A 141,992-nucleotide genomic window follows, 5' to 3' on the forward strand; every position below is an offset into this window, starting at 1 on the left:
GTAACAGCTGATGCTCATCTGTGGACCAGCCTTGGCTCAGGGGATGCTCAGCTGTGGACCAGTCTTGGCTCAGCTGATGCTCAGCTGTGGACCAGTATTGGCTCAGCTAATGCTCAGCTGTGGACCAGCCTTGGCTCAGCTGTGGACCAGCCTAGGCTCAGACAATGCTTGGCTGTGGACCAGCCTTGGCTTGGCTCAGCTGATGCTCAGCTGTGGAACAGCCTTGGCTCAGGTGATACTCATATTTTGAATAGTCTTCAAAAACCTGATTCCCAGCTTTGAAACAGCCTTGGCTCAGCCAATGCTCAGCTTTGGACTAGTATTGGCTCAGCTGATGCTCAGCTTTTGAAAATTCTTGACCCAGCTGGTGTTAATCTTTCAAACAGTATTGTCCCAGCTGATCCTTCTTCAAAAGCCTTTTCCAAGATGATGCTCAGCTTTGGACCATTGTAGGTTAAGCTGATGCTCAGATTTGGAATATTCTTGGTCCAACTGAAACTTGGATTTGTATCAGGCTTGGAATAGCCAATGCTCAGCTGTGGCCCAGGCTCACCCAATGCTAAGCTTTTGCCCAGGCTCATTCAATAGGGGGTTTCAAAGTAGACCTGCGCGTGCATGCAGGTCACTTTACATAACCCAGTTTTGCGGGGAGACTGCAAGTCAACGTTCAACATTTGAGTTGAACGCCGGCTTGCCTTGCCTTGCAAGTGGCATGCGCGGGTCTACTTTGAATCCTGCTAATGCATACTGCTCAGCTTTTGATGAGCATCAGCTGTTCCTGGGAAAAATTTAGGATCAGCTTGAGCTGACTGTGCCACATTGAGTGCTCTGGTGCAGTCCTGAAAGCTCTAAAAGTGTTGGGATTTTGACTCTTTGCCGGCGAGGAGAAAGAGATGAGCTCTTGAGGGTGCTTGAGAAAAGGGGTGGTGATGATGAATGGATCACTGGATGCGGATTAGATGCGGAGCGGAAAAAGAAGGAGAGAACCAATGAGTTGATCACTCTGGACTAGGCTATGTTTATATAGACTATGTACATGGCATCAACTTGTGGGTGAGAATAAAATGAATAAAAAATGATAATGAATAAGAAACTTCTTGACTCATTGTAACATTTCAAAAGGTACATCAATATCCCCAGCAGAGAGTGCGCACACAAGAGGATATGAAGGATTTGGGAAAGTTTGACAAACTAATCTAGGCAAAGAGCAAAGTCAACAAGGCTAGTACAGTGAGCAAACATGACCACTAAATACAAGCAGACCATAATATGTGGACTCATATGTGTAGAATATCTTTGATCTGGAAACTGTGAAGATACACGCCTAAGTGAACGACCTCAGTCTCATAAATTGAGAAAGATGTAGGGAGACCAATCAGCTGTGGAGATAGGTGAGCAAAGCAAATCCTGAACCGCAGTCCAAAACTGCCGCAGCGGGGCAGAAAAAACTGATCACATCTCTTGGATGGGAACAGGTGCCACGCACGCAAGCAGGAAGATTAAGGTTGCGGAAAAACTCGGCAACAAGTCTCTTGCAGATAGAATAACCACAGCAAGCCCCAAAGGTAAGCGGCTGGGTCTGAATCTGTCAAGCTGATCCAAATGAAAGCTAATGCCTCATTTAAATTCCACTAGACATTGTTAACCAAAAGGACAACAGGGACGTATCCAATTCCAAGCAAAGCACTGGTAACCAAATTGGTAAGCGCTTGTTGCAAGGCTAAAGGCTACAGCAGAAACAAAAGGCAAAATACTTATGAGTTGTTGGTTAAAGCAGACAATGTAGCCGTATTGTTGCGCCGTTTTGGAAAGTGAACAGGAGAAAAGAGCGCAAAGCTCTACCCAAGTAAGAAACTAAAAGGTTTCAAGAGGAAGGAAGGCAAGAGAACTAACAGCTATGAACTGTTGTTCTCAGATCTCCCGGATGACTCAATTTCTTTGTTGAGAACGCAAAATATTGCTCCGGTTCTTTACTTCCTCATTTCAACTTCTAACTTCAGTAGAAAGCGGCTTGTTGCTTGCTCTTAGGTAAAAATTCTTTCTTGTTTATTTCAGTTTAACAAAAGATTGTAATTAGATTAAAAAAGATATCTAACTACAATATAAATCTTAGTTTCCTGAATTCTTTCAAAAACAAGCCTGTAGAGGAGGATAAAGTGAGCGGAGATGGTGAAGAAGGGTTTTTAGGGATGAGTGGAGACAGAATTCCAACAAAAAGTGCTGGTGGAGCAGACTTGGAGCAGCTCTGGAGCAGAAACCAAAGCTGCATCATGTCAGTTGCCATCAAGTGACTATATTTTTTTCTGGTGCTTGCTTCTACTCCAATAAATGTTGGAGTGAGCAAAGTTTTACTCCAAAAGTGGGCTAAATTGGAGTGCTCAGAATTTCACTCCAATATATATTTGGAGTGAACCCTTTTTCACTCCGGAGTGAACCCTTGTTCACTCCAAAAGTGGGCTAAATTGGAGTTTTCAGAAGTTTACTCCAATACTAATTGGAGTGAAAACTCGTGCACTCCAAAAATGGAGTATAAAATTAGGCACTCAAACAGTGGTGTGGAGTTCAACCCACTCCATGTTTTCTTTTGGAGTGTGGACCACTGGGAACTCCAAAAAAGTTGGGGCCAGTGATTCACATTGAAAAAGAGCAGATAAATAGGCCCAGACTCACTGGAATCTTTGGGGCCTAGTCTGAAGGAGAGGAATGTGAGTGTGGTGGAAGTTTTTCTGTAGGGGGGAGGCAGGGTCTCCAAGGGTTAAAGCATGACTTTGTTGATCTGGAGGAGTTGCTTGGAGTGCATGCATGTATTTAAAATAGGTGCAAGCTCCAGTATTTATTGGAGTGTACAGTAGTACACTCCAGTATTTATTGGAGTGTACAGTAGTACACTCCAGTATTTATTGGAGTGTGAAGTAGTACACTCCAGTATTTATTGGAGTGTACAGTAGTACACTCCAATCTTGAAACATACCAAGTTTCAAGATTGGAGTTCACAGGTTTCCAATCCAATAAACATTGGAGTGAACTTCTGAAAAATCCAATTTAGCCCACTTTTGGAGTGAAAAAAGGTTCGCTCTAAATATATGTTGGAGTGAACTTCTGAACGCTCCAATTTAACCCACTTTTGGAGTGAACCTTTGTTCACTCCAACATTTATTGGAGTAGACACAAGTTCACTCCTTTTTTGGAGTGCAAGTGGTAAATATTTGGAGGGCATGAAGCCAGCCCCTACAGTACCATTATACCTAGCGTAACTACCCTCCATTGTTTGGGGGATGGCAAGTGTGCGCGTGTGAACGGAGTTGATAATGGTGTACGTGGGAGGCAGGCGGAGGATTATTATGTTCTCATTCTTTCTCTTCATATTTACGGTGGGGGAGGGAGGATTCTTTCTCATACTCCCCACTTCCCCTCTTTTTATTTTACTTTATGGATGTTTTGTGATTACTTTACCTTAATTGTGTTGCGTAGCAGTGCTATTTTATTGATTACTTTCTCTACGTTTACAAGTGTGCTTACAGAGGATTTCACTTGTTTTGCGGATGTATTTAATTATGGCTTCTACCACTGTTGTAACATCTGCACTGCGTTTAGCGCAGCAAAGCAGTTTTTTGTGCCACTGCGCTTATAACCACTTTTTGTTTTCCCTGAAAAAAAAAAAAAACAAGGATTTGTGGCGCGCTAAAAAAGCGCGCACGTAACACTGAACTGCTGCGTTTCAGCGGTAGCACAGCGGTTTGAAAAAAAAGAAAAAAAAGTGCTTTAAATCATGTTAAAAGAGGTTTAATGCATCCAAAACTTCTGCTATCCGCTAAATTAGTGGATAGTGTTGCAAATTTCTGCTTCCGCTGCACTATTGCTAATTGCCCTGGGTGGGTAGCGGTCAATTGCTGCGCGTAGCAATTAGCGCAGCAGGTTTTTCAACACCTTCTGCTACATGCCTCTGTGTGACTGCTGGTGTGACCGCTGCGCTGCGCTAAATGACTGCTTTTTTTAGTGCAGCGCAGTGGTCACAACTTTGTTTCTACGGTGTCTGCGGTGGAGTTACTATTTCATGTTGAAGATCTTTTACTTTATAGTTACTTGTTGTGGAGTTATTTTTTATTTTTACATGCTTTACTCTATTTACCCTGCTCTGAGCCCTACAGTACGGTGTTTGCGGAGCGGCGGAGCAGAGCTCTCCGGATCACCTGACTTTCTTGCTTGCTTACCAAGAGCGCAGTGGGAGGTGGGGCGAGTCCAGGGAGGACCCTGGAAGCCCCCTATAAATGTGGGTAATGTAAAATCCAGATCTTTGGCTCAATTCATACATTGGGGGGCACTGGGGAATGGCCTTTTTGGGGCAAATTCATACATTTTTATGCGTATGTTTGAAGCAAAATCCCCCCAGGGACCCCCAAAACCCCAATCAAAAGCCAGGTTCTGCGGGTAGTAGCAGATTTAACCAAGTTTTGGTGGAAATTTCATACATTTCTGGCATGTTTCATACCTACCCTCTTGGATTTCAAATCCCATTCATACAGCCTACCATTTTGCAAGAAAATGGAAAAATTCATACATTTACACCACAGGAGCAGCCCAACGTTAGGTCACCGGAGGACCTGGAGGTTACTCAAACTTTGCGCTCTTGCTTGCAGGACAAAGTTTTCACACGGTTGGCGCATTCTTAACCAACCATTTGTTTTGGTGGTTTTGGTGGGGGGGAGGTTTGTTTGACCCTACCACTCTGGCCAGGCAACATTGATTGAACGTTGTCCAGGAAGTCGGCCGAGTCAAAAGGATACTGCATGACTCGAGAGTCAAACCTGCCACCATAAGGGTATGGGCTAACCACTCATGATCAGTCCTTAACACTACGGGCAAATAGGTGTCGTTGCGGCCCGCAGTGTCACCTGACATTGCATTTGGGCTCGCGGCCGCAGTAGCTGCGCCTACTTGCGCAGTCACGCGCGCTTGCAACGACAGGCTGCATCCCGCAGCAACAGCTATGCCTGTAGTTGTAATTACCCGCTACGCAAACAAGCTTTAATCTTGGCGGATGATGTGGGTTTTCCAAGCTATGTAGCATCTCAGAGCATCTCCCTATGAGATTCTACTATGAACCTCACACTTATTGATGTGAGTTTTTGTTAAAATATTTTTCAAAAAAAAAAAATATTACAGACGTTGTGGGGCATCATGAAAAGCCCAAAAACAAACAGCAAAAGGTTCTTTCATGCCCTTAACCTAATTTTCTAGCATAACGTTGACTGGACGCAAGGGTCCCCTCAACGCTCTTCCAAAACGTTTGGAGAACAGTGGCCTGGAACCCGACTGTTCTTCCAATGCTCCGGTTCCCTTGACAGATTACCAGACGTTGAGGGAACTGGTGCGTTTAGATAACAGCCTGCTTCCGGGCCACTGTTCCCTCAACGCTTCGGCAGAGCGTTGAGAGAACTGGTACATCCAAAGAACAGGCAGTCCCAGAACTACCCAATGTTAAAACAAACTTCGCGTTGAGGGAGGGTTCTGACGACGTCACAAAACCCTCAATGCAAAGCCCACGTCTTGTGGGTTTAACAGACGTTTTGCTGCCTCAAGCGTCCAGCAGAGGTTCAATATTTCGTCGAGCGTCGTGGGAACGCTTGAGATTTCTTCAATCGCTCCTGTGGTGTCCATTGCCCACATACTTCGGGGGTTTCCAGGGTCCTGTCCAGGGCGTGCTATAAACGGCATTGGCAACGCCCGCGCAGGCGCGGCAAAGAGCACCAGCCAGGGGAGCAGGCTGCACCTTGCCAAGGAGGCCATCGCGCTCCACAGCCCATGCCACAGCAGGCAGTCCCGGAAACCTAGTCAATCAGCGGGCAACCGACCTGCTAGCAGCAACCAAACCGTAATCAGCAAATCACCCGATTCTGCCGATCACGACCCAGACTTCTGCAAAACGAATTGGTGAGAGTTGTGTGTTGGAGTCAGTTGGAGGATATTGGATGATCTTGTAGAGGATAGATGATCTGAGTAATCGACAGAATTATATTGGCTTCCAAGATGACGCACTCCTGTTTGGTCTGAGCCAGCAAAAACAATCCGGCGATTGCGCCTGCCATTTCGGCGGCCAAGTAGCTGGTGAACCGGGCGCGTTATTGATTGAGGGGACTCCTAACTTATCAAAGTCCCTCCCTATGCGGGAGGTTGGAGTTCAGAGTTCGGGTGGTGGTTTGGGTGGTAGCTCATTTGGGTGGAGCTTAAGTTTGGCTGGTGGCGAAGGGAGGGACTTAGAGCAACTCCACCGGGGGAGGTAAACCGGGGATGTAAACCAAGTTTACCTCCCCGCACCAAAAATCAGCACCCCATCCGGGGGGCTACATGAGGAGGCAAATTTAGCGCGGATGTAAAAATCCTCAATCGGGAGGCAGTTCTACATCCCCTCTAGCTTCTGCCTACCTCCGGTGAAAGTCCCAGTCTCTGTGAAATACACCACTCATCAAAAACCCTCCACCCCCGATACCATACTCCATCACCACCCATTTTCTCGCTATACACCAGGTCTACTTGCTCATCTTCAAATCTATCAACCAAAATGCCACCAAAAACCCTTGCCAATCAACCTGCTTTATTGCCACCCACTCCTCAAGCCAAAAAAACACAACCAGTTTGTTGCCTCATTCCTTTAAATTTTCCACTTGCCCATCATAGCTGATAATTATACAATCTTTTTGTTTCTTCAGGAGTGCAAGCACTTGAAATCAATGACATGGATGGTACACCTCAGCCAACCAAGAAAACCGCGCAGCCGGCAAAGAAAACCCCGAAGCCCAAGAAAGCTAAACGTGGTCCAGAAAGCGCCATGGAGATTCGGGCCAAGAAAGATGTTGGGACAGAGAAAGAGGTTGAGACGGAGAAAGAGGTCAGGACGGAGAAGGAGGTTGCGCCAAAGAAGGATGTCGTAAAGAAGAAGGGAGCGGCAACCAAGACTGTGAAGGAAGACAAAACTCCCAATTCCTCTCGTGCTGCAAACTATAAAGGGGAAGAAGATGCTCAAATATGTCGTTCTTGGCTTGAAATCACTGAGGATCCTCTCAACTCAACCAACCAGACTGCTAACACCTTCTGGCAACGTGTATCTTTACACTACAAGTCGATGATCACGGAACCGGTGTGGAACTACTCAAGGGGGAGAATAGAGCTTGGAAGGGAAATGGATAGCAACACTAGTAATAATGTAAGCTATGCAAGGGTGCTGATGAGGCTGCCTTCCTGACTAATGCTGAGGGGATGAGAGTAACACTAAGAAAAAGAAGAAAAGGTGTGGCTGATTTCTGCTTGATCTTAGGAGCTAGTACTATGAGCTTAACTACTGACTACTGAGGGTAAGAGAGTTGGAGCAATGGTTGAAAGGGGGGGAAAGCAATGGGCAATGGTTCAATGGCAATGGGTTGATGAGAATGGGCACTTATAATTTCTGTATCTAAAATTATCTATAAATTCTGCATGAGGTACAAGTGAGGGGGGAAAGACAGTTCTTATATGAAGGAAGGATGAGCACAGACAATGAGGAGTTCTGGCTATGAGAATGAAGGTTGTACAAATGAGGAAGAGTGATGTGAACATAGTAACAGTATGTAATGATGAGCAATGCTGAAAGGGGAATGCTGGTTATGGGAATAAAAGAATATACTAATGGGGAAGAGTGATGAGAACATAGTAACTACTTGTAATGATGAGCACTACTGAAAGAGTTAAGCACAGATCCAATGATGTAAGGTGTACAATAGGCATAGTACATAATAAGAAATGTATGTAAAGAGTTTAGTATGTGAGAATAAATATGTAAAAGGAATTTACTGTAATGATTCAAGTAGGTTACTAATGAAATGAGTATTGTAACTAATGAAGAATGTAGGTTGTCTGTAAGTCTTATATCCTTATATAACTACTGAACCATTGAAGATAAGGGGGTACTATGTATGAGTGACTATAGGTAAAATTTGGCGTAGAATCTGAATATGCAATAATAATGAAGTATTTGTGAAGGGTTATGGGGAAATGGGCAATGTAATGATGAATATATGTAAAGAAAAGGCAATAAAATACTACTTATGGTTTGGAATGGAGCACCACACCGGAGCAACCCATTAGTAGCTTGAAGACCTGTTGGCAATTGATTCAACAAAATGTCAACAAGTTCTATGGCTGCTTCCAGCAGGTCCAGCGAGCAAACCAAAGTGGAACCACCACCGAGGATCGATTGACTGGAGCTCTCAAATTGTATGCGGCCACCGAGAAAAGCAGCTTTACTCATCTACAGTGCTACCACATCCTTGTTACCTCGCCGAAGTGGAGAGCTTATTGCGAAGAATTGGAGCAAAAGAAGACCCAAAGTTCAAAGAAAAGTCTGAAAACTCCTACAGCGTTGTCGGCTTCTGCTCCAACTCCGGGCGAGCAATCCTCTGAAATTACTTCGTCCGATGCTATTGATGATAACGACACTGCTCCACCACCTTCAACCAAACCACAGCGTCCAATCGGAAATCGCAAAGCAAAAGATATCAAAAATGACGAGGAGAGAAAAATGAAGTTGAAAGAAGATATGCTCAAAGTCCAGCGTGAACTAGCGGCTCGAGCAATTGTTCAGAACAAGATCCTTTCTGCTCAAAGGGATGCGATGACCGATGCTGCCGACGAAAGCATAATGAAAGTCGATTTATCCACAATCAGTGAAGCACGCCGTCCATTTTACGAGTGGAAACAGAAAAAGATCCTTGAGAAAATTGCGAAAGAAAAGGAGCTCGAGGAAGAAAAAGAGAGGCAAAAGGAAATCAAGAAAGAAAAAGAGAAGGAGAAAGATGGCGATGTTGGGAAAGAACAACAAAAAGCAAACACAAGAGGAACTCAGAAATCTCAGTCTAAATCTAGGCAGATTATCGTCGATGTCGAAGAGGAACTTGTTGCGGAAGAAGAACTAGTTGTCAAAGATGAAAGTGGAGAAGAGGAGGATGAAAGCAAAGAGGAGGATGGATGCGGCGAACAGGATGGGAGCGATGACGATGATGCGTACGAGAATGAAGATGCTTGATTATCTATATATTCTCATTCTTTGTTGAGATCTCTTGCACAGTTTCTCTCTTCCTCTCACAACTTCTCTCTCCCAGTCACTCTTTTCTCTCATTTTTTCATTTGGAATTTCACATATATTTCAGATGAAAATAGAAACTACAAGTTAGAGTGATGTAAAAAAAGCTATCTTCCCGAACGACCTTTTCGGGCCCAAAGATGCTTGATAAGATCGTTCCTGAGTTGATGATGAGCTGTTTTGTCGCGAATGTGGCGGTAGTTTGCCACAAACTGAGTGAAATCTGCTGAGTTTGTTTGACTAGGAATGATTTTGGGGAGGGTTGAGGGATCGTACTCAAAATCATCCTCCAAACCACGTTCGTTCTCCACAATCATGTTGTGGAGGATAATGCAGGCTGTCATTATCCTGTGGATGGTATTCATGCTCCACGCTCTCGCAGGTTGGGCCACAATTGCAAACCGAGCTTGTAGGACACCAAATGCTCGTTCGACATCTTTTCGCATGGCCTCTTGCATCTTTGCAAAATGCTAGATTTGAGATAGAAAAAAATTTTAAGTAGATAGCCCAAAAAGAGTGAAGAGAGAACCAACTCGCCTTTCTCTCTAGCCCTTGCGGCTGAGAAATTGTCTTCACCAGACAGGAATAGTCAGGATAGATGCCGTCGGCTAGGTAGTATGCTTGGTCGTATTTATTCCCGTTTATGTTGAACTCGCATTTTGGAGAAATCCCGTTGAGAAGATTGGTGAAAAGAGGCGAAGCGTCAAGGACATTGATGTCGTTATGAGATCCAGGCATCCCAAAAAAGGCGTGCCAAAACCAAAGATCCTGTGAAACGACACCCTCAAGTACAATTGTTGCTTTCTGGATTAACTGCATGGTCAGATTCAACACTTACCCGGATGAAATGCAAGTTCTTGGGCTGACTCACCTTTTCCTTGCCTTGAAATTGACCCTTCCATCCCGCTGGACAATTTTTCCACACCCAGTGCATACAGTCCAATGATCCTAGCATACCGGGGAAACCTCTCTTCCCATTGATCGATAATATTTGCTTCGAGTCCTCTTCAGTTGGGTGTCTAAGATATTCGTCACCGTATATTTTGCGGATAGCCACACAGAATCGGTTGAGACTTTCAATCGAGGTACTTTCAGCAATGCAAAGATACTCGTCATTGGCATCGGCAGCGCGACCATAGGCAAGCATTCGAAGGGCAGAAGTGATTTTCTGTACTGGTCTCAATCCGGGTTGGCCAAGTGCATTTTTTTTTTTGAACAAAGTAATGGTCGTGGGCCTCAACGTCATCTACAATTTTCAGAAAAAGTGGTCTGTGCATTCGAAATCGCCGTCGAAATGAGACTTCACCGTACATAGGTGATTCCGCAAAGTAGTCACTAAAGAGCTGCTGATATCCTGCTTCAAAGTTGCGCGGTAGGTTGGCAGAGCGTCCTGGTCGTGATCCACCGTGCTTTGGAATCAGTTTATCTTCTTTGTCATCTTCATCAATTATCATTTGTGTGGTATTGATAATCACCCTTTCGATCGCTCTTGATGTTGATAGGACAGCAATTTGAGAACTGATGATGTTTTCCATCATGGATAGCACGTCCATGGTTGTGTTGAATAGCGGAAAGATTTCATGTATTCAATGAATGAAAAATAATTAAAGCGGTATACTATGACGGGGAAGAGGGATCGGGGATCGGGAATATCAGTTTCACAAGAATTTGCACCCCAACCTACCTCCTTGCGGTGGAGAGCGCGCGAGCTGCAACCTGAAAATCTCAAGTTGGGGAGGTACCCGCGCATGTAAACTGTCACAAATCTACCTCCCCCGGTGGAGTTGCTCTTAGAAGTTAGGCCTAATGTGGGGGTCGTGGCACGTAGGCCACCCACCAAAAAGTGGCAGAAATGCAGTCTTTGAGTTATGCAGCCTGTGGTTTCAACGCTGGCCATTCCAGCTGCCAGAACTTAGAAGCTCCTCCATGGCGCCGATTTTTAGAGCTCTCCCCCCATCAATCAACCCACCGGACTATTTTGGGTGGATTTTTGAACTGAGTCAAGGCAATCCAGAACGACCCTCATCTGGCGCGGTGCTTGAGTCCGGGGGTCCGAGCACATCCAGATTCTGTCTGGCTTCTGAAAAAATTGGAGCAACTGAAATAGATTGCTTTGTTAGATGCTGAGAGAAACTAACTAGATACAAGTAAAGAGATTAAAACTTGTAGGCTAAATTTACCTGAAAGCAGAACAAGATGTTCTAGCTTAAGTGATAGGACTGTGGAATCTTGTAGTATTGAGCAGTTGCCTATATGGCCAATGCTACTTCAGCTTGTTGTCTGTCAACTATTGTGGAGCTTGTTAGCTCCTTCAATCTTGTGTCTGTTCTTCCCTACTTATGTCTCTGTTCTGGGACTTACGAGTAATTAGCTTGATCAGCTTAATCTCCTCAATTTGTCCTGTGCGTACGATAACGTCGCTGCGTGATTGCTTGTTGAGCTGTCTTTGATTTCCTTTAGGAGGTTGTCTTGGTTCTGGTTCTAGTCTTCCTTCTTCCTTGGCATTGACTGTTTTAGTTCTCGCTTCTGCATACGTAGAAGCGATACTTTCTCAGCTATGCTCTGGGTTAGGTTTTGGTTCTGGGACCGCGGAAGGGCTTACCATTCAACATGGCTGGGTCTGGGTTCTGGGGACCGCGGAAGGGCTTACCATTCAACACGGCTGGGTCTGGGTTCTGGGGACCGCGGAAGGGCTTCGCCATTCAACGCGACTGGGTCTGGGTTCTGGGGACCGCGGAAGGGCTTGCCTTTCAACGCAGCTGAGTCTAACCAAGCAGTGTCCATAATGGTTCCTGCTGGTGTCATTGGTCTGTATTCCTACAGCTTCTTCATTGTTTCTTTTTTGTTTGACGAGATGTATCAGAATTCTGAGCAGACAGAACGATAGCCAAGATGCCAGGGTATCTATCGATTCCCGGGGCCTCATATGTAGCTCGCAAACCGAGTGAGCTACGGCCTGTGTAAGTTGAACCACCCATTCCTGCAATGGCCTACGCGCCACGACCCCCACTTTAGTCCTAAGTCCCTCCCTGCGGTCGGCGGCACTTCGTTCACCACTCAGCCCCGCATAGGGGGGACTTTGTTAAGTTAGAGGGGACTCACGTTATTGCTCGGGTGAGACGGAGGGATCGGGCTCGACCTGTTTCAATCGGATACATCTGGAAAGGCGAGCACCCGCAGTGCGGAATATGAGCCCAGGAAGGCTGCCAGCTCGTGATCCTCTTGTCCGAGCAGACCGTCGTCGAGCGCTTCTCACTGCATAGAGGGCTGAAAAATCGATTGCCTGACAAACTTTTTGGTTGCTCTTTTCCCCCTGATCAAGGATTGTAGTGCGAGGGATGCGGTAGTCCGGCAATGGTTTCTTTTGTTTTCAGCTTCCAGACTCTTCTAACTCATCGATCGGTACACGCTCACCAACTATCAAGACGACTTGAGTGCGACCAAGAGGCATGCCCCTCCTCCCCTCTATTCCAGGAAGTATCCAACACGTCATTCTCCCCCAGCTCTCGCCTGTCCTCGAAAACGGTTTATGAGCAACGATATTGCTGAGAACGTTTCAACGACTTGAGCAGGATAATCAGCTAAGTACGCATCGGTAAGACTGAATTCGATGAAAAGCATCTCTGAGTTGTTGTGCAGTGTAAAAGAAAATGGTCTGACACAGGGCCATTTGTATGCAGCAGTAAGTACCAACTCACTCAACCGACTCGCATCCCAGAGCCATCCCGCCCAGTCCCGATCCCTCCTCAGCCACATCTTCCTCCATGGCTCACGCCGCATCCGATGGCTCATCCTGTTCCTGCTCATCATGCTCCCGCTCTTCTACTGGCCCCAACTCACCCATCACCCAGACGGCTGGCAGGATCTCCTCTCGCGGAAGACCAGGTCGAAAGCTGCTGATTAGCCTGACTCGAAGACCCCCACCGTCTCGCGCGACGTAATGGACGTACTCGAAGAACTCGACCAGCCACAGCTGGGCGATGAACAGAAAGCGATCCAAGAGATGATGCTCGACAACTCTCACTTGGATAACAACCCTGACTCCGGTCTGCCCCGCTTCGGCGGCGGATAGGAGGATGATTTGGAATCTCCGTTCGTCAAGACGTCGTGTTTTCATGGTGCACTCGACTTGGATCTGGGCATACCCAATCAGCTGAATTGTCGAACGCGAAGCGAGAGATCAGGAAGAGACAGTTTTGAATCGATTTAATAAAGGGTTCACGGGAGAAGATTGTCTGTTGCAGACAAGTGAATCAGCAAGAGGGACCTAACTTAACAAAGTCCCTCTATTTGAGGGGGGACACTGTCCCGCCGGGACCCTCCGAAGGAGGGACTTACACCCAATGTCCAAGTTTGGGCTGACAGAATCAGAACTATGTCTTTTTTCAAACGTTTCTGGCTTCACCCTTTCCCATTGGGCAGCAAAGGTTTGGGTGAACAAAAGATTCCCAAGGTCAAGGAGAATCTCTCCAAATTTTTCTGAATTTTTTGAGGCCTTCAGAACCCCTCAGATCCATTTTTTGTGACTATCTGTGGTCCGCTTCATCCTATATTACAAAGTTCCCACTGTACAGAATCCAAAACTCATGATGTTACAAGGGACATTGCAGATCAAGAAGACAGGTTGGGGATAGGTGGGTATAGTACATGGATAAAGAAGACTTTGTTCATCATGGAAATCCAAACAATAATGAAATTGGACAGGAAATGGATGGGTGAGAGCAATTTTAAAAAAGTCCCCACCAAAAAACCAAATGCTGTCAGCCTGTAAGTCCATTTAGCGCGTAAGTCCCTCCCTCTGGTCGGCGCAATGCAACCACTGTTTTACCACTCCACCTGTAGGAGGGTGGGACTTAGTTAGAGGAGGGACGCAAGTTCAGCTCTCCTGACGCAGACGTGCCGTGCACCTGGCGCAATGCGCTCTCCAAGTAGAAGTATAATGTTTCACAGTTGGTGGAACAATCAAACAATTGTCTCAATCCCGTAGCTCGGCATGAACAAAATAGCTATGAAACACTTGAGGCATAACAAACTTGTGTTGATACATACTGGTGCATTTGTACATCTTTTTTGAGAAGAGCTTAAGAAGGGGCAAGTTGGATTACAAATAGCCCTCTGTTTCTTCCCTTTGTGTTGTCAGTCCCTTCATCGTACACAGCGGGTCGAACCCGACGCCCCGGGGGCGGCTTCCGGGGCGTCGCCGGGACCATGCAAGATCGGAACGCCCGGAGGGCGCTTGGTAACTTACCGCCCTAGTGACGCCCTGATGGGGCGCATTGGGGGCGAGTCTAATGGTCCCAGGAGCGCCCCGCCGGGTCGCCCATGATGCGTTTCTCAATTTGAGGGGCGCAACTGTGACGCCACCCAGAGCCAGCTCCGCTGGGCCGAGAGGGAGCCCCGAGGCCAGCGAAGCCAAAAATATGGCTACTGCGGGGCTCAAACCGCCTAGTCTGTGGTCCAAACTAATCAAGAGGCCGCTCCTGACAGCTGCACTACACAGCTGCTTTGATGGAGGTTGACAGTAATTTGAGGCTTCATAACGGACTTCCCTGTGTTTTGCAACACTTTTGGGAGAAAATCATGACAAGTCAAAAAAAAAGTCAAAAAAAAAAAGTTCAAAAAAAAATGTTTTCTCGGGCTCTCACATGGCAGAGCATCTATTGAGGTGGTTGTGAGAAGAAAAAAAAATGAAAAAATGATGTGAGAGGCCTCGGCGACCTGCATCGAGGCTGTGTTGTTGACTTGCAGTGGTCACAAGGTGATCGTTAGGCCGTACCTGAGGCTGTGGGGGGTGGAAATCCCTTGGGGGTCAGGAACGCCCTTGGGGCGCTTCGGCGGTTTGCAGGGCCCCAAGGGCGCAACAGCCCGACCGCCGCCGGGGCAGCGACCAGGTCGCCCCCAGGCCTGAACCGGTCTCCGAGGCGTACCAAGGGCACACCAGTGTCGCCACCGGTCCCGGGGGCGAGCCTGGGTAGCCCTGGGTGCGTTCAGGGAGCGCCTACTGTAGGGCCCCAAGGGCGCAACAGCCCAACCGTCGCCGGGGCAGCGACCAGGTCGCCCCCAGGCCGGCACCGGTCTCCGAGGCGTACCGAGGGCGTACTGGTGTCGTCACCGGCCCCAGGGGCGACCCTGGGTGCGTTCAGGGAGCGCTCACTGTTGGGACGCGAGTGTGGCGTTTTGGGGGCGCGCAAGTGGCGCTTTGAGGCTGTGACACCCGCGGGGCGCGCCACCAATTCTTGATTTGCCCCGCTGTGTAACCACCATCACCATCATCTTCCGGAATTCTGTTGGAATTCTGTCAGATTCCTTTTACTTTCAACTCTGAAACTTGTTTTATATCATTCTCAAAGCATTGTCAGAATCACTGTTGGTACAGAAGTTATCACACCATGTAGTCTAAGAACTATGAGTAGTAGATAACATTTTGTCATACGTGTATCAAACATAGTCTCTGAGATAGAATACTTGAAACTTGTCTCATAGTCACCTTCCTTTTATTTTTTCTTCCAACCACATGTTGGCTGCCTGTTGTTAGTCTACTTAAACCCAGCATACAAACAAGCAATTAACTCCATTGGTTCTCTCCTTCATTCTTGGCGCCCCAAACTGAGCCGCATCCGGTGAGATCATCATCCTCATTGCTCCCCTTTCTCAAGCCTTAGAGCTCATCTCCTATCCTCAATCTTCTCTGCGCGGCGGTAACCAGTCCTAAAATTTTAATTCTTGGTGGAAATTTTTGATTCCCACCACCTGAAACTGAAATCCAGCGGTCAAATATTGATTCCACTGCCAAACTGGCCAGATTTGACAGTCTGTAATGATTCCCCAGTCATACTGGCCTAATAATCTTCCTGGGTGCCAAAGAATATTCCATGATAATCACATGGCTCATGTACCTGCTGTAACGGAGGCATACCTTAACCAACCTTTTGATGACCAGAGCAGACCGGTCATTGAGAGAGTGCATAACCCTCTCACTGAGCAGCTTAAACTATGCCAATCAGAAAGGGGAGCTCTTGATGACCGGTATAAACTATGCCAGTAATCAAGGCGAGCTCTCAATGACCAGTTTATGCCGGGCATCAAGAGGTTTACAAGCAAAATTCTCTCCATGACTGGCGGCAATGACAGGTCTTCCATGGTCATTGAAGGAGTACATCATAAATACGTACCTCAATAGCAGAGCTTTTGATGACCAGACCACTCATCAAGAGCTCCCCGCAATGACCGGCATAACAGATCATGAGAGGGATATTTACATACTCCCTTGATGGAGGGCATGACCAGTAATTGAGGGGGTTATCTACTCATTTGATGACCGGTATACATGGACCGTTTGTCAAGAGGTTTATCTCCTTGCCAGTTGACCGGTATAGACCGGAAATCAAGGGGATTTTGTACTCCCTCCGGTCTTTGAGAGGAGTACTCTCCATGACCGGTACAATCAGTCTTTGAGAGGAGCACCTTTGATGACCAGCACAACACTTTAGAGCCCTTGATGACCAATCAGTGACACATTTTTGCTTCATATTAGTTCCTCCTTCTATGTTGGCTTATACAGACAATTCGTGATGGAAGGAGGAACAAAGCCTAGCTTAACTAAGCCTCTTGAACGGAGGGTCCGGGGGACCCCGCCCGGAGGGCTCTCCGTAGGAGAGGCTTATGAATAATGTCTGCAGGCTGGCAGACAAAGGAAGGAATTTCAATCCTAAAAACACAAAATCACATTTTAAAATTCAACAACATGTGTACAACAAAAACTGAATAGACAGTCTTTTTGGCAGTGCTGATGGGCACCCTCACCCAAGTTTTTGAGGCCAAATCTTCAAAACTGGTGGAAGGAATCCATTTTGAGCTCGAAGAATTCCTGGAAGATGTCCCATTGCTCTGACGATCCATCTTCCACTTTCCAGATGGATTTGCAGGTTTGAAAATCACCATCTTCAAGATGATTGTAATACTCATGATATACCAGAAAGTAAACAAATGTAAACATAAAAAACCGTACGCCTGCCCGTTGTGTGATAAGAAAAGAGGTCGAGGTGCTGTTCCAAACTCCGCCTGGCAATCCTTCAAAATGGTCCCGATCCCCCAGAAGATTACAAATTTCGACGACGAGCAGCTGAAGACTTACATCAGAGAAGGATCATTCAATAAGTACAACCAGGAAAGCAAACCCCTTCAGGTTGACACAGTTGCTAATCTGGTTCGCGGTCGAAACACCTTTCTCCTGGCGGCTACTGGGTTTGGAAAGTCGAGAATCCCAGAAATGTACCTCAACTTAACTGCGCGAGATCGTAACGGTGAATTTGTTGGTGTGGTTGTGGTACTGAACCCACTGGATGCGCTGGGCGACAACCAAGTCGAAGAGAAAATTGCTGCTGGCTATACAGCGATCAACCTACAAAAGCTCAACTTCAATGCAGAGACCGCCGATGAAGTGAAGAACGGGCTTTACAACTTTGTCTATCTTAGTCCTGAAATATTCCTCAACAACAAGTCCTTCGAGGAGCTATATCTATCGCCACAGTTCCAGAGCAAGCTTGTCTTAGTGGTGGTCGATGAAGCACACATGATCTATTCATGGGGCTTGGTTGAAAGCGGGAAACGCCATTTGAAAGCACTGGTAAAACACCAAGACAGGTGTCTTTTTCGTCCCTACTACGGTAACATCGGATCAGCCCTACTGAACTCGAACAAAGCCCCAATCCTCTTAATGTCAGCAACGTGTCGCCCGACGGCAATCGATGCTATCAAGAAAAATTTGAAATTAGTAGACACAGATCTTGATATCATTCGAGGGGAGCTGAGCCGCCCTGAAATCCGTATTATCCGAATTACAATGAATAACTCGCTGAATTCTTGCCAGGATTTGTTGCGCATGTACCCCTCGGAAAAACAAACACCTGACAGCCAGCTCGTGTCGACCCTAATCTACTCCGGGACTCGTCACGCGACTCTCAAGGTCTTAGAAGTGTTGGATGATGCCCGCGAAACACCCGGTCATCATTTGATAGCCGGGAGCAGTTTTGCCCGTCGATATCACGCCTGTACTGGCGATTTAGACAAACAGGACTGTATTTCTGACTTTTCGCAAGGCAAGGTCCCTTTGATTTCTTGCACCATGGCCCTTGGAATGGGCCAAAACTGGAGATCTGTCCGACAGGTAGTTCACATAGGACGAGGCGACCCTTCACTCATCTGCCAGATGATTGGTAGAGCTGGTCGGGACGGGAAGCCAGCTTTAGCCGTCCTTTTTGTGGAATCAAACCGAAAAAATGGAAAAAATTCTCTTGGCGAGTTTACCGGTCCGATTGACTCAGACGACGACCGAATGGACGCCCTAGCTCTGACACCGGTCTGCCTCCGGGTTGCATTTGCAGTTGACAATTTGTAAGTGGTCCAGTATTTTCGGAGATGAAAATATCTACGGTACGCTGATGGGGTGATTTTTTGACAGTATCGGTCACATTCTTCTCCGTTTTGATGATCGCTCATACATAGACGAGGTTGAACGTGAAATGCGAATGAACTTTCCTCGTTGCATGTGTTCCAACTGCATGAAACAAGCGGGAGAGCTTTTAGTGAACAACTTCAAAAGGCTCAATCAATCAAACTTCATGGATTACATCTTGAACTCGATTGCTACAACATCACAACCAGCTACATCAGTAACCAAAACATGCAACACCAAAGCTATTAAAACACGGGCAGTACCCGTCAAACTAACGAAGCCCGAGATGGTGGAACTGAAGGAAGTCCTCAAGAAAGACTGCTGCAATTTTATTGAGAAGGCGGTGGGCACGGGCGGAACTATTGTAGCCAGAAGATTCTTTGGCGAAAATGAAGCTGAAGCCATTGTGAAGAATATCAACAACATTTGCGACGCAGAACAGATGAGAGATGTGATCAGAGGAGAGGCCTTCGATGGACAGGTCGACGCGTTAATGCATTCAATCAATCACTTTTTAAATAATCGAGATAATCAAATTCAAACAGATGTCGCTCAAAGTAATCAAACCCTAGCCCCGAAAAATATTATTATCACTCAATCACCCATTGAGAAGCCAACCCAGATCAACAGACGAAAACGATGCACTCCCGAAGAGGCGGAGGCGAAGAGGTTGGAGAACGAAGCCAAGAAGCAAATGCGTCAGGCGCAGATCCTAGCCAGAAAATCCGCCGATGAAATTCGAAAAGCCAGTCAGCAACAGATCATGCAGGAAGTGAAAGCTCAGTACAACTTACCGATGGGCTCTTAAACCTCGTGAGTTTGTGGATTGGCTAGCTCGGCCGTCCCTTCCATATCTTGATTGATCTCAAGGTCTTCGGCTGATGGATCAAATGGCATGTGTAGTTTGAAGCGGGTCAGAAGCGGATCGGCCTTGTATTCTTTTTGGATCTTGATGAATCCTTCAACAAAAGAGTCCTCCACTTTGTCCTTTTTTTTCTTATTCGCACGAGCTGTTTGCTTAGTATTCGCTGGCTTGGATCTTTGGCTTGGATCTTTGTCGTTAGGCTGGCTTGGATCTTTGTCGTTAGTGGCTTCTTCATCTACCTGCATTTTGTCTGCTTGGTTTTGATTATCATCAGGAGTCGATCTTTTCGCTGTTTTGGTTGCATCGCCTCCTTGATCGAAAATGTCGTATTTTTGCGCCATTCGCATCACTACGTTTAAAGATTTCACATCAATAATGTTCTTGTGTGATTGTGTAAATACTGCTGCACCACAATCTTTTCGAATGGAATGCAACAATGCGCAAAGCTATCATTGAAAGGAGAGACAGCACAACATTAGTACCTGGCCTAATTTCTGCTTTGATTGCAGAGTGCAAAAAATGATGATTTTGCTTGCCAGTTGAATGTTTAAAGAGATGAGATCTTTGAGACGTTCAATTTGAGTCCCTTTGGTGGTGCGATTAAAGACAAACTTGAGCCAGTAATTTTGCAGCTCTAGGAAAAAATCCTTCGCAACAAAATGGTTGTCCCTACCCGATGGAGAGAAGAGAATCAAGTGCCGGAAAAGTTTGGCTAATGACTTTGGAAGCAGTACTGTGAGAAGTAAGATCATCCGAGGGAGATAAGCGGAGTACTTAGTGAGTCCTTTCAATCCTTGGCTCATCACGGCCCACATCTTACACACATTCATGAGGCGACCTATATCCCCCGCTTTCATTGCGCGGTTGGCCTCCACAACCGTTGAGAATTCATGCAGTCGGAGTAGGATGTTGTTTAGCTTTGGGGATGATTGAGCGGGCTTCTCGCCCTTCGGTGATGATTGATCGTGCGCATCCGCTCTCGCCTCAGCAGTACAGAATCGATCGTAGAACTGATCGATGATACGGTTCCACTTTTCAGTTTCCATCTTGGGCTTGGGGTTGGCCTCATCAAACTCTACAAGAGGCTCGGACTCGGTCTTCATGACAACTCTGCAATTTTACCAGTAAGATGAGTCACTAACGTGAGCATAAGGATAAAATTATGATTGATGACAATCCAATTGGCTTACTTGAGCCCATATAAAATGGTAGCCTCGTGAACTCGCTCAATATATTTGATCATCAATGAGAAGTCTTTTTTAGGCATTGCCTTTTCGTGAGGAACACCAAGCGCATGTAATACACGCCAGGCACCTGTATCCGATGAGTTTTGAGGATCACCAAAGTGAGTCTTGAAGATGCAATGGGCAATGTTCCAGAGCGTATGCGAAGCACCAAGCTGAAAGGAAATGTTATTCAAGCTATGTTGCGCATACCGGCTGGGCATGCGTAAAGACCGCAGGCTGTTGAAGTTTCGACACGTAGCCAAATCACCGTCCATAAGTAGAAGCTTCCCAAAAAACTTTTCAGGTGACAACCCCGCCTGCTTCGCCACCGAATCCAGTACCTGCCCAATGCCCTCGGCGCTGTTTTCAGAGGCGTCCATCAGTTTGAGCATCTGAATATTCGGGGGAGTCTTCGATATCTGCTCAACCACAGGCGGGTTTCGACGAATTGCCGTGGAAGGATCTTGAGGTGTCGCTATGTATTGGTTCATGACCCGTGCAATTTGACTCTTCCAGACTAATTTGTAACTGTCTTCTGAATCTCGTGTGGGCATGAACATGTGTGGCTGGATCGAGAAGTCCGGCACTTTTTGCATTGCTTCATTGAATTTTTCTAGACTGATTTCCGACATATCGAGGGTATCTAACAGATCTTGGGGTGGCAAGTGGAAATAACCCCAAGTTCCATGGAAAGTGCGGGTACGGTTTCCAACGGCGTAGGTATGAACATGTTCTTCAATATCTAGATTGTCAATACATATGATTGGAGCCATCGGGAAGTTCTTGTAGGTCTCAGCAAAAAAAATCTTCATGTTTTCTTCGGCCTTTGAGGAAAGGGTCTTGAGAGCTGCCATTGCAGTGCGTTGCCCACAAACTAATCCGTGATACATTAAGAAATGGTTGACCCGATCGGTGACGCCGCAGGAAACAAGCTGAAGGGCGGTCTTGAGTTGAATAGCGTTGTGTCGACGGTTTCTTGCAAAGGCAATCATGCCACATACGAGCGTTGAAATCTAAACAAAAAACACTAAATTTTTGCTGCAATATTTCAACTTAGTTTATTGGCTCACACTCTTTTTCCGATGAGTCAAAGAAGAGGGCAGGTGGCTGTAAGTAATTCCTTCCATTTCGAGACCTTCCTGATCTTCGTGATCAAAGTTGGCTGTAATCTGATCGTTGGAATTTACTGGAACATTTGCCTCGCTGGATTTTGATTTTGATAGCACCCTGTAGACAAGACCGTATATGAACGGCATCCCATCCTTGGTGAGCAAATTGACGAAATTTTCCTGAGTCTTTTCTTCGAAGAAGTCGGAGGTGATTGTTTGGCTACTCTGAAAGAGTCCGGTAGGATAATTTCCGCTGGATGGCTTCTGGCGCTCCGCAATATCAACGGCCTGGGATTGATGGAAGGGTATTCAGCTCTACTTGATTTGAATATATTGAATAATGAAATAAACATGAAATCTAGTCAGATAAAAATGTGTAACTTACTTCATCAAGTACAATATCTTCCCACAGTTTCTGGCCTTCTTTGTTTGTTTTCACTAGTGATATAAGCTCCATGAGAAGTTCCATTGTTGTTGGCAGTCCTTTCCCTGACCATTTCATTCGGCGTTTAACGACAGACTCGTGCGAGTTTGTAAGAAGTGCCAACACGAATTTCTTTGGAGTTAATTGGTGCAAATTTATTCTATCACAGATATCTATGATTCGGACATGAAGAGGGATTGATCGTAAGTTCTCTTGATCTTGATCTTGAATCGGTTGCATAGTGTAAAGATTTGTGGTTTCTGCTCAAGGGATCAAGGGTGAACTGAACAGGCGCGTAAGGAATTTGGAAAACTCCGGCGTACTTAGCAGGCCAACGGCTCTACATACCAGCAAAATAAATTCTGTCTGTTGTATCTGCAGAGATTTTCAGAGGTTGTGATCTTGCGGATCCAGGATGCACCAGGCATGATGGCTGTGGATCCTTACTTTACATTTCTTCGTGTTTTTTTATTTTTGAAATATTAGTACAGCAAAAATGGTAAGGAATGGGGAGATGAGACCAGCGCCATTTGAAAGCTGAGGTCGAGAAGTGTATTTTGACTCTGGGTCAGGTGCACAGGAGCTGAGGGGGAGGCTGGGTGATGCTAAGTATTTTTCCTCCAGCCATTCGTGATTTCTTTCTCAGCCAATTTTTTGACTTTGTGCACAAGTCCCTCCCTGCGGGAGGGGCCGCTTCGCGGCCAGCCACAGCGACTCCCACCAGGCGGGACTTGTGTCAAGTTAGGAACAAAGCAGAATATGGCTAAAATGGCATCTCCATGCCTGGTTTGTTGGTTTTGTCAAGGGTGGGCCGTTACGTTACCCGCAATTGGGAACGTAACTGTAACGTAACTTTTAAAGTTACGTTACCCAGTAGTTACAGATACCTTGATTTTAGTTACAATATCTGCCGCAGAAAAAGGGCTGTTCATTTTCTAATTACGTTACCCAGAAGCTTTCAACAAAATGGGTTACGTTACAGGTTTGCCCAAATTTGGGTAACTTTGCCGTAACTTTCCAAGAGAAATGACTATTTGTGGGTTTTTTTGTTCAATATGAGTACGTATTGGGCTCAAGTTGATGTAAAATAGCCGCTGATGCCAGTTTCTGCCCAGGGTGTCAGGTCAAAATAGGTGCACAGTGAGGATTGAACACACAACCTGCATGTTGCAAAACATACAAGAGGCAAGCACTAACCATTATCACCACCCGCAAATGGGTGTGGTTTCCTCCGCAGCCACACCCAGTGGTTTTCGCGCGGAACTCGCGCGGCCCCCGGACCCCCTAGCTGCATATCATTCGGGGTGCTTGTGGGGCCGACCGGTCATCAAGGCATACACCTCGATGACCGTCTCAATCGAACGGTCATCAAGGTGTATGCTTTGATGACCGGTCATCTGAATACCACACCTCGATGACCGTCTCAATTGAACGGTCATCGAGGTGTATGCCTTGATGACCGGTCGGCTCCGGTCATCAAGGACCTCAATGACCTCAATGACCGGAGCCGGCCGGTCATCTGGATACCACACCTCGATGACCGTCTCAATTGAACGGTCATCGAGGTGTATGCGTTGAAGACCGGTTGGCTCCAGTCATCAAGGTACCTAAATATGTACCTCAAGGGCCAGCCAGCTGGCCGGTCATCGTGGTGTATCAATGACCGGAGCTGACAGTTCATCAACGCATACACCTCGATGACCGGAGCTGACCGGTCATCGAGGTGTGGTATCCAGATGTCCAGCTGGCTCCGGTCATTGAGGTCCTTGATGACCGGAGCCGACCGGTCATCAAGGCATAAACCTCGATGACCGTCCCATTGAGACGGTCATCGAGGGGCTCCGGTCATTGAGGTCCTTAATGACCGGAGCCGACCGGCCATCAAGGCATACACCTCGATGACCGTTCAATTGAGACGGTCATCGAGGTGTGGTATCCAGATGACCGGCCGGCTCCGGTAATTGAGGTCATTGAGGTCCTTGATGACCGGAGCCGACCGGTCATCAAGGACCTCAATGACCGGAGCCGGCCAATCATCTGAATACCACACCTCAATGACCGTTCAATTGAGATGGTCATCGAAGTATACAGATGACCGGCCGGCTCCGGTCATTGAGGTTTATGCCTTGATGATCGGTCGGCTCCGGTCATCAAGGTACTATGTACCTCAATGACCAGCCAGCTGGCCGGTCATCAAGGTTTATGTATACCTCAATGACCGTTCAGATGGTCATTGAGGTACATTTATACAACCTCAATGACCAGCCAGCTCGCCGGTCATCGAGATTTATGCTGATGACCGGTTGGCCCCATAAGGACCCCGAATGATATGCAGCTAGGGGGTCCGGGGGCCGCACGAGTTTTCAGGGGGCCGCGCGAGTTCCGCAGGAAAACCACTGGGTGTGGCTGCGGAGAAAACCACACCCGTTTGCGGGTGGTGTATGCTAAATTCATTATTCAAATGAACCATTTTTTGGAAAATATTGAACAAAAAATGTCCACCCCAAAAAAGTTATGTTATCCAGAATCTCCAAAACTCAAAAATAAAAAAAGTTACTTTACGTTACTTTACTCAAAAAAAATGTTACGTTACCCAAATGGCTAATTTGGATAACTAAAAAAAAGTTACGGTATCCAATTAGCCCTCCGTAACGTACCGTAACGTAACTGCCCACCCTTGGTTTTGTTGTTCTGTCTATTTTGACAATGGGTTGCGATCATCATGAATGGCCAGATATGCCTGGCCAGCAGGTGCTGTCCTGGCTGCTTTGGCAGGTGAGTTGGCCATTTTGAGACGAATTCACCATAATTTCAGGAATTCTGTCCAGATTGTCGCTCCAGAGCCTCCATACATCCTACCCCGATCCCTGACTGCCCAATAGCAAGTTGTTATTTAGTGTATTTTGCTGTAACCGTTTCTGACCCCCAAAAAAATCATACTGCTCGGTCCGTCCATCCAAGTACCCCTGTCCCCAAAAAACATCTGGCAACTTGACCGCGAGTCAATGTCCGGACAGCTTTTAAAACCCTGCCACCAGATAACATGACATACGCGATCCAATCGGATAGTCTTCCAGCCACTAATCCGGTTGGATGAGCCCCAAATCATAAAATACGGACGCCTTTTGAGCTCTGTGACCCAGGTGATCCACCGGATCCAGTTGGTGAAAATCTCAGAAGTGCGTTCCGGGGACCTGCTTTCCCCGTCGTGCCACCCATCCAGGACCCTCACGGGTCGCGTCCCCCCTGCGTGGGACCTGACTACCTTGACCGCGACGCAGCCCGATGTCCCCTTGTTGCGGGGTCGCGGCGACCATCTGGGTGCGTCCCCGATTGGTCGCCGTGGGCCCGCTGTGTGGTCCCAAAGAGGACACCAGCCAGTTGCCGCGCCTACCAGTACCACAGGCGCGGCCGGAACGTGTTTCGGCGCTAGCGTCCATTTTCCAACTACACCACGTGCCGTGTCCGATAGTTACGTACATATCTTTATGTAAGCGTCGCACTAGAAAAAATGCCCCGGTTGGCGCAATCAGGCGCTATCCGACCCGTGTTTTGAGGGAGGGAGAGAATTTGCCAGTAGGTAAGACCTGGTCAAACAGTGAGTTTTTCGAGTGAATACAACACAATGGCTCAATCCCATTGCCTGGTTGATACGAGTCCTGTACACCTCTGAGGGAGAGCAACATTGAGAGACTAGAAGAAAGACCCCTAAAATCTTGAAAGTTCTCGTTGGGCCGGGTTGGCACAACCAGTCCTGTAGCAATCTACCAGATCAATATATTGGAGTACAGATGACACATACATTTATCAGAGCTCCAAATGTTGGTTCTATTTGCTACTTGTCTCAGTGAAAACGGGAGGCTTCCATTGCAATCCATACAATCCGTGGGGCATAAAGGACCAGGTTCAAAATGTTGATTGGTTATTGCGACGACTGGACGATTGTCCCAATCCGGTAATACTGAGTGTGGACAAAATTGCTATGAAGCACCAGGCATCAAAGATACTTGCGTCTCGCTACTTGTATGTCTTGTTCGAAAATAGTGGGAGTCAAGTTGTATTATAAATAGCCCTCTGTTGGCTCAGTTGTGAATCTCCTCGTCATCCCAGTTTCCTTCATTGTAATCGCTGTCGTCATCATCTTCCGGAATTCTGTCCTTCAATAATAACTGTTTTCCACGAAACCTGATTATCATTTTTGGCGATTCCCATCAAATGATAGCAAACGGAGCCATGCTATTAACCAAGATCTTAGTTTGCTTACAACCATTGAATTACTATAGTGTTTCGGCACACGCACTTTCGCATTCAAAACTTCTGGTTAAGAGATCAGAAAGATCAATTGTGGAAATAGCCCCCGGGACTCTTAATAATAACAAAGCGGGCGTGAACGCCTTGGTTTGTATGTGTATTTTTTTCTGTTTTCTTGTCTCCAATTGGAAGATCAGCAATTCAATTCTGAATTACGTCTAATTTTGACAAATCCTTCGCTTTTCTAATTGGTCTTGCTGCGAAAAGCCGTTCAACCCATGCCTATCGAATCAGTTGGAATCGGTGGATCAGATACTCATTATAGCTCAAGGGGTGAGTCGTGTTGGTTTTTGAACATCACTGGAATCCGGGACTACCAAAAAAATACAAATATACTGAGGATTGGATTCTCAATTTTATTGCACAATCAATTATCAGGGAATGGTTCGCCTGATGCTTACTGCTCAAGTTCAATCACCAATTCTTATGTTCAAAGATTGAACAGTGAAATTGACTTCATCGCGACGGCAAAAAACCAGGGCGCTATGAGCGGTACCGAATTACCTTGGATAAATTTGAAATCAATCAAAGAAGATAAATATACCCGAGAATTCGAAGAAATAGCTGAAAAGTTCAGAGATGAAGATCCTTCTTATTTATTAGAATCAGACCAACCAGAGAGTCTAAATCAACAACTCGAAAGATCACTTTCAAATTTGAACAAATTGGAAAAGAAAATGTTATCAGAAGTTGTCGAATGGACCAAGAAAACTGAAAATCACGCCAAGTCACCAAGAACGTATCCTGAAAAGTTTCACAATACACTTTTAGCTTTAGATAGCTCACAAAAGCGTTGTTTTTGGGAAATTATATATCTACTTGATAATCAGAGGCCTGAATTAGCTGGAAAAATCAAAAGTTTGATGCGGCAATTTTTTGCCAGTTTTGCAAAAGAAGACACTAAGAAAGCTGATATCTTGGAAGCTATGAAATACATTAAATTCATATACAAGACTGGATATCTCCAATTTTGTGCTAGGTCCGACTTGATTCCCGGAATTTTGACACCCAATCACTATAACTATCTTGAAGCTCTAAACAACAGAATTCATCATGATCTTACATTCATATCAAGATTCATCTCCAAAAGAAATGGAAAAGCCCAAATTTTCTCATTGAATGAATAATATTCCAAACTTGACTATTAGTTCAACTTTGTTTATTTCCTCATCTCTTTTTTTGAATTTATGTGACGTCTCTGTGGTACAAGCGCCTGTTTTTATCCTAGGCATTGGAGGACTTGCCGTCGAGATCTACAGACCCTGCAGAACCAGATCTGCAGCCCCTGGGACAGCATTTCCCCGCAAAAATTAAGGTTTTCTGGCTGCAGATCTGGTTCTGCAGGGGGCTGCAGATTGACGGGAAGTCCTACATTCCTCTTGTTGGGGTGGACCGGGGTTTAAGACAAGTCTTCCCTTGACCCTGTTATATCTGAGACTCTTGCAGTTGGGAAAAATTTCCTTCGGTTCTGGCGTTCCTAGGGAGAGTGAGATGCAATTTTGCTTGAACTCTAGCTCTGATTTACCGGGACTAAGATCTTGTGCAAGCATGAATTGTGGCATTTGCGGCCGCTGCTGGCCGAGTCTCATCTGGTCGAGGGCAGAGGATTTTTGTTGCAGCCTCCTGTGTCTACGTGGCTGACATGGCTGGCATCTTGGGTCTCCGCCCTGTGTGCCCAGGTCTGCTCCAGATCAGTTGGGGGGGAGAGGGACGTTGAACAAAGATCCATGGACCTCTCCCGCCTCTTGCTTTACTCCCGGCAGAGGGCCATAATATTAAGATCATTAGACATCTGATTCTGTTCTAGAAAAAGAGGCCTGTATTTTTTCCATGAGATGTTAATCCGCTGAGTGAACAGTGAAGCCTATGTTCCATGATCCCCGCATGTCGCAGCGGGGCGAAAATTGATCGGCGACTTTGCCAGCAAGGCTCATGTTGGCTGAGTTGGGTTGACCTTTAACTTTCAAGTCATTCAAAGTGAGCCGCCAGCAAATTTTGGCACAGATGGGCAGGCAGACAACGGAAACTGGTACACCATGGTTTGCTGTCAACATAGGGACGACATAAAGAATTGCGCCTCATCGAGGGGAGTAACCTCAATGAATCTTGATGACCAGTACAGACCAGTCATCAAGGTCAATAGCTCCTTTCAATGAACGGCCAGAGACCGTGGTGGTCACCAAGAGGGGCTCAACTTCTCTATAACGTGGTACAACACCCACCCATCTCATATTGCCAACTTGCTAATTTAGTTTGAGTCTTGCATGCTAGCTGTCTTTGTAACTGTTTGCATTTTTGCGCAAACTTCCCCAAACTTAACCCTCAGGATATTTCCAACATCTCAGACAACCAAAGTTGTTGGAAAATTACATTGAATTGCAAGGCTTGGTTTGCACATAGAAATGGAGGCAAAAGGGTTTCAAGAAAGGCCAGATGGATAAGCTCACTGATGAAGATAGGGAAAAGCCAAAAATGTGGACTGCACATATTGTCTTTACCAGAAAGCTTAGACCTCTGTCCTCTTTTTGTATGGATATATCACTAGTCCTCTAGCTATTTTAAATCAGTTTCTGCCTTGGATATCCCACAGCTGCCATGCTTCCCCTCAGGTTGGAAAGCAGTATGGCAATTGATATAGGCAACGGTGAAACAAATACAATACATGTATCTGTATCTGCCTGTATTTGTATCTGTTTTGCACCCAATACTATTTATTTGTATTGTATTCAAATACTAATACTATACAAATGTATTCAAACTTTGGTATCTTGTTGCAAATACAGCCCAATACAAGATACTTTATTTTTACGTTTTTTGATAGTTTTTCTGTATACAGTCCACAGTGGCCAAAAACAAGAAAATCAAGTTTTAATAATTTACTAGAGTACAAGGCGGCTTCGCCGCTGCACCCCCAGGGTACAGCCATCAACCCTCAGGAAAATGTTGAAACTCGCACTCCTTGCGCTCTTTCCGCGCTCTCCGCATGCTAGCAGCTGTCCTTGAATGCAAAGACGCAGCAGTCATTCGGCTGATGAGTATCATCATTCTTAACCTACATCCGCCGACTGACTACTGTGTCAACCGCTCTCCCTTCCTTTCTATCTCCATCATCAATCTCTCACTCTCGAACCTTATCTTAAAACTCTTTCCATCCGCTCCCAATCAATCATCACTTCAATCCTACTTGACCTCAAGACACTTCTGATTGACAATCATTCTGTCGATCGTCCTTACTCCCTCTCTCCGAACGAGTCCGGGAAGCCTTAACTTTGGACAGCCTTTCTGGCTTCCAACTTGGTGAGAAATGCCTCTCCGCATTTCTGGATCTCAATCTCGATTGGCCTTTGTCCTCTCAGCAACACTAACAACTCTTATCTTCTCTTTCTAGTTCCTTTTGTCTTAAGATCGTGTCTACTCCTTTTCTTCCACTTGTTGAAACTGTTTCCTATCTTTTTGGGGTTTGTTCATTTCCGTTTTCTGTCTCCTTCATTCCTTCCGTTGACTAACTCACAATCAACATCACAGATAACTCTCAACAACCTTATTACTCTCTATCTCCAGTTGTCCAATCTTCTCACATTCTTGTTCCATCAGGGTTGGTCTTATTTCTATCTCTTTTTGCTGTTTGTTTTTGTTCTTACTGTTTTTGTCTCCAGTTCTGGTTTTGGTTTCTTGAAATAAAGTCTTAGGTCCTTTACGATTAACAGTCAAAACCAAAGACGAGTCGTTTATGTCCTCCGAAGAAACCAAGGACTCTCCACCTCAACCAACCTTCAAACCAACCCTCATCAAACCAACAAACCAGACACCTGCTATGGCCACCATCAGTAATTGTATGGACAAGGTCCCTTCATCCATACTCAAAACTGTGATCGAAGGAATACCGCTCCTAACGATGGACAACTACACTCACTGGAGAATCAGAGTTATTAACTTTCTCAACATCGTCAAATTGAAAAAGGCGCTTACGACCGAAGAAGAGAAACTCACTGAAGAAGAAAACAACTCTCTCAAAGCCATTATTGTTGCTAAGCTCGAATCCAACGTTCAAGCTAATGTTGTCAATGCCGCTAATGAATCCGACGCTAAGAAGACATGGTCCTCAATTGTTCAGTTCTTCACATCAACTCAAACTTCAAACAAAGCTTGAGTTTTTCAGGCTTTTCTTTGCTCGCCTTACACTCCGGACAACATTCCCGGATTCATCACTACGATGAAAACATTTCAGTCCCAACTCATCGAAGTCGGCTGGAAATTTTCTGACGATGCAATTGGCCACATGGTCATTCATAATTTTCCTCTTGACATGTCAGATATTGTCAATCAGATTACTCACTCTGACAAAGAACCAACTCTTGATGTCGTGATCAATCATCTTCGAGTTCATGAAACAAACGTTGAAATTCGCGATGGGTCACCCGGAACCGGTCTTGTTAAGTTTGATAGAACTAAGATTTATATTTCTTTTGTTAGAGCTAATGCGGATCACATGACAAAGATAAAAGAAATAGAAAAACAAGATTAATCGATGTACCTAAGAGCGGATTCGCTCGGGTACTAATGCTAGAAGAAGCTGGCTGCTGTGCAGCTGTGAGATTGATAGATCTGCTGATGAGGACTGTAGTCATCATCAGTAAAAGCTCTCCCTTATAGCGGGGAGTAAGGTAAGATTTCTCTTACTTTAGCTCAATGAGCCTGGAGCGATATTATCACCGATACGTGCCGCGAGGGTACTGAGACTGCTAATGTCGAATGCTGGTAGCATGTTCAACTTATCAGTTTAGTACCTTTGCGGCTAGAGGCACAACAGTGATGGACTTACCTCCGTTTGCGGAGTTAGAGATCCTATCACAAAGGCTAGAACCTGATCGGTCTGGTTGGGCATCGGGTGGGAGTGTGCTGTAACTTTAGACAGAAAGTCTAGTCAGCTACACTCCTCCTAGCTATGGCTATCCCAATCAGCAAGCTTACCTTGAAGGTTGCTTGGCGTGTTTGGGTTGCTTGGGCTCTGCGTCGGTTGGTGACGTGGCTAAGAGAAAAGGGGCGGAGGAATTAGCTTTCGCTTGTTCCATCCACCTGGGAGCTGCATGCATATTGCATGCGCCTGGGAGTCGCGCCGGCTTACCTCGATCCCTGGTAGGGTTAGGTTTAATAGCCTTGCGCTTCCTTTGATTCGGGGTTAACCCTGAATCCTGACATCCCGCCATGCTTCGAGCCGGTAGGCTGGAAGCACACAAAATTAAAGGTTTGATGCCAATGAGTTCGAGGGCTCTGCGAATGATCACACGTCCTACTGGCTTTGTGAGGAAATCAGCCGCGTTGGCTTCGGATCGAATGTAGTTGAGCTGGATGAGTTTTCTGACCACCAGTTCTCGCACGAAGTGTAATCGAATTGACATGTGCTTGGTTCTGAAACTGTTCTGTGAAGTTTCGCTCTTAGCCAAGTCGATTGCTCCTTTATTATCGACCAGAACTTGAATTTTCTGGACTTCAGGACGAGTCTTCACCTCAGTTATCAAGTTTGTAAGCCATGCTAGCTCTCGTCCCAGGTCGGAAAGCGTTTTATACTCGGCCTCCGTCGTTGACAAGGAGACTGTTGCTTGCTTGGACGATTTCCATGCGAGTAGATGAGTACCTGACATTATGGCGAATCCTGTTGAGGAGCGGCGAGTGTTGGGACAATTCCCCCAGTCCGCGTCAACGTAAGCCTTCAGCGCGTTGTCGCTGTTCTTGACGTACGTGAGCCCCAGCTCCTTTGTGCCGGACAGGTATTGATAGACTTGAACTGCTGCGTGATAATGCAGCATGCCCGGAGATTCGAGGTATTGAGATAGCGAGCTTACAGCGTAAGATATATTGGGGCGTGTCAAGACGCTGAGGTAGTTTAGTGACCCGATAAGTGCTCGATAGTTTACACCAGTTTTGCGAAATTCTAGAATTTCTTGCTGAGTCGCCTTTCTGAGGTAGGCTTTTGGATTGAGAGGGCATGAGGCCGGATGAAGCTTATTGAAGCCAAATTCTTCCAGCTTGCGTTGAATGAACTGAGATTGATTGACCTGAATGGCATTGTCGATCCGCTTGATGTTCATTCCCAGCAAGAATTCCGCTTCCCCCAGGTACTTTATTTGAAATTCCGCCTCCATTTCCTCTTTGAATTTCAACGGGTTCTTGCTGACAAATACGAGATCATCAACATGCGCAAAGACGTAGGTGTCTTCGCGACCAGGTACACCACGTCGATAGAAGACGCAGGGGTCTGCCACTGAGATAGAGAAGCCGATTGTTTTCAGGTAAGTCGACAGTCGGTTGTACCACACCAAGGGGGCTTGACGCAATCTGTAGATTGCTTTCTTCAGCTCCAGAACCGTGTTCGGCGGAAAATCGAGACCCGGGGGCGGTAAAAGAGTCACTTTGTCCTCGAGGGGACACGTCAGGAAGGCACTGCGCACATCAAGTTGATGTATCGCCAGGTCATTATCTACTGCAAAGGAGATGAACAATCGCAATGCGCAAGGGCAGCCGGTCGGCGCAAAACGTGATTCAAAGTTTACGCCATGCGTTTGTCGAAAGCCTTGAGCGCAAATCCGTGCCTTGTACTCCGTAACCTTGTTGTCCGGGCCGAGCTTCTTTCTGAACGCCCACGTGGCCGGAATCGGCGCATCAGTTGGTTCTCTAGCTCGCTGAAGCCACACATCGTGCTGCTTCATGTTAGCAGCCTCTTTTAGCTCAGCCTCCTTCCAGTTCATTGACTCGTCGGAGCACATCGCTTGTTTGTGATTGGCCGGGTCTGCAGAGACCGTTGTATGGAAGAGTTGCCGACGACTGTAGTTCTGAATGTTGGCCGGATCAATTCTACTATTTATTTGCGTCGGATGCCTTGGGCCAATGACTTTGATGACTCTAGCCGGATTTGAGGATTCAATTATTGAGCCTTCTTGATCTGGGCTGCCATGCTCCTCGTCATCTTCTGGGTCGCCTTGCTCTTCCAAACGCGGGCCAGGAACGTCGTGCCCAAGGATTTGATTGATTTCTTCCTCTTCCTCTCGCTCCTCATCATCAGCTCGTTGATGTTCTGCAATTTGATCTTCCTCCGAGAAAGGTAACGGTTCCTCTGCAGTGAAGGACGGTAGTTTGTTGACACCGAAGGCGTTAAGACTTTTGTGCATTGCTGCACACTGCGGAAAGGTGTCTTCATCAAAGTGGACTTGCTTGGATGTCACTATTGATCTGTCCTCGGGTCGATAGATTCGATATGAGGAGAAATCATTGTCATAGCCCAGCATCACTCCATCCCAGGCTATGGCCCCAAATTTTTGTCCTCGATTTTGCTTCGGCTTGACGATCCACGCGCGGCATCCGAATGGCCTGAAGAACTTTTGATTTGGCTTCAGTTGAAACATAAGTTCAATAGGGGAGGCTCGACTTTTCGATAGCGACGGTAGGCTGTTCGTCGTTGCTGTAGCCGACTTAACCGCTTCCCCCCACCATTCCGGGGCCATGTTGGCCTGCATCATTTGGGTCCGAGTCATTTCAATGACAGTGCGATTAGCCCGTTCCGCGAAGCCGTTGTGCTGCGGGGTGTAAGGTGGCGACACGTGATGTTGAATACCGGCCTCCTTCAAGATTTCAGACAGGTTTTTGCTGACGAACTCGCCTCCGCCGTCCGTGATCAGTCTCTTGACGGATTTGCCGGTTTGGTTTTCGAAGAATTTCTTTTACTCCAGAATGGCTGCCATTGCTCCGCTCTTTTCCTTCAAGATTTCCGTGTGTATATAGCCGGAGTATTGATCAACAATGGTCAAAAAGTATCGGGCTCCGTTGTTGGTGGCTGGAGCTATTGGTCCGACTAAGTCTGCGTGCACGGTGTGCAGCGGCTCAGTTGCTGCCTTGAAGTTACTATTGAAAGGGAGACGAGTAATCTTTCCCTTCATGCAGGCGTCGCAGGCCTTCGTCGCTGTAGGAGGCAGAGTTCTGCCGAGCATTGTTTCGATACGCTTATTGCTCGCGTGTCCCATACGGCGGTGCCAAAGCTCAAACTCGCTTGTCTTTGACAAAGGTGCTGCCTCTGTAAGATTAGCCATTGGGCGGTCTTGAAGGTCCCGTAAGCCTACAATCTCGAAGATGTAATTTGATGTGTCAACCGTGAGAGCACTCAAATCGTCAATTTTCACTTCGAATCCGCTCGGCGATGGAGTGATAGCTGCTTGGTTCTCCATCAGTTGTGCGAATGAGATGAGGCTTCGAGTGAGGTTTGGGACATAGAGGGTGTCCTTAAGGAAAATGGTTGCCCCGTTTGAGAATCGAAGGGTAGCGTTACCCTTAGCAACAGCGAACAATTCTTTCTGGTCCCATTTGTTACCGGTAGCAATGCTTACTCGCACCGGCGTGGACGTGTCAAACAGGTCGAAAGAATTTAACATATGGTGACTTGCGCCTGAGTCAAGAACCATCCGCAGACGCTCACTATCCCCATCAGCACCTGTCAGGTAGCCAAAGGCTGGGCAAACAATGTTGGCCGAAGAGTTTCCATCGGGTGCCGCAGTTGTTACAAGGCCAGTTGGTGGATTTTGACGCGATTTCTTGTAGAGACCAGGGTGCAGTGTCCAGCACTCCTCCTCCCGGTGGCCAGACAGCGGATTGTGCTTGTGATCTCGGCAGGCATTTGGGTTCGGGCGGCGTTTTCTGGGATTATTGCCTCTGTTCGCAAACTGGGAGGCTTGCGTGGCAAGTGCCGTGGAGGAATTGGCGAAGGTAGCATCGCCACAATCCATAGTAGCGGTAACAGCATCATGATGCGCAATATCTCGTAGCTTTGCGATAATATGCTTGGGATTCGCTAAGAGCTTGGCGTTGCTGATGAGGGTCTCCATCAAAGACGGTCGTTTCTTTGAGATTCGAGCAATGATAGTACAGCTGAGGATGGTAGCTGGAACATCTAGGCCCATGGCAGCGAATTCCGCCAGCATAGCTTCAAGCTGAGTGATGTAGCAATTGATGTCGTTATCATACTGAATATCCTCCCATTTGCGCCACGCATGGTAGATGGCCAGCACAGTTGAAGAGGCGTACTTGTTCTTGAGCTCCTTCCAGATAGCAAAGGCATCGTGTATATTCGCGTCGGTGATGATGTGATTGTAAATATCATCCTCGACATGGCCACTGAGAATAGCCGCGGCTCAAATATATTCTTGCTTCAGTTCCTGAGATGCGTTCGCCGGAAGCGGCTGCTCTATGCATTTGAGCAGACTCTTCACTGCTAGGTACGTCTTCACTTTCCTTTGCCAGATAGGAAAGTTGTCGCCGTCGAAGGTAGGACATTGAAAAAGGTCCCGTTCTTCGCTTGCGGTGTTATTAGCGGCGGCTGAAGCGGAAGCAGAGGTGGAGGCTACTGGAGTTTGACGAGTACCGGCCATGGCGATCCGCTCTTAGTTGTGCTTGGAGTCGAAGGTTGAAGCAGTCGAGACTGTAAATCTGTTAAGTTTGATAGAACTAAGATTTATATTTCTTTTGTTAGAGCTAATGCGGATCACATGACAAAGATAAAAGAAATAGAAAAACAAGATTAATCGATGTACCTAAGAGCGGATTCGCTCGGGTACTAATGCTAGAAGAAGCTGGCTGCTGTGCAGCTGTGAGATCGATAGATCTGCTGATGAGGACTGTAGTCATCATCAGTAAAAGCTCTCCCTTATAGCGGGGAGTAAGGTAAGATTTCTCTTACTTTAGCTCGATGAGCCTGGAGCGATATTATCACCGATACGTGCCGCGAGGGTACTGAGACTGCTAATGTCGAATGCTGGTAGCATGTTCAACTTATCAGTTTAGTACCTTTGCGGCTAGAGGCACAACAGTGATGGACTTACCTCCGTTTGCGGAGTTAGAGATCCTATCACGAAGGCTAGAACCTGATCGGTCTGGTTGGGCATCGGGTGGGAGTGTGCTGTAACTTTAGACAGAAAGTCTAGTCAGCTACACTCCTCCTAGCTATGGCTATCCCAATCAGCAAGCTTACCTTGAAGGTTGCTTGGCGTGTTTGGGTTGCTTGGGCTCTGCGTCGGTTGGTGACGTGGCTAAGAGAAAAGGGGCGGAGGAATTAGCTTTCGCTTGTTCCATCCACCTGGGAGCTGCATGCATATTGCATGCGCCTGGGAGTCGCGCCGGCTTACCTCGATCCCTGGTAGGGTTAGGTTTAATAGCCTTGCGCTTCCTTTGATTCGGGGTTAACCCTGAATCCTGACAGGTTCAAAATCTAATCCTATTACTCTCTTAAGAGATGTCAAAAGAACGCCCACAATATGGCCTCTGATCATGCGAAAGAAAACTGTTGGATGCTCTATCCAAACAAGAGAACTGAATATCTACTCAAGAAGGAAAAAGAGAAGGCAGCTCAAAAGTTGGAATCCTCGGTCAGTAGCTTTCACTCATCTCTGTCGAATTTGCCACACTTGTTTATCTTGGATTCAGGATCATCCACTCACATGACTTCGAATGTTCATTTGTTTCACACTCTAGAACTCAAAGATCTAGGTTGTGTTCAAACTAGTTCCTCGCAAGATCAACTTAAAATCAAAGGAATCAGATCGATTTGACTAAAAAACAAGTACGGCGAAATCTTTCTCAAACAAGTTCTCTATATTCCCAATATTGTAGTAAATCTATTGTCAGCTCGCTGTTTGATTCTTGAAGACTATACTGTTCATATCAATAAAAATTCATTTCAAATCCTAAAAAACAATGAAATCAAAATGACCGGCAATTACGTCGGAAATCTTCCTAGTCTTCTTTTTGACAACATTGAGCTCTTGTGTCATCTATCCTCAGCTGAGTTTCTTCACAAATCACTCGGACACGTGAGCTATCATTGTCTAAGGAAGAAACTCGGTATTCCAATGAGGATTGAAAAAAGCTGTGAATCTTGTGCAGTCGCAAAAATCACCAAAGCTTCCTTTAAATCAGTTCACAAACCTGCAGCGGTGCCGTTTGAAGAGATTCATCTCGACCTCATTGGACCAATCTGGCCGCCGTCACATGAAGGACATAAGTACATCCTTACTCTGGTAGACAGTTGCACACGTTTCTGCGCTGCGATTGCTATGAAGCACAAAAGCAACACTCCTGAAACTCTGTCCTTCTTGTTGGATATAGAGGCTAAGCGATTTGGCTATCACCCTTCAATCATTCATTCTGATCGCGGATCTGAATTTCTGAACTCAAGCCTCGGCAAATATTGCAAAACTCATCTCATCAAGCAGCGGACATCCGACGCATACACGCCCCAACAAAATGGTCTAGCTGAGAGATTCAACAGGACAATCCTAGAGTCCATGCGGACAATCCTTGAAGACTCCTCACTTCCACAAAAATACTGGAATGAGATTGCTCGTGTCAGTGCTCTTACTCTCAATCAAATACCAGGTCATCGGTCGAAGAAATCTCCTTTTGAACTCTTCAAAAATTGCTCCCTTCCGATCAATTACTTCTATCCTCTTGGCAATAGAGTCTCTTATCTCATACTTCCGGAACAATCTCGTTCCAAGCTCAAGCCTAAAGGGAAACTTGGGAGACTCATTGGCTATGTGGATGAATTGAGGTCCTACAGAATTCTCTCAGACGAAGGAAAAATCATTGAAACGAAAAACATTCAATTTCTTGAATATCAAACTCTGACTTCCAAAGATTCAGATTGGGATCTCGACATCAATGAAAATTCTGAAGAAGAAGAAGTAATTAATCAAGAAGATTCCGAGGATTCGAGTGACAGTGACGACGAAGTGGCTGCTAGTCTAAATCCAATACCGTCTAGCAGGACTCTTCGAGACCGCACAAGTCGAGTGAAGCCTCTCAAATATTCTTATCTTTCCACCGATCCATCCTCTTTCAAGAATGCGATGAAATCTTCTGAGAAAGTTAAATGGAGCCAAGCCACCAAAGAAGAACTATCTAATATCGAATACCATGAAGTTTGGGAAGATATGTTCAATACTCCAGAGTCCTATCTGCGGACTCTGTGGATATTCAAAACTAAACCCGCAACTCTGTCTTCTGATGAGCGTAAGAAGGCCCGACTTTGTATCCAAGGGTCTCTTCAAAAGGAAGACGATCACGGCGATACTTTTGCTCCTACTGGAAAATTTACTTCACTTCTGATCATCCTTATGTTTGCCATCGATCAGAAGCTTCCGATACGTCAATTTGATGTTAAAAGTGCATTCTTATATGCACCGTTAAAGGAAGAATTATACATAAAAACTCCTGAAGGATCATCCAGGAAATCTCCATATCTTTGTCTCAAGAAATCACTGTACGGTCTCAAACAAGCGCCAGCCAATTGGTATGAAACTTTAACTAAGTGGTTCAACAAGATTAACTTTCATCAATCGGCTTCAGATCCTTGTGTCTTCATTCATCAAGACAAGTCATCCTTCATCTTCTTTCATGTCAACGACTTGATTGTAGTCGGTAACGTTGATGTCTTCGAAAACCTTTTCCTATTGCAATTCCCGAATTCCTCAGCACATGATCCCGACACCTTACTGGGAATGGACGTCGCTAAATCAGACGACTCAATCGCCTTGTCGCAGCTGAAATTGATAGACAAAGGACTCAATATGCTGGGTATCGCCGACTGTAAACCAGTCAATACTCCTCTCTCTGTAGCCGTACAACTAAAGCCAGCTACTCAAACTGAAAAAGAAGAATTCTCAAAACTTAACATCAACTATTGGACATTCACTGGCATTCTCAACTACCTGTCGTGTCGCACTCGACCCAATCTTGCACCTGCTGTATCAATTCTTTTGAGCTTCAACAATGAGCCTGGAATGACACACTGGAAGGAGGTTATACATTGTTGGAAATATGTCAAAGGCACCCAAGAACTACGACTGACTCTTCGTCCTGATCCAAGTAAATCACGCTCTCTACAACACTACACGGACGCCACTTGGGCAGATGATATTGAAACACGACTGTCAAGAAGTGGTTCAATTTGTTTCTGGAAAAATTGCCCCGTAGCGTGGAACTCCAAGAGACAACAAAATATCACCTTGTCCTCCACTGAAGCAGAACTCAACGCCCTCGCCGATGGAGTTCAAGAAAATCAATGGATCAAATACCTTGTGGAAGAACTTTGGAACAAAAACTTAGCACCTTCAACTTTTCACATTGACAATCAAGGCCTAGCGGAAAAGCTGAAGAATTTTGGTTCCAACTCGAAAACAAAACACCTCGACATTAAAATGAAATGGCTCAGGGATCTAAGAAACAAAAATGAAATTACGGTGACCCTAATTCCCTCAACCGACATGATAGCCAATACTTTGACAAAAGCAAGCAACGTCGATTCACTGGAAAGACTCCGAGAAAAATGCTTCCTAGTTCATTACTCACCAAGTTGAGGGGGGTGTTGAAACTCGCACTCCTCGCGCTCTTTCCGCGCTCTCCGCACGCTAGCAGCTGTCCTTGAATGCAAAGACGCAGCAGTCATTCGGCTGATGAGTATCATCATTCTTAACCTACATCCGCCGACTGACTACTGTGTCAACCGCTCTCCCTTCCTTTCTATCTCCATCATCAATCTCTCACTCTCGAACCTTATCTTAAAACTCTTTCCATCCGCTCCCAATCGATCATCACTTCAATCCTACTCGACCTCAAGACACTTCTGATTGACAATCATTCTGTCGATCGTCCTTACTCCCTCTCTCCGAACGAGTCCGGGAAGCCTTAACTTTGGACAGCCTTTCTGGCTTCCAACTTGGTGAGAAATGCCTCTCCGCATTTCTGGATCTCAATCTCGATTGGCCTTTGTCCTCTCAGCAACACTAACAACTCTTATCTTCTCTTTCTAGTTCCTTTTGTCTTAAGATCGTGTCTACTCCTTTTCTTCCACTTGTTGAAACTGTTTCCTATCTTTTTGGGGTTTGTTCATTTCCGTTTTCTGTCTCCTTCATTCCTTCCGTTGACTAACTCACAATCAACATCACAGATAACTCTCAACAACCTTATTACTCTCTATCTCCAGTTGTCCAATCTTCTCACATTCTTGTTCCATCAGGGTTGGTCTTATTTCTATCTCTTTTTGCTGTTTGTTTTTGTTCTTACTGTTTTTGTCTCCAGTTCTGGTTTTGGTTTCTTGAAATAAAGTCTTAGGTCCTTTAGAAAATGGTGGATCAGCCACGCTGACCGTGGCATTAGTGTGGTGTAGTGTAGTGGAATTCTACTCACTTTCAGTGTAGTCTTAGTGGAATTCTGCTGTCTCTGCGCTAACGCTATGACAAGTCACAGGCATCAATTTCACCCCCAGCAGCTTCTAGAAATTTTTTTATCCATTTGTGAGCAAGTTTAAACACAAAAATTACCTGCAAAAACTGACATTTCACAAGTAGACATAGCCTCATAAACATTTAGCATGTGAACTGTTTCAGGTTCAAGAAAAATATGTGGCTCAGATTGTAGAAGTTCTGGTTGGTTGCAAATGGGAAGAAGGAAGAGATCAGTCCACCTACCTATCTGTTGATTTGCAATGAAGCTAAAGTTACTCACAATGATCATGTGCCTGGTGATCAATAATCTATTGGTGCTGTGTTAATAATAATGTTGTGATTGATGTCATTTCCTGAAAGAACTGGCTCCAGCATCTTTGGCTTATTCTGGCTGAAATTGAGCAGAGAAACTGTCACAAAGTTTACATTAGATTAATCTTAGTTTATGTTTATTTACAGTAAGTTATGCAAATATAACTTACCCTGGGCACTCCTCTGTGGAGGGATATTCAAATTCCCGTCACTTCACAATTGCAATTGACCCAAGGCCATTTTTTACTCATTTGACGCTTTCTGCGTCTGCTTTTTGCCCCCCTCCTGCCCTTGCAATTGCGACAGGCACGAGGGGGTTGAACCCTGCCCCTTTTCATACCTGCTTCAGGGATTGGGGGGCAAGTCCATGGCATTTATGTTTGGGGACTTTAAATTAATTTTCTCACAGTATTAAGTGTAATATACTGATACCTGAGAAAATTGGAGGTTGGAACCAAGTGCCAATTATCCATTTGTGGGCAGGGGGCTAATTTTAAGCACCTTTTCAGAAAATTGCAGGGGAAACCCTTGATCCCAATTTCCACGAAACTGTGGATTTAATATACTTAGATTGATACAATACTATGGTATTGTATCTTCAGGCAGATACAATACATTTGTATTTACAATTTTGTATTTTTCAACAGATACAATACATAAGTATCTGAAGATACTGTATTGTATAGTATCTGTTTCACCGTTGATATAGGGCTAGTGTTGTAGAATGCCTGCTCAACGCAGCATGTGCAGGAATGCAGTGGGGCGGCTGAGAAAATCCTCAGTCTACATATCCAAACAATGGGGATAAGCATGCGTGCTTATTCCACTGATAGTAGACTGAGTGGAACCTGGAATGTACTGCTGAGAAAAGCACACGGAAAGTCGGCGGATGGGGAGCTGCGGGACCGGAGATGGGGGAACTGGGGTTCAAGCCACACTCTGGACAAGCGGACTTAGTGTATTGGTTGGCATAGGACTTTGGTGGGACTCGCGGAAAGACTGAATAGTGCAGACCGGCACCAGGTGAACCGGGGCAGCGGAAGCGGACGGCATCAAAACAGATGATGTTAGGGCGGACACGCCAGGTAGAGACTGGGGTCAGAGGCTAGTCAGAGGGTGCGGGAGAACAAGTGTTGGAGATTTACTAGGCTGGGAAGTGATGCATGCAGAGTTTGACAAGTGCGGCAGAGGAAGGATGCGGACAACATTGGCTGGGAGCGGAGTTATGCAAGTGGAGGGAGTGGAGGAATAGGAACCTTTTGGGGGCTTTTCTCTCTCTCCCAGAATCATCTATCTATCTTACTACTCATCTTACAGTATTATTGTAGTTGGAGGCTTACTTGCAGAGCTTTTGCTGACTGCTACAACAGTAACACGGAGAGTTTTTATCACCCAAAATCATTTCTTATTTTACTTTTGGAGTTTGCTACATGTGGACGGAAAGGCTGAAGCTTTGTTGACTAGGCATATCATATCAGGCTCATTGCGGAGTGCTGAAGAGGTCTTTATGCTGCGTAACCCAGTGCTGATAACCATTCAAACCCGGAGTTATCTTAGAAAGGAGGTGTAATGCCTATTCTTATCAGGTGTTACACTTTTATCTCAACAGCTGCCGGGTTGTTGGTTGGCGCTAAGGTTGCAACCCAGGCCTCTGGGTTTGGGTACAACTCTCCCAAGATCCGAACCCGGCATATCTGGCTCCAATGCTGGGTATCTGTCAGATCACCAGTGTTTTCTCAAATTTGCGACTACGCAAGAACTGTGAGCTTTTGAAGGGAGTGTAGGATCCCTCATCAGCTCAAATTCTCTTGGTCTGTACTAAAACACCCTGTTGAAGAAGTGTAATGCTGAGGAACTCATTCCAGCAGCATGCTCAATAAGCTGAGGGGTCATTTCAATGCTGCTATTGAAAACCCGGTCTATCTCTGCTTGATGCTGCTCAATCGACGTATTAAAACAAACACACACACTCCTGAAGCCATTGAGTTGATAAAGCTGAGCAAGCAATATATTTCTCTGGCAGTTCAATACCTGCTTTGAGCGCTCCGACCAAGCAAGCTTTCTCTTCAGGTCGCTATATAACATACAGAACCTTACGCTGTGAGAATAAAAGCTGGTTAGTTGGTGGAAATGTCTGCTGACCGCCTTCTTCAAGAATATTAGTTTCCAGGCTGTGTGATTGTTGGTGACTCAGCTCTGCACTGCTACTATCTGCTAGCCTTCAGCACTGAGCCTGATCTATAGTGTAATAATCCGCAAGTGAATAAAGCTCCGCACTCCGTAAGCACAGAATCCCCAAGTAACTCTGAAAGTAAATATAAGGTCACAAATATCTCTCCTAATACTCTAGTACGTCCGTAAGTTGTAAGTACAATAATGAGTAATCCGTAAGATGATAGGATAATAGGATAAGGAAAGAGAAGAGAAAATCCATCCGCCCCTTCCCCCGTCCTTCCCTCCATGCACATCGCCGTTCCCACCCGATCCCGCACGTCTGACACTTTCCCGCACTATTCCTCCAGCTCTGCCCACTCTTCCACACGTCACTCTCCCAGACTCCGCTCCTCTCCGACGCTTGACCTCCCACTGTCCTCTGTCTAGCCCCTGCCAGTCGGTCTCTTGTCACCGCCTCCACCCCGGTTCCACCCACTGTGTGGAGACTGTAAAATGAAGATGTGTCTGGTGAGAGTCGAGCTCACGACCTCAGCTATGCTGAGACACATACTAGAGTGCTGCCTTTACCAACTAGGCTACAGACGCTTGTGGCTGCCAGCTGGGTGGTTGGTTGGTAGTGCTCATGGGTCGATCCAACAGCCCTCTATACTGTGGTGATACATCATGGTAGCAGACTAACAGACAACTCAACACACTGGTGAAACCCGCTTTGGCTGTTGTGGCTCACCCGCTGACGCGCTGCTGCTACTAGTCCACGTGTGTAGTCCGCCGCAGTCCAGCTCTGTCTTTCCCGCTCCAATCCAAAATCCGCAATCTGTGCATTCCAGTCCGCGCGTGACTTTCCGTAAGCTTTTCTTGTGTGCTTTTCTGACATCATCCTCAGTGCTTATGTCACCGGAATGCACTCTGCCTGAGCCTCTCTGTGCATTCCCGCCCACGCTATCCCCAAGTGGACATTCTACCACGCTCCCCTATATAAATCACCACAACGTGCAATCAACTCAGCTAGCACTCTGGAGGCCGAGGCACTGATCTGATTAAAAAAATGTCTTGCTTGGGATATCATTGATTTTGATGACATCAAAATCGATTCTCTGTAATGTGTTTTTATCTTTACATGCACAAAACCCATTTATTTTGCCTTGAAATATGTATATACATTAAAATTTTAATCTGTTTTTTCTCTATCTTGTACCTCTGCCTGCATACCCAGGTATTTGATTGAATACAGGGTTTCTAAAAATGCATCCATGACCCGACTTGACTGGGTATCCGATTGGATACCACCGGATCATTGGGTTCCAGGTCACAACTTTAGTTGGCCCCTCCATTGGGGCAGAGGGAAGCGGGTGATAATCATTAGGAGTGGGCTCCAAGGTCGACAAGCTGTCCTGGTTCAAAATATGAACTCAGACTCTCACTAGCTGTACTCTGAGATCTTGTACTGGAGAATGGTGGCCTCAGGGGTGATTTTTGGCTTCGGCCTTGTCTGATAGATGCCAGGATAAAAACCAGCAAAAAAAGATGGTATGTCTTAAACAAATACCAAGTCAAGGCAGAAAAGGTCCAAGCTTTTCCAAAAAGACAGTAGCAAAATTTTGGAGTATATTAAGGTTGGAACTACTTTTAATTGAGGGAATATTTACTTGAAATCAATTAAAAGGTAAATCTGCAGCCTAAAGACCAAACTGAGACAAAATTAACAAAGTCCCTCAAGACTTTGGGGCTGAAATCGCAAAGCAAACCTCCGTCAGGAGGGACTTAGACCCTTGCGCCCCAAGCTTGCATAGCAAGAATGGAATTTTGGGGTACTTTCTTGATTTTTTCTATAGCTCACCCATCACACCCACTCCCATGTGATTAGCTCAAGGTCAGCAGAAGATGCTGGAGAAAAGAGTAGAAATTATTCTATCTCCATTGATCCCCTCTATGTTTTATTGTGGACAGAACGGTGGAACTGAGGTGCTGAGCACAGACCTTTTCCATGTAAAATCCACAGATTCAGTGTTTTTGATGGGTTTTTTTTTGGAGTGTGTAATTTTTGATAGAGTCTGAACAGGGATCTTAATGAGGGAGGACAAATGTGAGATGGACAATCTCAGATAGACAACAACAACAATAGCTCTTAGCAAACACACCTAGAAGAAAAGAAAACAGTATAGGAGAAACAAAAGAAACATATTGGAAATTAGACGATTGATTAGTTTTGAGTAAAGACAACAGTGATGGCATACCTGTGATGAACGCAGTTGAATTTGAATTTGGTTTTTGGTTGGTTCGGTTGACGGACGCGCACAAGAGAGAAATGATTCTATGTACATTTGGTAGAATGATAGAGTGAAAGAAAAAGGAAAAAGGTTGTTAGTTGTTGTCAAGTTTGTTGATGGATGATTTGAGTTGGTGAAGGTGAAAATTGCTTACTAGTCTCTTCCTCACAATTGAATAATGTAAGCGCGTGAGGGAAAGACTAGCAGGCTTTGGGCGGGAGTGAATCGGTTTTGTTGTCGGGGGAATTTCAATTAGGTTAGGTTAGGTTTCAAATGCAAGTGAGAATTGCGAGTTTTGCTGCGTATGCATAATTCAACAGAGTGGAGGGAACAGATTGAGATGCCTCAAATTCTCCAGGGTGGACAGGCACAAGCCAGTCTTCAACCTCAGAAGATTTAATCTCAAGAGGGTTTTGGAAGCAAGGAATTATACACCTTTGAAAATTCCTCCCACCAAAATCTAGAATCCTGCCCCCACAAAAAGGGGCAATAAGGCGCAAGTCCCTCCTGCCAAGGACTGTTGGAGGCTTGCTTCGCAAGACACACACCCACAGCAGCAAGGGACTTGGGTTAAGTTCAAAACTGAGAGAACTTTGGGATCTCAACCATAGAAATATATTCCACCCCCTTGGTGATTTGTTAAAAGTTTGAAAACAGCACTCTGGTCAGATCAATGTCAATGATTAATTAATCTTTTCCTGAATTATGTATGTATATCCTGAGGAAGAGGCTTTCCATCAGCAGACTTAGGCTAAAAGGATAATTGTAGCATCATAATAAGGGACAAGGGTGTTCAAAGTTGGCTTGCATAAATCATCAAGCCATAAAATCATATACCTTCAAGCCAAAAAAAATATGTATCACCCAAACACTCAAAGGAGAGTGATGATTCTCAAATGGTACATAAAAATCAGCACTCAAAAGCTTTGTGATTTTATGATTTTATGCTTCAAAAAAAATATAATTTCAACTTTGAACACCCTTAAGAAATGGTCAATGCAGAGAGTACTTCATGAGGACCACAATTATTCCATACAGCTTAGATGCTGACACTTGGCAGTACATCGGGGAAGCCACCTTGGCCTCTAGTTGTTTCAAAAAGGAAAAAAAAAAGAATTATCCCATCTAGTAGTTGATTAAATGAAGTAGACATGATTAAGGTTATGGGTGATCAGAAGTAAGAGAGCTCTAATCTATGGAATTGATTGACACACCCGCGCAAGAACAAAAAAGAAGAAAAACAAGAGTGTCTTTTTCTGGCTTACTCAAACTGCACAAGCGTAGAGAAAGATAAAATAACGAGGATTGAATTTTGGGAGGTGTAGGTACATGATCAGAAGAAGAATGAATTGATAGTCGGAGGGGGATCACGCGTTCTGGACCTCTTTATCAAGCACGCCAAAGTAACTAATCTTCTCGACATTACGGGTCTGCGAGAGGTTTCTGGGCAGGTTTCCAGGAGGAGCGTCACCTGGGGGGGACTCGGAGGAGGAAGGATGGAGAGGGATCTGCTTTGTCTTGGGATGGTTGAGGGCGGCGGATCTTCCCGGGAAATGGGGGTCGATGAGTTGGCCTAAGGTGCCTCTGATCAGGGCGGGCATGCTCTGGGGCGCATGGACAAAGCAGTGCATCAACATGCTCGTGCCCATGCTTGCCAGAATCATCTCGCCGTATGCCAGACTCTTGACGAGGCCTTTGATCTTCATCACTTGCCAGACCGAGGCTAACGCCTTCGGAGCACAGTATAAAGCTGTTTTTTTTTCGTCATAGTAATATTTTTGTCGGGCGTGGTTAATGTTCATCACCTCTTTCCTTTTGCGTGAGTAAAATGAGAAACTGACCTAGTTCGCCTCTTCGTCTAGGATCCTCCCATAGCAATGAGAACGCAGTTGCAAAGCCAACAACCCCGTTCCACGCCGAACCGCGTAACTTGATCGAGCCATGTGAAGCTTCGTAGAGACGGGAGGGGATACACACTGAGAAGAGGATGATCCAGACAAAGGTGGCTAGGAATAAGGCCGAGGAGGCCGTCTTTCTTGCGATCGAGACCAGGAATAAGAGCGGCCTTTTGACCAAAGAGCGAAAAAAAAAACCAAGCATGTCAGCGAGAAAGAGATCTCAGGATGTGGGTTGGGGGGCGAGGACGTACGATTTGATGAACATTTTGCTTCTGAACAAGAGGGCCGGGACGAGATGTAAGATGGTATAGGTGGGGACCATGGACTTGAAAGCGCCCCAAGTGCGCGAGCCGTTACCGAGGATACAGCTGTCGAAGGATGAGTGGTTGAAGTGGCAGGGGGCGGCAGGCGCGGCGAGCGGATCGGGATGGCTGAGCCAGTTCCTGAGCCGCAGATCGTTAGCGCGCGTCCGCGGCCGCGTGAGATCGATGACTTGCTTGGGGAGCGCCATGTCGCGTAGCTTGTGCGTGTTGAGGAGCCGGTGGAGCTCGAGGAACTTGAGGTCTAAGCTTCCCGAGCGCCGGATCCATTGCCAGTACCATGCTGGTAAGGTCTGTGGCCTGAGCACAAATGCCGACATGATCTGGGCATTCGAGAGCCCAAACAAGATTAGATCTCCATGGGGGAACTTGAATAATGGTCTGTACTTCAGTAAGGTATATAAACCTCTTCAAAAAAAAAAAAAAAAGATGGGTGGGTGTATGTGTTGAAGTCAGTTTGAAGATGTTGGATGATCTTGTAGAGGATAGATGATCGGACTGACCGACAGAATATATTGGGTGCCAAGTTGACGCGCTCCTGTTTGGCCTGGGCAAGCAAGGCCAGTCCGGCGATCGCGCCCGCCACTGCGGCGGCCCAGTCGGCGATGAACCTCGCGAGCTGGATGCGGTGCCGATCGAGGGGTGGCTGGAGTTTCTGATCGGGGGCGACGGAGGGATCGGGCTCGGCCTGGTTTCTGAGCTTGGATAGCGCCGGGAAGGCGAGCGTCCAGAGTGCGGAATATGAGCCCAGGAAGGCGGCCAGCCTGGCGATCTTCTCGTCCGACCACACCGTCTTGACCACATGCCATAAGGAGCGCTTCTCACTGCACAGTGGTCCACTTGAATCAGTTTGGGCTGGTAGCGGCTGGGAAAATTGGTTTGCTGACCCTCTTATGGTTGCTCTTCGTCTCCTGATCAATGCTAGCGCGAGGGATGCGGCACTGATGACTGAATGGACTGAAGCGAAGACAACTGCGGAGATAGAGGCAAGATTAGCAAGCCTGAAATGGGTTGGGGCTGGGGGCCAGCCATACCGATGAGTTTCTTGGCTGCGATGGCGATGATTTGGTGGTGGGAATGGGTTGAGGTGGCTTGGTCGACGATCGAGGTGCGATGGAGGGGCAGGCTGAGCTTGGGGGTCGAGGGCAGACTGTGGTAGAGATGGTAGTAGGCATTCTGGGAGAGGGAGGAGACCGAGAAGGAGCGCTGGTGGGGGTTGAGGGGGGTCGAGTCGGCCGGCGCAGGCGGAGTGGAGGGAGGAGATGCGGGGGGCGACATGGTGGGAGTGGCTGGCAGTCAACAGCCAAACTCAGCAACACAACATCAGCATCCTCAGCACCCTCACAAAGAATCACCAGCGGCTTAATGGTCTGGAGTTTTGGACATCGTGGGGGCAGGAGGATACTCCATTGTGCTTGAATATATCCAAGTATTTAGAGAAACAAGTCCAAACTGCACCAGCCTACGTTTAGGAGCTCATAACATTAATGTCGAGTTCAGCCAGAAAACAACATATACAGCCTTGCCCAGCGGAGATGGCCTGAGGTGGTGCCCACTGGCAATTTACTGCACGCGTCCGGGCAGCTGTCGGACATATTTTGTCCGACGGGTCCGGATTGCGGAACACATCAGACTCCGGCAACTGTTGCTCCTGGCCGTCCAGAAAGAAAATTCAGGCAATACATACTCACACACTGCCACCGCTGCTGATCACAAACAGCAACACAAACATGCCGTCAGTATTTTATTTCTTTGATTGTGTTCTGATGGACTGTCGACATGTCAAGCCTCTAACCATCGTCTATTTTTCAGATCTCGACCACCACTTCTCTCAGAACTCACCCCATCTACCTCGGGCATCGTACTGGATCCTAACACCGGTGATCGGAAAGTAGCTCCATCTAAACGGCCGGATGGGACGTGGGTGCTTTTGTTTATATCACACCCTGCTATTTTCTAGGTCTTACTGCGAACTGAATCTGGCTGATGGTTGCTCGTGCTTTTTTTTAAATAAAAAAAAATGTTCATGGGAAGACAGGATAAGGAAAGAGATCAAGATCCGGCCAGGCTTTACGCCCCAAGAGGATGTAAGCAAGTTCCGCTCGGCGCGGCAAGCCGAGTCGGAGTCGCGGAAGCTGCCGAAGGGGAGTGTCGTAGGGATGATCCGGCCGGAAGTAGCCGTTGCCCAATCGGCCCTCAAGGGGATGACCCAAGCCCAGAAGAAGAATGCGAAGCGCAAGGAGAAGCGCAAGACCGAGAACTCCTCCAAGCTTGATCAAGAGACCGAGGAGACCCCGGACCAATGGGATCGCTCGTCCACTGCCAGCAACCCAGCCCACGACCAGCCATCCACCTCCCCCCCTCCTGTCGCCGAGGGCCAACAGCAAGAGCCCCCTGCTCCAGCCAGCTCAGCCGCCAGCCGCCAATCGCAGCCAGCGAAAACGGCCAAGAACCCGGGCAAGGCGCTCTTCCAATCCGCACTCAAGTCGTCATCCTCAAACCCTCTCCCCCCGCCACTCCAGCATCTCGTCCCTCCCCAGTCATCCTCGGCAACTGCCACATCAACCACGACAGCCCCAGCCGGCCCCTCTCCTGCGTCCACAGCCAAGAAGGACCGCCAGGGCAATCAGGCATTCAAGTTGTTTACCAACGCCGTCCAAAGCCTCGAGATCGACGACAAACCTAAATCCAATAATAATCAATCCTAGCCTCCCCTCATTCGCAGCCCCCTCGGCTCTCAACCCATACCCGCTCACAGATACTGTAAAGCATCCAGTATCATGTTGTTCATTCCCCTCCATATCCCCCCCCCCCTGAAACCCTCACCCAGTCTTTCATCTACAATCGCCCTGTTGTCACCGGTACAAACGCTTTCATGTAGATACAGCACCTTTACTCTAGCCTCATCTTGCATCCCAGCTTTTGTTTTTTCCATATTTTTTGACAAAGAAAAAAACCAAAATCTCATCTCCTCGGACGCTTGCCTCGATCCTGAACCATGTATAACCAGGCAATGCGAAAAGACCATCCGGACCCCAATTTCCTTCAAAAACAACCGATTTATGGTTGTAAGGTTAGAGACCTCAGATGTGCATCGAGACAATCTGGCGCAGAACTCACATCAGGCAACTTGAAGAGATTGAACAAATATACACATGTATGTACATGTGTGCGCTCAAGTTTTTGGCATCACATTTTTCATTGCAGGAGCTTCAGGCCACAGCCCGGAAGTCATGGGATTGGCTACAGGGGTGGAAAAGGTCCCAAGAATGATTATGAAAGAAAAAAAATGAGAGTTGTGATTTTAATTATCCAATTAAATGCAGAGAATCTTTATTTGGATGTGCTTCATGCACTGCAAAAAATCTGTCACACACTGCAGGGGGCGTCCACTTGAGGTCCTGGCCACAGCGGGTGGTAGTGTACAGCACTTTGTGCACTGCAAATTGAAAAATATGAGTTTTCACTTATTTTTTTTGCTTTCAGCCAGCAGAGGTAATTTTTGACTCCCCTCCAACATTAATTTTTGAAAATTTTGAATCACCCACTTTGACACAAAACAAGGGTAAAAATAAAGGGCCTTACTAAAAAAACGCACCCCCAAATAAAACTTCTTGAATTGCTAAAAAAAGGGCCTGAGAACCCACACATGCTGATCTTGCAAAGATTGTCCCACCCAGCCCCTTCCAGGTGCAAGAATGCCTCCTTGGCCTTTGGTTACCCCTCCCGATGGCCACCGATGCAATAGGTCATCAAAGGGAGAAGACAGTGGCCATCGAGAGGACTCTCCTCCTCTAGACGTGCAGTCGGACCGGCCATTGAAGGGAGTGTTTACTCCATTCGATGGCCAGTCTCCTTGTCAAGCATGCCGGGGATTCAGCCCGGTGGGAATGAATCATTCTTGGCAAGCAATGTCCAGGTGATTGCCGGGGAGCAACCTCGGCAAGGATGTAGACTAGCTGGTGCATTGTAAGGAGCAATATTCCCCCCGGGCCCGGCAAGCCAAGTGAATTACAAGGAGCAATATTCTCTCCGGGCCCGGTGTAGCCGTGCTACAATTGGCTACGCGACAGGCGCCCATACTAGGGGCGCGCTGTACGCGTGTTAGGTTTTTCCGGCTCCGGCTCCGGCTCCGCACGAGCCAGGAGTTTAGAGGTGCCAAAGCCCCTGCGTACTGCACGCAAGGGGTTGTTGGGTTTCCGTTTCTTCCTTCCTTTCTCAGACCAGGCGTGACCTGTACACGCCCATATTGTCTGTACCATTGAATTACTATTCACCGGTTTCTTCTTGTTGTTTGGTTTTCTTTTCTATTGTCGGCCCTTATAAAAGGGCCTCTCTTGTATGTCTGTTTTATCTCCATCCATCCTTTGTTGTTGGAAATCCAGACGTCTTTTTTCCTCGTCATTTAGCCGCGTGTAGCTTTGCTCCGCCGCAGGCCCATTTCCATAGCCTTGTAGCCTGCCCGACTACACCGGCGAGCGAAGACACCTTCCGCCGTCCGGCCAGCCAATACACATAGCTGCTGTCCGCCTGGAGCAGCCTTCCTTGGCTAGCAGGTACGGACTGCTCCATGGTGGAATCCTTCCCAATGTGCAGGTGCTCACCAAAGAACACTCATCCCGGTGTAGATAAGGTGTACCCGCTGGCCGAGCCGCAGATTCCAGTTACCTTTTTTTACGCGGTTGTTGTCCTGGTGGAGACTGTTTCTGATTTGTCCTCGCAACTGGCTCTCTTTTCGGAAATAGAGAAGTTTTATTCAATTCCTCTAAAAAAACCCGAGTTTTCCGCGAAAAAAAGCGGTTTGATGACCTGGCGACGTCTAAACTGCTGCGGAATACACCCGGTTTCCCGCGTTTACACACAGCTGTTTATTTAATTTCTCACAGCTTAGTTTTAAACCTTTTCCAAGATTTCACATTCATTTCCTGCAGTTTGAAGGGTGTAGAATTCAATGGTGATAACCAATTTTACTATTGAAAAGTTGATTTTTGTGCCCACCTAGTTTCTTGATTAAATTAGTGTGGGCTGTTTCAGGTGTTTATTTGGACTTTTTATCATGGTTCCCTACATGAGAAAAGGCGCAGAATTTAATGGTAATATTCTTTTCCTCAAGCAATGCATCATTAATTTTTATATTTTGACACCCAGTGGTACAATTCAATAACTTTTTTGTTACATGTCCCATGAGCACAAAAGATTGAGGGCACGGAGAAATGGGTATATTCTTTTTGCCATGTAATACATAGCATAATGCGCGACAAAGGGGAGTGCAACTATAGCAGCAAGAAGCTGTGAGTGTGATGACACTGAGAGACGACACGGGCGAGGTGGAAGCACACCTATAGCAGCAAGAAGCTGTGAGTGTGATGACACTGAGAGACGACACGGGCGAGGTGGAAGCACACCTAGGACCGAGTGAGGATGAAGTTTGAGTGAGTTTGATGATGAAAACAATGAAGTGAAAATGAATGGAAAACTACGACGATATACTGACCTATAGCAGCAAGAAGCTGTGAGTGTGATGACACTGAGAGACGACACGGGCGAGGTGGAAGCACACCTGAGAGAGAAGAAAAACAAATGAGACAAGAACATAGGAACGAGATGAGTGATACGAGAGCATACCTAGGACCGAGTGAGGATGAAGTTTGAGTGAGTTTGATGATGAAAACAATGAAGTGAAAATGAATGAAAACTACTACAAGCTAGGTAGACATAAACACTACAAAGACACTTAGGGTTGCCGAGTATCATCATCTAATTCCAAACCTAAACGATCCAAGTCCGCAGCACGGCGCATGAGAGTCTGCCCGGCTCCATATGCCTCAATACCCCCCCTCTCTCATTGCCGCTGGATCTTGAGATCGGAAATGATATGTTGATGTTTTTGCCGTCCGAGTGCCTTGGTGCACACGTCCGCCTTTTGATGATTAGTTGGGATGTAATTGATGTGAATCAGTCCCGTGTCATGAACTTCGCGGAGCCAGTGATATATGATGTCGATGTGTTTGGACCGTTGTTGAAAAATTGGGTTAGTCGCGAGAGCAATGGCGCTCTGATTGTCGACAAAAACCTCAAATTTTGTGGTGAATCGGACCGATAGACTCTGGAACAAGTACTTGAGCCAAACGGATTCTTGAACGCCTTCAAACAGAGCGCGGTATTCTGCTTCCGTGGTTGATGTAGATACAGTTTGCTGCTTCTTCGATCGCCAAGAGAGAAGATTACCGGCAAAGAGTGTGACGTAGCCGGAGTACGACCTACGGTCGTCAGTGCAGTTGGCGAAGTCAGCATCCGTGTAGACTGAGATGTTGTCCAAGTTACTTGAGCCTTTCAGTTGGATTCCGTGTTTTTTGGTTCCCGCCAGATATCGGAGGAGATGCTGGACAGCTTTCCAGTGAGCCATTCCTGGCTTTTCGAGATGTTGTGATAATTGTGAGACTGTAAAGGAGATATCTGGACGAGTCGAGACGGAGAGATAGTTGAGGAGACCCAGTGCTTCACGATAGTTGACGTTGAGTTGACGAAAAGCGTTGTGGTCTTCGTCCGAGGATTTCACTAGCCGTGAGTTCGCGACCATCGGCGTTGAGGTAGTTCTACAATCCGACATCCTGTAGTTATCAAGGATGGATTGTGTATATGCTTCTTGACTTAAGAGAAGTGAAGTTGGTGAAGTCCGGGTCAGTTTGATACCGAGTATGTGCTTCGCTTCCCCGAGGTCTTCCATCTTAAACTTTTCAGAAATAAGAGTCTTGAAGCGATTGACGTCGTGGCTAATGATAATCATGTCATCGACATAAACGTGAACGAAGCATTCCCAATCCGGAACTTGAGAAGTGAACAGACAAGGATCTGCCGGAGATGGAGAGAAGTTGATAGAGCTGAAGAAGTCCCTGAGCTCGGCGTACCAAACCCGCGGAGCTTGCTTGAGGCCGTAGATGGCTTTATGAAGCTTCAAGCAATATCCTTTGGGTACGTCGAGTCCAGGTGGTGGCCGAAGATAAACCGACTCCTTGAGATTTCCGTTGAGGAAAGCGTTTTTGGCATCCATTTGATGGATGTGGTAGCCGCGTGACAAGCCGACAATCAGCGCAGCCCTCAGACTTGTTGACCGTCCGGTAGGTGCATAAGTGAAACCCACCCCGTCCTTCTGCTGAGAGCCCTGCGCGCACAGTCGAGCTTTGAACTTCACGACGATCCCCTCTGAGTTCTTCTTTTTGCGGAAGACCCAGACTGTACCCAGAAGCGACTCGTCGCCTGGAATGACTTCGATGCTCCACACCTTGAGGTCCTTCATGGCCGTTAGTTCGGAGTCTACCGCTTGAGTCCAGCACGAAGCTTCCGATGAAAGCATAGCCTCACGATAAGTGCGAGGAATTTCCGAGGCGGTTAATGCTCTGGCTAAATTAGCCCTCCTTTTGGTGTGTAGAATGTGGGAAGTGTCGATGTCGGAGCTGATGTTCTTCGGCGCGATGTTGGACGTAAGACGAATGTCATAGCCGGGTTTCGGCTGCTTGGAAGAGTCATTTTGGCGTGAAGATTCGGTGTTTGCTTCTTGAGTTTGAACCGGAGGATCAGCCGCAGCCAGCCGATCAGTTGGGTCCGAGTCCACAAAGAAGGATTCGACATCGATCAGCGGTGCATCCAAGTCAAGTTCATCTTCAGCAGATCGCCATTCGAGAACGTCGAGCAGAGAGTCAGGAGAGGGAGACGGAGGAGAAGGTGAAGATTCATCGAATTCGTCGAATTCGAAAGGAGTGAGTGGGTCGAAGTGGTAGGAGGGATCAGCTGGAGAGAAAATGGAGACTCCTGGGAATTCTGTCACGACAAATGTGACGTCGTGACAGCGCTCCACTTTTCCTCCTGGTAGGAGAACGCGCCAGTTATGCGTTCCCAGCTGGTACCCGACCAGAATGCCCTTCTTGGCAGTGTCGCCAAATTTTCCGTCACGAAGTTGTTTCGGAATGTTGACATACGCTAGACAGCCGAATGGTTTGAGACGTGAGGTGTTGAAAGATGAGCCAAACCATTTGTTATACGGAGTGTCCCACCGAAGTTTGCGCATTGGTGTGGTGTTTTCCAAGAAGACAGCCGTTGAAACTGCCTCGGCCCAGTACTCAGATGGGAGCTTGGCCTGTTTTAGAAGACATCTTGCTTTCTCTGATGTCGACCGGTTTCCTCTCTCAGCGACGGAGTTTTGCTGAGGAGTGTAAGGAGCCGTGACTTGAACGGTGATCCCTTTGCTTTTGAGGAAGTTGAGAAATTCAGTTGAATTGAACTCGCCTCCGCCATCAAAGATTACAGTTTTAATGTTTGATGAATGATGATTGGTGACTTCATGATAGTATTGCATGAAGAATGAAAAGGTTTCAGATTTTTTTGATAACAAGTAGACGTGGCGATAACGAGTAAAATAATCTGTGATTTTGAAGTAGTATTCTTTACCACCAAAGGATCTAGGATTGATTCTCCCGCTGAGGTCCATGTAGACGTACTCAAGCGGTCGAGTGGCTTCGGGGAGAGAACCAGGAAACGGAAGTCGATGAGATTTCGACAGTGAGCAAGCTTCACAGTCAATCTTTGAAGCCTTGATGCCCGGGAACATCTTCTTTAGAGCCTTGATGTGAGGGTGTCCTGCTGACCTGTGAATGGTGTTAATGTCAGTCGATGTTGCCGTTTTGGCGAGAGCAGAGGGTGACTGACCTTGACTTCCAGGAGCGAGCTTGATGTTGCAGACGCCACCAATTACTGCCGTTGAGAGAATGATTGAGTTGTTGCGGACCAAGTCAAACGTGCTAGCTCCAGTTCGAACAACGTTGCAGCCGCGTTCAAACAATCTTCCGAAGCTGATGAGAGTTCCAGATAAGCCAGGAACGTGGAGAGCTTTCAACTTGAGGTCGGTGCCGTCGTTCGCGAGTAATCGAACAAAACCTTCACCTACGGACTCAAGGTGATTTCCGTCGGCAAGTGCAATTTGGGTTGAACGTTCGCGGTAGTCGGTGAAACGTGACTTGTCGCTAAACATATGATGACTAGCTCCACTGTCGAGAAAACAGACGTCGTCAGTCTGAACTGCAGAGAGAGCCTTGCGAATGCAGAGAAGTCCACTGCTCGTGGTGCTGATTGAAGAGGTATCAGCTGCGTCGTCGTCGTCGCTGATTGGTTGTTTAGAGGTTGCCGCTTTGGCGGTCGGCTTCTTCTTCTTCTTGAGAGCCTTGCAATCAGCTGCCGAGTGCTTAGTCGCCGGGTTGTGAGTCCCAGGGGCACAGAATGGAGGTGTGGTGGTGGCCGACATTGCAGATTCTTGCTTGATGATTGGGGCGGCCGCAATCGGGGTAGTGTGATGAGAGACTGACAACGAACCAGTGCGTTCGTTTTCGAGAGCGGTCTTGATCATTTCAATGCTGATTGGTCGCTGGTTGAATAGACTCGCCTTGAGGTGTTTGTAGTCGTCCGCAGGGAGTTTGTTCAGAATAATTTCGCAGAGCAGAGACTCCTTGAGATCGGCTTTTTCTGGTTTGCCGATGATGAGACCGACTGAAGCCACTCGGCTCAGACCGGCGTTGAGATCGTCGATGAATGTGGTAACATTGCCCCTGTAAGGAAAGGTGCAGAAGTCGAGATAGACGACCGACTGGTTCTGGGCCGAATGAGACTCGTAGTAACCCACGAGAAGAGCCCAGATGAGATTTGGCTTCTTCCGATTTGACTCAGTGACAAATCGTTGGTGATTGACCTGTCCGATAGATTGATATAAGATACCGGCGACCTGTTCTTCTTTGTCGAGGTGATCAGCTCGAAGTGCCGCGTCCTCGGGAATAGCACAGCCATCGAGATATTTCGCCAACTTGTGCTGCATGCAGTAGCCGAGGATCTTGATCTTCCAGGCGTCCCAGTTGGTGTCGTTGAGGACCGGAAATGACTTGTTGTCAGACATATTGAGCGTGACAGTTTACGAGAGCTAAACGGAGCGCGGGCTCATAACCTAATGCGCGACAAAGGGGAGTGCAACTATAGCAGCAAGAAGCTGTGAGTGTGATGACACTGAGAGACGACACGGGCGAGGTGGAAGCACACCTATAGCAGCAAGAAGCTGTGAGTGTGATGACACTGAGAGACGACACGGGCGAGGTGGAAGCACACCTAGGACCGAGTGAGGATGAAGTTTGAGTGAGTTTGATGATGAAAACAATGAAGTGAAAATGAATGGAAAACTACGACGATATACTGACCTATAGCAGCAAGAAGCTGTGAGTGTGATGACACTGAGAGACGACACGGGCAAGGTGGAAGCACACCTGAGAGAGAAGAAAAACAAATGAGACAAGAACATAGGAACGAGATGAGTGATACGAGAGCATACCTAGGACCGAGTGAGGATGAAGTTTGAGTGAGTTTGATGATGAAAACAATGAAGTGAAAATGAATGAAAACTACTACAAGCTAGGTAGACATAAACACTACAAAGACACTTAGGGTTGCCGAGTATCATCATCTAATTCCAAACCTAAACGATCCAAGTCCGCAGCACGGCGCATGAGAGTCTGCCCGGCTCCATATGCCTCAATATAGCAGTGGAGTAGCTAAGGCTTGCCAAGTGAAACCGGGTACCGCCTGGCTTTTTTTCCCAAACCAGACACCCGCACCCGCACCTGGCACCCGTGGGCGGGTACTGCGGGTGCTGTTTGCGGGTACTGCGGGTGCTGTTTGCGGGTACTGCGGGTGTTTTTTGTGGGTACTGCAGGTACTTGTTTGGTTAGGGAAGAAAATATGTATAAATGTACATACACCTCTTGAGGGTTGTGTACCCTCTTGATGACCAGTGTGGGCCGGTCATCAAGAGGGCTGTGTGCCTGTCATTGAGAGGGCTGAGACCCTCTTGATGACTGGTCTCTGCCCGTCATCAAGAGGGTGGTGTGCCTTCTCAATGGCCAGTGTGTTCCAGTCATCAAGAGGGCCGTGTGCCTTCTGATTGACCGGTGTGTGCCGGTCATCAAGAGGGAGGTGTGCCATCTTGTTGGCTGGTTTTTTCCGTTCATTGAGAAGGCTGTGTGCCTTCTTGATGACCAGTGTGTTATGTACAGGTCATCAAGAGGGCTGAGACCCTCTCAATTACTGGTCTCTGCTGGTCATCAAGAGGGTACACAAGCACCAACTGGTCATTGAGAGGGGTGCTGCGGGGCGGGTTTTGACCATGTTTTTTTGCAAACTTCCAACACCCGCACCTGCGGGCGGGTACCCGCTGTACGGCCGCGAGTGCCGGGTAAGCTGCAGAAGATGAGATAAATGGAATGTGTGGTGGACTTAATAGGAAGGTATCTTCTAACTGTATAAATTTTTTGTTACACATCCCAGAAGTTTAACAATTTCAGGTAAATTCCAATTTTGTATATTCTCTATGCTCTAAATTCTACAGCAATGGGGTGGAATCATATATTGAGATATAAGGGATGTGAACTAGTAGATATTATGAATAACGCACATTGCTGATACCCCATTTTCTAAATCCAACCCATTGCTGTAAATTTCAGGGCACAGAAAATATACCAAATTGGGCATTAAGTGAAATTTTTAGACTTCTAGGATGTTTAACAAGAAAGTATGGTTAATAGGAATTATACTATTAACCCCACAACACATCCCATGTATCTCATATTCTGAAGCCACCCCACTTCTATGAATTACAGGCAAAGGTGGAAAAGGTGGGGCAGCTATGCTAACCATAGTGTTTGGGTGGTTTAGCGTAGCAGAATTCTGATAAATTGTGGCCTAGCGTTAGCAGAATTCCACCGTCTCTGCGCTAACGCTACGCGCGCAGGGCGCAATGAAGCGCTCGCTACGCTGCACTGAAGAGAGTTTTAGCGGGATTTTGGCCTGTTTGATTTGGGTGGAGTGAATTGATCAAGAAGAGTTTTGGTGTGTTTTTTTGGTTGGGTTTTCAGTAAGAAAAGTCAGGTTGATGAGAGCAAGAAGATTGCAGGAAAATATAAACAAATGGGGAAGTTTAACAAGTGTGGTCAAGTTTTTTTTTGATTGAGTGAGCAGATTTTGTTGTGGTTTAATTGGTGGTGGATGTTGATGAAACAGCCTTGGATGAGCCTTTTTTTTAAGTGTAGATTTGATTTAACATTGTGCACTATGGATATTCAAACGTATGACAAAATTTGCCATGGAATTACAACAATATTCTTGTGAATAGAGGGGAGACATGATAACTGATTTTCTGTAGCGGAGAAAGGATGAGACTTGCACATCATCTGGGGGCAAAACTATGCATATTGCATAATTGAACAATAACCGTGTGTAAACGTGTGAAACTGCTGTGGTGATTTATATGGGTGGGCATGGTAGAATTTCCACTCAGCAATAGCGCGGGCAGGAATGCACAGAGAGGCTGAGCGCAGAGTGCATACCGCTGACATAAGCACTGAGGATGATGTCAGAAAGCACGCTAAGAAAGTTTGCGGAAAGTTGCGCGCAGACGGAATGCACGGATCACAGATTGGATGTCTGGACCAGAGCGGATAGACAGGGCTGGACTGTGGTGGACTGAAGGGATTTCACGAGAAGACCGCAGCACGAATAGGGCACAGAGATGAGCCTTTAGGCTTGAGAGAGGACGGTGAGGGGGATAGTGCTCACCGGATTGGCTCGGATAGTGGGCGCGGAAAAAACAGAGGAAGAACCGATGAGAGTTGATTGCAGGTTGTAGGCTATGTATATATAGACTACATACAGGGAATCAACTTGTGGGCAACATGACAATGGATATGCAAAGAAGGTGATGGAATCAGATGGAACTCAAGGAGAGATTGGTGACAGTCAAGGGATCACAAGCAGAGCGAGTGCGCACAAGGAAACACAGTAGTTGGAAATCTAATCGGGCTAATCTAGACAGGGATCAAAGTCACATGGCTAGTGAGACAGGAAGCATGACCAATCTAAAAGGAAACATCAGGTGTGACAGGCATAAGGTGATATGAGAATGACAACCAAGAGCTCAGGGGAGACAATGAGGCAGAAGGAAGAGATAGAAATCCAACATGGACTAAACTCATGGACTGATAGCAGCGGCGCGTCAGCGGGTGAGCCAAGGCAGCCAAAGCTGGTGGAGGTGTTGGTGAGAGACTGACTTACGGGGGCTGGACAGAGGGCGTGGGAGGTCAAGTGTTGGAGTGGAGTGGAGTGTGAGACAATCATGTGCAGGAAATTGGGTGGAGATGGCGGACTAGTGCGGGAAAGGGTTGGATCTGCGGGATTGGGTTGAAATGGAGATGTGAGTGGAGGGAAGGAAGGGGGTGGAGGTTGACGTTTTCTCTTCTCTTTTTTGTTTTCCAGCATCCTACTTACTACTCATCATTGTACTTACAACTTATGGACGTACAAGAGTATTAGGAGAGTTTTATGTGACCTTTACTTTTTCTTACGAGATTACTATTGCAGACTTGTGCTTTCAAAGTGCGTAGCTTTTACCACTTGCTGATTATTACACTGTAGATCAGGCTCAACAAGGAGCACTGAAGGCTAGTGGAAAGTAGGAGTGCAGAGCTGAGACACCAATAATCACTCAGCCCGGACACATAAGAAGGCGTATAGTGTTTGTTTCTACCCACTAACCAACCTTTATTCTCACACTGCATGCGCTGCACAGTTGCGGGGCCCCGGCAAACTGTATCTAAATGTGGAAAAACTGGCTTTTTTTGATAAGGCCCAAAATATTGAAGAAGGCGGATAGTGTTTGTTTCTACCCACTAACCAACATTTATTCTCACACCGCATGCGCTGCACAGTTGTGGGGCCCCGGCAAACTGTATCTAAATTTGGAAAAACCGGGTTTTTTTAATAAGGCCCAAAATAAATACCCATTAACTGGAGGTTACCGACGCGCAGCAGAGGTGGCCAAGGTCCATGGACAGTGCCCGCTAGAACACCGGCAAATGGCTATGGCAAATCAGCATGGTTCACATAGACAGAGGCAAGCCCATGTCTCACCACAACCAGCCTGATCCTTGTTGTGCCCCAAAGGCAGTGTCCCCTGGAGTAGCCCATCGAGCACGCAACAGAAGGGCAACGGACCAGGTATTTAAACCAACCTCTCAAGAGGGATTGGTTTCTTGTCCGTCATTCAACCTCAGTCAACTGTTTGAAGTCTCTTCCATCTCCGGCCAATCTACTTTTCGCTACCTCCTGTCCTCCCTTTTTGTGGGGGCTGAAATTAGGTACTCCTAAGAAGCTCCCCACTGAAGGCGCTCAAAAAGCGGTCCCGCAGAGGAGACCCCCCCAGCCCCCACGGCGCTCAGAGCACGGGCATGCTGGTGGATGACACCACCCGGCGCAACCAAGAGGGTCTTCTCTAGCCTTGACCCATACATTGGGGAGTTTGGGGCCCACCTAAGGTAGCCCGGACTCTCCTAGGAGGCTAGGCCCAAGGGAAACCCCTGGGTGCCTTGAGCTCCAAACGTGTACAGCTCAAGAGGGCACGGAAAACATGGATAGGCCGGCTCCCTGTAAAATTTGTCCCGGGATATCTTACCTGCCACAAATGAATTGTTTGGGGACACAGCCTGACACAGCCCCTTGAAAACACAATTTGAGGGGCAGAATTCAGTGCCATGCCGATGGCTGGCGCAAGCCTGTGACCACTGTGGTGCTCCATCCCAAGCCATATGTAGTATTTTAGTATCTTCTTTGACATATATTCATCATTACATTGCCCAATAACCCATAACCCTTCACAAATACTTCATTATTATTGCATATTCAGATTCTATGTCTCATTTCACCTATAGTCAATCACACATAGTACCCTTTATCTTCAATGGTTGAATAAGATTTACAGAAAACCTACAGTCTTCATTAGTTACAACACTCATTTCATAAGTAAATTACTTAAATCATTACATTACATTCCTTTTACAGATAATTTCTCACGTGTTAAACTCTTTACATATATTACTCATTATGTACTATGCCTATTGTACACATTACATCATTGGATCTGTGCTTATCTCTTTCAGTAGTGCTCATTGTTACAAGTTGTTACTATGTTCACATCACCTTTCCCATTGTGTACCACCTTTCTTCCCATAGCCAGAACCCTTCCCCATCTGTACAGTCTTTATTCCCATAGCCAGAATTCCTCTTGACTGCTCATCTTTCAGCTTAACATAAGAAATTTCATTCCCCCCACTTGTAGATTCCCCAGTCAGAGAATTATCAGTGAAAATTATACAAAAATTATAGCAGAAATTCCTCATCCCCCATTGATATTGAACATAGCCCGTTGCCCCTCTGAGCTCACCATTGCTATTGAATCATTGCCATTGCTTCTCCTCTTCAATTATTGCCCCAACCTTCTCATCCTCAGTAGCCAAACAGTAGTTAAGCTCATAGTACTAGTTCCTAAGATCAAGTAGAAATCAGCCACACCTTTTCTTCTTTTTCTCAGTGTTACTCTCATACCCTCAGCATTGGTCAGGAAGGCATCCTCATCAGCACCCTTGCATAGCTTACATTAGTACTAGTATTGCTATCCATCTCCCTTCCAGGCTCTATTCCCCCCTTTGAGTAGTTCCACACCACTGCTGCCACAAAGCAGAGGATACATACACCCCCAATGACCGGCCAGCACGCATGTGGAGTGCTAATCACTGGTAATCAAATCAAGTACTCCAATGACTTGGTCCATTCTGCCGCTGGTCATTGACAGCAGTAAACGCACCTCTAGATGACCAGAACAAGCCCGGTCATCAAGAGGAGAAACACACCTCCTGCACTGCAAAAATAACTTGGTCAACTGCTTGCAGTTGACATGCAGGATACTCAAGCCAAGCTGCCATTGTAAATCCACATGAATGCAGAAGTGCCTTTGTTGGCACAGTCACTGTGCAAGGTGCACAGTTACTGTGCATTGAAGCTTGGGTTGAGTCAAACCTTGAGTAAGGCTGGTGTAACACCACAAGCTTCCTCAGAGTTGCCGCATGTCAACTGCTCACAGTTGACACAGTTTTTTTTGCAGTGCTGGTTACCAGAGCATACCTGGTCATCAAGAGGATTACTTAATCCCCTCAATGACCGGAACCCCAGTCATTGAGAGGAGAAACACTTGTTGAAATTTCCTCTCTTTTCTCTTACTGATCTAAAATTCCCAGCTCCCTGAGCATTCATCTTTATTCCTCTTGAATAATATCAATCATTATAGCCTGATATTTTGTTTATTTTATTTATGTCTGAACAAATGTCATATGGTCTTTGAACCCTGACATCCCTGTCTTATCAAATCTCTAGAAACTCTTGTCTTCTTGATATTTTATTCATTATGGCATGTTTTTATTCATTATTATCTTTTATCTCACCCACAACTTTATCCAGTTGTACTTAGACTATATATTCTAGCTAGATACAAGTAAATCAAAGTCATTGTTTCTCTCCTTCATTTTTGATGCCCACTTGAGGCGCATCTGTTGTGCAAAATCATCCTCACTGCCCCTGTTCTTGAGCCTTCATATTTCCTGTCCTCTCTTTGTTTTATGTATCCTGAGTTGTGGTTTCAACAAAACTTCACCAATAACCAGAGCAAAATTTTCAACAAGGGGAGTGATAAAGAGTGCTCTGGTCATTGAGGGGACTCTTTACTCCTTTTGATGACCGGAACGGACCCAGTCATTGAGAGGGCTGTAGGAGAGATACAGAGCAGAGGGGCCACCTGTGGAGAGGCTAGTTGCCCTGCAGTTTCTTTGCCAGCCCCCTCAGTGGCGCATTTGCCGCTAATCTCACAAACCCCTTAGATTTCTTCCAACCCCTCAAACAAGCTTCCCCTTACTTTCCTCATCATCCTTGCTCACTTCAAGGCCCCAAGGAAAGACCAGTTGTCTTTTTATTGATTTCACCAAACCAACAGGCTTATGTTGAAATGAAGACCAGAGAACAGTTGAGGACTTGAGGAAGAAAGCTCGAGTGAGATGGTGAAGGTTTGAGGCCTCGAGGAGAAAAGCTCAGAGGCACCCAGAAAAGGAGAAGAAACCACAGAAAGGGGTCAAGCTGCTAGCTGTGCGGAGGAAAGAAGGACAAGAGACTCGCTGGTCTCAGGGAAGATTGCGCAGAAAGCTGATGGTTTTTATTGATCTATCACAGCTGAGGATATTTTAAGCTACTACAACTAGGGCCAGGTTGTGGGACAGAAGGTGAACTACATCTGCATCTGCAGGGAAAGGGAAAGAGTGTGGCATATGACAGAAAGGGGAAAGAAGAGCCAGAGACATGAAATTCCAACAGCTTGTTGAGTGTTATGGCTTGGATTTCTTCTTTAATCCTCATCCTGCTACTGGTCAGTGTGTCAAGTTAATTGGAAGAAACTAAAGATACCAATCAAGAAATGCTTAATGAATTGAATAACCTCACATACAAAATGAGCTAGCATTTTTCTCCAAAAGAGTTCATGAGATGTGTATATTGTAAAATGACACCCCAAAGATGTAAGAAATGCCTTGCCAAATGAATACAAACTGAAAAAAATTAAGGCATCATCTCAAGGTTTTTATATGGCAAACCAACTTGTTGGAACAGTCTTCTTTTTCATCAGCATGAGTCAGAGTAGCTTTGAATTTTCACTTTTCTCTTTGCTTCCTGGAGAAGAAGGGGGTATATTTTCTACCCACTTTCAAAAAGCATTCCACTTTTCCATCATGTCCTGCAAACTTTATTTGTCTCCAGATGATAAGCAAAGCTTGTTGAACTTCTTCCTCAGCCACAAAGCTACAAACCAAAGAGAGGAAAAGAAACCCAGTAATATTTTAATAATAATCACAATCTGGTGAATTTATGGTACGCCTCATCCCATGCAGAAAACTTCCAAAAAGAGACATGTGACATGGGAGCAATGGGGCTGAAGATATGTAGATGGGGCTGCTCAGACAATGAGGCCAACCATCTAATGTGATTATGTGCCCCTGAAAGTGCTGCGGAGCAGCCGCCTTAAACTCTAGTATATGTGAATCCATGACTGTTTCAGAGTAAGAATTAGGGACATCATTCTGTAACTGAATTAAAAAAAGTTGCAATAGCTGATGTTCACCAGACAATATGGAGCTTTGCTTGGTGCTAGGCCGGCAACAGCGCTGGGAGGAGAAAAGTGCCTGGAGGGCTGCCCTCAAGAATGGTCCGGATGAGAGTCGAGTTTGATCGAAGTTGATAGCTGGGGAAGTGGTTTTTGAGGTACAGCGGAGAGTTGATCTTTGCCGGCGATTGGTTGGGTTGTTTTTGGGAGAAGGAATTGTGGCTTGGTGCGCAGAATCAGGAAGTATCGGATCAAAAATAAATCAATTGCTGATAGCCTCCGCCTTGGATCAGAACAGAATGCTATGGCCTCCTATCCTCCAAGTTCTCCGGGAACTTGGATTCCTGGAGGCCTGTCACAAACATGTCATCATCTCCTCGCGCGCCGTGCGCCCGCACTACACAACCAAACCAAACACAAGAAAACAAGAAAGAAAGAAAAGAAGGCAGAGCAACACCAAAACAAAAGCTCTGAAGAAGGAACCAACAATGAAACTGAAGAAAATCTGATAAAGAAATAAAAAAAGAAAAAGAAAGAGAGCCACAATCTGAGAGATGAAAGAAAAGAGAGCAGGGAAAACAAAGATCAAAACAACAATAAAAGAAAAAAGCTGAAATAAACCCACAGAAAAATCTGTGTTAGGACCAAGAAAGAGAATAGGAGAGTGAAAGAGGAAGCAGCAGAAGACAAAACAAGGAAGAAAGTGAAGGGGAAAAGGAAAAGGGGAGGGTCTTGAGGAATCTTGAGTCTTACGCTAGCCGTATCCCTTGATCCTGAAAAGTGCACCCGCTAGACCACCACAACGACACATTTGCGGAGGAGCCACATGCTGGAATTTTAATGGAAGTGCAAAAAATGGGTGTGACTTGAGAAGCTTTGTTGCAAAATCTTCCAAACTGCATTGGCATGTATTTCAGCCAATTCTTTTGTATCCTTGATTTCCCAGAACTTCTGGAGATGTTTTTGCGGGATCATTTTGCTTTCAGAGAGGAATTCAACTGTTCTGAACACCGATTGCTGGACGACAAGGACTTCCCCAACTTTATCACTATACCATCTTTTGGGGCGAAATGTATCGCGCACCACTTCAATTGGCATGATTTTGTGCAACAGATCATTTAAATCTTTGAGCCATCCCCATGTAATGCAATCCATGACCGTATCCAGAACATCCCCTTCCAGTTGTCCGGGCTGAGCAAATGTCCCTGCAAGAAATTTTGCAGATCCGGCGTAAAGTCTTTTGTCGTTCGTGCTTAATTTTTGGGATGGTGTTGTGTAGCTCGTCCTCTTGGATTTATGGGGTTGATCTAATCTGGAAGAAGGTTGCAATCGTTTGGAAATCTCAATTTATAAAAATTGGTCGACACATAGATTTGAATAGAATACAAACTCAATTCCTGTGTAAAATCTTTCGAAATCTTTCTGTATGCGATCGTAGGGCGTTTCTGGTGACGGCAGGTGAGGTGCAAGCACTAACCGCTTCTCAGTGAGCTTGAACAACCGATCTTACCTAGCAAGATATATGAGCTGACAAATCTCGCCGAGTTGTTCGAGGGTTTCCCGTAAATTCCTATTCCATTCCTTTGTGCGTTTCCTCTCCGTTCTTACATCCGAGTTCCAGTGGAACCAAGTCCAAGGGACGACTCTGTTTTCAACCTGATTCTTGAAAATTGAAAGCTCATTGCGCAAACTTTCGAATTCCTTATTCAGTGCTCGTCGCCCTGGTGTTTATTCCAATGTTTCTAAGATCAGTTTGGAAAATTGTGGGAATGCTGAAAGGAGAATGTTGTCATGGCATTTACTACGTCGTTCCTGAACTGAATTGACCACGACTTGTATCTCTGACAGATGAATAACAAAAAATCGGTTTCTATTGCTTCTTGAGCTTAAGTCTACGCGGGGAGAAATGTAGCTGACGATTTCGGGCGACTGGAAGCGCGGCTGTTTGGGAAGCAGAAATTACGCGTGTGTTTTCTGAAATTCCTCCGGAACCCGAAAGGAATCGATTCGTAGCACCTGGAGGAAAACCATGGAGAAAGTGAGTCGCGTGTTTTGAGGCACAAATTCAGTGAACCCCCAAGTTTGCCAATTCCGAATACATCATCTAGGAGAAGTGATATAGATGAAAATACCTTTGTAGTACACCGCTTGAAAGCAGCATAAAACAAGAGAGACTAGTTGTTGGCGCTTCGAAAACATGGCATGCATTGAGCAAACAAAGCGTGAGGTTGGTTTGGGCTGATCAATGGCTTGAGTAACAGAAAAGTTATCCCCCTCTTGGATGTAAATACTTGATTTGACAGGAATGAACGGTGCCTGATTGAACGATAAATTGAGCTAGTTTTATTTTACAAAAACAAAAGTGATTTGTTGAGAAAGAACACTCCAAAGGGGATGATGCTGGGGAGCACTGGTGAGTGGTGGGTAGCAGAGCCTGATATGCATCTCCTGGGTAGGTGAGAGCCATGATTTGCCCCAGTGTCCCGCCCAATCTGGCAGTACAGGCGAGCCGCACTGGAGTTTCTGGGTCTGTAGCCGGGCTACCAATAGGAAGCCGGGGGTTTCTCGGAACTTTCTCACCAGTTCCTCTGATCAATTCTTCTTGAGAACTCCAGTTTCTTCATTTCACCAATTCTGTGGCCTGTGCTGTCCAGTGTGTGCTACATGGCTTGTTTGGGGCTGAACTTGTAACGCTCCTAGGGACGTGAAGTCCCTAGGAGTCAGCTCTAACTTAACCCAAGTCGCCCCTGGTGCGCCCGGAGGGAGGGACTGGTGGACAAAGTCAACAATTTGGCTGAGAAAGAAATCACAAATGGCTGGGGGGAAAATTTTTAGCCTCACCCAGCCTCCCCCTCAGCTCCTGTGGACCTGCCCCAGAGCCAACAACACTTCTGGACCTCAGCTTTCATTTGGTGCTGGTCTCATCTCCTCATTCCCAACCGTTCTCCCTGTAACAATCTTTCAAAAATAAAAAAAAGAATGAAGAAATCATCCCCTTTCACAGTTTGGCCAACTGCTTTGCTTTATCACTACAGACTTGTTCTTCTTAGATCAGAGATGGTAATAGGGATTTATGGTGTTCAAAGTTGGTTTGCATAATTTTATGCATGCATAAATCATAAAATCATAAAAATGTTTTGGTGAGGAAATTTTGTATTACATAATCAGACAGTCATATTGCCTGCAAAAATGATTTTATGATTTTATGATTCATACATGCATAAAATTATGCAAACCAACTTTGAACACCATAATTGCAGGAAATAACTCAGTTGACTGGATCAACAACCACAAGCCCCCGGAGATCCAGATAGACTGTTTGGCTGGTGAGAGGAAATGTCAAAAATGTTGGGGAAACAAACAAGGGCATGATTTACACCCTGGACAGGGATACCCGTGAAGATACATAGTTGGAGAGAAGAAACACAGGCTGATTATGCTCAAGACCAAGCTACCTAAGATGAGTACAGAGAGGTTTTTGGCAGAGCAGGATTTACAGGCTTGTGACCTGAAGTGATAGAAGTGAATAGAATGACAATGCAAGTGGAGAAAAAGGTCTGACGCTTGCTCTCCAAGCTCTAAGAGCATCCACATGCAGCACTCAGTTAGCCCGGATTAGGGCACTTAGTCCACCCCTGCATCTGCATCAGCTTGGATCAACTTGGGATCAACTTGACCCGGAGCTCCGTTTGGAGCTAGTGGGGTCTACATGTAAACCCCACTAATCCTTGGATTAAACTCAAAATGCATATTCAACATGCTCATAAGCATGAACTCTATATGTTTAGGTGCCCAACACATAACATACTGGCACCTAAACACATAACCTCTGACAGCCTCGGACCCGCTAAGAGCATCAGCATTGGTGGCTAAGTTAGTATGGACTAACTAGCTTGGATTATGCTTGGAATAAGCTAATCCAAGTGGCCGACCACATTGGTGCAGATTTGCAGGTCTGAGGCTGTTGGAGATCATGTGTTTAGGTGCCGGTATGTTATGTGTTGGGCACCTAAACACATAGAGTTCATGCTTTTGAGCATGATGAATATGCATGTTGTGTTTAGTCTGAGGACTAGTGGGGTCTACATCTAGACCCCACTAGCTCCAAACGGAGCTCCGGGTCGAGTTGATCCAAGCTGATGCGGATACGGGGGTGGACTAAGTGCCCTAATCCGGGCTAACTTAGCCACAGATGCAGATGCTCTAATCCCCACCCATGCGGTTGGCCAATCGGATTAGCTTATTCCAAGGATAATCCGAGCTAGTTAGTCCATACTGACTTAGCCACCAATGCTGATGCTCTAAATAGTCTTGGGCGGGCAAGTGTCACAGACTGTGACCTAACAGGTTAGGTTAAAACAGTTGGGAGATTGGGATAGATGGTGGGTAGCTAGCTGGAGCTGGCATGATGTCACTTGTCATCAACAGACTATATACATTTTTTTCCTGGTGAACCACCATGTATTTATTGTGTCACTTTATGTGCACTTGTATACCAAAATAAACCTGAACTTCGACTAATGGGAGGAGGGGACGAACAAAAGAATGGCTACAAAGATAATGTCGTATGTAAAAAAGAAGAACAGTTCATACATAATAAAAACCAAATATGATAAAACTGATAACAGCAGAAAAATAGCTGCAACTTGTTTTTGTTTGTTTGTCTTTGAGTGCGAAGGCTTGACAAAAGTGATTCAAGAAAGGCGGCAAAATAAGTGTCCAGTTAAGACAGAGAGAGAGAGAGGGGGGGGGATCAAGTGTGTTTGGAATCGGGAAGTTGATCAGGAGGGGGATCGTCGGATTTCTTCAGGAGCGGGTTGAGTTTCTTAGTGCGATCGGGAGTGTGAGGGTCGACGATCTGGGAGATGATTCCCCGGGCCAAAGCGGGCATACGTTCTTTGCGGTTCATGAAGCAATGCATCAGCATTCCGCACCCCACCGAGCTCACAATGATGTCGCCCATCGGGATCTCTCGGGGCACCCATTTCTTGGCCTTCAGAACCGCCCATAACGAGTATAGCGCTTTGGGGGCACAGTACAGTGCTGATGACGATCCACATTGCAAAACTCAGTGGCTTTTTTCTTCTTCTTGATCTGGCAATATTTATAATCACATCCAAAGAAGACGCTTACCTAGCTCGCCCCTTCGCTTAGGCTCCTCCCATAGCAGAGAAACGCCCGTGCAGAATCCCATCAATCCGTAGAACGGAGCGCCGCGGAGGACGATCCCAAAGCGCTCGTAAACTTGACTAGGTAGACAAAAGCAGTTCTGGACGACGGAGACAAACGTGCCGAGGAAGAGGGCACTCGAGGTGGTTTTTTTGATGATCGAGCTCATGAAGGTGATCGGTCTTAATACACATGATCAAGATCAGTCGACGATCACAAAGATAAAGAGGGTGATGAAGTGAAACATACGATTTTACTAAGAGCTTTGAGCGAAAGATGAGCGCGGGTACGAGGTGAAGGATGGCATAGGTAGGTGCCATTTTGAGGATAGTCTTCAGGAGTTGATGGAGGTTGAAGGCAAGACAACTGTTATGCCGAAAGTGATTTAAAGCGCAAGGCGCGCCCATACGGAGTGTTGGGTCGGGTTGATTGAGCCAGGATTGGATGCGATTTTCGTTAAGCCAGGTGCGAGGATGGGAGTCCCGAGAGAGGAGTCGATGATGGTCTTGGAGAAGATTGCTATTAGACGGCATGAGTGAGCGGTCCAGCCGTCGATTCAAATCGACATATCGCGGGTTCAGTTCTCCGACCCGCGAGATCCAGTGGACATACCAGGCCGGTAGACTGGTGGGATAGAGTAGATAGCCGATAGCGATCTGGGCATTCGAAAGGGCGAACAATAACAAGTCTGCATGTTTGAAATGGCACAGGGGATAGCACATAAGGATCGAGTAGAGGCCTCTGAAGAAACGGAATGTTAGCTTTGTACTTGGAGTAAAAAAAAACGTAGAGTGTAACAGAGCGAAGATTAAGATATATTAGGGATGGTGACTGACCTACAGAGGACGTTGGGAGCAATCTCTTTTCGATCGGCTTTCGGCTGGGCAAAGAAGGAGACCCCACAGAGGGAACCAGCGATGAACGCATTCCATTCGGAATATTTATGCTGAGATTTCCTGAGGAAGGAGTAGGTGAGTGTCCAGAGGGAAGAGTACAAGCCCAACCAACTGGCCAGGCGAGCCGTCGAGGATGATCGGAGGGTCTGCAGCAAGACTTGGATCAATCGGCTTCCCGCTCGCTGTCTAAGAAAGAAAAAGAAAAAGAAAATCCATTCATTCATCCTCGATCTTCGGTCTGATGGTGGTGTTTATTTATTTTTTTGCCCTGTACTTACTGGCCAGGTCGATGGACCGAGTAAGCATGATGTTTGACTCTTCCAGTGCGCACCAGGGCCAAGGCCAGCAACGCGGTACTAACGACGCCATGTACGGAGAAGAAGACGACTGATGAAGAGATGGAGCGAGAGATCAGTTTCCAATTCCCAGAGCGCTTGGAAGTAAAGAGATGACTGACACAATCCTTTGCGGATGGCGATTGAGATGATGGCCCTCTTCTTACTGGCGCTGGTGGTGTCGGCGATAAACGAACGTCGCTCGCGGGGGAAGAGGTCCCGAGTGCTGGTCCGAAGCCGATGGAGCAGTGCTGATTGCTTGCTGCTTGCGATGGGTGATGAGGGAGAAGACCTGTACTCGGTTGGGGTCGAGGTGGGTGAGGGTTCCGGTTGGCTCATCTCGAAGAAAGCACCGAAATAACAACTTGGGTTCCTCGAAAGTGCTGATACAAAATATTTTTATACAGTTCCTCGAAAGTGCTGATACAAAATATTTTTATATGTATCTCTCAGACAATAACCTTCTTCTCTTCTATCTCCGCGCAAAACCTTAAAGCCAACTCCCCCCTAATCCCCATCTTCCCGAGGGTTTCCCTAATATTTCATGCCCAATGTGCTTCATCTTCAGATTACTTATCGGAAAGCGTGCTGAGCCCCAGGAGTGGGCCGTCTGATTCCGGATTCCCAGATCCATCATCCATCATCCTGCAACCCCAGTAAGTCTCCATGAAGGTACAACAAAATAATAATACATAAGATTTCAATCAAAGACAAAACAAATGTGATTAGAGAGAGGAAGAGTAGTATGTATACCGTAAACCGCCTGCTTACTAGAAAGAAGTGGAAAAGATACAAAAAAAAAAGATGGAGGAAGCCAAAGTGAGATTGTTTTGTCAATCAAGGGGGGGAAGGTCGGAAGAAACAAGAGATAATAGTTACGGATAAATAAAAGATGAAAGTCTAACAAAGAGAAGAGGGAGGCAACAAAATGACAAGTTGGTCATACATTAGGGAAAACAAAAAAAGGATAAAGGGTTAAAAAAATCCGAGGATGTTTAAATGTGAGAGGAGTGGGATTGGACAGAGACAGTCATTGGATGTGAAGGAGATGGGGGAAGGTAGGATACATTTGGTCATCAAGGATTCTTCTTTTCATTTTTTCGTTTGGTTGAACGCGGCGTGAGGATACAAAGAAACAAGCGACGATTCAACAGCAGCCGGCCACACTTGATGAGAAGCGTCCCGTATTCCCTTTTGTTTTTGTCTGAGTGGGATGCATAGATAGGATAGTCAAGAAGAGAGCAAAGCAAGATGGCGAGTATTAGTCAATGTGTATACAACGATTGATTGATGGAGTGCTTTATTTATCCGGATTGGCGACGAAGAGCAGCGGTTTTTTGACCAGACTACGCTCGACCTTGACCCGCTCGCCGGTGCGCTTAGGTTTAGTTTTGCGCTCAGCGGAGACGGGGGTGGGGGCGGGAGTTTCGAACTGCTTGACCATGGCGCGGACGCCGACAGAGCCGGCGGTCTCGGTGCGTCTGGCGGCCGGACGCTCGACGAAGGTTTGCTCGACCGGCGTCAGCGGGTCGACCATCGTAAGCATCGACGAATGGGGCGTGGTGGCGAGGACGGGCGAGTTGAGACGGGGGCCCTTGGGCCGAGGCGATAGAGGACGGTCGGCCATGTCGAGCGGCGGCAGGCCCGCAGTGGCTAGCTCGCACTCTGGGATCGTCGGGGACGCGATGCTCGCTGGTTTGAGGCTCTGAAAACTGGTGGGCACGGAGGACGAGTCGGATATCCTGCTGCTGTCTGTCGACCGCAGCCGCTGGACAACCGTCATGTGTGCTGTCGCGGCTTCAATCATGGACGAAGTAGCCGTTTGTATGGAGGTCTGAGAGGTGTGGGTGAGCTGACTGACGTCTCCAGACCGGGATCTGCCGTGCTCATCGATCACGTTTTCGGCTAGCTCCGGAGTCTTTTTGGAGAGATGTATCGGGGCAATCGGAGGGGCCGGTGTTGGGTCGCGGATGGGATGAATGGCACCGGGTGACTCTGAGTGATCAACGACAATATGCTTGTTGAACCGGCCCCACCAACTGCCGACGCGTTCAGGAGTTTTTGGTGACAAGAACGGATTGGCAGGGGTACTGATCAGACTGATGGTTGATAGGCCCGCGGCCGAGTGTCCCCAGTGATCTCCCGTCTCGGCTTCGTTGGCTGGTGCGACGTATGTTGCGTTGCTCGCTCGGGAAGAATCCGCCAGTTCAATGGTCGAGTATCCTGACTCCTCTCGAGTATGATGACCGGCTTCCTCAGGGCAAGGATCGGCAAAAGGGTCATGTCGCGAGGAGCTTTCCCCAGAGGATTGTTGGAAGTGGGAGCTGGTCGACCCTCGGCCACCTATCGAGTTCATCTGTGCGGAGGAATCCCGCATGCACTCGTACTGTCCATACTCTGAAACCGAGGAGGGGCCTCGACCGTCATCACTCCATGGCGCCAGCGAGGCACCAAGGAAACTAGTTGAGGTGCCGAATCCACATTGGGATTCCGCAGGTTCGTCGATCCCATCCCAAATTCGTAAGCCACCACGCGTCTGAAACAAAAAAGAAATTAGGGCCAGGGTTGTTTTCAAGGCAAGTGATGGTGAGAGTCGACTTACAGTAACAAGGGAGGGAAGATTCTGCTTGACTTCGGACATCGGCAGAGGTGGAGGGGGTGGCAGCCGAACCCGCTCGGTGCAGCATTCGTCGTACTTCTTCAATGGTCTATCACGGTTGTAACTAGAGGAAGGACTACTGGCGTCGTAGCCGGACAGGCTGGCGGACTCGGTGCACACCCAGACCTCGCTTTCTTCATCAGCCAGGATATCGAAGCGCTCGTTGTGTTTGTTGTTTCGCTTGTTGTGGGGCAAAAGCGCGCGAACACCGACGCCGACTCCGGCTAAGGCTTTCAACGGACCTGGGACGGTGTTTTCCAGCCGGTGACTCATGCCTGCCCGGGCTCGCGGGATCGTGTGGGCCGCGTGCAGACTGTCTTCCTGGTTCACCAGTCGTACTTTATCATCGTTCTGGCTATCGCCATCCCCAAAGTCTGGCCCATATGCCTTTTGTCGGTATGCGCCGGCTGCAACTGCCCGCCGACCCTTCACTATCTTCTGGTAACGGTATGCCACCACCGAGCCCACGCCCACAACTAGTGCGCCTAGGATCCCAAAGGTGATGCCCAGGATTTTACCGGTCGTTGGCGGCGAGGAAGGGTCATGCGGATGCGGGACCGGGAGCGGCTTGACGGTGTCTTTCGACCCGGGGACTTTCCAGCTGTTCGGGTCGTGGGCGGCTGGGTCGGCTGGACGGGGCAGCTGTGCGGCTGGTCGGCCATCGGCTGTGGAAGGTGTGTAGGTTTCGGACCACTTGAGGTTTTGCAAATCGTAGATCCCAACGTTGGATGACGCAGCCTGGCTCGTGTCCAAGCTACCGAATCCAAATGCCACGACGACGTTGCTGCCCAATCGAACCATGGTATGTCCCCAGCGCGCTCCAGGGCTGTTTCTATCTCCCGGGTTCAGATTACTCCAGCTCATCGCAGAAAGGTCTAGAAGCCAAAGATCGCTGTAAACGCGCTCGCCGTCTGCTGAGGCGCCTCCATAGAGCAAGATCTGGGTGGCTGATAGGCTGACTATGGAATGCCCCCTTCTGGCCGTCGGAGCTGAAGCAGTGCGCAGCGGAATCGTTTCCCAACTGCCGGTACACTTATCTGAAGAGAGGTCGGGAGTAAATCGGTAAAGATTTGACATATCCAAGCCTTGCTTGTTAGCACCCACACCGCCCATGGCATAGATTCTGAGTTGATTTGAAGAGTCGAGCATTGCGACGGAAGCGTGATCAAAGGTCGGTGATGGTGCGCCAGAGCACTGAGACCAGGTGCCTTGGAGTGGGGTAGACTTAGGGGCGGCATACTGCCATAGTTCGTCGAGTACGGTCTGGCTGCCATCTGCCCTCTGGCCTCCAAGAGCCCACAGACGAAGTGAAGTTGGACTGGAGGCCGAGATCAGCGTATGACGTACCCGGCGCATTGGTTGCTGAGCCCAGGTAGGATCCTGCTGTGTGAGCTTGACGGGAGCCGTCGAGGGGGTGCTCGGGCCAGTCGGAGGTAGATTGATGATCCATGAACTATCGGTGCCTGTCAGGTTGGGCGAAGAGCTGACATCCCCCCCAAAGGATAGGATGATTCCTGGATCGGTGGCCGTTGGTTCCACCAAGGAGGCGAGAGTCGCGTATGAGACCAGCTGTGAAGATCCTTGAGATAGTCTGGAGCCGGAGAGATATTGCCATGGGGGAGATGATGTGGAGAATGAGCTATTGAGAGAAAGAGAAATCAGATCGTCGGTATCTAGTATGCGGAAGAAAGGAAGTGATGTTGGTTAGAATACGCGAACTACTCTCGCGACTGAAGCAGGGGGCCAGATTACTCACTGGGAGAGCTGCTGAACGTGTATCCTCCACCTGCGGGCGACTTTCCACCGTAGACCAACAGCGAGTTATCTGATAGAAGAAGGGAGGCTTGTCCCCATCTGGATGCACAAGTTAGATGAGTTACGCACGTCAGTGGATGTTCCAAGCTTCTCTGCTGGAAAAATAGCAGACGAGCTTACCGGGGTTGAGAGCCATCTGGATGTGAAGCAGGGTCGGCCGAGAGTGCAGGAGAGGACAGAAGCAAGAATGCAGAGGAAAGCAGGGAAGAGAATTGTCGGCGAGGTGTTCGCCTGTGGAGAGTGGCCATCTGCGGCCAGGTGGGTGGATGAAAAGGTGTGCAGACAAAATGGATCGGAGTTGGGCCGGACTTTGGGTGTGGTTGATGGCTGAATGTCTTCGCGTCACGCGTCGGCAGGGGCGGAGAAGGGCGGGGGCGAGCTGGCAGGATTCGATATGCAGGCGGGGGTGATGAAAGTTTGTGGTCGCTCAGAGACGCCAGGGAATCGAGAGCCGAGTGGGGTTGAGTTCTGGGAGGTTCGGACTGGGAGTAGAAAGGGTGCCGATTGGAGTTAGCCTGGTGTCATGCAGCTGGGCGGCTTGCGATCGAGCCTGCACTCTGGCCTACCAACCGAGGCGACGTGGAAAGAATATCTACAAACTCCGAAATCAGACTTCAACGACGCGTCTTCTCGCTGGGAATAGCTCGGCTTGTGATTGACAGACACTCGAGTCTGGCCGTCGAGACTCGAGGAGGCTGAGTGAGCTCCGTTCGACGCGAGCTGTCGAGGAATGACTGCAAACTATCCGGCCGAACGTCGAGGCTATGTATCTATCGAAGCGGCTGACGTGTCTGAGCGCGAATCAGCGGACAGAAGGGCTGGCCTTGACAGAGCAGCAATCCCCAGCGAGGAAAAAGTTGTGGATGGGATCGTCGCAAGGGGGGTGCGCAGCGTGTGGTTCTGCCAACTTGAAACACCACACATCCACTCCATCCATCCATCCAACTCCAGACGAATCATCTGCACGGTTCAGCTCCGCCTCTTACATACCTCACAAAACCCCGCCATGGCCCTGCCAAACCCTGCCGGGAAGAGCCGCATGTTGCCGCCTGATTAAGAAGCTGGCGAGGTACATACATACATAGCAGAAGGATGTGAACGAGCAAAGGTTACCCTCGGGCTTGGAAAGCAGAATCACGCGAGATATCCGGCTCAAAAGGAACCTTGGAAGAGGCATAAGGAAAAGTACAACCACATAGACCGAGCGGCCTCAAGAACTTGCACCTATTTCCAAGCTGCTCCTCCTGGGGCGGACATAGCTGTGAAGAAACAGCACGCGTGGCAACCACTTTCAATTTAATATGACTGCAGGCTGATAGGCTGGAATCAGCCAAGTTGTACTTTGCACTCATCGAAAGTCTATACGTTTATGCACCTTGAACTTGCTCAGAAGGAGACTTTCAGCCTTAATGTTTGTTACAGAAGTATAATATTCAAAGCTATGGCAAGGAATTATGGCTTATAATATTGCAAGATCCTTTTCGTTGGGCTTTTATTGGCTTGGCCAGCTTATTTCTTGTTTACAGGTTCTTCCTCATCATCATTCATCCTCGGCATGCTAATTGTCCTCGTCTCCAGATTCGCCCTCTTCGTCCTCGTCTCCAGATTCCTCGTCTTCGTCCTCGTCTCCAGACTCGCCCTCTTCGTCCTCCTCGTCCTCCTCATCCTCCTCATCAAATCTGCCCAGCCGACCAAATCCGCCGAACTCGTCCAAGTCCCCGCCGTCATCGGTGTCTGGCTCGTCTTCCGGGTCTGGCCAAGGGTATTGGCAACCAGCGGCTTCCCATGCGTTGCAAACAGACTGATGCAAAAGCGTTTCCCAATCATCGATCCATTGACCAGCCTCTGCAATCGCTTGCTGATCAATCCTAGGATCCTTACGTTCCGGCAATTGTTTCCAGTAGTCTTTGAGAGCAAATATGCATTCGAGCATTTCCCCCTGGAGGTTGATCGACGCATCCACAAGACCTCGCCGGTGGCTCGGCAAACTTTTCATCTCCGTGACGAACTGGTATAAGTGTCTCAGCGCCTCGTTGGTACGGAAGAGTAGCCTTTTCAGTTGGGCTTCTTCGATGTCCATGGATGACCCAACAAAAATCAACCCATGACCCTGGGTCGGTCGCAAAAGTTTGTAAAGAAATGCACGACATATCTTGACGTATGGAATACCGGCCCGAGTGAACTTCATTGCTGTAGGAGTTAGGAGTTGAATGTCCTCTTCCTCTGAGTCCGATTCACCACCTTTGGCGGACTGGTGATAATGCGGATTCAGGTGTTTCAGCAACGTCTTCAACAAGGTGTCGACCTGGTCCACCATCTCTTGCCACTCTTCTTTGGCCACAGGCAACAGAGGTTGCTGGATCCATTCAATTAGTGCATCGATGCGCGTAGCCGACGTGGTGGTGCGAGTGGCAAGGGTGTCCCATTTCTGTACGATTGGGTGGTCGCTGTTTGCTGGGCTTGGAAAACTGTGATCGGCAAAAAACGTGTCGCATGTTATGAGTACCCGACAAAATTCGCCAGTCAAGAGATCCTGGGTTCGGTATGTGATCGTTTTGCCTTTGAAGCAGGACAGTTGGCGAGGGCCCGGTTTTTCTTCCTGATTAGGCTTCCACGTCCTCCAAATCCAGATGACGGATGAGTCAATTTCTGCCAGAATCTCATCGATCTCTATCAAGTTATTTAAGATCGCGTCAAACCACGAGCTCGTGCCACTTTTCGCGTCCAATGGATCCATAAAGATGGGCAAGAGCCTGAGCTTGTATTTCAGAATCGGTAAGAACGTCTGCGCCATTCGGTTTGCGGTTTCGCTTCCTGACATCCCCTCCGGAGGGTCCGAGACAGTAGTCCTCAATATCGGATTGGACAGCGTCCGCTTCTTATGCGTGGACACTCGGTGATACAATTGCCTGATGGCTTGTCGAAAAATTGCTGAAGATTACACTCGTCAGCACGGGTGATGTTCAGGATAAGTTATTGGAGTCTTTCCCGGAGCACACCTTGATATTCTTGTGGTGACTTTCCATCCGGATTTTTCGATCGAAAGGAGGCGATTGTTCGTCTCACTGGTACGATTTCATCTTGTTCAGCCATCTCGTAGGTACATACATAAATCGATCGTTTTCGAATCAAAAAGAAGTGAAAGTGGTGCTGCGAACCAGCTAGCTTAGCAGGATACCCCGCTTCATGGGCCGGGGGACCCGGTGCACCTTTACCAATCAGGCGGGTCCGGGCCGCCCGCGGGCAGGCCTGAGTCAGAAACTCCCTCTCTTGCCTGAGTGAGCTTGAAGAAGGTACAATGCCCAAGAAGTGTATATGAAATGTTAGAAGATAAAGTAATGATGGGCAGAAGTAACAGGTATAAGGTTCAAGGAATGTCCATAATGAAGATGAGCATTGGTAATAGCTATAAGAACTAGGAAGGAATGTACTGCTGATATCAGGGGGATTCAAAGCTGGCCATGCATGCTTGCACGTACTTTTGCAAGTTGGTTTTCAAGGCTTTTCTTGAAATCCAAAATTCTTCCACGTGCAGGGCCCACGGTTGGCAAATTCCTCACGTTGGCCTGCTATGGGCACCGCAGTGCGGCTCCAGTGAGCATCTTGAGTCCGGGCGGGCAAAAATTACCTGCCCGCCCCAATTTGAACCCATTTGTCTCTAGCAATGCTGGAGGCATGACCAGCCAAGGCAGTACTGACTACACCATCCAACATGTTGATGCCCTCCTAGCCAATAATGCATATTCAGCATAGTAAATTCATGTTTTCCCCAAATCTTGTCAGTGGGCAACTCGTTGAAAACCTTTTTTTTTGTAATTTCTCACCTATATTGTAGCCTCTTTCCATGCATGGAAAGAGACACGGAAAACTCATCTTTTTTGTTTCATTTCTTGGTTGGCCCAACGTGGGCTCAACCGGAGAATAACATTGGGCTGCGGCTCAGGGACAGCCTTGGTTGGCTGGGTTGCACACCCAACAGTGTTTCAACCGCGGGGCTCTGTCAACTCTGCTGATCTGGCATGTTGGCTGGGTTGGCCCGCCCGCGCCCAGCATGGGTCTGGCCAAGTTGGGCCCAGCATGGGTCTGGCCAAGTTGGGCCTGACCAATCCTCAACACCAATCCAACCCCGCGGTTGAAATCTGGGCAGACAGGTTGGGGCCCACCTGGGCCGACCTGTCTGCGACCGCGCCGTTGGGCCCACGTCAACCAAAGCTCAAATTTGAGTGGTGGTGTAAGTGTGTTTCAAGAAACCTTTTTTTTTGTCTCTAAAGGTTTTTTGAGGGTTGTGAAAGGGGTGTGATGGTAGTCTGCCCCCGCAAGCAATCTAATGCCTGTGACATATTGGCAAAATTCACAAGTGAGTTCAACCTGATTGATGGCTTGTTTTTCAAATTTTTAAAATTCCAGAATATGTAGGGAATCATCAGGATTCTCAAGGAGCCATAAGCTTCTAAAATTTGGGAGAGGTTGGAGGTCATATGAGGGGTTTAATGGTCTTTCCAGCCATTTTCTGGTGCTTTTCACGCAAGAACCTCAACATTGCGTGCAAGTCCCTCCCTGCACTGCCAGCATATTTGTCTTGGATAAAGTCATCCCAGTTTAACTGAGATGCACTCAACCAATTCAAAATGGGTTGATCTTCACCCATGAAGTATAAATCCAAGGGGGGTACCTTGGATTTATATTTCATCAGTTGAGATCAACCAAGTTTAAATTGGTTTTGTTCATCCCAGTTTAAATTGGATAACCTTACCCCAGGTAATTATGCTGGCTGTGCTGGCGGGAGGGTGCTTCCACCCCAAAAGCATGGGAGGTGTGTTAAGTTTGGGTAGAATGAGTGAGTGACTAGGTGTAAAATGGGGTGTAGAATCTGGATATGAGATAATAAAGGTTGATTTGGGGAGGGTTTGTCTGATATAAAAGTGGTGGTAGGAACAGAAACAGAGTTACCACACCAGTTGGTCATTGAGCCTCACTAAGTTTGTATAATCTTCTCAATGACCAGTTCAACCTGCCATCAAGATCTCTGGGTGACAGGTTGAACAAGTTGTTGAGAGGATGCATATGCTTGGATAAATGACTGGTGAACTGCATGAGCATATTCTGATCCTGCAAATCTGGTATTCATGCCCCCAAACGCCTGAAAAGGCCCTGATAGTGTGTTTCTCATTTAAATATGAGTTGTGCAATATAACACCTACAGTTATGATGCATCAAAAAGGGGACTCAAATAGTGCATCAAGTTTGTCTGGGCAAATGTCCAAGTTTTGGGGTGAAAAGGCCAAGTGCGCTGGGCACTCACCCAAAGCCTACTTGGCCCAGCTGAAAGACCGCGTGGCACACCCAAAACCACCGCTAGGCAAATCTCCACAAACTTAACACAAGTCCCCCACTTTGAAGTGCCCTGGTACAGCATGGGCTGGCGCAAAGCGCAACATCCAAAGGAGGGCCTTGGGACTAATGTCCCCAAACTGAACTGAGAGATTCTAATCTTCCAAGATTCTATGTGCCTTTCCAATTTTGAGTGTGTTCCCAAAGGACCCTGCACATGCCTTTTGGAACATGAGAATTGTCTCACTCCTCTGTATCCGCTGCGCTGCATTTAGCGCAGCGAAGCGGTTAGCGCAGCAAATTTTTGGGTCGCTGCGCTAAGCGCTACGCGCAGCGGGCAGATCGCTGCGCTACGTGCTTTTTGATCTTCCCAGAAAAGAAATAGAAAGATAGTGCGCTAAAGAAGAGATCACATAGCGGTCAGCGCCGTTTTTTTCTATGCCATGTGGGAGCCAAAAAAAAAAGGAAAAAGGTTTTAAAACACATAGAAATATGTTAAGAACATAAAACTGTTCCGCTATCCGCTAATTTAGCGGGTAGCGTAGCAAGTTTTTTGCTTTCACTGCGCTTTTGCTAATGGCCCTGGGAGGGTAGCGGACAATCGCTGCGCGTAGCAATTAGCGCAGCGGTGTTCTCGCTGCGCTATTGCTTTTTGGTCTGGTCACATAGCGGTCAACCGCTGCGCTACGCTAAAAGGCTGCTTTTTGTAGCGTAGCGCAGCGGATACACCCTTGACTCCTCCCTTTCTTTTGCCACTACACAAATTCCTGGAAGTCCAAGTGTTCTCCTCCCATGAACCTCCAAACTTATGGTTTTTGGGGTATTCTGGGCTGTTTGAATTGTGTGTATTGGACTGAACTTGGAAAACAGTATGCTCATTCAATTCAATTCCACAGGATCCAAGCTATGCAATCTCTGGTTAATATGCCTTGTCCAATCAAGCTTGTACATCCAATCCTCATTATGAGGACAGGGATCTGAAGCCAAGATGGTAAGCTATCTTGACCCTTCAGGGCTTCAGCAGAGGTTTGCCAGTCTTTGCTGTGTGAAGAGTGAAAGGAAAAAAGGGTATAAACAGCCCCAACCTCTCTGGCAAAAATTATCACATGAGTCATAAGCCTCCGTATGGAGAGTCCATTTGGGATGTGCCCCTCCCCCCCCCTCCATTTGAGAGGCTTATTTAAGCTAGACATTGCCAAGTTGGCCAACCCCCGGTGGCACTTGGCCAAGCAGGACTGGGGCATGCGCCCAGACACACTTGATACACTACAAGTTACTTCAACACAGCTTTAATGCACAGTGACTGTGAAAAGAAAAATTTTCATGTAGTTTGGTGGAGTTTGAATGGCCATTATCCTGGAGTATCTTGCATGTCAACTGACATCAGTTGCACAACTTTTTCTTGTAGTGCTATAACTTGTCCCATAAAAGTTAACTTGTAGGATGGGTCCAGAAACCATTTCTAGTGGAAATGTAGCTGGAAAGAAAGGAAATCAAATCCAGACATTTTATAAACTGTTGAACATCCACCTAGACAAACCATAGCTGTCAGTGTAGCATAGCGCTGCACAAATGCACTATTTTTTAGCGTAGTGTTAGCGCAACTGCGCGCATCTGCGCTGAGACTACGTGCACAGGGTGCAAAGCTATTTTAGGTTTTAGCGCTGGCGCAGTTGCGCTCTTTTGCGGGGCTAGTGCAATTGCGCGTATCTGCGCTAACGCTACGTTAAAACCTAAAATTGCTTTGCACCCTGTGCAATTAGCGTTGGCGCAGATGCGCGCAATTTTGCTAACGCTACGCTAAAAAATAGCGCATTTGCGCAGCACCATGCTACACTGACAGCTATTATGGTGTTCAAAGTTGGTTTGCATAATTTTATGCATGCATAAATCATAAAATCATAAAAATATTTTGGTGAGGAAATTTTGCATTACATAATCAGACAGTCATATCCCCTGAAAAAAAAAATTCATGATTTTATGATTTATGCATGCATAAAATTATGCAAACCAACTTTGAACACCATATATGGTTAGCATAGCTGACCCATGGTTGATAGAAGGTGTTCCTGATTTTTAATACCTCTTTGAGCTCAAAATACTTTCAAGAGTGTATTCTTCTGGAAGAAAAAAATTGGGGCTGTTTGGAGCACCATAAATAAGGTTTTGGGGGTTTGCCTTAGTAGGAAATCCGCCAAATCAGCCCCCGGCTACACAAGGTGTCCCTGAGGTGTTCTAATGACGTGAAGCTCAGCATATGTTTTGAAGAGTGTATTCTTGTGGAAGAAAACAATTGGGGCCATTTGGAGCACCTTAGATAAGGTTTTGGGGGTTTGCCTTAGTAGGAAATCCACCAAATCAGCCCCCAGCTACACAAGGTGTCCCTGAGGTTTACTAATGCCGTGAAGCTCAGCATATTTTTCAAAGAGTTATTGTCTTCAAAGTTGAAGTTCATGCATGTAAAAATGCATAAATCATAAATTCATAAAACTTTTTTTGCAGGGGATCTCACCAATCTGCTTAAGTAATCTTTGGCTTTCCCAGCCAAAGAATTTTTATGAATTTATGATTTACGCATTTATGCATGCATTAATTCCAACTTTGAAAACCATAAGTGTATTCTTGTGGCAGAAAAAAATTGGGGCCATTTGGAGCACCTTAGATAAGGTTTTGGGGGTTTGCCTTAGTAGGAAATCCACCAAATTAACCCCCCTGTTCCACAAGGCCTTCCTGATGGTTTCTACTGCTGTAAATCTCAACATATTTTCTAGAAAGTGTATCTAGATTGCTGTAAAACTTTGGGTGCTTTTGGGTGCTCCAGTGAGGAGATATAAATATTTCTCTATTTTCTGGGATTTTTTGTAAAGTTAAACTCCCGACTCCCGTTTGGGATTGCGGAATTACAATTCCAACTCTTGTTTGGGATTGCAGAATCACAATTCCGACTCCCAAATTGCCCCCGGGTCAAAATGCGGTCACAAGGACCCGGCAAAGACGTGCCGAGGCGGTCCGCGCAACATAAATTGCGTTTGGGAGTCAATTTTTTAATTTGTGGGAGTCAATTTCTCAACCCCCTTTCACTAATGGGGTTTAGCAAAAAAACCCAAAGATTTTTAGCAAGCTATTTCAGCGGCCCATAGCAGGAAATTGCTTCACTTACCAGAAAATTGAAAATTTCTGGTGAAATCCAATTGTGAATCCCCCTATTGAGCACGGATGCCCTCTGTTACTTTACTCCAGTAAACCCCAAGTTTTTATTTACTTTGATAATTTAGGGACTTTCTTAATTGACTACTGTAATTTTGACTTCCAACTACCAATCACGGTTTACGTTGGGAGGACTGCTACCTGACATTGCACCCGGGTATTGCGGACCAAAAATTGACCTGGGTGCAATTTTGTAGTCAGAAGTTGAAAATGGAAATACAAAATGGTAGTCGGATTTATAATTTTTTCAAAAATGGCAAAAATAAAAAAAATCACAACTCCTTACGGCGGGGTCCAAGCCCTGCCAAAGGTTTACAGAGGGCATAAAACCCTCTCAAGAGCATATGGTGAGCTTCACGGCATTAGCACAACTGGAATGGGGTGTGCTATTGGCACACATTTTGGCTGGTGTCCTACTAAGGTAAACTACTAAAACTATAGCAACGGTGTAAGACTCAAAAGTGGTAATGAAACCCTTCTGCTGAATTTTGAAGGGTATGATGGAGTTTCAAGCTCTGCCCTTCTGTTATCAGTCAACAAGACCGACCAAGATCTGCTTGGCAAGTTTTATTAAGTGATAGGTCTGGTCTGTTCCAGATGAAATCTGTTTGAATGGCAACATGTAAGTGTTTTAATTACTTTGTTATAAGGGTTTAATTCCTTTATTATAAGGGTTGTTATAAGGGTTTTAGGATTTGAGTGTGGATGAGTGTTGGGTGACTTGTGAGTTATGGGTGAGGAACTGGGGAGCAGACCACAGGGGGTGGAGAGAGCTCCTTTTATAGACAAAAGTGGAGCCCCAAAGGGGCTCGTGGGTTAGGGTTTCAGCCAATCTAGACAACAGGGTGAGGGATTGTAGCTGGTGGGATTAGATACAAATGATGTCATGACCTCTCAGGGGCGCATGAATGGTGTCAGAATATACAACAGAACATTCTAACGCATGCATAAGGTGACAGTGGACTGCATGAGCTGCCATACAGGGGTAAATAGTGTATACACAAAGTCTGAGGCTGCAGAAACAGTGTAAATGATGTCATACTATGTATATAAAGGAGTGTATTTAGCTAATATGTAATGAGTGTAGCCTGAACAGGAGATGTATGTTTGTATCCTGTGAAACTTGGGTTGTGGCAGGTGACAGCTGGGTCACTGGGCTGGCCGCGTGATGGGTGTCCATGAGGTGTAAATTCTACACTTGAGGGGCCCCAGGGGTGCTTCCAGTGGTGACTAGGGGTGGGATTGGCCGTAGAATCCATTTGGTGGTATCTTGAGGCCTAGTATGAGTAATTATGTGGCATAGAAAAATCTTTTTATTTTTCCACTTTTCTATCTACCACAATGGTGCCTAGAGAATGTCAAAACGGACCTGGGTACCATTTACACCACCAGTACCCGCGCAGTTTTTGCCAAAAACGGGCACCCGGCACCGCATCTGGCACTGCCTGGCGGGTACCACGAGTCTTTTAGGCGGGTACCAGCGGTACCCGCCGGCTTTTTTCATCAAAGAGATCATCAAGGGGGGTCCTCGATGACCGGAATGGATGTGTCATCATAAGTTCCTCCCCTCGATGACCAAAACAGGTTGGTCATTGAGGGGAGGATCTCTCAATGACCAGAACAGCGATGACCAACCTGTTCTGGTCATCAAACAGGTTGGTCATTGTAATTGAGGGTACTCCCCCAACGGCCAGTACACACTATTCATCAAGGGGAGTTGTTACTCCCCTTGATGATTGCACCAGGGCTGTCCTTGATGACCTGTCCTGGCCCATGACCGGTCTATTTTCAGTCATTGAGGGCAGCTCAAAGCGGGGTAAAGGCCGGGGGTCCAAGGGTTACCCGATTAACCCGTTGGGGGAAAGCGGTACTTGGGGGCGGTACCCGGGTACCGCACCGCTTTTTCCAAAAAAACGGGCACCCGGCACTGCCTGGGGGGTGCACGGCGGGTGCGGGCGGTACCTGCCCGCGGGTGCTGGTGTGGTGGTCAAAATGGTAGTCAAGCTTCAAGATCAACCCTCAAGAAAAACATCTTCAAGATCAAGACTCAAGCCTCAAGATTCAAATCCCAAGATTCTCCCAGATCCTCCTTCTCCCTTTTCCCCCTACTCTCCTCATTCTCACTTCCCCTTCTTTCCCCTTCTTCTCTTTCTTGGTCCTAACACAGATCTGTCTGTGGGTTTATTCCTAGTTGTTGTCCTTTTCTGGTTTTTGTTTCTTCCTTGTCTTTTGTCATGTTTATTTCCATTTCTCTTGGTTCCTCTCTTATTTCTTGTGGTCCTCTTTGGTTTCATGTTTTCAGGTCTTGGTTTTATTTCTCTTCCTTTTTCTTCTTTGTGTTGTTGTAAGCTCGTGACCGAGCTTCACTGATCTGAGCGTCTTGGGAGGTCTCAACGGGGCACGGTACAAGGTCAAACCTTGGAGGGAAACACTTCTGGAACCTAACTAGGGATGCATTTCAACTAGTCCAGGGGAAGTGTCAGTACTTCCCTCCTATTTACAATTTTAAAGATGAAGAAGAGGAAATGCTCACCTAGTCCAGGGGAAGTGTCAGTACTTCCCTGCTGGACTAGGAGGGCGCGGGTCGACGGGGTCTAAGAACTCGGTTCGAGGTGATTTGGTGACATCCTCGTGACTCCTTTGGTGAGGTCGCGGGGCGTGAGCTCACAGTTGTCTTTTTCTTTTCTTTCTCTCTGTTGTCTGCGGTGGGTGCGCGCGCATGGCGCGCAAGGAGATGATGACATGTCTGTGACAGGCCTCCAGGAATCCAAGTTCCTGGCGAACTTGGAGGATAGGAGGCCATAGCATCCTGTTCTGATCCAAGTCAGGGGTTATCAATAATATTGATCTTTTTCCGAGTCCCATCCCAGAGTCCATCAAATCAACAAGAATCCTTTCCTCGAATCCCTTCTCAACAACACAACCGCCGCCGAGGATCCAAACCCCGGCAAAAAATCTCAAAACCACTTCCCCCAACGCTATCAACCCAAATCCCTATGACTCATCCGGACCATCCGTGAGGGCAGCTCCCAGAGCACCTTTTCCCCTCCCAGCGCTGCCGCCGGCTTAGCACCGAGCGGAGCTCCATACCGGGTACCGGTTGACATTCTCTAATGGTGCCCCAAAGGGTCCAAAAATTTTACCGTGCAAATAAAAATCCCTGAAATTAATACGGTTAGCTGCATGGCATTAGGAATCCTGAGGAATGGGGTGTGCTACTGTGCGCGCATTTTGGCCGGTGTCCTACTAAGGAATACCACTGAAACCATAGCCACGGTGAACCAAAGGGTCCCAAAATTTCAAAGTGCACAGATTAAGCTCTGGATAAGATATGATGAGCTGCATGGCATTAAAAAACCCCAGGAATGGGTTTGGCTAAGGTTTTGTAGGACACCAGCACAAATGGGTGCACAGTAGCAAACCCCATTCCTGAAGTGTAATAATTCCATGCAGCTCATCATATTTTTTTCAGAGCTTAACCTGGGCACTGTAAAATTTTGGGACCCTTTGGGGCACTGTGGCTATGGTTTTGGTGGTGTTCCTTAGTAGGACACTGGCAAAAATGTGAGCACAGTAGCACACCCCATTCCTGAGGTGTGCTAATGCTGTGCAGCTCACCATATGCTCTTGAGAGGGTTTTCTGCCCTCTGTAAAATTTTGGCGGGGCTTGGGCCCCGCCATGAGGAGTTATGATTTTTTTCTTTATTTTTGCTATTTTTGCAAAAATTATAAATCCAACTACCGTTTTGTATTTCCATTTTTGACTTCCAACTGAACTACCAAATTGTGCCTGGGTCAATTTTTGGTACGCGCAAACCAGGCGCAACGTTGGGTAGTGGTCCTCCCCCAATGTAAACCATGTTTGGTAGTTGGAAGTCAAAATTATGGTAGTCGATTAACCAAGTCCCAATATAATTTATTTATTTCACTTTGAAGAAGTGGTGTAACATAACTCAGATTCTATGGGATGACACGCAAGAAGCAAGGCTTTGTGCCAAGCAAATTTTTAAGGTTTTAAGTTTTGAGGGCAAGGAACTGTGATGGTTTGAAGAAACCACCCAGCCAAACTCAGATTCTAGGCTCTGCAAAAGGGGGTGATAGCGCGCAAGTCCCTGCCGAGGGCTATCGGAGGCTTGCTTCGCAAGACCAGACACACGCAGCAGCGAGGGACTTTGTTAAGTTCGGTGCATGCCGATGTCCACCCACGACACCAAGAATTGAGGGGCGTGGTGCCCTGGCTAATGTATGCCTTGTTTTCCCGGCCAGAGCCCACTGCAATGCGGAGGAATCTCTTTGGTGGCCCTCATGGCGACAAGTGAGCTGTACTGCCCATCAGTGAGGTGATCGGTGGACCTATCGACCGGGCTCGATGGAGAGAGACTCAACAGCGAGCTTGGAAGCGCCAACCCGTGGACACAGGCGACTTTGGGCCAGGCGCGCCGCGACCTCGCCTTGCACCCACTCGACAGTTTCGATGGGCCAAGTAAAAACAGTTACTTCGACACGCCCGCCTGACCAATATTATCGAGCAATGAAAGCTTTGGCAACTGTTCCATCAGTCTGGGGGCAGTGCCAGGGATAACCACCCCCAAATCCTAGACAGCGACTCGGAAATCTAAGGTGCGGTCATCAGAATCTAACAATTGCCCGATAGCAGATGAACCTATATACAGATCCTGAGCTTTGTCTCAGGATAAGTTCGACCAAATCCTCCCAATAGGGCCTGTGACGTGCTCATGTATGCGATGCGATGCAGACCCTGAAACCAGGCCGGAACAGCGACATGTTGATGTTCTTGTTGCGGCGGAACACATGCATACAATATTTTTGTGGCCCAAGGGCCACGGGCCCACGGCGATTGGAATGTTCGGCTGTGGGTTTTTGGAGATGGGACACGAGGCAAACTAGGGATAGCACGATGGTTTCGCAGCAGGGCTTCCGTACAGCTCCTCTCACCTGGGAGCGAGACCGCCAAGGTGTTGCAAGGGAGATACAAGTGGCTGTGTCGCTAAAGAAAGCCAGCCACAAGGTTTCATCCCCTCCAGACAGGCAGGATGGGACTGTCTTCGGCGTTTCAGCAGACCCAACGAGCAACCAGCCGGCCAGGGAACGCGCCCAAGCCACGCGACCCCAGGAGCAGAGAGAAGGGAGCAGGAGTGGCCCAGGGCGAAGGGCGAGAGTACTTAAGAGCATCGAGTGTCGGCCAAATCTTAATCATCAGCTCACTCCACTCACTCACTTCACACTACCCACACACACACTTCCAACTCGACCTGACTTTCGTCCGCTCGCCCCACTACATCCAAAACAAAAAATGCATCACTCTTTCCTTACCACGGCTCTCTTGATCGCCTCCAATGTGTTTGCCCAGAACAACCCCACCAACACCACCAGCGTCAACGGCCCACTAAGCACCCAGGCCAATGCCAACCAAGCAGGTGCCGCCGCGGGTTTGTCTGCCAAATGCTACTCAAAATGGTCACACAACTCACCAAGCTGATGATGATCACCATCGCTTACCTCTGCAGGGCCCAAGACCATCACCCTGAACTGCACCGACAGTCTCTTGCCTTTCTCGGAGCGCGACCTCGCCGAGATGGCTCAGGAGGACCCTTCCACGGGTGCAAAACAGAACCAAGCCCTTCCTGACCCCCAAACCCGTGAGTACCCCCACACAATCTTGCAAACCATTTCTGGTGGCCATCCGCTCACCTCTCCGATCGTCTCTTCGCAGTGTCCACTGTGCAAACAGCCGCTATCTGCAAGAGTGGACCGGTTACAGCCATCTGCGTCCTCAATACATGCCCCATCAACGAGCAGTCCACATACCCAGGTAAGAAGCCCTCGAGACTCAGCCCACCACACGAGCTCCTGCTGAGCCAAGTAATCCATCACAGTTTGCCAAGAGTGCAATGAATACACGCCCAACGAACAAGGCGACGACGGTACCCTCGGTAAAGACCTCATACCATCAGTAACGTGCGACGACAGCTACAACTTCAACATAACCGACAAGTTCTCACACTGTGAGTGCCCCTCAAAACCGGCTGTCTTTTCATTCCAAGCTGACCACACAATCTACGTCTGTCAGTGTGCTCTACCAAGGCCGCGAAGACATTCTCTTGCAAGACATGCTATTCAGCCAGATGTAAGCCACAACACTCTTGAGGTACCCAAGAAACCGACATCGAGCTAATTTCTTCCCATTCACCCCAGCCTGTAACACCTGTTATGACGTCAAAGACATCCCCAATGACGCCGCCCCTGCCGGCACCACTGCCACCAACTCCGTTCCCCTCAACACCAACGCTGGCCCCAACAATGCCGCCCCCGTCACTCCCCCCACCACCCCTACTACCACTCCCCCGACCACCACTCCTCCTACCAACTAGAGTAGTGTTTCTGGTACGCAGCTCCCACTGCAAAGAAACCGTCTTGCCCTTTTTTTGTAATCTCCTCGTTGCTTCCATGTCACCACAGATGTCCATCGCATTAGTCAACTGAACCCATACACTCATTTAACTTGCAAAAATTCCTCCGCTCGTCTCATACTCCTCGCATTACTTGTTCATACACGGGGCACTCAGCCTTTGGTCTCCTGAAAATACATCATTTGCTTCACATCCATTTTTCTTGTGTTGAGCCGTTGCCCTTCTATGTATCTCCCGCATGTCTTCCAACCAAAGAAACCCCTGGGCCCTGTTGCGACTGTTGGTGGCAAGCCCACCCGCTGGCCTCACCTTGGACGTCACCACGGCCGTCTCTGCTCGGAGCTACAGCCCCAACTGTTCCTTGGCCAGGCCGTCTTCGGGAGTTGTTGCTTCAAACCCGTGGCCAAGAACGGGAGTCGTCCGAGTAATCCCGCCAGATTTGTTAGTGTATCTTATTCCGCTTCGTTGGAATCTGCCGCCACAATTTCCCTGCGGATATGAGAGTTGGCCACTCCCCGTCCAGCGCCAGCATATCCCCCAAGAGGGTTCTTTCTGGGAGCGGCCTAATTTGCAAAGAGATAAAACTCATGTCTCCAAAAAAAATGCTTTTTTACCCTTTATTGGTTCCGGTATGGCAAGGCTGGCAACGGTGTGCCCGCTGCGCTTCGCCGAAAAAGGCGGCCATTTCGCGTAGCGCGGCCGCCACCCCGAAACGCGCCAGCGCAGCGAGGTCACCGCTGAAAGCAGCAGGTCCCCGCCCTTTGCCCCAAGCCAGAGAGCGCTAGCGCAGCGTGAGAACGGCCGCCATAACCGCTGAATCTGCCGCTTTTGTGCTGAAATGGCCAACTTTGCTCCCAATTGCCAGCTTTGGCGCAGAAGCTGCGCTATACGCTCCTTGCTGCTGTGCGCTAGGGTCCCCGTCACTGTGCTTTAGGGTATTTCTGGGTGTGAGACCCTACCCACCGCTTCACAAGTCTGCTTGCTCATTGCACTGTCAGAGTTGAACCACTGACTACTAGTACATCAAAGTTTAACCACCCTAAAAATTTAACTTCATTGCATGCTCATATTAATCATTGGGGGGGTTCAAAGTTGACCAGGCATGACTTGCATACACTTTTGCTAATTGATGTTCAAGGCTTTTCCTGAACACCAAATTTCAAAAAAACATTCAAGCAGGCTTAGGGAGTGTAGTAAAATGTGGCTTGTATGCCCTTTTGAAACTCAGTGTTCACTGTTCAAGAATGAACTTGAACACCAACTGGCAAAAGTGCACACAAGTTGCACCTGGCCAACTTTGAAACCCCCTGCTGTCCAGCATCCCAACCATCACAACCAACGGTGGGCCGTTGCAGTGACCTGTTGACTTAAAGTATTGTAAAGTATTGAAAAATAAGTTATGATACAGGAAATGTGGTTATTGATTTTGGCAACAGAATTTAACTATAACCTTGAGGGCTTAAAAAATAACCTAAATACCCTTGATAACAGCCAATACAGCCCATTTTTTGTTGATACAGTCAAAAACCTATTGTAATCAATTGTAAAGTGTTGAAAATTCAATATTTTTTTGTTAAAATTGACAGTTTTTCCTCAAAAACAATGTCCAATGTGTTTTGCAAATTGGACCATATATCGTAATGCATCACATTGGCCCACCATTGTCACAATCATTAAGGTTGAACTTAAACACACACCAACCGGTCCCATTGACTCAAGCAAGGCTGTTATCCATATTATACCCATCAATATTATAGCTTCTGACCAATGCTGAGCTGGGTCAACCAATATATCTTCTTCAAACTTCCTTCCAAGTGGTAATGTATTGAAATGAATCAATTAAAAATTGCTTTGAACAAGTTTACACTCCTCCCAATATCATGTTAGATTTGAATGCTTTGCAACTTCAAAAACTATAGGATGAGATTGCCAATAGATAGAACCAGAAATATATTGCAGCTTTTTGAGCTCACAGTACCTTCCTCACTTTGTGAGCTTGCTCACCTTTACTGATATTCTCACATTGTATATGACTCATTCTCCATTTTGCAAGAATCAAAAACCGGACCCCAATCATACTCAAGACTCCCTATATTATTGGCTGATTTTGGTTCCTTGAGGTAATTGAACTTAGAAAATGAAACTATTGAGGGTTAGATGAAAGAGGTTGGTAGCTTGGAAAAATTTGAACTCTTCTGCTTCACTGCTTTATGCTGGATCAGAAGCCAATCAATCTTGGGATAGAGGAAAAAGGAAACAAAATTAATTCTAGTAATAAATGAGGAGGTAAAATGAAGTATGATAAAATCCTGCAGGGGAAAGAAACTCAGAAATTGTACCATGTAGATTATTTGAAACATGGAAGATAGTTTCTTTTTAGATGTGGTTTTTCTGAATTTTGCAAAAAAACACATAGCTGATTATTAAAATTGAAGGCAACTAATTCAATTCATCTACTGAGTGAAGGGGCAAAGCAGAATGAGGAAGTGGGAAGCGGGTATATGGCCTGACTGCTTGAGAGATTAACTGAAAATATCTTTCCTTAGAAAGTTTGAATTTATTTATTTTTCTGAATTCTTCTTCATACCAAAATTCCAACAAGTTTAAAGCTATTACACGGGCCTTTTCCTGCTCAACTATGCTTGAATCAGTTGTAACTCTTGCCAAATAGATCTGAGCATGGCTGAATGATTCTTTTGAGATGTTTTCTGAAGAGCTGACTTGGACCTCGCCTAGGAGAGGAACATGTCCGTCTGTATTTTTGAATAAGAGACCTTCAAACCACTCAAGGCACTCTTTATGGTGATTTTCTGATTTTCCAAGGATTTCATCATCAAGACCATTTAAACTAACCAGATTGTGAATAGAGTTCAAGCCTGCCCAAATTTTTCCAATTTTGTACTCATGATGTTGCTTCCTCCTAACTCTCCCCCGCTTGTTCAACAAATCATATTCAATGAGCCTGATCCAGGTATTTTGATGGTGATTATCATCAGGAGATTCTTTCAGTGCCCCAACCAACACAGGTAAACCTTCGATTTGTCGCGAAGATGCCATGGCGCACGAAGATTCGAACAACTGCTCCACGTTCTTGAATTTCTCAGCCAGGCGAGTTTGAAGCTGTTTGCTTGCTTCTGCATCCTCCGAAGCCTGCCTGGAAAGGGCTCTTTTTGCGCGGCTAGTGATCAGTTTCAAAACATCCGGCCCAAGGGCAAGCTGCACATTTTTCCTCATTTTGCCTTCATGACTATGATTATCTGTTGCTCTATCATTGACATTTTCTGTGGTAAAAGCTCTCTCAGAATCCTTCTCGGATTCCTCTATAAAGTCAGGCACCTGGGCTTCTTCTGTATTCAGTTTGTTCTTTTGATCAACCTTGGCACTCTTATCAATTTGGTCTACTCGTTGTGACTTGGCAGTGCGACGTGTCCCTGAGTAGATGTCTATAAATCAAACACTTTTCAGCAGCCAATTCCAGGTTGTGTGAGGGTCTGAAGGGGGGTGATCTATTACCTTTTTCGCTAGATTCACGGCTTGAGATACAACTGTGCGTGGATTCATTATTTGGTTCTCTAGGGTGACTAAGTAAGGTATTTGCAACCAAATTTAAGCCTGCAAAATTAGCCCAAATGTCAATTGCCGGGAATTTCACGTCATGCGGCTTGCCTACTGGAGCATCTCACCATCCTGGTCGCAGTTATGTGAATGTCGGTTTGGGACAAAATAAGACTCGTCATCAATCAACTTGCGTTTGTGAGTTGGAGCCGGTGAGGGCAAATCTAAAAAATCGAAACCGAAGTCTTCGAAATTGTATTCGAATAGCTCATGGGTATCGTTCCATAAAGTTGCCGCTAATTCGTCTTCAGGAGTATTGGCAATCGCTAATTTGAAGTAACAAGCAGCTACCTTCAAGCAGAAGAATCCGCGCCGCCGCCAAGTCATAATCGGATCGCAAGAATCAGGCTAGGGAGATCTGCAGGCAATTCCTGCTAAAAGCGAAAAGTGCCCATGGGTACGCTTCAAGTCTCTATATACATACAATAGTACAAGCCCTCGGCGTAGGTCTACCCTATCAGGGCAGCGTGATTTTTTCGACGACTTGACTGCTACCAGTTCCAGAGTTGAAATCTTTCTTCGCTGATGTTGACCAGCTGTAAATACACAACATAATACTGTGTAGCCGCGCTCTTTCGTAGAAGCGACATTCTGATTCATTTCTGAATGATCTTGAATGCTGTCAGAGCAACGTCCAAACCAGGATACAGGGCAAAAATTCAAGTTAGAGAGCAATACTGAGCAAAAGCTGGACATGAAGTTCCAGCTGGGTCGATGAAGAGGTTAGAATCAAGTCAACTTGTACCTGACAAAGATGAAAATGGAAAAAATGTTGTTTGCACACCAGGAGCATGCTAGGCCTCCTATAATTTGCGCTAAACATGCATCACATTTGACATAAGAAGATTGGTGAGATCCCCTGCAAGCAAAGCTTTATGAGTTGTTTGGACGCACCTACGTCATCCAAACTGCAGCAGTACATTTAGTTCCTCTAGATATTGTTTTGTATTTTCTTTTTAGTCCAGGAAATGATCTTTGCTACATGTCCTCAACTGAATATAGCAGCAAAAATCTGTTATGTTTGTATGGGGTGACCTGGAAGCTTCCTATCACTTCCCAAGTCACCAAGCTATGGGCTAAAGAGAAGGATGTCTCTTTCCTCCTACTGCCTTTTTCTTTGTGGCTTGTTTGGAAAGGAGGCCTTTGGAGTAGAAATGTTTTTAGGAATTTCTGGATCTCCTCCTAGACTTGACTAAAAGTCCCTGAGATCTGAGCCTGACTCGTAACTCTAGTTTATCTGGAGCCTTGCTCAGAGATAGCCATCCCATAGCCATTACTAGCTACTGTAGTTTTTAATTTTTGAGATTTGTTCTATCATTCCTTCTAATTAGAGCACCTGTTTGATTAGAATTTCTAGATCCTGTGGAATGTCTATGTGGATTTAGTTGTGTTCCCTCTGCCTGTCTTGCAAAACTCTGGAGAGGGCATCTGCATGGTTTTCCACTGACAAAACTCTTTTTGGTATCAAGTCAATTTGATTTTGAATTAGAATCTTCTGTATTATTTGGGTCAGCCTAAAGGCACACCAAAATTTTACTTGAAGCATGCAGCAAAATTTAAAAATTTCTTTTTCTTATTTATAAATGAAAGATATTGCAAAATTAACCCCAGAAATGGAATTTCCACACAAAATAACCTATAGTAACCCACTGGAATGACCCCCTCATCTCCACCAGTTTAGGAGTTACATACACGGATTTCAACCTGTCACAGGGAATGTTTCTCTTGCTTATTTTTCTTCAAGATGACTTTGCATTACATATGCATACTTGTGCTTGTATTTATAATACCCTGCAGGTTTTTGCCCTTTCTGTTGTAAGTAGTGTCCTGTTTCTTTAGGGTAGGTCCCTTTGAGGCTGTGCTCCTGTCAAACTATATGTTTCAGGGATGTACCCCATTCGTGATTTAGCCCACCAAAGCCTGTTCCCCTGGAGCTAAAATCCTGTTGAGGGTAACTGGGTGACACAAGACTAAGAGAGATTGACAAGGTGTTGAGGACATAGTCCTAGCACAGTGAGTCAACTTGTAATAATCATTCAGTGAGGAAGGATAACAGGAAAGAGAACAACCAGACTATATAAATGTATAATATAGGCTAAGTTCTGGGTGTATAGGTTAGAAGCATATTACACAGGGAAATGCTAATACACTATCTCAACACACCCCCTTGCTGATAACTCTATACTGAACAAGTCCTACTTGTCCAACCTTCACATACCCAGATCTTGAATGGCTTGGTTGAGAAACACCAGTGAGCAGCTGTAGAGAAAGAGAGAGGAGAGACTTATGCACCTGAGAAACACCAGTGAGCAGCTGTGAGCTAAGAGGCCAATGATGAGAGGCTGACGAAGACAAGAGAAAGAGAGAGGAGAGACTTATGCACCTAGGATGAGTGTGACATTGCATGGTGAGCACAATTCTTGCAGCAATCATATCTGGACAGCCTCGCCTGGTTATTTTTGAGTTTTCTCCGTGACAGCCCTGTGAAAGGGCTAATTCAATAGATTCTCTCCAAACTCATCCCTGGCCTCCGCTGGCTCTCTTCGGTCTGCTTCCCAGTTGCTCCTCAGTCCGCTCCTCTGACTGCTCCCTTGTCTCAACATTTCTCAAGACCTTGATCTCCTCCCTCAAGTCTTGACATCTATCAAGACCTCTATCTTACTCTTGAAATTGCTTGAGACTTGTAACCTCAGATTGGCTCAATTCTCAATTTGGTGAGAAAAGATCAATGACATCCTTGGTCTTCTTGTCCTTGGCTGATCCCCTTCCCTTTCCTTTCATTCCATTCCATCTTTCATCTCCAGTGTCCCTGTTCTCCTCCTCTGTCTCTTCTATACTGTCTCAGGTTGTCTCTAGATTATCAGATCTCTTGTGGTGGTAATTTTTTTTCTCTTTTTATTCTATTCTTCTTTCCTTTGATCTGATCTTGTCTTTTCAGCCTGGTTCTCATTTTACAGCAATACAGATTGGATTTTATCAGTTATGACCAAACATGCCAACCTCCAACACAATTGTACTGCCGACCTGTTTGATCTGTTGGGACAATCAGGATGTATGCTTGAACTTTGTGGGGACACTTGTTCCATATGGATTCTATGAAAGAGTGGAACAAGCGTGAGCAAGACCAAAACACAACATTTTGATGCACATACTGTAACAACCCTCTCAACACCAACTACAATAATTACTGCAGCGGTTATTCAGACACCCTGGTCCGTGTCCATCAGCTGATCAAGCACTGGGTGGCAATCATTAAGGATGGAAAGCCCTTGCCCAAGGAGTAATTCAAGACTGCTTGAGAAAACCTCAATTTGATCAAGGTGATCCTCAACAAGGAGTCCAACAATCTTTGGGTGACTGAGGCCGAGAAGGCTAAGATCAATGCCAATAATAATGTCAAGTTTTCACTTGTAGTCAATGAGAAGGTGGAGAAGGGTGAGGGTTGAAAGAGGAGCAGATTGTTCAGTGACACTTTCAAACTTGATGTTTTTGGGCTCAGAATTGATGACATGATTGCACGTCCAAGGAGTAGACTTAGAACACACAACTAGAGAGCCCCCCAGCAAGATCCTAAGGGGGTCCTAGAAACAATTACATGAAAATAAGACAGGACAGGAGGACAGTAAAATGCCACATGGCCAGACAGGACAGGAAAGAAAAAGACCACTTGGTCTGACAGGACAGGAAAAAGGCCAGAAGGCCAGACATGACAGGAAGATAAAAGACCACTTGGTCAGACAGGACAGAAAAAGACCACATGGCCAGACATGACAGGAAAAAGAACGTGAGCGGACAGGCTCTTATTCTGACAAATAAGATGCTCAAATCAACCATTGCCAAGTTAAAACAGCTTTCCGCAGTCCAAATCAACAAGAAGGTGCATGGTAGTGTTAGCAAGAGCAGAAAAAATCCCAGAAGATATTTGATAGTCTTAGATGAGGATTGATTCAGTATCAAGTAGTTTACATAGTCTACATGGTATAAAATAAATTAGTTAGTGATGCTTGCACACCCAGGCGTAGTTGATAATTGTAATGATTGATCCCGTTGACAATATCTGACTTTTGCCAAGCTGGAGGCCCAAAAGAGCAGAGGCGGTACCAGTGGTACCCGTGGTAACTCCCAGGCGGTGCCAGGTATGGTACTAGGTACCTGAAATTGGCCAGAAAGTGGTGTGGTACCCGGGTCCAGAATGAATATTGCTAAGGTGGTGGCTGGGTGTTTGGGGGTGTGTGCATTTGGGGTGTTGAGATGTCACCAAAAGTTGAGGTGTCACAGGAGCTATTGGCAATGGTGGGCCAGCTACACTAACTGTAGCGTTAGCGTGGCGTATTGTAGCGGAATTCCGCTAAACGTTAGCGTAGTGTTAGCAGAATTGCACCGCCTCCGCGCTAACGCAGTGCGCACAGGGTGCGCAGCTAATTTAGCTGTTAGCGTAGCGTTAGCACAGATGGGAGAAATTGCGCTAACGCTACACAAAGAGCGCGCGCTACGCTGCGCTACAGGGCTTTTAGCGGTACAAAAGGCCTTTTTTTCCGCTAAAAGCGCTGTAGCGCAGCGACTGTAGCGGCGCACTAACGCTAACAAAGGATTGGTGTGCTGTTAGCGCCGCTGAAAATTAGCGCAGCGTAGCGGCGCTAACGCTATCCAAAATTGGTGGGCGCTTTTTGCCGCTACGCTAACGCTTAGCGCTGAAATAGCGTAGTGTAGCGTAGCGGCCCACCATTGCTATTGGAGAGTTCAGTTGTTGCTATGTTTGGCACCACCTGATCTCCCAAGGCTCCTAACACCCCAGATAGCAACCCAGGTGGCCCTTGATTTTGTTATTGTGGGAGCTAAATGTTGGATAGCACATGTGGTGGAGTTGGTCCCAGTTCAAAGTTCAAACTCAGAATTGAGTAAGGGAACATATCACAGACATGTTCATCACATCCCTAACTAAAAGCAAGCTACACAGAGCTCCACCCAAGACAAGCACAACACAACCCACAAGAAATACCAACCACATAGATAGAAAAATGAGGAGAGTACCATAAGAACATGAATCCAATGAAAATGAGAGTTGTGACCAAACCACAGCCGCATCAAAAAGAACAGAGAGTAAAATAAACAACAATCATCAATATCCATCATACCATCTTGAATATTGAGCTCAACCTTTGAGTTGGATAATCTTGAGGCCTTATCTTGATATCCTTTCACTTGGATCTTGAGTCTTCATATGGATCTTCATGCTTATTTTTGATCTTGAACCATAGACTGTCTGTACTGTTTTGTGCACCACAATAGGATGAACATTGGAGGGAAAAAAATCAACCCGGTTTAGCAAACCCACAGGTGGGAGTCCCATTCAAGAAGTGTTGGAACTTCATCATCTCTCAGTGTGGTATACAGAAGTCTGAAAAATCAAAAGTTTTTTCTCATACACATATTTACTCATCCCAGGTCTCAAGATACAACCAACTGGACATCATAAATTCATTATAAGGATAAATTTACCCCTAGTCACCACTGGAAGCATCACCAGCACCCCATTAGTGGTTCACTACAGATAATTAGGGGCCACTTATGAAACTAAAACTACAATTTTTTATTCAGAAGTTGTTTAGCTGTAGCCTAGCAGCCACTGCAACTAAAAAATAGTTTAGTGGCACAAACTATGCTAATTGAGCTGAAAACTAAGTGAAATTTAGTTTAGTTTTTGCACCCTTGATCTAGGTCTGATAGAGACTACTACACATAGTGTTCTTGTGAACCCCCTGCCTTGGGGGTATCACAAGAAGGATTGCAAGCTCCCAGATGAACTCATATTTAGTCCCGCTCCTCCCCCGCCCCTCCCAGCTTGGCATAGATCATCTTTCCCAAGCTGTGGAAGTCAAACTCCCTTTCTCCCTTGTCATCTTCTTCCTCCCGTGTAGATAGTCTAACAGAGAGATTGTCTGGTATCACTTCCAAGCTAGCTCTTCAGCAATTCAAGCTACCACCTTTGGTTTGAGACTTCTGTCCTGCCTTGTTCTTTCCCAGGCCTCAGATCCGGTTAGTGAAGAGCCCCTGTTTTGGGCTCTTAAATATCTCTATCAAGGTCTTGCAACAACAATAAATAAATTTTGTTGTCAGAATTCTTGTGTAGTACAACAGAGGGGCAGTTCCTTCAAACCACACGTAAGATAATTATTACTTAACTGCAAACTCTAGCAATATCTTACTTATTATTTCCCCTCAAAGAACTGCTACCCGTCCCAACAGAGTTCTCACACATCTTCCCTTGAAACAGAAAAAGATTACTCTTACCTCAAGCAAAAGGAGACAGAAAAGAAGTCGTGGATAATTTCTTCAGTGACCAGTTTCCTATTTGGTTGCCAATTCAAATGGGGGATGATTACTACAACTACATCTGTCAGCCTTAGAGTCAACTCAGCTGACCTAAAGTCTGCCTTTATCTACTTTTTACATGTGAATTACTTCATATCTTTTTCATCTTAAGAGATAACCTTGTTTTGACTTCATATTCTGTTTCCTCACGCAATTTTAACCCTAGTTACAACTTTCCAATTCTTTGTAACTATACTCCTTCCCTGAGTTATTGAGTTGTGGTGTGCATGCACAGTTGTGACGTGTCAGCGCTACCAGGCGCGCCAAACCACATGTACATATGTAAATTACATAATAAAACTGTGAAAATTTTCATAGTCAGGATCCCCCTTGCCTGAGGCGGATCTACAGACTTCAGCACACCAGAACCACACCCCAGATAACCCCAGGATCACCACCAAAGAGTTTACAACACTCCCAGTATACCTACACCAGGAAAATAAAATAGTCAGTTGATGACAGGTGAAATTACACCAGCTCCAGCCAGCTACCCACCATCTATCCAATATCTATCCACTATCTACCCCAATCTCCCAACCATCTCCTCAACTTCCAAAATTTACCAAGGAGGTCCTGTTCAGTTTTTGATGAGCCCAACTGATCCTCAGTTCTGTTCAGCTGATACTCAGCTTTGGCACCCAGTTCATACTCAGCTTTTCTGCCCAGCTCATACTCAGCTTTTTCGCGCAGCTTACTCTCAGAATTGGAATAAAGCCTTTTGACCAGTCATTGCCCAGGTGATGCTCAGCTTTGTACTAGTCCTGGCGCAGCTGATGCTCAGCTTTGTACCAGTCCTTGCTCAGCCTTCTCCTAGTCCTGTCTGTCCCAGCTGATGCTCAGATTTGGCCCAGTCCTGGGCTCGCTGGCCAGCTGATGCTCAGCTTGCTGAGTATCAGCTGAGCCAGGCCAGGGAAAAATGTGGGAATCAGCTTGGACAGGACCAGAGCTGAAAATCAGCTAGGCTAGGGCCAAAGCTGAGCATCAGCTGAGCCATGGACAAGGCTGAGCATCAGCTGTGCCAGGGCCAAAGATGATCATCAGGTGGCCAGTTCCAAATCTGAGCATCAGCTGGGCCAGGGGAAAAACTGAGCATCAGCTGAGCAAGGGTAAAAGCTGAGCATCAGCTGAGCCAGGGCAAAAGCTGAGCATCATCTGGTTTTTTCACATTGAGTGCTTTGATCCTGACACCTATCATGTGAGCCCTAGATGTGCTGGTGGAGAGGAGCAGCATTGGAGCAGTGTTGGAGCTGAAAACAAAGCTGTGTCATGTCACTTGCCATCAAGTGACTGCTTTTTTTTTTCCTGGTGCTACCGTCACAGGCGCCTAGGATATTGACAGTAAGTAACCTCTTTCACTGAACCTTGTTTATCACAGAGGTACAACTCTGTGTCTTGCTTGATCTACTCTTTTCTGCTGGCCTTTGCCTCTTCTTGATCACAGGGCTGTCCCTTCATATCTGCATTCTTTTTCTGTGGTTTTTGCAAGAAACAAACCACACAGGTTTCCCTTTAAAAAACCTTGAATATCCAGAAGGAAGCTAAAAAATTGTGGCTGGATTAAACTTATCTAATCCAGGATCCCTCCACGTTTCTTTGGTGAGAGGAGGCTGTAGCACTCTCTAGCACAGCTTGGCAGCACTCTTCTGAAGAGTTAGCATTGCCAGTGGATGTGCATTCCCACCAGAATAACCTTGAACATCTGCTTATCTTGATCCTGCTCAGTTTCTCTCTCTTTTTCTCTCTCTCTTTTTATATTTGTATTTTCTTTATCCAAAGAAATCCAAATATTTCCCCCCTTCTTTCTTGTGTCCTGAAGTCACTATAGAGACTCAGGCTCACACCATCTCCCTTTTGAGTGGCAACTTTTTTGATTTATTGAAAAGAACCCAACCTAAAGGGTAGGGGAAAAGCACCAAGATTATCTTAAAACATGTCTCATTCACCTGTGAGGGCAATCTGAAATTGTAACTAGTTCCCAGAGAGTTAGGATCAAAATTTCTAAAAAAATATTTGTCAGGCTATTGGTACAAAAGGTCCACTCAAATCAGCCCAGTGTCCCCCGCGCGGCTTGAATTCCCCTGTTGCATTTGTACAGGTTAAATATGAAGCCCGTCACTAGCCCCCCTGTAGAGACTGTAAAATGAAGATGTGTCTGGTGAGGGTCAAACTCACAACTTCAGCTATGCTGAGACACATACTAGAGTGCTGCCTTTACCAACTAGGCTACATATTTTGTGGCGGCCAGCTGGGTGGTTGGTTGCTAGTGCTCATGGGTTGATCAAACAGCTTGCAATACTGTGGTGATACATCATGGTAGCAGACTAACAGACAACTCAACACCCCCTTGGACCTCTTGCATTTGCATCAGGCTTGAGGGGGTCAAATCCAGTCCCTTTTCACACATTCTTCATGGGCTGGGGGGTCAATCTGAGGCATTTATGTTTGGAGGATAAGCTTTTTTTACCTTTGCTCACTATTTTTTTGGAAATAAAAAACTTGTAACAGATTGGAATATTGTTATAAGGGATTACCCTTTACATATTTTGTGCCACTTGGTTTTGGTTTTCTTTTTGAAGAATATCATAGGTGAAACCCTTGATCTAAATTTCCGCAAAAGTGTGGATTTACTGTAGCACTTCCTGCCAATTTAGCAAGTAGGCCATCTTCTCTTTTCTATTTTTTATCATAGAAACTGATTTTGCTCTCCTTTGAAAATACAAAGTAGCATTTAAATTGTATTTTAAACCAAAGAGAAGTCATCCACTACACTGGATGACTTCCTGTTGAGATCTGCGGGCCTCCCAGAAGTGATCTAGAGCCCAAAAAGCTAGATTTACCTGTGGAAATCTGGACTTTTCAGGTCTAAACCAACGTCTGCAGGGGTCCCAGATTTCACGGGAAGTCATCCACCTAGATTAGTAAAAATTAGGTGGAAAACTCCCAAAATTCTGCCAATTTTGGCCAGCAACTCCCAAAAAAAATTTCCCAGTGGATGTCAGGAAACTGTTCAAGAAAAAGTCCCACCAGCATAAACAACTTTTGGGAGTTGTTTTCCTGTTGAAATATTGTTTCATTTCATGTCTTTTTTCTTTGCCTGTCTTGACTTTCACATTTATTTAAGCGCCTTTGTTCTTTTCTATTCCATATGCACATTATACACCCACAGCTTCAACATCAATGTATTTAATATAAAAATCTTGTATTTCCTATCATAGGAAACAAGGACATAGCCCCCAAATTTGAGGTTCCAGGGGATGTGAAAGTCACAGGATTTGAAAGACCCAAAGGAGGACTCACCTAAAGCTGCTTGAGCAAACTTGGGGGTATCAAATATGACCAAATCCACCATTATGTAATTGACTGGTTTGAAAAAACCCATCATTTTTAAAACATGCTGGTTCTTCTTCTACCCCATTTTATGATCCACTGGTGAAAAATTTCATTTTTGGCTAATTGACTGGTTTCTAATTGTGGATTTCTCATATTTGATACCCCCTAATAATACAAAAAGAGCATCAACACCAGCATTTACATCATACAAACAGGGGGTTTCAAACATGGTGCAGGTCCTGTTTCAGGAACCCCCAATTCACAAAATCAGGGCACCTGCAGCACACCCACCCAATTTTACCCAAAAAACATACAGAAATAATTTGAAAATTCATTTCGCAGGAACTTTGTTTTCCTGAATTGGGGTTCCTAAACTGGTACCTGCACCATGTTTGAAACCCCACATGGAGACCAACACTGGTGTTACTTGCATGAAAAATAATTGTACAGGTTTGTTTGGCCCCCAGAGGCTATTTTTTAGTTATACATATTGTGTTTTGATGAACTCTTGGACAAACAAGCAACTCAATGACTTAGATTTATGTCCTTACTGCTGCACAAAAGCACTTTTTGCCACCCACAGTGGCAAGTTGTCATATCACATGCCTTGCTGTGATCAAGCATTGGCAGGCGTCCCACCTCATCCGATCACAACCACGGCAGCCTTTGGTCTGCTTCTCTCAACACCTGCAGCCTTTGGTCCGCTTCTCTCAACAGCGGTGGCCTCACAAATACGCATCACACAATGGGTTTCCGGACACAAAGGTTCATGCCATCCAAATGGCCCTCAAGGGCCTGTCTTTTCCAGAAATTTGCCAGCTTATTGGATGTTTGATTTTGCGGCATTTGTTTGCTCAACGGCTGGATCTTTACCAAGAAACTCGGTGTGTGATCAGGGACCCGGATTCATACAAAACACATGGCCGACCAGCGGCCCTCTCTCGAGACAAATGTGCCTTTATGATCAAGCTCGTACAACTTAAACCAGGCGTGTTTCTGCATGAGATTCAAGAGAAACTGTACGACTCAACCAAAGTCCTTCTCAGCACCACAGGAGTTCACCGTAACCTTGTCATAGGTTTGGCAATCACCCTGAAAAAACCTGAAACCAAAAACATTTGGAAATGTCTGGTCGCTAAATAAGCGTTCATGGAGCAGATGGCCTTTTATCCAGCCGAGTTCTTAGTGTCAACAGGTGTTTATATCCAACCAAACAGTCTTTTTTTGCTCCCAAAGCTGACAGTTTTTGATTGGTTGGCTGTCTAGATGAGAGTGCCTTCTGCAATAAGGACCTGCTCCAATCACTTGCCAGGTCGTCATAAGGTACCCCCTCGGAGCGACTCCATGTCAATCAGAATGTAGCCCAACTCAGCTTTCTCCCAGCGATATCAATTGAAGGACTGGTGACCCTCACAAAAACTTTTCAGACGTTCACAGGTCACCGATCCGAGTATTTTTTGGAATTTGACTTGGTGAGCCAATCAGTTGCCAGTATCATCAGAATTTCCACTGACTTTCCCCCGCTGAAAAGCTTCCTAGAATCAAATGCTACCCTGACATGAACCCTTTTGTTGTATGTGATAACGCTACCTACCATTGAGGCAAGCAAGCTCCAGCCTTGTGTGATGCTGCTGGCGTCCAACTCATGTATTGTTCATCATATTGTGAAACAAAAACAGTTCCCTGTGACACTTCCAGATATCTTTTTTTTGCCAGATTGTGAGAGTTAAGTCCTGTCTGCGGTGGGCTGCGCCTACAGAGACTTATTTTTGCTTGAGAACAAGTCTTGGTATTCTGATGGACCAAGGAAGAGCAAAATCAATGATGAACTTGCCCCTCCTCATCTCGCTGCTCATCACCCTCCAGTCACTCTTTGTCAGGCTGTTATCCTTGAGTTGCTTGCCCTTTGCAAGCCTACTGAACAGCTTGGAAAGAGCAGAGTTGAGCCAGTAGCGGATCATTTTGGTGAATGTGCCAGTGCTCGATGTTGGAGAGGCACCCTGGAAGTGGGGTTTCCCTAGCAAAAAGATCAATCCTGTACTGCAACATTTTTGTCGCTGAGGCTTTGAGGGTCGGGTTTATTGGACGGTGGTGGAGGGCCGGATGCTAGTTGACTGCTCTGGGGCCGGCCGGGTGCACTTGACTACTGGCTACTCTGGCCGAGATGATTGTCAATGACAACATCATGGCCTTGGAGGGGTAAAAACCAAAGGACAGCAATTTGAACCTTGGGTGAAAATCCAGGAAAATCCTGCAGATCCGTCCAAGGATTCTTCAAAACACAATATGTAGATACATCATCAGTCCTTAGCCAACTGGTCCTTTAGTTTCAACACTTTCTGCCTCCTGCTCAAGAGCTTAATGCTCTGGTACTTGCATCTTTGATCAAGCTGCAAGGTTTAAAGCTTGTCAACATTGTTGACCTTGGCAATCCTGCTGTCCCTATCTCTCTTGATTGTTATTTCTTCACTTCCCAATTTTGGGGAGTTGTTTTTCCAAGCCTCAAAACATAATCAGACCATGAAACATGGTGCGGCCAGAAAGGATTGAAAAACATCATTTTTTGAATCCTCTACTACCACGGGGTTGACATGCGCATAAGCCCTTCCTTCGGAGGGTCCCTGCGGGGGGGGGGGGGGCGGCGTCCCCCCTCCAATAGAGGGGTTAAGTTAGGAAGAAAAGGTACCACCTGACTTGACGATCGTTGCGGGCATCAACTCTCCCCCGGAGAGGTACATACAACGCCAATAACACTTTCCGGGGTTTTGCGCGAGAGGCGCCTGCCGCTGCAAGTTGGTGTATATGCGTGTAAGGTGGTTCAAGCTTACCGGAGACTTTAATTCTAAGTCTTTCAACCCACAACACTCTAGCTCACGTAGAGGCCGGATATTGCCCAATCAAAACATCATCCATCCTGCCGAGAAGGGAAATATCAGCGCTCTTGACACTCAGCTGAGCTCAGCAACTCATCATCAAAACCTGACAAGCTCACTTGAAAGTTGAACTAGGTTGAACTCCATCCGATAAGCCTGTCTGAGACAGATACACACTGTACAATTTTCAGTCGCGTACGGATAGGCATTAAGTGGCAATTTTGCTGATTGTTTCTTGTTTATCACATTCGTTCACCCGACATTTGCAAAACACCGAAGCTGACAGTTTTCATCCCCAGTACATACGGCCACTTTCCCTGCCCTCAAAACACCTCTGAAAATGCACATTGCTGTCTAACTAGTCAGTTCGTGCTCAGTGTTCGCTTCTCAGGGCTACGCTCAGCCGGAATTAGCAAACCGGCCGCCACTGGAGCAGGCTTCCCTCCCATCAAAGCCCTTCAATCGTCCGTTTCTTGAGCCTCCATACATACCGCACACATTGGACAGTCCTGATTCTTGTCAGCCCAGCTACCATTCGCAATTCAAAATACCGCAGCCCCTATCAACCAAAACAAAGATACATAATCACACACACGCATCCAGCGTGGTTTCGCCAATTCAACAGCCCCCGGCCCCACGTCCAAGCTCCTGTTTTCCCATCGTTCCTGTCGACCTGAGTCGCCCAATAAATAGTCTCGCATCGCCGTATGCTCCAGAGTAACACTGTACTCCTGTAGCCGCCTTCAACTTGGAAACCGCACGCATCTGACCTAATGTATGCAGGCATATTTAGTACTCGTATCTTGACGCCCATCTCGACCATGAGCGCTCCTCTGACTGACGATCCTTCCTACCCTTACAAATTCCCAACCTGCAGTACATAACCTGGTTGAAGTCAGAGAAGCAAATCGCGCCTACAACCATCACCATTCGTCCGCAATAAATCGTCTTTTTCTCTCTTGGACGACGATCCATCCACCAACACTTGTCTTCAGAGTCATAAAACCGATGGATCCGCAACTCTTGGTGAAAGAATTGGTTCAACAGAACAAACTACTAAAAGAGACCATCAGTCACTTTCCAATACTCACCACCGGAAAGGATGACGGCTACTGTTCGCCATCGTTTTCGACGTTTGGACGGGATGATAACCACTCAGAGACCGACTCGGCGCATTTGTTGAGCTCTCCGACCAGTTCGTCGGCCTCAGATCACACGGCGGCGATTGAGGTTTTACTGGACCTGTTGGATCGCCAGGAATCCAGACTCGACCTATTGGAGCAGCTCGGAAAATCGGTGCTGCTCGAGTCAAGTAACAACAGCATCCCCATCTTCCGCGGCCTGCGCGCAAACTCTTGCGACTCAAATCCACCTTCTCCCACAACATCTTCTTCATCACCGGTATCGACAACCACAGAAGTCGACTCGGAGATCGACGTGAAGGAGTGGACCAAATTGGTCCTCAACCATCTGAATTGTCTCAAATCCTTAAACTCCTCCTCCACCACCAACTCCAAAGAAGTGATCAGGTTCATTTACAACAAGCTCGACCTTGAGCCTCTCAAGTTACTCAAGACTCTCCTGCACCGCAACCGAGTCTTGGTTCTCAAACAATTCCCATCTCAAGTTCCCCCAAAGTTCCGCTTCAACAAGGACCTCAACGAGCCCACCATTATCCCCGACGATGACCTCCTTTTCGAATTCCCCTTCAAGCTTTATCTCTTGCGGTACCCCAACGCGTTATTGAATCTTCTCAACTCGAAATTTAGCTCTCAAGTAAAGCAAGACGATCTTCTTAGTCAATCGTAAAATTATCCTTCCCTCAGCGTGAAGACACCCCGTTTCTTCTCTTTTCTCCCGTTCAATGAACAAACAAAATGTTTGAGGAGATTTTACTTTATCCAACCATGTCTTAACAGCTCGCGAAAGAAATAATCCATCGTATCAGTGTATTCTTACTTAATCAACACCACATTTCCGGTAAAAAGTAATAAGTAGTAAATAATAGGCATCTCAATAGTTAACCAACGAAAAATCTAGTAAAGTGTTTTACTGTAACTATTCTTGCAGTCCCCCCCCCCCTCCCCTTCATTTATTTTTATTCTTGAGTCCTTCTTCGAGTTGTTTATTGTCGATTGATTAAATAGTCGTTTATTTATTAACTGAAATCAATGTCTGAAGACCTTGTTATTTTGAAAGCAGCATGAGTCATTTCCCTTCTGTACAGGTCCTTGCCCCTAATTTATGACTGGGGGTAAGCCTATAGAACAGCCACAAACATCTGGTGGGGCACTGTACGAACCTACGGTTTAATTACACATCGGTCACAAGTCTCCTGTGGTGCGAATTCCATGAAGCTGGGTTGGTGTACCATCCAATTCCGATGAGTCGTGAGCCAATCTAAGCGCATTGTTTGAACAAGATTCTCTTGAAACAAGATATCTTTATATTCCCCCTGACAACCTTTGCAAGCTTCGCGACAGCACGCTCTCCTGTCTCGGTGTTGGAAAACTTGGGCCAAAGATTGCCCTCCCTGGGAGCAAAACTGGGCCGCCACGCTAAACAATTAGTACACCCGGGGAGTCCATCCACGGGGAAATCACGCGGAATCCACGAGGACTCCACGTGGTAGCCGCGCGCGAGGTCGGACCAGCGGATGCTGGTCCACACGTTCACGTGACCTCCACCAAGTGGATCACGGGGGCACCTCGTGATGGCCCCGAGGATTCCACGGTATGAAGGCACGGAATCTGCACGATACAGTCCGGCGGTGGGTCAGCTCTCACGTGTCGGTCCCGGGGCTCCAATCTCGGTATGAATTGCTAATAATGTTGACTAACCTGCACGATACAGTCCGGCGGTGGGTCAGCTCTCACGTGTTGGTCCCGGGGCTCCAATCTCGGTGAGGAAAGAGAAAGGATCCCGGGCACGTGAGGCCGGAACTATACGTGCGCGTCGGTGACAGTTAAGGTTGGTACCTGTCACCGACTGGGTTAGGATCTATGTACATAATGGTGAAGTACATAGATGCTAAAGACAAGTTTTCGCATAAGTGTATACCCAAGCTCTAACACACGGATACTTACAGATGTGTACCCGTGGAATCCACGTGGCCACGTAGGCGTGGCTGAAAAATTTAGCGGGAGGAGCCCGACAAAAATTGTCATCATTGGGACTCGAACCCACTCCAAACACAGGGAGCCTGGGTGAGAGGGAGTGCTACACAACACCGCCAGCAAACAGCTGACGTAACCCGGATTTCGTTGCGCTGACAAAATCCAAACTCAAATTCAAACTCGCGCCCCGGGTGTGTCGTCACCTGTTGTGGATTTCGTCACCTGCCATTCTCAGTGGCAGGTGCAAGAGAGCACCACTCCCTCGATGGCCGGTGCTAACCGGTCATCGAGGGGACACACACACCTAGCTCCCTTGATGGCCCGTCTGTACCGGCCATCAAGAGGAACACCCTACACCCTCTCGATGGCCAGTCAGTACCGGCCAGCGAGAGTAAAGCACTATTTATACTCTCGATGGCCGCTACTGACCGGCCATCAAGAGGTGATACACATACCCCTTGATGGCCTGTCAGTACACCGGCCATCGAGAGAAAAACACTAAACTCTCGAAGGCCCGTACTGGCCGGTCATCGAGAGCAAAACTCTCTTGGTGATGTGTATACACATCACCCTTGATGGCCCGTCAGTACTGGCCATTGAGAGGAACATAATACACTCTCGATGGCCTGGACTGATTGGCCATCAAGAGGAAATACACACCCCACTCAATGGCCCATCAGTACCGGCCATCAAGAGGAATATACTACACTCTCAATGGCCTGCGCTGACTGGCCATCAAGAGTGAAGCGCTTTGCTCTCAATGACCAGTTGGGTCACTGTGCAAGATGCGCATGTCCTCTCGATGGCCGATCAGTCCAGGCCATCGAGAGTGTATTATGTTCCTCTTGATGGCCGGTACTGACGGGCCATCAAGGGTGATGTGTATACACATCGAGAAAAGAGTTTTGCTCTCGATGGCCGGCCAGTACGGGCCATTGAGAGTTTAGTGTTTTCGTCTTGATGGCCGGTGTACTGACAGGCCACCAAGGGGTATATGTGTCACCTTTCGATGGCCGGTCAGTAGCGGCCATCAAGAGTGCAAACAGTGCCTTACTCTCGCTGGCCGGTACTGACCGGCCAACGAGTTAATGTTGTGTGTTCCTCTTGATGGCCGGTCCAGACGGGCCATCAAGGGAGGTGTGTGTGTCCCCTTGATGACCGGTTAGCACCGGCCATCAAGGGAGTTGTGCTTTTGTCTTGCACCTGCCACTGAGAATGGCAGGTGACAAAATCCACAACAGGTGACGACACACCCGGGGCGCGGGTTTGAATTGGAATCTGGATTACGTCAGCGCAACGAAACCCGGATTACGTCACCTGTTTGCTGGCAGTGCAAGGCAGCCATTTCACATTCCTGTATCACGCTTTTATACACTGTATCAACCCCCCAAACGATGGTTTGCAATCGGGTTTGCAACAGGTTTTTTTTTCAAGTTTTTTTTTCCTCTCTTCAAAATCAAGTTTTGTTGGACTTTCAAAACCTCAGGACAAGCCTGAGGTGGTCTTGGCTGGAAGTAAAAAAAAAAAAAAAAATGCCGTGGAACCGACGTGAGCAACAAGCTGACGTGGTCTCCACGCGTGCCAGGAAGGCACATCGTGGAACCAACGGGGAAAAGTGTGAAGCCCATCGGTTCCACGTGGAACCAACAAGCTTACCAAGGGGTTACTGAGCCGATCCTTGGCGGCTCCACGGATTACCCTCCTCTTGTCGGTTCCACAAACGGGCGGGGCAGGAAGTACCCCCGCCATGTAGTGTTCGCTATGCAATAGTATACACCCGGGGAGTCCATCTACGGGGAAATCACGCGGATTCCATGAGGACTCCACGTGGTAGCCGCGCGCAAGGTTGGACCAGGGGCTGCTGGTCCACACGTTCACGTGACCTCCACCGAGTGGATCACGGGGGCACCTCGTGATGGCCCCAAGGATCCCACGGATACTTACAGATGTGTACCCGTGGAATCCACATGGCCACGTAGGCGGGCCTTAAAAATTCAGCAGGAGTAGCTTGTTAAAAACTGTTGCCCGTGGGAGTCGAACTCAGAATCAAGGCAGGGAACATGGATCAGAGGGAGTGCCACACAACACACACTACAGGCATGTAGCTGTCGCTGCGGGATGCAGCGTCACCCTGTCGTTGCAAGCCCGCGTGACTGCGCAAGTAGGCGCAGTCACTGCGGCCGTGACCCCAAATGCAATGTCAGGTGACGCTGCGGGCCGCAACAACACCTATTTGCCCGTAGTGAAAGCCATTTCCACTGCGGGCATCTCGATGTTGCTGCGGACCGCAGCAACCTCTGACGATTCAGTGGGGATTTGAACCCCGCGCAACAAGTATTGCAGCGACACTTGGCCGGCTGTCCATCAGGCCACCGGGGTATGTACACACAACGCACCTCTCGATGGCCGGCACAATGACCGGTCACCAAGAGAAGTATGCACTCCTCTTGATGGCTGGCCCAAGGACTGGCCATCAGGAGCAGTCCTTGTGCCGGCCGTTGAGAGTTGTCCACACTCCTCTCAATGACCAGCATAATGACTGGTCATTGGGAGGAGGAGTCCACACTCCTCTTGATGACCAGCACAAGGACCGGTCATCGGGAGGAGGAATCCATACTCCTCTCAATGCCAACACAGGCTGGCGTCGAGAGGAGTACATGCACCTCGATGCCCGGTCTGTGCCGTCCATCGAGGGAAGTGTGTATGAACTACTCCCAATGACCGGGCTTTGAGCCAGCCACCAAGAGGAGTGCGTACTCCTCTTGGTGACCGGTTGTTGTGCCGATGTGGTGATTTATATAGGCAAGCGCGGTAGAATGTCCACGTGGGGATAGCGCGGGCGGGGAATGCACAAAGCCGCTCAGGCATGGTGCATTCCAGTGACATAAGCACTGAGGATGAGGTCAGGAAAGCACGCTAGGAAAGCTTACGGGAAGTCACGCGCGGATTGGAATGCACAGATTGCGGATTGCGGATTTCGGATTGGGTATTCGGATTGGAGCGGAAAAAGACAGGGCTGGACTGCGGCCGGACTACACACGTGGACTGGTAGCAGCGGCGCGTGAGCGGGTGAGCCATGACAGCTCGAGTGGGTTCCATCAGCGGGTGGAACCGGGGTGAAGGCGGTGGCGAGAGAACGACTGACGGGGGCTAGACGGAGGACGGTGGGAGGGCAAACGTCGGAGAGGAGCGGAGTCTGGGAAAGTGACGAGCGGGATAGCGGGCGGAGTAGGCGGACTAGTGCGGGAAAGTGTCAGACGTGCGGGATTGGGTGGGAACGGCGATGTGTGTGGAGGGCAGGACGGAAGGGTTTTCTGCTCTCTTTTTCATCATCCTATTATATCTTTATCCTAGGGAAGTATGGATTACACTCATCATTATTGTACTTACAACTACAAACGTACAAGAGTTATTGAGAGATTATCTGTGTTCTTATCTTTATTCAAGAGTTACTTGCGGATTTCTGTGCTTAAGACGTGCAGAGCTTTATTCACTCGCGGACTATTACGTTGTAGATCAGGCTCAGTAAAGGAGCGCTGAAGTCTAGCAGAGAGTAGCAGTGCGGAGCCGAGTTACCGACAAATCACACAGCCCGGACATCAATATTCTTGAAGGAGGCGGTTAGCGGACATTCTTCACCAGCCAACCAGCTTTCATTCTCACACCGGCCATCAAGAGGTGTCTGTACTCCTCTTGACGCCGGTGTGTGCTGGCATCAAGAGGAGTGTGGACTTCTCCCAATGACCGGTCCATGAGCTGGTCACTGAGAGGAGTGAGAGGAGTGTGTAATCCTCTCGATGGCCGGCACAAGGACCGGTCATCGAAAGGTTGTTATGTATGTACTGTGGTGGCCGGCTGTCCAAAGGCAAATCAGCCGGCAATGTCGCTGCAGCTGACGCTGCATTCTGATATGCAGTGTCATGATGTTGCCGCGGCCCGCAGCAACAGCGAGATGCCTGCAGTGTTTGCATTGTTTAATCTCGCTTCTTTACACGCTGTCAATCCCCCAAACGATGGTTTGCAATTGGGTTTGCGATAGGTTTTTTTGTTAAGTTTTTTTTTCAATTTTTTTTCCTGTCTTTAAAATCAGGTTTTGTTGGTCTTTCAAAACCTCAGGACCAGCCTGAGGTGGTCTTGGCTGGAAGGAAAAAAAAAGAAAATGCCGTGGAACCAACGTGAGCAACGAGCTGACATGGTCTCCGCGCGTGCCAGGAAGGCACATTGTGGAACCAACGGGGAAAAGTGTGAAGCCCATCAGTTCCACATGGAAAAAACCTGTTTCCTGGAACCGATGAGCTTACGGTTACCGAGCCGATCCTTGTCGGTTCCACGGATTACCTCCCTCTTGTTGGTTCCACAAACGGGCGGGGCAGGAACTACCCCCGCCGTGTAGCTTTGCGTACTTTCTTGCAAAATGTTGTTAGCAGTTACGCCGCTACAGGCCGCTACGTTACACTAACAAGCGCTAACAACGCTATCTGCTTTTTCAACACTTAATAGCACTGCTAGCGCCAATAGCGCCGATAGAGGCCCCTTTATTTTGAGGGGAGCCCATTAGCGGTAGCGGGCAATCACCGACCGCTATTGAATAAAACCTGTCAGCAGTAGTGTAGTTCCGCTAAGCTAGGCTAAACTGTTGACTGGAAGTACACGGCGGGGGTATTTCCTGCCACGCCCGTCCATGGAACCAACGACAGGAGGGTAACCCGTGGAACCGACGAGGATTGGATTGGTAACCCCTTGGTAAGCTCGTCGGTTCCACAAACCGTTTTTTTTTCACCGTGGAACCGATGGGCTTCACACTTTTCCCCGTCGATTCCACAATGTGCCTTCCTGGCACGCGTGGAGACCACGTCAGCTCGTTTCTCACGTCGGTTCCACGGCATTTTCTTTTTTTTTTTACTTCCAGCCAAGACCACCTGATCAGGCTGGTCCTGAGGTTTTGAAAGTCCGACAAAACTTGATTTTGAAGAGAGGAAAAAAATTGAAAAAAAAACTTACAAAAAACCCTATTGCAAACCATCGTTTGAGGGGTTGATATGGTGTAAAGAAGCAGAGTTCAAGAATGTGAAATGGCTGCCACTACAGGCATGTAGCTGTTGCTGCGGGATGCAGCGTCACCCTGTCGTTGCAAGCCCGCGTGACTGCGCAAGTAGGCGCAGTCACTGCGGCCGCAGCCCCAAATTCAATTTCAGGTGACGCTGCAGGCCGCAACAACACCTATTTGCCCGTAGTGTGCGTTGTGTGGCACTCCCTCTCATCTGGGCTCCTTGCCCTGATTGTGAGTTCGAGTCCCACTGGAGACAGTTTTTAACAAGCTGCTTGCGCTGAATTTTTAAGGCCCGCCTACGTGGCCACGTGGATTCCACGGGTACACATCTGTAAATATCCGTGGAATCCTTGGGGCCATCATGAGGTGCCCCCGTGATCCACTTGGTGGAGATCACGTGAACGTGTGGACCAGCAGCCGCTGGTCCAACCTTGCGCAGGGGCACTACGGGGAATCCACGAGGATTCCTTGAGATATCCTCGTCGGAGGACTCCCCGGGTGTAGTTTAGTCGCACACCATCGTTGGGACCCCTGGATTAATTTGAATTTAATTCATCTAAAATCAACGACACCTAACAACACTTATACTTCCTGAAAAACTGTTTGAAGACAAGATTGTTGTTCTAAACAAACTCTTTCCATTGATTCTCCTGTTTGAGATGTGTATGCACATAATTGAATATTGATAATATATTCTGGAGCTGCTAGCTGGGTCTCCATTTCCCTTCAAAAACTGAACCAAATCAACCTCTGCAGAGGCTTCATATTTGCCGGGAATTCTTCTTCTGTTTTCTTTTTGGAGGTGGAAGCTTCCCTCATTAGATGAGAAAACAGAATTCTATTCTGATTCACCTTGGGGGTAAAGGCAAGTAAGGTTGCAATAGGACCCCGTCAAGCTTGTAGTGCAACAATGGGCCTATACTATACTCTAATATAACCAGGCCTTTCTGTTATTATATAGGTCTGGTTGTACCACCCTATACTAATAACTGTACTAGTATTGGCTCTTGCTGAAATTGGCCCGTATAGTATTTTGTGGTTTTTCTCTGTAACAAAAAATACAGGTATAGTAACATTTTTTGCCCCTGGTTACCACAATAACGCACTTAAACAGGTGTAAACGTAAGTCAATGACATGTGGGCTCCTGATGATTGTACAGGCAAACCATGCCACCTACCTGGTCCTTGCGGCAATAGCAAGGGCTTATTTAGGAACACCAGGTAGGTATTGTTCGGTTGAGAGATTGTTCTCTGTGGCTGCAGACGTGGTTGTCTGTTCCTTTCAACCACTTCAAAATCCTTTAGCAGCCTTATGTGGCTTTGTGAGGATTTTTCCCTCTCAGGGGACTTGGCTGAGGCCGGAAAGGCCTTGGGTGCTCTGATCCCCAAGCCCAAGAAATAGATAGATTTTCATCCCTACTGAGTAGTGGTACTGGCCACATCTGGCCAGTATAGTATTGAGATTTTTTTTATTTCTTCCTTCATTTGGATATAGTATTTTCAAAAAAAAAAAAAAAAACCTCATGTAATTGGATATAGTATTGAAAATTCATTACGGGAAATGGAAAGAACAGTACTGTTATTGGACCAAAAAAAATACAATAACTATTACTATACTATACCAATATCTGTATAGTAAAGGCCCATTGTTGCTAGACACATTTGTGTAAAAGCCTGTGAAATTTTTACTCTGAAACCAGTTTAGCTCTTGTTTTTATGGGGGAACCCCAGTTTTTGAAACCACCTTATATTATGTCAGTTCATATGTTTTTTTTTCTTGAAATTTGGCAAAGCAGATTTGAAACAAGCTGAGCAAGTAACATTTTTACACAGTTTTGGAACTTGGGATTGCTTTTTTCATTGTGGTAGGGAAGGACATTTCTTTTGCTGTAAACTTCTGGTTTATGACTTGGTGAGGAGGAGATTCAAAAAATAGAAGCCAAAAATAGCAGGTCTAGGTTGGTTAGTGGAGGTTGCTGTTCATTGGATGCAAGCAAAATTATGCTCATGATGTTGTGCATCCAAATTTGAAACATCATAGGTAAGTATGTCATTTTATTCTTTCAATCAAGAAACTGGATTGAAATGCGCTACATCAGTATATTCCAGAAAAAAAACTCAATAATACATGTTTTGAAACCAATTTCACAGGTTTTTAGTAAGTACTTATCAAAAAATTGCCTTTTGAAACAATTTACATACTAGGGCTGTCTAGACGTAGGTGCTTGCCGTGGTCCTGTTGCAATTCTGTCAACTCTGGGCGAAAATTTTGATCAGCCTGATGGATCCTTTGCTTGCATCTCAGTTCACAGGCCTTTGACTCAGCCGAAGTGTACTCAGTGAGCAAGTCTTGTCTGCTCCGCTAGGCAGCACTTTTCAAAAGACTGCGCTTGCAATTGATTGAATATGCAAACCCATCAGCCCCTCAGTTGCTTGAAAAGCGGGACCCCAAGCCAAGTCAACAGCTCTATTCAATGGGCTAATTTAATAGCACTGTTTTTCTTGCATTTTTAATCATTATCTTGCAATGTTTTTCAACCTTGTCATGAGATTGACCTGAATGATGTTTGAAAATCTTATGATAAAATGTGTAGTGTTACAGCTGACACGTAAACTGGCCTGACATGGGCACCTGCAGGGTTGATGGCTGGTGCACCAGAAAAATCCTGCTGGAACCATGGACCGCAGAAAGCTTTCTGCAACCTGCGGGTTGTGACTTATAGACATCTGTTGAGACCACCGGAGTCTGACCCTTTTGATACGCACGATCAGCAGCTTGGATAGATATGTACCCAAACAACACTGTGGTGTGGGGATTGAACCGAGCGATGTCTCTAAAACGGTTGCCAGAACGCAGCACTTCTGAACTGCCACGAAATATGGTGCTTCCCAGCGTCAACTTGTTCGTGATCGTCACAGGGCGTGTTCTACATGTATTACCGCGGCGGTTGCCAGGCACATGGTGTGTCGTCGGGGCTGCGTAGATGTTTACGTAGAAGGTCGATTTGTTACATCTTTCGACCCCATGAGGTGATTGCTTGTTGAGGGAGCCGCGGTGATCTAAAGGGGTGGTCGGGGGGGATTGTAGGCTGTTTTTTTATGTATGTATTTATGTATTTGCCGGCATGTGAGCACCAGGCCGAGTTTTATGGGTTTACACATGTCAGCCCTCTCTAAGCCGATAGCTGCATGCGTCTTTAAAACGGTCACATGAGTCTCCGCTGCTGCTCTCGCCGCTCGGTCAGGCTCAGTCTGCCCTGTTGACCACCCCCCAGCTCACGCCAACTTCCCAGCACACACCCCGCACTACCACCCCCCATCCAGCATCGGAGATGTCTTCTGCTCTCTCAGAGATCCAAGCCCACCACCAGCCAGCCACCAAGCAGCGATGGTGGAAAGTGCCACTCTTCAACCACAGACACCACGCCGACTCTCCAAGCCACCACCCGCCACCAACCGCAGACCAATACTCCTCCTCAAGGACCCTCCCTCACCAGCACCACCACCACCAGCAGCAGAACCAGCCCAACAAGATATTTGGGTGCAAACTAGAGGACTCCTTGCAGTCAGCCTCAGTCGCCATCTCGATGATCGGGGCGGATAAGAAGGCATACATCTACGGCTTCATCCCAGTCGTCGTCGCAAAGTGTGGCCTGTATCTCAAGGAGAAGGGCACCGAGGTAGAAGGCATCTTCAGGATCTCAGGCTCAACTAAACGAATGAAAGAACTCCAGGCTATCTTCGAGGAAACCCCGTTCTATGGAAAAGATCTCGACTGGAGATCATCCCACTCCTCTCTCAACCAAAATCCGCTCCAACCCCCTCAGATTGACAACGATAACCATTCATTAGATGACTTCCAGAAACCTTATTTCTCGATACACGATGCTGCCAACGTACTCAGGCGATATCTGATGTGTCTCCCCGTGGGTATCCTGATCTCTGGGTTGCTTCTTCCATCTTGGTTTGGATCATCAAACTGACCTATCTGCTTTCACACACATATTATCATCCAGGAGCCCCTGATATCCCAACCCATGTATGAGGACCTAAAAGGAGTTTTGGCGAAGTTCGAAGGGGATCAACCAAAACAAATCAAACTGTTCAAATCTCTAATCTCAACCCTCAGTCCATCCGGGCAATATCTCCTACTCTATCTCTTAGATCTCCTAGCGGTCTTTGCCAACCGATGTGACAAAAATCTGATGACGGCGAACAACCTGGCAGTAGTCTTTCAACCTGCACTCTGTCCAGCCAACCCGACGACGACCGACAAACTCAATAAGATCATCTATGCCCAACGTCAACCCCCACCACCCCCCACAGCATCCGGCGAACCACAACCACAATCAGCTATCCAACAGGAGTCATTACTCGAACAAGAATCGATAATGAAGGAAGTCAAACAAGCTCAGGCAGTACTCGAGTTCATGATCCTCAACCAAAACCACTTCGTCATCGGTCTTCGGCCCCAGACCAAGCCCACCAATCCGCGCCACTCGATCCTAGGAGGCTTAGGAAACGAGAAGACTTCACACGTCAGTCAAGTGTCATGACATTAGATATTCTCCCAAGGGGAAAAAAAAAGAAAGAAAGAAAGAAAGAAAGAAAGAAAAGAAAAATTAGAAGCTGGCAGGAGAGAGACAGAAGCAGCTGATCTCACGTTCGAAAATCATCCTGCCAGGATAGATCAAGTGTTCATATCTGGGCGAGTGACGACGAGCGATCGCCATCCCATCCTCCCTCGACCCCCCGACCGACGAGTTGCCAGAGCCGGCCCCACTCGAAAGACCCGCTCATCGGCCTCCGGACCAGCGACATCAAACGCAGCCACACCCTGCCCAGCAACAATCCGAGCCCGAAACCCAACAAGAAGTGGAGCCAGTTGATGGACCAGGCCGTCGGCAGCCGTCAGTCCCCTCCTTCCTTCCCCTCCTCCACCCTCCCTCCTTCCTTAGCTCAAACATTCTCGTCCTCCGTCTCTCAGCCGTCCCATCTCATTCGGATCAGCCCCCACCCCAGTACGACCCTCCTCAAAACACAGACAGACCTATGGCCGTGACTTCGTGACCCAGACACCTGCCCTCATCGGCCGGGCTATCCGACCTCTGTCGATACTTCTCCCCCAATCATTTCCAATCTTCCTTGCCGTCGTTTTTCTACATCCTATTCTCTCCATAAATCTAATAACCATTAATGCCCCATTACACGTACACTTGATGTTACTGTTCTGATGAGCTGCTGCTACTACTACTACTACATACTCCCGAAGAATATGTGCGTTTCATGATGCCATCCGCACCAACTCGTCTGACTTTTTCTCTTTCGTGCAGTATCACTCTGGCGGGACATGTCTAGTGATGTATTACTATCCTTATTTCATCTTTCACTCGCATCGGGATGTATCGGAAAGCCCTATCCATCACCTGGGGTCTTCGCACTCAGCCTCGTCACCCCCCACAACTGCCTCTTTCTTCTTTCTCAGTGCTGGGTTTCTGACACCGTCTCTCTCCATCCCTGGTTCCTGCCCTCCTGTTTCTCGTTCTTTGGCGTTGGTATTGATTTCTCGTTCATGATACTGCTTCCCTTGATCTTCTCTTTTTGTTGTTATATCTCTCACCCTATTCCTTAAATGATATGATATATATAAGGAACATGCCTCTCCTCTCCTCGTACTATATTCATGTTGTTCTTATAGTTGTCTCTTTCCTCCTAACTTATTATCATGATAAAAAATCGTGCATATTTATTTACACACATTGTTCAAGCTTTCAAAATCTAGGATTGTTGTTCATGTGCGCAAACTATGTATCTCTCTCCATCCAACAGACTTGCCCCTGACAGCTGCTGGCCACGAGACCCCAAATGGCAAAGATCAACAACGTGCCTATGGATTTTGCTGTGGTGCATGCATGGTCTTTGTCCCAAGAGGCAGACCTGCTGAATTTGAACCCCAGCACCTTCCTCCCTCTGTGGCTCCTGAGAGAGGCTCATTAAATCGGGTTCGGGGAGATTGCGTTGGAGGCCACTGAACTTCTGACAACAGCCAGTGACGTCATCCTGGGCATCTCCCTACGTACAACATGAACAGATCCTGGTGCAGGCTGTTTTGTTTTTTATGGCAGTTTTTCCAGGCTGTGCCGAGGCCTGCCGGCAGAGTCCAGCACACGGTGAGCCGATGATCGAAGTGTTCGGCCGTTGCGGGGCAAAGGCGAAAGTTGAAAGCTTGTCTTGCTCGACCAGCCCAGCTTCGGTCAGACCGTGGCGACCGAGATAAGCTTCATTGCATCCCCCCTTTGTCCCTTCATCTGCTTCCTGCTATCCTCGATACCGATACTTCAGCCAGCCTCGGTTGCTCGGGAGACCACGCATTCATTGGACGACCAGTGCCAGCTCGATGGGCGAGCCGATCATCAAAGTGCGCACACATCTATATATCTCTGTCGTGGTTTGGGGAGCTTGTATGAGGTGCATACCCACGCTTATTGTTTACGCAGAACCTCCAAGCTACGATGGACCATCTGATCCGGCTGCTCTCGACTACCTCCGGGGCCGACAAGTCGTTCATGCTCGTCCAGTATTCGGCTATCATCCTCCGAACACTCGCCACTCGCTCGAAAAGCGGCTCGTCCAACAAGGCCCTTGTGCTTCGTCTGGCTGCCCTGAGTAAACTCTTATCCGACGCACGAACAACGTTGAGTTTCTTACTTTTTCGGATCACGTTTGCCATATTCAAAGCTGACTTGGTTTCTTTTGGGGGCGGATTTTGGTGGTATGACTTCGTGAAATTCGTGGTCGCTGGGCAAGATTAGTTATCGACTGTGGGATTTGATCTCAATCGTCCAGTGGCTCCGCTCGCTAAATGCTTTACCACCATCAGGCTCGAAGCCAGTGCAAATCGAGCGACTACAAGTGATCTCGATGCTAATATACTACCCAGTTGCGTACAGAAGTGTCTTAGTTGGTAGAGAATTGAGGGATGGACATAAAACTGACAAGAGACCGATCGGGATGAAAAAAATTGTTTTGCCCAGCTTGAACATCTATACTTCCTGGCCTCCAAGGGTGTCCTGCCGCTCTCGCCCCGACTGATCAACAAGGCGGCGTTGTACTCCTGTCGGGCCTGGGCGGCCTACACGCTCCTGCACTTCTTCCACCTTAGGGAGGAACTCAAGCTGCTGGAGCCCGAGCGGCGCCGGCTTCAGGCCCTCCAGGCTGGCGCCGATTTCGACACCCCTCGCAAGCCCAGTCCGGCCGTCGCCGCTTCTCTCCAGGAGATGGAGGGCCGCAGGGCCGCTCTCATCAATGGCTTAATCGTCAACCTTGCTTACACGCCCCTCACCCTCCACTGGTGCGTCCCCTCCCCTCACATGTGCAAATTCACGTTCTACAGCTCATCTTCTTTTACAATATTAACCTAGGTCCATGCCAAAAGGTCTGTATGGCTCCGAACTGATCACCGGAATCTGCGGCTTCGTGGCCGCGGTCGCGCAACTGAGAGCAGGCTGGAAAGCATCCGCTGTCACTCGCTAATCTAGCTCCCCTAGTCTTTTTTTTTCAGTTTTGGGTGTTCATATTTTGTTTATATTACTTAAGACATTTCCATTTACTCTACATACTACGCTCTTCATTCTGCTAAACTAGAAAACCAAAAGTCATGTACAACCACTCATCTGCCCATTTTTTCCCGAGAAAAACCAAATAAACGGATGTGATATATATGTAGCTGGAAAAGATGCTGAATGCAAGCAATCTTGAGGAACCAAATCTTGTAATCACCAGCCTATGCATGGAGTTGGTACCTTGGCTGCATTTTTTCTAGTTTATGGGGTGTCACTCACCCATGAATACAAGTGATTTCCTGACCTGTAGTTTTTATGAGCTTGTGTGGAGCTTCCGGGTTGGTTCCATTGCTAGGAGAATCCACATTTGTTCAGTCAAAAGTCAAGTAAAGATACCACAATTTAGCCACGTGGATGGTACTCCACACCGATTGAGACAAAAGTTACATTTGACTGCATGAGCAGCTGAAAATCAACTACTGGACCAAAGACTGGGTCTACATTATTCTTGACTTCAAGCACCAATTTTGTGTCACCAAGGTCCAAAGGTGTCTTTTTCCCATTGTTCAACAACTTGAAAATAACATGTTACTTTGTTCAAAGGCTGGTAAGATCATCTTTGCTTGTCATTTTTTTGTGATTCAACCAACTGAAATGGGTTTTTATACCTTCAAGGATTGTACGGGTAAACTTGGTCTCTCCACACCACAAAAGGTGACAGGATCTGACACAACCTTTTTGGGACACCTGGTACTAACAACAAAATCAACATACTCAACCACTCTCCATTATTTGATAGTTTATTCAATATTGGATAGTCAGCCACCCATGGTGAGGTTTCAGCTCAGCAGCACTCAACTCAACTCTGGATACTACCTCAGTGATGGCATCTATAAATGACTACAAAAGACTATCTCCTCCATCCAATTTCCCCGTATAATCTTCTGTCACCTTTTCCCCAGCCTTATATCTAACCCAAAACAAGTCTTTTCAAAAATCCCCTACAGGTATCACCCCAGGTCTTAGAAAATGACCAGGAGAAGTGTATCTCTGGGGCTTCCTGTTTGGTTCCAGACCTCCTCCCTCAGCCAGCCCCTGCTCCTGTTCCTGCCTTGGCGACCTGTCCAGACGTATTTTTGGACCATTTTACGGAGTGTGTCAGCAGTAGCTCTTGTTTAGAGAGAAATCTGGCAGGTTTAGGGCTACCAGAAACAAGCCTGCTTTTTTTCTTGATTTTTGTATAACCATCCTGTCATCAAAAATTGTGTGTTCAAATTTATCTATAGAATGATTTTCATATTTGTCAAGATATTCATCAATTTTTAGTTCTCACCACAGAATCACCCTTTCATCAAGAAGTGTGTTTGCATAGTTATCTATAAAATGATTTTCTTATTTGTAAAGATCAAAGACTAACACAGTGGTATTTGACGTGTTTTTTGGGACCTTCGAATACTGATTTGTCAAATATTCGAGTATTCAGAGATATTTGACGGAAAAACTTCCAAACTACATTAAAAACACCAAAAAATTGTAATTTTTTGGTGTTTTGACTTCTTTTGGCCCATTTCTGGGCCATAAATTTTTGAGGAGGTCATACGTCAAAAATATCATGGTGCCAAAGACGCTTAGAATATTGCTGGAGGCGTATCTCATAATGGCGGGCGCACTATTCAGAGTGCTGGACACACTTTTGATAGTGGCAGACGCACTTTTGATAGTGGTGGACACACTTTTGATAGTGACGGACACACTTTTGATAGTGGTGGACGCACTTTTGATAGTGGCAGACGCACTTTTGATAGTGGCAGACGCACTTTTGATAGTGGCGGACGCTGCGTAGCGCGCGCTCTTTTGCGCCCTGCGTGCTTAGCATTAGCGCAATTGCGCGTATCTGTGCTAACGCTACGCTAAAATCTAAAATGTATCTGTGCTAACGCTATGCTAAAAGCTAAAATAGCTTTGAACCCTGTGCGCGTAGCGTCAGCGCAGATGTGCGCATAGCGTCAGCGCAGATGCGCACAATTGTGATAACGCTACGCTAAAAAAGAGCGCATTTGCGCTGCGCTGAACTACACTAAAAGCTATGGTTAGCGTAGCTGACCCACTTTTGGGCCTTTTCAAACTCATCTGGGGCCTTTGGGCCCCAGAAAAGCTTGCATTGGCCCTCTACGCGCCCCTTTGAGCCATTATTTGAATTTATTCGAATATTCGAGCTTAAATTTGCCCAGCCATTATTTGACTCAAATCAAATACAAATACGAATACTCGAATCGATTTGATTTGATGTGCTAGTCTTTGGTAAAGATATTGAATCTTCATTGTTCACCAGAGACCAGGCTCTTGTGGGGATCACCTGAGCATTGTGCAAATAATTCCTGGTTTAGTAGGCTTGTGAACAGGATTTTTTGGAAGCTACAGTGTTTATGTTGTGCTCTTGGGAGAATCACACACCAACATGTCAAGCTCTAAGACAACATTCAGATGGGGCACCACATTGGGTGATACAAGGATCAGTAAAGATGGCTTCTGGGTCCTGGCATGCAAATTTAATTGCCTGGTCACAATTGATCATTGGAAAAGTGGCAAGTGCGGAAACGCGTAATTAAGGCTTGTAAAGAAATAAATTACCAGAAGATCAATTTTCATGGGGCGCGGACCACCAAGCTTAGCAAAGCCTCTCTGGAGAAGGGCCCCACAGGGTCTCTGCCTCATAAACACAAGAAGAGTGACTGGCAAAGTTTGGCTGACAACACGTGCCTAAGAAAAGTCTCTTGGTGAGAGACCAAAATTCAGCCCTGTAGGATCTCCAGGGTGGTCTGGATATAGGGGATGAGATCAATGAACAAACACAATGTGGTAAAAATCAAATCATTTGGCAATAATTGAGAAAATAAGACAGTTTCAGATTGAGAATAGGACAGCTAAGTTTACATCTGAGATTTTAGAAACTCTGCTGACATATTGCTATGCTGATATCACTAATTTTTAGTTCAAAGCCTCAGCACTGTGGAGGGAAATGATTCTGCTGTTTACTTGCTGACATGAATAAAATTACAGATAAATTTTACATCTTCTTTTACATAGTTTGCTGAGGCATTGGTAGAGTTGCTAAAACCTCAGATGAGAACTGTACTAATAAATACCAAAGCAGTGGCTTCACAGCCACACTCTGCTGTCGATTGGGCTATCACATGTAACCACCAAAGGTGAAACTCATACTTTACATGTATCATGTATCATGAGGTATTGTATCAAAACATACATATTTTTGTGTATCTGTTATCCAATACAATACACATTATTTTTGGAAATCATATCAGACTGCCTGCAAGAAGGTAGGCTCCACTTCCATCATGTTGATCCTTTGTTGGGGTGCTCATTTGTAGGTGCTACAGGACCTTGAAACCAAAATACAACAAAATAACACAAAAAACCTGGTCTTCTCAGGCCGCAACCCCCAATTTACACATACATACAGTTGCGCGCAGCATTCCACTATACAAGTTTTTGGGCCGGTCCCAAATGTTGGGGCCCAAAACCTGGAAAAAATACAGTTTTTTCACATATTTTTGTGTGGCTGGGACATGGTATGGTGTCCCAGCTATGGTTTTAGACCCACAAGGCACTCCTGAAAGCACTGAATGACAGTTTCTGCCTTCCTGTGTGGGTTTAGTGCCCAACCACAAGGCATAAGTATGGGTTTAGGACCCCATACATATGTACTTATGCCCGTATTTGGAGGTGGGTCCCAAATATGGTCCGTGAGCAGAAAAAATAAAAATTGGCTGGACCAAATTGGTTGCCACTTTAGATTTGGAATCTACACACTCTGTAGACTCCAAAATATACTCTTATAGAGTGCTTGACCCCCAACCCAGTCGGGGTTTTCCCCCGCGTAGCCCAACAAGTTTTGTGGGCAGCTCTGTACAGTAGAATGCCGCGCGCAACTCAAGCTTAACTAAGCCAATACTTGTGGTGAGCGGGTCTGGGCGGTGTGAGAATGAAAGCTGGTTAGTTGGTGGAAAATGTCCGCTGACCGCCTCCTTTGAGAATATTAGTGTCCGGGCTGTGTGATTGTTGGTAACTCGGCTCTGCACTGCTACTTTCCGCTAGCCTTCAGCGCTCCTCTACTGAGCCTGATCTATAGCGTAATAATCCGCAAGTGACTCTCAAAGTAAAGATAAGATCCCGAGAATCTCCTAATAACTCTAGTACGACCGTAGTTGTAAGTACAAAAATGAGTCCTCCATAAGTAATCGGAATGATAGGATAATTTAAGAGAGAAAAATCCCTCCCCCCCCCTTTTTCCATCCTTCCCTCCACGCACATCGCCGTTCCCAGCCAATCCCACACAAGTCCTCCAGCTCCGCCTGCTATCCCACTCATCACTCTCCCAGACTCCGCTCCTCTCCAACGCTTGTCCTCCCACCGTCCTCTGTCTAGCCCCCGTCAGTTGTTCTCTTGCCACCGCCTCCACCCCGGTTCCACCTGCTGGTGGATCCCGATTTGGCTGTCGTGACTCACCCGCTGACGCGCCGCTGCTACCAGTCCACGTGTGTAGTCCCGCGGCAGTCCAGCCCTGTCTTTTCCGCTCCAATCCGAATACCCAATCCTAAATCCGCAACCCGCAACCCGCAATCCGCAATCCGTGCATTCCAGTCCGCGTGTGAATTTCCATAAGCTTTCTTAGCGTGCTTTCCTGACCTCATCCTCAGTGCTTATGTCACCGGAATGCACTCTGCCTGAGCGGCTTTGTGCATTCCCCGCCCGCGCTATCCCCGCGTGGACATTCTACCGCGCTCACCTATATAAATCACCACATCCGCCACAGTTTTGAAGTCCTGCCCCCAGGATCTTCCCACACATTCGCCCTTTTTTTTTTATACCCTTTCACCGTAACACAATCCAGAAAGAAACCGTAATCCATGAGAGAGAAAAATCAAAGAAACCGCAATCCACGAGAGAAAAACCAGAGAAGCCGCAATCCACAATAGAAAATTCCGCAAGGTACCTGGTCCGCCCCAGAAGGATTTTCCGCACAAAAATCCCCATACCCCGCACCTAGAAATACAGATAGACAACAAGCCAGTGAAACGTGTAACAAAACTGAAACCGAACTCTATAGGATAACAAACATTCTGGGGTGGCTATGTAACCTGGCTGTAGACCAGATAGCGCACCCCCTCACCAATAATCACTTGTGGCTTTTGCCTGCCACGGCTTTCCCCGCCCCAGCCTTTTTACCGCTGTCCCCAGCAGTCCGCAAACGCCAACTCCGTCGCAATGGCGGAGGTGCCTGATCTGCACCGTCCCCTTCCGACACAGCTTCCAAACCAGAATCTTCTTTGCTAGACACCGCACCATCTGAGCTCGCCAAAGACAAGGCGTCCCTTGGAACCTGAACCTCCTCCTCAGAGTCATCCGATTCCGCGATCTGATTGAAATCTGTAGAACCCTGCGCATAAAACCACTTGACATGCGTTGCCGCCGCCCGCCGCTTCAGAAGCGTCCCGTCCAGTTCTTCCAACTCATAACTTCCACCAGGAAATTGCGACACGATGCAATAAGGGCCATTCCATTGGTTAGCAAACAGCTTGCCCCACTGAGACTCGAGGCTGCGATTGTAAAGAAGAACCAATTCCCCCTTGCGGAGAGAATCCCGCAAGCAATGAGAAAACCGACAATCCCAATACCGGACCGCCTTAGCACGACTCTCCTTGAGGGCCGCCGCCGCCTTTGCAATAACTGAATCCCGCCGCAACAGCTGCTCCGCTCGCGCCAAAAGCAAGTCGTCCGCCAATTTAACTTTCCACCAGTCTACTGCCAGATACGTGAAAATTTCTATATCTACCGGCAAGACCGGCTGGCACCCAAACAACATCTCGTACGGCAAATACCCCGTCGTCCGCTTAGTGGAAATCCGATCTGCAAACAAAACAGCGGGCAAATACTGCTGCCACTTCTTACCGTCTTCGCCGCACAGTTTCACCAGAGCGCTCTTGATTGGCTGATGGCCACGCTAAACCATTCCCGCACCCTCTGGATAGTACTCCGTCACTTTGCCAAACTTAGCGCCACACGACTCCACCAATTTCCGCAAGCCGCCACGGAATTCCGCTCCGCCATCCACAGTGATAAGTCACACACTTCTGAACCGTGCAAACCATTCTTCCTCCAAAAACTGTTTTACCTTCGCCGCTGTAAGATTCACCAGCGGCCGCGCCTCCACCCAACCGGAAAGGTCATCCCGTGCCACGATTAGGTACTTGAATTTTCCCGCTTTGATGTGCACCGCGTCCATAGATATCCTACTGAATAACGTGTCCGCTTCCGTAGGTTTTCCGATCTCTTTAGGCAGACGTAGACTACGCCTCTGGCACTGTTCGTAACTCCGCACCCATTGTCGCACGCTCCTTGTAATACCCAGCCACCAAAACCGCGACTGAACTTGCCGTCTGGTTTCCGCTTCGCCTTGATGTCCTAACTCCTTGTGTAGACTCCGCAGGACAGCTTCTTGGTCAATGCGCCGCGTCACCACCACCAGGTGTACCGGCGCACTCCGACGCCATAGCTGGCCCTCATGCACGAAGAAATTCGCCGCCTTACGCTTGATCCAACACTGAACCGTCGGCCCAATTCCCGCAGGATAGCGAAGAGTCGTCAGAAACACCACCAAGTACTTGTACCTTGTCGTCTGAGTCACTGGCAAGCCTCCGCCCTCCTCCGCGACCGCGTCCTTTGCCATTCGCACATCAAGAATCCGCCGCTCCACATCCAACTGTTCCGCCAGTGCAAATCAATCCTCGTCGTCACCCAGCGGAATGCGGGAAAGCGCGTCCGGTAACGTGAACGCCTTGCCCGGCACGTGCAGCACTTCAAAAGAAAACAACTGCAAGAATGCCACCCACCGCGTCATAGGGGCATTAGGCAATGACAGACAGTTGATCATCCGCACCAATGCCTCTGCATTGACCAGTAATTTGAAATAGACGCCCCACAGCATGTGTTGCAATATCCGCACAATTTTAGCCACTCCACACAACTCCAGCTTTGGCTGGGAATACCGCGATTCCACATCTGTAAACGTCACCGATTCATACAGCACGGGCCAATCCTTCCCGTCCTCTTCCTGGGTGAGTACTCTGCCCGCACCAAACTCACTTGAGTCCACTGCCAAACAAATTCCGCCATTATTGTAGTCAAGTTCCTTTAACAAAATCTTTTGGCCTACTATGTCCTTCAGCATTGCGAACACCTCGTCACATTCTTGGGTCCAGTTCCATTCTGTATTCTTGCGTGTCAATCTCCGCATCGGACTTGCAATTTCCGCAAACCTCTCGATGAACATGCACACGGAAATACATAACCCAAGGAACTGCAGGATATGGGACACCGTACGTGGCTTTGGCCAATCCAGTATCTTGTTCCACTTAGGTTCCGCGACCCGCCGTCCGTCTTTAGACACCTCGTGCCCTAGTACCTTCAGCGCCGGTACACAAACCACAAACTTCTTCCCTGAAACCGTAAGGCCCGCTTCCTCGATCCAAAACAGAACCCGCTCCAAAGCCACTGCGTATTCCCAGATAAACCGACAAATATTAGGGTTTTCCGCCAACGCCGCTCCGCTGTAGTCACTCCTCGGTCCTTTTATGGCCGCATCATCAATAAATATCTGCGCCGTGTGAGGTAAATCATCCTGAAGGATCCAGGACATCTGCACCTGATACACCGCCACCAAATTCATAGCCCCCTGCGGAAGCCGAGTAAGCTGCAAACGTCCCAATTGCGTCTTGAACGCCGTCAGCGGCCTTGACTCCGCATGCAATTCCCTCTGTTTGTATCCGCCCATCACGTCCACCAGACCATAGCAAACCCGCCCCGCCATAGTGTCAATGAACTCCTCTATGCGTGGCGGCAATCCAGCGTCCCGTATTGTGAGCAAATTAAGCCGTTGCAAGTCGTGCACAATCTGCAGACTCTTCTTGTCCTGCTTAATTACCGCAAAGATCGGACTAGAATAGCCGGAGCATGATTGCTCATACAACCCCGTCCGCAACCGTTCCCGCACCAGTTCCGTCATCTCTCCAGGAATCACCGCCGGTATAGGAATGGGCCGTATCTGCCATGGCTCATGCGGAACCGTGGGTATTTGATAAGGATCCCCAATACTCCGCTTGAGTAAACCCCAATCTTTGGGTCCAAACAACAACACCTTTTCCCGCAACGTAATGGCTTCTGCCAACAAGTGGAACTCCTCCTTGTGAAGCCATTCCGGTGGCCCAAAGTTGAGACTGGCCATCCGTTCCGCCATAATCCGCTTCGTCTGCTCGAACCTTGGCGGAACCCGGTGAAGAGGTGTCTTGAACGGATCCCGGCTCCACTTGATCTCCCTCAATGGTGGGTTGAGCTCCTGCGGCATTGCCAAATTCTACGGCCGCACCTTCTTCGCCATTGGTTTATACCTCCCACCGTTGACTCGCCCCATTCTTGCTTCTCCGTTGTTGCCGATTGTCCTAGCCACAATCAAACCCCTGCGCGGACGTCTCATTTCGCTCATGACCGTGGCACAATGGTAGGGCTTTGTAGACAACCGACTCGGAAGTGCATACTTGGGAGGACTTACTTGTACACTACTCGCCTCCGCTGCGCAGTTCCCAATTTCCGCACCAACTTTTCCGCTCCCCGCTTGTCATTCGTTCCTGTCCCAGAGTCACAGCTCACCACAGTGGCGCTGTGGTAGTGCTTTGATCCTTCCACACTCAGAGATTCACACAATGGAAGGCTCAATTTGGTATTGACTCGCCTCTCCGTCCTTTCGCCAATACCCTCCCGCTTCTTAAATGTTGACCGTCCAGGCTGAGTCAAAGCTTCCTCCGCCCGGATAGCTCGGCCGACAACTAAAAATCCTCCGCGGGAGGCTCCGCACAGTGATGCGGTGCCCCATTGCCCACCTCCGTCACCCAATCTCCGCTTTGAGGCTGGCAGATGATCGTCTTGTACTGCTTCTCGTGAGTCCCTTCCACCCGCATCACTTCCTCTTGCCTTGCGGGGCAGAAGCGCAATTGCGCTCAAAAAGCAAAGAGAGCCGGTCTACCAAGAATGATCTCATGAGACCTAGTTGTTGGAATTTCACAGCTTGTTCTCTTCCTTCTCCGCTCCTCCATCTGTCACACTCTTTCCTTTCCCTGCAGATGCATATGCATTTCATCTTCTGTCCCACAACCTGGCCCCTAGTTGCAATAGGTTATATATCACTAACATAGATAGAATAAAAAATCATAAGTCCTCTGCGCCTTTTCCCTGAGACCAATGAGTCTCTTGTAGTGCGGAGCTTTTTTCCTCCCCACAAGCTAGCAGTCTAGCCCCTTTTTGGGCTTCTTTGTTCCTCTCTCCCAGCCGCAAGCTTTTTTCCTTGGGCCGTTGTTCCCTCCTCCCTCCGACTCGAAGGCATCATTTCATCACTAGTCACCAAGAACAATAACTTCTTGACCACTTTCGCCACCTACACGGTCTCCGCTTCCGCTATCCCGTCCACTTCACAAGTAAACCCACCCATTGTGCAGATTTTTATGTGAGTTTTCCGCAGCACCAAGTTGGCCTCCGTCGCCAAATCCACCAGGAGAATGTTGATCATAGACCCCGTGTTGATCATGGCCCATTTAGTGACGTTACCTACCCTCATACTCACGTATCCCAGTGGGCAGGACAGGGCCGTAGATGGTAGGATGGGAAGTGAATCCAGCGAGTGTCCAAACTCCGCACACTTAACCTCCGCCGTTTCCGCGTTAGTGGTGACAGCCGTTGCTGCTGGCTTCCTTTCCCCTGACGCCTCTTTCAACACACTGATCATCTCATCCGCCATCACCGGGGAAATTGCTGCCAGCTCCCTCAAGGTAAGGGCTACTGTGGTTTCCGCGCCCATTGCTCGCCGTGCAACCTCTCCCGCCTTTTTCTTGTTGCCCCCCGTCATTGGAGCTACCGGAAGTGTCAGCTGGCTACTACGGCAGAGCCACCGTGACATAGAAATAATACAAATAAAACTATAAAAAGTAGTGTTACATATGAAAGAGACATTATTACTCTTACATATGTAAAACTACGCAAAAACATTAAAAACATATATAAATAATTAATTACTCAGCTTTATGTAATTAATAAGTAAAATATTATAGAAGATTCTTATTCTAGGGGTAAAATAACCTAGGGTACCTCACTTACACGTACCCTTAATTATTACCCCTTCCTTGTGTAAACTAACTTCAAAGTTTACGCAAGTGCATCACACCCTGCGTGGATGCACTTGTATGCATATATATATATATAAGTACATATGTTTTCACCCATTTACAGTGACGTAACTGAGGTGTTGTGTATAGTTTAAAAGATGGCTTTATTTGTTGCGTGGCGCACCCAAGCTTGCGTGCTCTGTTGCCTAGAGCTCAAGCCCGCGCTCATAGTGTACATATATGCATAATGCATAAACTAGCCCGCAACCAAAGCGCTCAGGTTACCAGTAAGTAAGAATGGGCCAGAATACGCCCCAATAGCAATATTACATGTGTTATATGTCTTGTACACATGTAATTAATCACCAAACAAGATGTAATTAACACGTCATCCAATATAAAAACATTCTAGATGGAAAAAGGCTCTTGCAACGTGCACAGGAGACACTAGAAAGCGCCCCAGCTTCTCCCAAGCCTCACTACGTGTAAATTACAACTGTAGTAAATATGTAGAAGGGGTCAAATGAACTGGAGCACTTAATAAGCGCCTCCAGAACATGTATGAAGCACTGCTTGCACGTGTACAAATGCACAGAAGCCAGTTCTAGTACCTTCTGTGGCCCATTTCCACGGAAATGAGCGTCACAGAACCCCCAAACCAGCCCCCATGACGTGTAAGGCATGTGTAAAATCACGCAGAACCTCTGTAAATGGTCCTTGGCAACCCTTGTATCCAAGCCCCAAGGTTCCACGACCCACAGCGCCTTCTAGCGCAACCAAATTGCCTCAGAATGCGCCCACAAGTGTCCCCCTGTCCCCTGGGCGCCCCTGGAGGCCTGCCTAGGCTATAAAAAGGGCCCTTTCTCCGCCCAAAAGGGGATTCCCCAGCTTTACATTACCCATTAGAATTTTACCCGCCTTCAACAGCCTCATTAGCCTGTGATTTGCCAGGTAAAATACCTACTTTCGTGATTTTAAGCCCTAATTTCCGCCCTGAAGCTGTCCAGTAATCACCCTGCCCTCAAGATTACCTCCTCTGAGCGCCTCCAACTGCCCAACTTCACGCCTGAAGAACCTCAAGTGACTCTAGGGTCTTATACTAGTAAGTTTAAGCCCCTTCTCTTGAGATTCTCCGCCATTTCTTTCTGGGATTTGAAACACCCCTGTTTACAGGCCCCAGTTCTTCATTCTAGAGGGATTAAACACCCCTGATTTATCAGGCCCCTCTTAAAATTAACTATATTCATTTTATTACGTCAAAATTGGCCCAAATTGCCTTATTCTTACGCCATAATTCCCAACAATTACGTTGGAACTAGAGGCCAAGGCGGCTCCGCCGCTGCGGGGATCAAAGTCTTCCCCCTCATGCAATAAGTTCATGTCATTCAGTGTTCCAGTATTACACGCAATAATTTTATATTCTACATCAAATGTGTAGTCATTCCATGTAGAAATTTTGGATACCAAAATCCACAAACCATTGCTCACAGTATTTGCATACTTCAAAGTCTTACTTACCCCACTTTTCCAACCAAGTTGATTTTTCTTTATGACCAAATCAAGATAAATTGAAATTTTCAGGTGCAAATGCAGGCCAATAATCTTCCAACAAGCCAACTCAAATTGTTGAGTGCTGCCATGGTTGGACAGGTCACAGCCAGCAACCAAGCTTGCAGCCCAATTTCATTTCACTCAGATTGACATGCACCTTCTTGTCATCCAGTCCTCATGGTTTGAATTCCAGTGAACACAAATCTCACATCCAGGGGCTCTATCCATTTCAGAGAATGTCCACTTCAATATGGTGAGAGCTCAACAGGTTATGTTTTCTTCTACCAAACCAGATGTATATATTACTTGAGGGAATCATATTTCCTTGCTTTGGGTTAGTTTTCTGTGCGTCATTCAAAAACTTCAAAACACAGTCAGAGGAAAAGTAAAAAGGAAGTAGGGCAGATAATGGTCAACAAAAAATTGAGATGGAACCATTGAGGGTTAATGATTGTGGGAGTGTGGGAGGGTGGTAGAGTCTGAACTCAATAATAATCAGATACATCCTATCATGTTTATTGGTCAACGGTGCAGAGGCCAAGCGGGACGGCGAGGCGCAGGACGTTGCCAAAGATGTGCCAGTCGCCCGGGCTTGACTCGCTTGCAAAGGGGAAGCCCGGCTAAACAACACAGGATCCCAGGCTGAGCGTCGGGCAGGGCGAGATGAGGAGAGGACGTACGCTGTAGCCGCGTTCGCTCCATTCGACCGCGTCCTGGAGCCAATCCAGATAGGGCTTGAGCAGCTGGAGCACCTCTATCCCTTCCTCACAATAGAGCCAGGAGTCGAAGAGGGCCTTCAGGACGGCGGATCAGACGATGGCGCGGGTCTGTCTGAGGCCGAGGGGGAGCTTGAGGCGGGGGGGGGGGGGGGGGGGGATCGAGGTGCAATGTCTTCGTAGTAGAGTATTTCCTGCTTGAGCGCTTGAAACTCCTGCGGGGTTGGATAGTCGTCGGCGAGCTCATGTCAGCGTCGGAAGGCGACTCTGTTAGACAGGCTCACGACAATTTGTCTTGGAGGGGGAGAGCAAGGGATGGGGTATATGTATGCTGGATATGTTTGACGTTACGTTTGAAGAATCACTGATCGGCCCAGCCTGTTCGTTACCGTCCTCGTCGACGGAAAGGTACTCGCGAATGACATGCTCAAGCTTCGGATCCGCCTGTTGCTCCCAATCTGAGGCAGGAGATTTGGAGAGACAATGGGAGACGGCGAGGAGGAAGGCGGCGGCAGCGATGAGCTTGGGTCTGGCAACGAGACACAAGGGGGACATCAAGGAGTCATTGACGAAACCCCAGGCGGCCTGAGTGATTGACTTGGCCTTTGCCCGATCGGCCATTTCGACTGCAAGCGAGGGTGTCGGTGTCCGGGCACGCGCATGGGACTCGTGAATGGATTTGGCACAGTGGATGAGGAAGACGTAGGGATGGGCGGTGACCTATTCAAACCGGCGCCACAACGGGTGGGTTGGCGAGCCTATGGGCAGGTTGTATGTGGCTGGCCTTACCTAACAGTAGGTGGTGTCCGGTTGGGGCGCAGGGATGCAAGCCATGGTGGTTCAGGCGCAGGGCATGGCCAGTTTGACGGCGACAGGGGAGAGTTGACATAGTAGGGGGCAAGGGTTGATGGTTGGGGCATTGTGTCCGTTGGTGAGGCTGCGGTCGTCTTGGTGGGAACGGTGGTGGCGGGTAGTGTATGGTTGTGGCTGGAGGGGAGGTGGTTGTTGGGTGGTACCTCTGGGAGTATCACAGCAGATTGGATTGACTATAAAGTTGGGTCGGATTGGAGGTGTTATTTCCTCAGGCGACTTGAAGGCTGTAATTCCAGCTGGAGAGTCGTCTCACCCCCGTCCGCTGTTGCATTTGCGCAGTTTGGCGGGGGATATTCGTGGGCCCCCCTTGTGCTTTAGGGCTGGGGGCCTCCCTCCCAATACTTTTTAACCCTGCTAGACAGGGATGGGTGTTGGGCCACGGTGCGTCAGCTTGCTGCGCTAGGTGGCTGGGTGCGGGTTTTTTTGCCACATGTTGTGCGTATTTTTTTTTGTATTTGAGCAGCATGTGCCGCTTTCTCTTGTAATTAGTCTGTTTGTGGGTGTATGCGGTCTTTTGGCTCCCTGTTTTGTAAAAGGGAAAACCTTTGACCTTTTTTTGTATTTTGGCAAATTGTAGGGGAAACCCTTGAATTTTTTTTCTACAAACCTGAGACTTTAATATACTTGGATTAACCCTTATAACCTTGTCTTAGAGTTTTATAACTCTAATCTTTTGCTTTGCACCACGTGTAGCTAGAAGGATAATATCCTTGGCATCACGTAGGCTGACAGGAAGCTGCTTGACCGGCTCCGGTCTGGCTTTAGGCGCAGGAGCAGGATCCAAATCCATCTTTTCCAAGCGCTCCCCTAAGAAGACTTCCCCCATTTGCACACATTTCACACTGCTGGCCACTGCCGGCGGCTTCCACACCATGCCCTTGACCATCCCAATATTCACTTTACCCTCCACCTCTTTTCCTTTTGCCAAAGGTTGTCCGGCTCGCACCACATCTCTCGGAATCGGTCCGTCCACTGGTGTACGATCCGGCCAAAAGAAAGCACGCCCCCACAAGGAAACCTTTCCCGCAGCTTGATCCGTTTCAAAGTATTTGCACTGATTCCGCATATGGCTGGTTTCCTTGCAGTAGTTGCACACTGGAGGTCCTCGCCTCCATGGCGGCATTCCGCCCGCCTGAGGAGCCGCGGAAGCGGCTGCTGGAGCCACGGCCGCCTGTTGCTCCTTTGGTTGCTTGTGCACCGCTTTCTGCATGAACAGTTTCAGCTCCTTCAGCGTATCCGCCAGGTCACTCACGTCTTTGACCATCACCGGTGCCTGCGAAGCCGGTTCCGCCCTCACAACCGCGTCTCCTTGGCTGTCATTCATGAGCTCCAACACTTCAAGTTCCGCATTGACAGCGGACCCCAGCTCCTTCATGCTGGGCAACAGTTTTGGCCCTCCAATTTGTGGTTTGACCATCAGCCCCCCCCGCTCGTTAAGTCCCCGAAGCACCTTCTCCGTGAAGGTTTGGTCAAATCCGCTTCATCGTGCCCATATTGGCCGTCACAATCTCGTTTCGCTCCAAATACCGCAGAACCTGGTCGAAACTGGTAAGGTAGGACACGTACTCCGCTCTTGTCCAAACACCGCCCTTTTCCGCACGCTCCAGAGCCAATTTCTCCAAGTCACTCTCCCAATGCCCGGGTCCACGATCTTCCCACCTCTCAAGTATCTCCTCCTTGAGCTTAGTCCAATCCTTATTCTCAAACCCCTTCATGTCCTCCACTTCCCGCAAGTCCTTGCCTTCCGGAAAGAAGTTGACCACCTGGTACGCTTTATCCGCATCCGTCAGACCCTCCTGAAGAGCTGCTCTTTCGAACCAGTCAATAAAGCGCTCCACCTCCGCCTCTGAAAACTTAAGATGCGGATAATCCCTGGGCCGTATCTTTGCTCCGCTCGGCGTAGGGGCAGCAGGTCGTGGTCCACCTAGTGCTTCTTCCATGGTCTTGTCTTCAGTCTCCTCTGGTTGAGCTCCGTAAGTTCCGCTCGTCGTTCCTCCAGTTGACACCGCTGGTCAATTGTTCAGAGTGCTCCGCTGGGACAGCTGTCGCCTCCTCGCCGCGAGTGACTGATTAGGTGAAAACTGGCTCCGCACCAACAAAAAGGATGATTGACCTAGTCTTGGTCCTCCCGCTAATCCCAACCACGATTGTGTTTTGGCTGGTCTTGAAGAGGAGCCTTCTCCATTTTCCGCAATTACTGTGTCTCTGCTGTCCGAGCCGCCCAATCCAATCTGAGCTTCTTTGTTGCCTGGAGTAAAGAATTTGCCTTCCAAAGGGTTCATTCAACGTTTCCGCACAAGTCTAGTTCCCAAGTATCCAATAACAACACAAAGTTGGGTTCCCGGCCAGACCCCCACTTGTGAGAATGAAAGCTGGTTAGTTGGTGGAAAATGCCCGCTGACCGCCTCCTTCAAGAATATTAGTGTCCGGGCTGTGTGATTGTTGGTAACTCGAGAAAATTTGAGTTTCCATCCCATTTAATTAAGCACAAAATGAAAGAATGAAGAACATCAGGACCAAGGAGACCCCCCATGCATGACCGTAACCAAAATGTATGGAATTTTGGGAAAAAACAAAAATTGGTACACACAAAATGTGTATGAATGACCTTTTTTCCATCAAACGTACACACCACAAAGGTATGACGATAAGCCTGGGGTTGGGAGGGTAGTAACTTCAAATGTACACCACAGGTCAAAATTTTTGGGTGGCCGCTTGTTGGCTTGACCTGACCTGCGCCGCGGTCAAGCACCCGTCGGGCATACCCTGATTATTGTAATCCCGCCAGATCCGGCGGACCGCCGTCAAAAACTGGCAGGACTCCGCCGTTGGCCTGACCGCGGTCATGCGTCAGCCTGACGGCATCATGACTATAGACAAAGAAAAAAAACTTTTCTGATGTCTTTTTCTAAACCTATTCAAACGTTCAGGAAGAGACTACATATGTAATGAAAAAAAAAATTAAAAAAAATCATCTATCAAAACTTGTGAGAAAAATTGACAAAAAGAAGATTCACGTGGTTAATTGAATAAATTGCATCAATATATATGCATAATTATAGGAAGGGGTATGGAGTGATTACACTGCGGGCATCTTGCTGTTGCTGCGGCCCGCAGCAACATCAAGATGCCTGCAGTGTTAGCCTATGTGGTTATAAGCGGCGGGCTAGTGAAATTTGTGTATGATGCTAGTTGTGGTTTCAAGTCTCATGTACACTGAGAAAGTGAAGTTTTTTCGGGCTTCAGCTGCACTTGCAGCTGACGTTGAGCCAACGGAATGCAGTCAAGCTGCCGCAGTGCCGCTAAGCGACCGCGGGCATTACGCCCCCCACAGATATGCCGCCAGATCTGGCAGCCCGGTCAAGCTGACGCAATCCATTGCGTCAAGCATCCGTCCACCATAACCCGTGGTGTATGTGAGTCAACAGGGGAAAGGTCCTGGTGTTCCTCTTTGCACCCCCCTGCACCCCCCCCCCCCCCCCCCCTTGGCACACAACCCACTCAATGAACAGCGCACACCGCTCATTGAGTGGGTCTCAGCCCACTCGTGTGCCGGTCATTGAGTGGGTTGTGTACGCTCTTGATGACCAGTGTGTGCCAGTCATCGAGTGTGTTTTGTACCCACTCCGGTCATTGAGTAGGCAGCGGCTGAGACCCACTCAATGACTGGCGTGTGCCAGTCATTGAGAGGGTTGAAATATCCTCAATCTGAGTTTCTTTTTTATGTGTACGCAGGCCTGGTGCCCCCTGTGGGCAAAAAAATGGTAGGCACAGAGTAGAGCTGGCACTTTGCACCCGGGTACCCGTGGCGGGTGCGGGTACTAGCCTTAATTGCCCCTCAATCTGGACACCTGCACCCGCACAGGCAGGTACCCAGGTGCAGGTGGCGGGTACCCGCGGGTGTCAGAAACACTGGGAAGTTACGTTACCAGTAACGGGTAACGTAACAATAACGTAATGGTTTTCTCATTGCTACCGTTACCGTTACTGGTAACGCTGGCTTGATACATTATTTTTTTTTGGTGTAAATCCGGATTCCCTCTTGTTACGTTATTGGAGAAGGGAATAAAACATCATTACACAAAGGAAATGTAATTGTTACTGGTCAAGAGAAGTAAATATTAAAATTTCCTTATTTTTTGGTTGAGGTCGAGGGGACTAGAGTGGACAAATCTTTCCCTGCCTCCGCAAAGTCTCCTGTAAGAGGCACTCCTTCACGTAGCCACATGAGGCTGCTGATGGAGCGAGACATAGTGGAAGGGAGCAAGCTACCCCGGCTACTGCTGCACACATCAGAAGCAGCGGAGAAGAGTCTCTCCACTGCACATGAGCTTCCTGAGCAGCCAAGGTACGCACACGCCATCCAAGATAGTGTTGGATAGGAGGTCGAGTTGGCCTTCCACCATTTCAATGGTGTTGTTTTGTGATCCAAAGCTCCTTCCTCAAACAAAAGGTTGGCCTTCAAGAATGTGTCTATTTTGTCCTCATGCGTAGTTGCCTGTTGTGTCACCCGAGATGTAAGGCGGGCCATGATAGAAAGAGGCTTATTGTTTTTTGATTTCTTGGGTTTCTCTGGATATTGGATTGGTCAGATTTGTTCCCGTTTTTCTCTGCATTTGAATCTTGGACATTTGGTCCAGCTTCTGTCGTTTGGGAGGTCATCTTCTTGGCTGGGGTGTAGTTGAGGTTGCTTGGGGGAATGGTTTGGTCTTTGGTGGAGAAAACTAGATCCGGCTAGGCCTGGACTTGGCAAGGGTCACACAACAACCACAGCTCCCCTGGTACCCCGGGCCAAGCCCGATAGAGAGCCTAAACAAGCTTTAGGCCGTTACGGCGCGTTACTGGCCGTTACGTTAAAACTGGCCTGGAGAAAAACATCAAGTACACAAGTTACGTTACGGCGAGCGCCCATACTGAATTGTTACTGAGTAACGTAACGACTGGCAAAGTAACGGAGAATAGTTACGTTACAGATTATGCCCCAGTAACGTAACGTAACGTAACTTCCCAGTGTTGGTGTCAGGCACTTTTGCTCAGGCAGGTACCCAGGTACCCGGGTACCCGCGGGTG

The 141,992-nt window shown here is 47.2% G+C and overlaps 17 protein-coding genes across 17 annotated transcripts; 9 read left to right on the forward strand and 8 right to left on the reverse strand.

Annotated features, from left to right (window-relative positions):
- Positions 1–6,733: 6,733 nt before the first annotated feature.
- PtA15_8A446 (uncharacterized protein) lies at positions 6,734–9,055 on the forward strand (the record flags this gene model as incomplete). The annotated part of the gene is made up of 2 exons (XM_053171877.1): positions 6,734–6,850; positions 8,876–9,055. 2 exons carry the CDS (start codon positions 6,734–6,736, stop codon positions 9,053–9,055), a joined length of 297 nt encoding a protein of 98 aa, XP_053023097.1.
- A 3,826-nt stretch (positions 9,056–12,881) lies between these two features.
- On the reverse strand, positions 12,882–13,229 carry PtA15_8A447 (uncharacterized protein; the record flags this gene model as incomplete). Its single annotated transcript, XM_053171878.1, has 1 exon — positions 12,882–13,229. The coding sequence occupies one exon, from the start codon at positions 13,227–13,229 to the stop codon at positions 12,882–12,884; it is 348 nt and encodes a 115-aa protein (XP_053023098.1).
- A 5,623-nt stretch (positions 13,230–18,852) lies between these two features.
- PtA15_8A448 (uncharacterized protein) lies at positions 18,853–19,374 on the forward strand (the record flags this gene model as incomplete). Its single annotated transcript, XM_053171879.1, has 1 exon — positions 18,853–19,374. The coding sequence occupies one exon, from the start codon at positions 18,853–18,855 to the stop codon at positions 19,372–19,374; it is 522 nt and encodes a 173-aa protein (XP_053023099.1).
- Positions 19,375–21,715: 2,341 nt separating this feature from the next.
- Positions 21,716–22,430, reverse strand: PtA15_8A449 (uncharacterized protein; the record flags this gene model as incomplete). The annotated part of the gene is made up of 2 exons (XM_053171880.1): positions 21,716–22,054; positions 22,152–22,430. 2 exons carry the CDS (start codon positions 22,428–22,430, stop codon positions 21,716–21,718), a joined length of 618 nt encoding a protein of 205 aa, XP_053023100.1.
- A 4,556-nt stretch (positions 22,431–26,986) lies between these two features.
- PtA15_8A450 (uncharacterized protein) lies at positions 26,987–27,628 on the forward strand (the record flags this gene model as incomplete). Its single annotated transcript, XM_053171882.1, has 2 exons — positions 26,987–27,228; positions 27,334–27,628. 2 exons carry the CDS (start codon positions 26,987–26,989, stop codon positions 27,626–27,628), a joined length of 537 nt encoding a protein of 178 aa, XP_053023101.1.
- Positions 27,629–46,886: 19,258 nt separating this feature from the next.
- PtA15_8A451 (uncharacterized protein) lies at positions 46,887–49,015 on the reverse strand (the record flags this gene model as incomplete). The annotated part of the gene is made up of 6 exons (XM_053171883.1): positions 46,887–47,269; positions 47,361–47,584; positions 47,669–48,145; positions 48,241–48,561; positions 48,625–48,709; positions 48,772–49,015. 6 exons carry the CDS (start codon positions 49,013–49,015, stop codon positions 46,887–46,889), a joined length of 1,734 nt encoding a protein of 577 aa, XP_053023102.1.
- A 452-nt stretch (positions 49,016–49,467) lies between these two features.
- Positions 49,468–50,445, forward strand: PtA15_8A452 (uncharacterized protein; the record flags this gene model as incomplete). The annotated part of the gene is made up of 3 exons (XM_053171884.1): positions 49,468–49,472; positions 49,550–49,657; positions 49,776–50,445. The coding sequence occupies 3 exons, from the start codon at positions 49,468–49,470 to the stop codon at positions 50,443–50,445; spliced, it is 783 nt and encodes a 260-aa protein (XP_053023103.1).
- Positions 50,446–70,545: 20,100 nt separating this feature from the next.
- Positions 70,546–72,531, reverse strand: PtA15_8A453 (uncharacterized protein; the record flags this gene model as incomplete). Its single annotated transcript, XM_053171885.1, has 6 exons — positions 70,546–70,835; positions 70,926–71,143; positions 71,211–71,702; positions 71,798–72,043; positions 72,136–72,244; positions 72,315–72,531. 6 exons carry the CDS (start codon positions 72,529–72,531, stop codon positions 70,546–70,548), a joined length of 1,572 nt encoding a protein of 523 aa, XP_053023104.1.
- Positions 72,532–73,492: 961 nt separating this feature from the next.
- Positions 73,493–76,914, reverse strand: PtA15_8A454 (uncharacterized protein; the record flags this gene model as incomplete). The annotated part of the gene is made up of 4 exons (XM_053171886.1): positions 73,493–74,728; positions 74,795–76,524; positions 76,608–76,705; positions 76,787–76,914. 4 exons carry the CDS (start codon positions 76,912–76,914, stop codon positions 73,493–73,495), a joined length of 3,192 nt encoding a protein of 1,063 aa, XP_053023105.1.
- Positions 76,915–78,224: 1,310 nt separating this feature from the next.
- On the reverse strand, positions 78,225–79,759 carry PtA15_8A455 (uncharacterized protein; the record flags this gene model as incomplete). The annotated part of the gene is made up of 2 exons (XM_053171887.1): positions 78,225–79,597; positions 79,666–79,759. 2 exons carry the CDS (start codon positions 79,757–79,759, stop codon positions 78,225–78,227), a joined length of 1,467 nt encoding a protein of 488 aa, XP_053023106.1.
- A 9,722-nt stretch (positions 79,760–89,481) lies between these two features.
- Positions 89,482–89,719, forward strand: PtA15_8A456 (uncharacterized protein; the record flags this gene model as incomplete). Its single annotated transcript, XM_053171888.1, has 2 exons — positions 89,482–89,519; positions 89,593–89,719. 2 exons carry the CDS (start codon positions 89,482–89,484, stop codon positions 89,717–89,719), a joined length of 165 nt encoding a protein of 54 aa, XP_053023107.1.
- Positions 89,720–90,518: 799 nt separating this feature from the next.
- Positions 90,519–91,596, forward strand: PtA15_8A457 (uncharacterized protein; the record flags this gene model as incomplete). Its single annotated transcript, XM_053171889.1, has 6 exons — positions 90,519–90,654; positions 90,733–90,864; positions 90,939–91,037; positions 91,102–91,230; positions 91,296–91,352; positions 91,421–91,596. 6 exons carry the CDS (start codon positions 90,519–90,521, stop codon positions 91,594–91,596), a joined length of 729 nt encoding a protein of 242 aa, XP_053023108.1.
- A 3,705-nt stretch (positions 91,597–95,301) lies between these two features.
- On the reverse strand, positions 95,302–95,577 carry PtA15_8A458 (uncharacterized protein; the record flags this gene model as incomplete). The annotated part of the gene is made up of 1 exon (XM_053171890.1): positions 95,302–95,577. The coding sequence occupies one exon, from the start codon at positions 95,575–95,577 to the stop codon at positions 95,302–95,304; it is 276 nt and encodes a 91-aa protein (XP_053023109.1).
- A 2,655-nt stretch (positions 95,578–98,232) lies between these two features.
- PtA15_8A459 (uncharacterized protein) lies at positions 98,233–98,534 on the forward strand (the record flags this gene model as incomplete). Its single annotated transcript, XM_053171891.1, has 2 exons — positions 98,233–98,302; positions 98,455–98,534. 2 exons carry the CDS (start codon positions 98,233–98,235, stop codon positions 98,532–98,534), a joined length of 150 nt encoding a protein of 49 aa, XP_053023110.1.
- Positions 98,535–108,532: 9,998 nt separating this feature from the next.
- PtA15_8A460 (uncharacterized protein) lies at positions 108,533–109,634 on the forward strand (the record flags this gene model as incomplete). The annotated part of the gene is made up of 2 exons (XM_053171893.1): positions 108,533–108,550; positions 109,083–109,634. The coding sequence occupies 2 exons, from the start codon at positions 108,533–108,535 to the stop codon at positions 109,632–109,634; spliced, it is 570 nt and encodes a 189-aa protein (XP_053023111.1).
- A 9,689-nt stretch (positions 109,635–119,323) lies between these two features.
- On the forward strand, positions 119,324–121,061 carry PtA15_8A461 (uncharacterized protein; the record flags this gene model as incomplete). Its single annotated transcript, XM_053171894.1, has 4 exons — positions 119,324–119,917; positions 120,008–120,529; positions 120,676–120,901; positions 120,979–121,061. The coding sequence occupies 4 exons, from the start codon at positions 119,324–119,326 to the stop codon at positions 121,059–121,061; spliced, it is 1,425 nt and encodes a 474-aa protein (XP_053023112.1).
- Positions 121,062–136,319: 15,258 nt separating this feature from the next.
- On the reverse strand, positions 136,320–136,969 carry PtA15_8A462 (uncharacterized protein; the record flags this gene model as incomplete). The annotated part of the gene is made up of 2 exons (XM_053171895.1): positions 136,320–136,769; positions 136,844–136,969. 2 exons carry the CDS (start codon positions 136,967–136,969, stop codon positions 136,320–136,322), a joined length of 576 nt encoding a protein of 191 aa, XP_053023113.1.
- Between the last annotated feature and the right edge of the window lie 5,023 nt (positions 136,970–141,992).

This window comes from Puccinia triticina, chromosome 8A (assembly GCF_026914185.1).
Source record: "Puccinia triticina chromosome 8A, complete sequence".
Taxonomy (NCBI): Eukaryota; Fungi; Basidiomycota; class Pucciniomycetes; order Pucciniales; family Pucciniaceae; genus Puccinia; species Puccinia triticina.